Raw genomic sequence first — 103,178 nt, 5'->3', positions numbered from 1 at the left:
ATATATATACACACCATACATATATAGATTATACACATATATACACCTCTATATATATATATATATATATATTATATCTATCTATAGATATATATTAGATATCTCTACACACACACAATATATATATATCTATAGAGAGATATATAGATAGAGAGAGAGAGATATATAGATATATATATACACCTATAGATATACCCACACACAGATACACACAGAGACACAACCACAATAGAGATAGATAGACACACCCAGAGATAGAGATAGAGAGATGAGATAGATATATATATATAGAGAATATAGACTATATATATATATCTATATATATATATACCCACTAGAGACATATAGGACAATATATATATATATATATATACACATATACATATATATATATATATATATATATATATATATATATATATATATATATATATGGGGTATAATCTACTACATTTCAGGGTCAAACATTGTACTTTTCTACTCCTCTATATTTATCTCACAGCTGGCTTCACAAAACATGATGAGCTTCTAAGATACAATAAATCATTTTGATAAGATCCATGACGGCAGATGAAACATCAGATTGTTGTAACGTCACTTTTCAATACATGAAAGAACATTGGGTGGTGATGGCGTAGTGGTCTAGTGGTATGCCTTCCAAACAAAACACCAGGAGGTTGTGAGTTCAATACCAGAGCTCCCAACATTGTTTTTTTTAAATTGCATCATCATCGTTTCGCTTTCTTCTTCTACGATCTTTTGATGGTACCCAGCTGGAGAATTAGCGCTACAAACTGTTTATCCCGACTTCTAATATTTGGAATTTGCGCCACGTTTCTCACAAGTACTCAATTAAATAACAATTTGTCACTCAAAGGAGGTAAAAGTCTTAAAATGAAATGTTGTTAGCACCTCTAAACTTCTCACATCGTTTCATTTGAACAATTTTAAGCTCCAAAAGTTAAACTGATCCGATAAACACTAAAAATGTTTCCTCTCCCAATAATCATCTCGGATTCAGCTTGTAATTAGAAAGAGATTAATTTACAAAACACTGCCGGATGTTACGAGTTCATGGAGTAATAAATGGAGACTTGCTAATAGCAGCTGTTAACAGTTCTTATAAATCGCTTCATTGCTTTGATCTTTAATGAAAACATGCGCTTTTCACAGGGAAGGAAACAACTGGCAGCACGACCAGCGTCACTTCCTGTTCATCCATCACAGACTCCATGTCCTGACCTCAGCTTTCCAACTGTTTTAAAACTTTATGATTCAATGGTTGGCTCAATCATATTTTATGGAGCAGGGATGTGTGTGTGGGGGTTAAGGATGCTCCTGACGGTGTTGCTCTCCAGAATCGAGGTGCTTTTCTTGAGGCTTCATAAATATACGGCAAAGCCGGCGACACGGGATGTGTGTCATGTCTTATGAAGCAGAGATGTGAAATAGTTCAGCTGTGGAACAGAGCGCACAGTCAGCAGAGGTGTTTGCAATACCTTCTCTTTCTCAATTACATTTTGTTTTCAGGAATACATTTGCGGTGCGACATAAATACAGTCAGACAACAACAACAACTTGAAGAACCGCGAGTAGCTCGTCTGAAGGTCACATGCCGAGTTGGCTCCCAGAGACTCAGACTTTCAAAAAGGCAAACTCTAATGTAATGAATCACAACGCTAATGTTAGCTGCCAGGGTAACGGCGATGCATTTGCTTAATGGTGACGCACCTGAGATGTGATAATAGCCAAACTGGTGATGGGGAACATTCGAGCGCGCGTCACGTTCACACAGGTTGATCTCCACAAGGAGAGAAATAATTCCTCACATCAGTAAATCGGCTGTGTGGAGGTTGTTTTCTTTCCATCAGGATGATGAGCCTCCCCCACAAACACCGGGCTCATTAGTCTAATCCGGAGAGTCTTCTGCCTAGCAGGAATTCATAAGAACACAAACAATGTGCGCATGCATGCTAACAGCCTTCTGTCGGGGGGGGGGGGGGCTGCTCCCACAACGTTTACCTCCTAATGAGGCCTGATCAGACTGTCACGTTACTGCACGCTGAAGGAAAGGTGAGCCACTCACACTCACACACACACACACACACACACACACACACACACACACACACACTACTAAGGGGAAAAGTCATTACTTTATAAACCATTAGGTAGTTTCATTTGGTGGTTCCCAACATAGGGTCTGGGCCCCTCCAGTGGGTCACCAGATACATTTGAAGAGTTGTAAGAGCATTAATAAAAAGGAAAGTTCTGCAACTCAAATCTGTGGGAATTATTTGGACTTTTCTCAAAACTTTTGCTTCTCAGTGAAGTCTTGAATAAATATTCCTCTTTGAGCCTCGAACAAATATTTAAAATGACTCAAAGTAAAAAGTTATGAAGGAAATAACTCTTTGATGGAGTTATTTTGAAAGGAGTCACACTTTGAGCAGAACATTAATATTAAAAGTAAAGAACAAGTCCACCGCTGCACAACCGAAGCTTTAAAACGGATATGAATTCCTGTGCAGTCGCCGCGGTTCCTCTGGGGTATTAGCGGAGCATCTGATGCCATCATCATCATCATCATCATCATCATCAAGGCTTCTGTTGCATTATTAACGAGATGATGATGGAGGACGAAATTAACACTGCGATTACGAGCCGAGGAAATGGAGTCATCTTCGGCTCATAAACAGACAGATACTCTTTTGCATTTCTGAAATGAGCCTCTGCATCTGTTATTTCCTGGTAATTGTAATCGCTGTAGCCAGCTGTCTTCACATCATTCTTCTTCACTGTTCACAGCTCAGCGTTGATATGCTTTGAAACTTACTGGAGTTTCAAAGCATTAACAGTGATTGTGGAGGAAATGTAGGTATTTACTGCGGGGACCGTTTCTGAACTTTCCATTAACCAAAGCAAATCGCTTAGATTTGAAACAACTGAACAAAAAAAGCGTTGAAGCAACTTCACTCGTCGTTCCTTTTGTTTATCTCGACTGCAAATAACTTCAAGTTTCAAGGGAGTTCCTCCATGAATGAAACGTTAATCCCTGCTGGCGAGATCACAGAGATACACAAGCGCTGTTCCAATTCTTTTAATGAGGAAATAATTAAAGTTGTTATCAGATTGTTTACATATAGCTGGCCAACAATTAACTTAATTAATTTATAAAGAAATTAGAACAACCTGCCTGTTGGCTCACTATGAGCACCAAAGCTTGATATCGAGTTTATTACCTCGAAGAATTGATTCTATAAAGAAGCTGTCGGGCTCTAATTCGTTTGTGTTGTTATTCGTTCAGCGCAGGTTCGTTTTGCTGTGCAGAAGCTCAACAGAGGACGGGACAAGGACTTACCAACAACACGTCTTCTGAGGCCGTGACAAACCTGCTGAACTCAGACGTAGCTTAGAATAATGTCAAGTATTCAAATTCATCTCATAATCTTTTTAAAAAAAAAAAAAAGTGGGAAAAGGCTGTGGTGGGCTTCTTTTCTTATTTGGCTGTTTTCAATGCAACCTGAATTTCTTGTGTCTCTGATTAATCTTTAAACAGAGAAACAAATAATTCATTTTTTCAGTCAACACAACACAATCTGCAGATTCAATTTTAAATGAATTCAACAACAACAACAGCCGGCAGCGGTAGCGGCAGCGGCAGCGGCAGCGGGAGCGGCAGCGGCAGCGGGAGCGGCAGCGGGAGCGGCAGCGGCAGCTCTGTGTTTCCTTCACAAACTCAACAATAGAGCGCTTTGCATTGCTCTGATTCACGCCTCTAACTTGCTTCTTCTCGATGGCGGTCGAGGCTCACGGGTATTGTAATAGCCGACATAGCAGAGGAAACGCGCCTGGCGAGGGTAGGCCAGCAACGGAGAGAGATCCTCCCACACCGAGCGGCCGTCCCTGAACCCCCCCAGGAGTAAAAAAAAAGAAGCCATTGTTCATGCCAAAATGATGATTTAAAAGATGTGATCATAAAACAAACCAATATAGTCATTAGAGGATAACGTTGAAAGAACCTTTTTAATGAGAATACAACATTGTGGAATAATCTCTGGAACCAGCAGCTTCACATTTTTACATTTTAACTGCAGGAAATTGAGAGGTCTTTTGAGATCGTGTTGAGCCAGCGAGGGTGACTCTGCCTCTAAAATCAATTTAGTCGTACTGACAATCATGGAAACTTCCACTGCTGACCTACATGTCACTGTGACCCACTTGCTACTGCTGAGGTTTGTCCAAGATCTGAAGGAAGTTCAAATCTGAGGCAAACACTATAATGTATACAAACCTCAATTCTCTAGGAAGACGGTGCCAGGGTGAGAGGTGCTGGACCTGCAGGCTAAAATATACTCTGAAAACAAACACACCAACACTCACTCCCACAGTGATCCACACGGTTTGAAGAAGCTGTACGGACAAATTCTATCCTCCACGCTCCTCAAATATCTATTTCCCTGTGCCGACTGTGTTCAACTCTGCTGTGGCAGCAAGGAACCAGTTTCAGACCAGAGAAGAGAAACAACAACCAGGAAAGACGACTCCAGACGGATGGACTCCTTCGCTTCAACTAACGATCGATTAACCAATCGTTTGGTCTATAAAATAACCCTTTCAAATGTCCGTCCCAGTTTCCTAAAACCCAAAGATATTCACTTTAATATGACATAAAATACTGAAAGAAAGAAAGAAGAGGCTAAAAACAGAATCTTCTTTCATTTTGGCATGAAAAATTACTTTAACGATTAATCGAATATCAAAAACGCGATTAGTCGACTAATCGTTTCAGCTCTTTAACGCACCAGGAGACAGATCTACTGTACAGATGATGCTACGAGTACATTAAGTATTTTATTCTCAAGCCAGCTTACTGTATCGAAAAACAAAACACAGGAGGCGTCAAAGTAAAAACTTTGTGTTTTATGCTACCTTCATGTCTTCAGTTATCGTCATTACGAGATTCTGACGCAGTTAAGACTCCGATATATCCAACATGGCAGATAATAACAAATACGGATTCCTCTCATCAGCCAAAGTCCAGGATCAGCTCTACTGTTGTGCAGAAGGCGGAGGTAAAACACCAGAAGAAGAGTTTGTGGAGTTTAGCGGTTTTGCTAGCGTTAACCAACAACTGGATAATAACTTGCATTATTGGACTACAGGCTCGTCTTTACAGGCTCTCACTCACATAACTCCCACATCCATACACATCATCAAACGCAGGAACGCTGAGGTTCACCTTCTGTAGAACATTTTCTGTTTTTGAAATCGCTGGAGCCCCTTTTTTCTGTCAGGAAAAGGAGAATGATGGCCGACTTCAGTGTAACTTCAGCTGACATTATGACAGAGGAGAAGAAGAGTCTACTTCTACAGCCTGACATTAAAACACTCGAGTCTCTGAACTCTACGGGAGAGATGAACACCATTCCTCCAAAACATCTCTTGGTCTTTTGATGCAGTGTAACATGTCACGCTAACATCTCCCACGGGTGTTCAATTGGGTTGAGATCTGGTGAAGGCCACAGCATATGATTCACACTACTCATTAAACCCTCCAGTGAGCTTTGATTTCATCAATTGAAGCATCTGCATTTGTTTCTGCACAAATTAAATGTCACATAAGCAAAACACTTCAATGCCACAGAAGGCGGTTTCTTCTTCTGAGGTTTCCTCTGAAACTTTAACTCAGTCATTTCTTATTTTACAAAAACAAAAACGTTGCCAACTCTTCCCTCCTTTGCTCCGCTTTTGGCCAAGAAGCTTCTTGTTTTGGCAAACCCCAGGCCTCCGCAATTAATAACCTTGGTATCCAATATGTTTCTAATCTGGGGGGGGGATGCTCACGGCATACAGAAAGCGTTTACGCAAAAACACAAGTAACAGTTTGATCATTCCCCTCTCCCACCATGGAGGACATGCTCATTAATCACGTCTAAAGAGCTGAGTAATGTCGCCCGCCGCGTAGGTCTGGGGAGCCGGAGGAAGGAAAAGCAAAGAAATTGGGTTTTATTGCGATGCTTCCTGCCAGCCGTCTCTTTGCATTTGCCCTCAACGATGCGGAAGCCAGCGGCGGCTCATCATCTATCTCCTGATGTTGTGCCAAAAGGTATCATCCATTTATCATAGCTTAACCTTTTCAGATTCTTCACAGGTCTCTCAGGGGCCAAATAAGGAGAGCGCCCCACAGGCTCCCGCTTACCAAGCACCAAAGGTTAAAACACGCAGAAGCATGAAATCACCATTCAGCTCGTGACACAGGTCTCCAGAAATTTCCCTCCACTTCCTTTATGTTGAAAATGTACGATTTCACCAGTGATTCCCTAACCACAGAATGCCAAAAGGCATCAAGTGTGAGATTACTGCATCGAGGGAATGCTTATCGAGAAGGCAGAGCCCCCCCCCCCACACACTTCCACCCTCCCACTCTTCATTCATAATTGCTTTCCAGGCCTGCATTGGAAAGAGCCTGAAGCTGTGTTATGTTTGGCGGGAGCAGAATGCACTGGAGATAAGTTGAAATCCAAGACTATGCCCCAATTGGGACCACTGCAGCATAACGAAATCACTATTCTCTTCTCTTCAGTCGAAACGCAGCATTTTTTAGTATTCCAACAAGGTCTCTGCATAAAAATATTGGTTATCTGGCGCTAATGTTATGTGCAGTTCCCATTATAATTTAAAACTCCAAATAGTAAAAAAAACATAAAGACAGACCTCACACACACACACAAGTTCATGCACACACACAGACCTGCAGACATCTCAAACACTGATAGTTTGCATAAAGGGAGTGAGGAGTCTTTTGCCACTAGAGCCTAATTGGAGAGTTTTCCGTTTCGCTATCCAGCTGGCTGATTGCATAGCAAAATCCTAATGATCGGTGAAAAATGGCTTTTGTTGCTTGGGAGAAAACCGCAGAAGATGTGGCTGTCTGAGATGAAATATTAAAATATCTCACTTCTCCAGCTGTCACTAAAGCTGTGGTTGGGAGAGGGGCGCCTTGTCATGTCTCCGTGGCACAGATGGCTTCGTTCTCCTTGGCTCCGAGCAGAGCGTACCTAGTCAAAAAAAAAAATAACGACTGTCCAGAGTCTGTGCAGAAGAATGTGCTTTGTGAATTTATGGTGGTAGCTCAGTGGGAGGGTCTGCAGCTGCACCACACAGCTCCTGGCATTGGTTGCTTTGGTCAGACGGTTCACTTCTTTGGTCCAGACTGAAAAGTCTCAACAGCTATTGGACGGATTGCTTTGAGACAAACCTAAATCGTCAAACAAACTTTGGTGATCATCTGACTTTTTAAATCAGACGCCACCAGCAGGACAAAGCTTTCAGATCTCAACATCTACTAAATCAGTTGGCATAAAGTTTGGTTCCTACCGACTTCCCCTGACCTTTCCTAAAGCACCACCACGAGTTGGACGTTTTGGTTTTCAGTAAAATGTATCAACAACTATTGGATGAACCACAAACATCCAGATTCCCTGACTTTACTTGTAGCGCCACCAGCAGGTCACAAAATATTTCTTAGCATCCCCATTTAGTTACGCTAACATGGTGAACATGGTGAACATGGTGAACATGGTGAACACTATCAGCATGTAAGGAATGCATGGAATTAAATCTGTGGACTCTTTTATTTGTCTCTTTTGTTAAGAAGCCACAAGGTTTGACTTTAAATCACATGAAAACATCTCGTGTCTTGTCAGCCCAGTTCATCCCTTTCCAGCGTGACATCATGGTGCCCCTCATGTTTGATAAGACTCCTCGTCTGCACCGAAACCTCCTCCATTACTTCCCCCCCCCCCCCCCCCACCTGTCTCGCATGATATCAGTTAGGAATCTGCATGATAGTGGTGTCAGAGAGGCAATCAGAGGGAGGTGGTTACGCTGCTCGTCCTCCTGTCTCCACAGAGAGACGGGTGAGAGTGGTTTCCTGTCCTCCTTCTCCTTCTCCTCTTCACTGACAAAATAAAACGAAGGATACTGCTTGAAGAAAGGAAACCCTTTGGGATTTAACTCTATTTTTCGCTTTCGCTTTCTGCCTACTTCACTCTCTTGTCTCATTCTCTCAGGCTGAATCTTTCCCGGGTCCAATATCCTCTTTTTATCAATCTCTCTGTCCTTCCTAGGTTTGTCCTTTTCTCTCATTCTCTTTGCCCTCACTCTTCAAGAGTTTCTTGCCCCTTTCATCTCCATCCCAGGTTTCTTTCTTTGCGTCCTTATCTCTCCTCCAAAAGTCTTCACAGCACATCTACCGAGCAATACTGCTGCAAAACTAGAAATAAATTACACTAAACCACATCACACAGGTTGCATTGAGACGAATGGTACATGGATTAAAGATGCATAAATAGTGTCTGTAATATAGAAAACAATATATTTTATAAATTCCGGTTCATAACCCGATTTTCAATGTTTTTCAAATGTTTTAGCGAAAAAGTCTACAGAAAACTTTTAGGCTTCAAAATGTGTTGTGGGTTGTGATGAGTTCACCACTCTGGTGGAAGATAAAGTGAAACGGTCAAAGGCTGACTGGCACTGCATCGCGCGGCCAGTCAGCTGGTATCTCGGAAAGATCAATATGGTAGAGAGGTCAGCAAGCAAAGATGAAGAAGACAAATGTTCACGTCAGACGATCTTTTTCCAAACAAGGGAGAAAAGCTCATCTGTGACGTCAAACCGCAGACAGGACACAATGTCTCGGAAAACTGAATGCTAAATGTTTTAGGTGCATTATGCACTTCCACATGCTGTAGTAGCAAAGTGCATTTGAATCATAAAGTATTGATTGCAGCTCGCGGTGTCAGAAAGTGAAGGGTGATATAATAGCAGGTTGAAAAAGCATAAATGATGTTCAGTGGAGCCGCGGCACTAATTGATGTCCCTTGTCGTCAAAATGTCAATAACTTTATAGCCAAGAGGAAAAATAAATTGGTGGTTTACTTATGATGCTCGTCTGCTCGTGTTAGAAGGGGAAAATCAATTTTCATCCAAAGCTGGGTTTACTGACGCATTACAGACAAATCCTCATCAAATCAAAACGTACACTGTCTCTGAATATTGGCATTTCAAAGCAGTGAGAAAAAGAAAAGATGCTGCTGCGTGCCCCGTCAGCTGTCGTAAAATATGCATGTGCAATAAGACTTCCAGACTTAAAAAGCTAAAAACAACCTCCGGCATATTGACCACAAGAAATATTAACTGGATTGTAATGTCCTGTCTCACGAGGTTTATAATCATACAGTCACAACTTTAAAGGGTTACACAATTAAATGAAAATTCACTTTTTTAGGGAACCAAATACCAACTAAATTACTGAGAGAGAGAGAGAGAGAGAGAGAGAGAGAGAGGGTAGGGTGGAGAGAGAGAGAGAGGTAGTGTGAGAGAGAGAGAGAGAGAGAGAGAGAGAGAGAGGTAGTTGAGAGAGAGAGAAGAGAGCCTCGGAGAGCTGAGGAGAGAGCGCCGGTCTCGATCGCTCGTCTCTCCTCTGAAGAGAGACTCGCTCTGCCTAGGTCAGGAGTTCTTTATCTCCTCCTCTCGCTCTTTTCTTTTCTCTCTCTCTCGGCTCTGCTCTCTTCGTCTCCTTTTTTTCTTCTCTATCCTCTCTTTCTTTTCCTCTTGGTTTTTTGATAGTTTCTCTTTCCTTTATCATTTTTGTCTCTCCTTTTTTCTCCTCTTTTCTATTCTGGCTTCTTCTTAGCTTCTGCTTCCTCTCTTCTTTCTTTCTTTCTCTTTTTTCTCTCCCTCTCTCTCTTCTCTCTTCTTTTCTCTCCTCTCTCTCTCTCTCTCTTTCTTTTCTCTCTCATCTCCTCTCGTTTGTTTCTCTTGCGCTCTCTCCTTTCCTTTTTCGTGCCTCTCTTTCTTTTCGTTCGCTCGTGCTCTCTACTCGTCTCTCTTCTCTCTATCTTTCTTGTTCCTCCTCGCGCTCTCTGCCCCCCCGGTCGTGCTTCTTTTCTCTGAGTCGCCCTCGCGCTCTCTCCTCTCTCGCTCTCCTCCTTTTCTCTTTTTTTTCTTTTCATCGCTCATCGCTCTCCTCATGGCCTTTTCATTTACTGCTCGCTCTCTCGACCTCCTCGCGCGCCGCGCCGCTCTCGCTCGCGCGCTCTCTCGTTCGTATAATTCTCCTCCTCGCTCGCTCTGCTTGCTGTTCCGTTTTACTCTCTCTACTCATTCCTCTACTCCCGCTCTCTCTCCGCTCCGCTCTTGTCTTTCCTCTTTTCGTGTTCGGGCCGGCCGCCCCCCTGCGTTCCTCTTTTTCCTTCTCGTCTTCCTCCTTTTAGCCTCTCGCTCGCTCTGCCCTCTGAGTATCGTTTCTCTCTCCCCCCATCTTCCCACCTCTCTCCATACCGACGAGCAGACGGACCAAAAGACAGACAAAAGAGAGAGACCAACAGAAAGGAGGTAGAGAAGTAGGGGACTAGAGAGTCCTCTCTCGTCCTTCGCATTTCTTTTTCTGTCTTCGAGCTCTCGAGAGTTCCGTCGCTCTCCTCTCTCTTTAGCCTCTCGCTTCCCTCTCCTCGTTATGGTAGGTTTAATGTCGCGCGAGGTTATTTGACGCATAGAGAGCGAGAGCTCATTGCACCTCGAGGTACAAACAGGCTTAAACCAAATATATTTAACCAAATTATCCAGAGGTGAAAAGATGAATGCATTTGAGAGTCTGGATATTCTCCACAACAGATGAACAGCTGATGTTCATGCTTTCAGTTTATATTGCATTAGATGTCTGCACAAAGAGGCGCGATCACACATCATTGTCGGCACGGTGATTGATGTCATACTGCATGCGAGACGGTCCGTGTCCAGCTACATGATAAACCTAATAAAGTTTAAACCTCAGGACTAAACACTCTCATGCCTCGGGGTTAATTCTGTAATAAAGAGCTCACAAACAGCAGAGCGTCTTTCTGAGTTTTACTGTCACACTTGTAAGCAACTTCCTCTTCTCTCAGTCTCCATTTAGTGAAGCTTTCAAGGACCTAGATACACAGAAAGCTGCTTCCTTGTTATCTTCGACAGACCTATAGGGAAACTCCACATTTGATATTCAGAACGAAGTCACACGGCAGATATGAGAGTTATAAGGTCAATAAAAGGTCACGGCTATCTGTACTTTTTTTACTACACAAAATGACGTTGATTTGCATCGAATGTGTTGATGCATCAGACCGTTTACACTCAGCTCTACTGCCGGCTGCCGCTGCAGGGTGAGCTGAAGATGAGACTTTATCTCAAAAAGCCTTAAACCCGATAGTCAACAGGGTGGGAATACTTCAAACAGAGACTGAATAAAAAAAGGTGTCCTACACAGCAGCACAACTGCTATGCACGAACATCTCTCAGTCTTCTGGCTCGACCCTCAACTGGGGCGGACCGTCCTCAGTGCGAGGAGTCTGCGGCGGCAAACCACCCGACTCGCCCTGAAACACGGAGCCCGATTAGTTTATGATAAAATTGTTTATAACGCACAAACTTGTTTATAGATCTAGCTTCTAAATGTTGCTCTCAGTTGATGCCTTTGGCTTTAAAAAGGTAGCTTACAAAATGTGTGGTTAAGATTCCTGTATTTCTCCCTACAGATATATGGCAGAAAAAGAATATTGCAAAGTCAGTTTTCTCCAATATAATGCAGCCCTCGAGCACATCAGTCGAGACCACGCCTGTCAAGGCTGCTGCAGCACAGGAGATGATTTCAAGATGATGCACACAATGCAGTCATTATAGCAGCTGCCCTTGAGCCATGATTTCACAAACTAAAAGTTCCTGCCAGCAGAAGAGAGCCTAATAGTGCGAGTCGAAGTTCAAGAAGAAAGAAGGGAGGACACTAAACCAGCAACACAACCAGTTTCAGAGAGAAGGGCCATGTTTCTGCTGCACACTGTGCTTGGCTCAGATTCAGACGGACTTAGTAAATGCATTTATAGAGCAGTTCAGAGGATCGAACCTCTGATCATCCGATAAGAGGATGACACGCTCTACCTACTGAATCATCACCTGAGACTCAATCACATGGTGGAAGGAAAACAAAGCAAGGTTTCAAACATTGGCCATTCAAGCAAAGTCCTACTTGTCTGTCCCTGAAACATCAAGCGTCCGAACGCCTCTTCAGCTGCAGGGAACATCAGGAACCAGCCTGACTGCAGAGCAGGTGGACACGCTGACCTTCTAATTGTTGTGCTAATGACCTTTAGTGCTGAGAAAAGTTTGTTTTATTAAATGTTTAAAATGTCCTCTGAACTGATCAAACTGTTTTGTAAAATATTTTTTTTTATGAAAATAAAATGCTTTACTAAAAGGTTTGAAAGATTAATGGTAGACATTTTTCTTATTTATGAATAATAAGAGTTAATGAATCGCCATTTTTGCATGAGAAGTATCTATTTAAACCAGACTTTGACCAATAAATCCTATTTATATTGTTATGTTGAGAGCCAAATGCCTTTAAATAAATGAGGACAAAAAGATGAAAATATTATTCTACACACACACACACGCACACACATACACACACACACACGCACACGCACACACACACACACACACACACATACACACACACACACACACACATTCTTTTCCCTTGAAAATGTTCCTTACAAAAAAAGTTGAAAATGGTCGTTTCCTTCTGCTCACATAGGCATTAAGTCACCATGACTACATGCAGTTAAGCACAGTATGTCACACATAACGTGAACTGTGAATTCATTGTGCACTTCATCGCCAGCATGCGTTCCCTACAGAGCCGAGCGACTCGAAAGGAAACTTTCTTTGGACAGACGAGCTGCATTTCTCCTGAGAAAACTCTGTCAGCTCAACTTTTCACAGCAATCAACATTAGAGGTTTCTGTACCAATGAGATTTCTTTTAATGAATAATAGTTGCACCTTCTGTTGCCAACCTGCGGTACTTTGTCACAAGATTAAGTGACTCTTCAGAGCCTCTGGTGTTTAATTTAGCAGAAATTCATTTCCCAACCAGGCTTCTTTTTCCCCGACGTTCACGAACAATATGTTTACTTCTCAATCTGTCCAGCTGATACATGTTCACGCTGCACATTCCTCTCATCCACACAGCAGCAGCCTTCTTCTAAGAGCGCGGAGATGGCTGTGAAATTACTCATATGCAAATCAACCTGTGACATAATCTGCAGATGGAAAAGGATGTTTTCAGCAGCCAACATATCATTTCCTTGAAAGAGACGGCAACACTAAGTAGCCCTGTCATTCAAAGTGGCGTCAATCTCGTCGTGGATGGATTTCTGAACGGGTCTCGCGGACACAGACCTTCAGGCGTCTGGTGGAAGCCATTGTTAACATTACTTGGCAGAAATTCAATCAAATCGACTACAAAGAGACACAAAATTAAAACAGCGGTGCAGAACAACTAGAACTAGAGACCAAGGAAAGCAAAGTCGGGCAATGCCCCGTTCTCTACTTACTGCCCCTCTTCTTCCACCCTTCTTGCTCGGACCACGCCCATCTTCAAACTCCTCCTTTATTTTGGTCTCAACTACACACCTGTAAAGTGTGTTGACTGCATCTTGCACGGGTTGTGACACTATCACGGTGACAACATCCGTCTACATTGAGATGGATTTATAAACACCTTGCAAAGTACGTAAAACTGTTTCTCTGGTGGTTCCCGAGACAGAAGGTGTTCCTTAGAGCCATGACGACACACACACATAGACTCAAGATGAAAACAATACAAGCGTCATGGCTGCTAAAGAGGCACATTGACTACAGCGTTCAAAAATAAACTAGAAAGAAATGCATAAAAACTCCAGAACAAGATGCAAAATTATACCCAGAGACACCACACGACTGCAAACAACCATTGTTTGTGTCTCTTCCTGTCTGAGGCCCATGGTCTCATAATCTGTCTCATAATCTGTCTCATAATCTGTCTCATAATCTGTCTCATAATCTGATATGAACCGGGCCAAAACTTTCCATTTCTCTAAATCTTAAAAGATCTTAAATCCAATGGATTAAGATACTGTTGCACACATCATTCCACTCAGTGGTGCAAACCGCCCACTATCAACCAAATTGCCTGCAGGGAAACAGTCTTGTGTGTTGCCTAAAAAAAGCCTTTACAAGGTGATTAGGTCTGCTTAGCTTGCAGCGACTTCGCTCCCCAGTACTCACATTGATTGTTTTCTCCTGGCTTGGTAAATAGATGGAAGTCAATACACTCCTGCTGTGACGTCAAGGTTCACCTAGCTGCAGGTCTCCTGGGTTTACCAATTAGAGAGTAAGAATGCAGCCAAGAATTTCATTTGTAGCCTAAAGTGTAATTAGTAATGACAGGTGGGTATTGAGCGTGGCGCAACACTGTGCTGGAGAAAATTGTGATAAATGACAGAGGGGTGAGGCTCTCTCTCTCTAAAGAGCTGTGCAGGTAGATGACGGCTGGTCAATAGACAGGAGGGTGTGTGTGTGTGTGTGTGTGTGTGTGTGTGTGTGTGTTTCAGGAAGAGAAAGTGAAGATGCAGTGCACAAGGGAGAAAGGCATTTTGCGTCCACCCTCTCCATGCATTATGGGAGACTCGCACACACGCGCACGCACACGCACACACACATCTGTTTACCTTATGGTCGATGATGCCGCTGTATCCCTGGAGGACCGGGGGATGAGGCTTGGCCACCCTGACGGTGTTTTCAGTGGGCAGCTGCTCATGCGGTCGGGTGTGAGTCTCGTTCGCGTCCCTGGAAGCACCGTTGAAGCTGCCGTTGTACACGAGGAACAAGCTGGCGCACAGGAGGAGCACGAGGAGCACGGCTATCCCATGGCGCTGATACAAAGACACAAACAGATGCTGACTAATTATTCCCGTTGCACCGGACTGAGAGAGGCAGCCTGCGCCACCATCTTCCTCTGCTGGTTTATGGTCAATACCAACCACAACTTTCCGGAAGTCATGTCACGAGCGAACAAAACTTTTTTTTCTTTTTTTTTAAACTGCTGTTATCGATTTGATTTAAGGGCACAGGCAGACTCGTGAGATTGACAATATGTCAGGTTGTTAATGAAAATCTTTACTCCGTTTGCATGCATGCATTTTAATGCTCCGGTGCGTTCAGGAGCACATCTGCACGGGAATTTACATCAAGCTGATAAAGTAAAAAAAGTTCATATCGATATCTTGACCTTGTAAGTAGAAAATGTGATCTCAGGTTATACATCAATAATCACAGATGCCGATAAACAGCTCGTGACACTTTTATTTTGATTATGTGCATCTATTTTTTATTCCAAAACGCGCATCAATACAAGAAATATTAAAGAGAAAAGATTTAAGCACTTTTTAGATTTATGTATCTACATTAAAAAGCAGGAAAAGATAACACCCAGCGCCCCGTGCTTCATGCTGTCTAGTGTTTATTATAAGAAAAAAGCCGGAGCTTAGTGCCAAACAGAGCGCACAGCTGGATATCCATTGTTCAGATCCTAATCTTTTGATCCTGCAAAGTGCACACAGCAACGTTAAGGCCTTTGGAGCGCACTTCACTGAACAATGCTGGGTGTATAAGCGAGCACAAACAGTTGCATGGCAGAAACCTTTACCATAGGTGTCTTCATTTTGCGGCGCGCGGTCTTATCGCTGCAGCTCAGTGCGTCTGACTCCACTTTCTCTCATCGTCCAGCTCTCCGCATCTCGGATCCACTGTAGTCCGTCCGCGCTGTGCCTGCCTGCCTGTGTGTCTTCAGACTGGAGCCCAGGCGCAATTCATACTGTGGAGACCGAGGCGACAGATGTTCACTATTGTACCTCTGCTGGGTCTTAAAGCCCCCCGAGTTCGAGCGGCTGCAGAGCGGAGGCGCAGCGCAGTTAATTAAAGAGACTACCTGCAAGAGGGTGATAAGGCCGTTTTGTTTAATGGTTATTTCCTGCTGAGCAGTATTTGATGGAAATCTCTGCTCGGATTACTCTGGAGTACAGTGAACCCACGCCATGTCATCTTCTGGCATCTCCTGCATAACATATGAGGTGGATTATCAATGCAAGAGAAATTAAACAGCTGCGATTATATCTTGGAGTGCAACCAAACTCTGAGTCATTGTAAAGCAAAGAGGTGGTGTTTATGACTCAAGTACTGCACTTATGAACGCATATGAGGTATATGACCTTTACCTGAGTATTCATGCCACTTCATACCTCTATTCAACACAGTTATGTACACAACACATAAAATAACATATGAGCTAATGTTACAGATTAAACTACTCTACAGTTTAATTTACAATAGAGTGCATTGTAGTGAATATTAGCTCCACCTTGACCAACAGTGTAAAGTATGATTTATTATATATATATATATATATATATATATATATATATATATATATATATATATATATATATATATATATATATATATATATATATCTGTCTGCCTGCCTGTTTATCTATCTATCTATCTGTCAATGGATCAGAAAACGTATTAAACATCAGTTCAACAGCTTTTGATCCTCTTCTTGATCCGTCCAGTTTTCTCTTTTACTCAATAGATTTCACATTTAACTCTCTCGGTTTTGTCGTATATATTGAAAAGTGTTGTTATAAATAATGTATGCTTGCTTGCAATACTAAAAGCCATCCAACCTAAAAGCTACAGAGGTATACTGTACTGATACCGTTTCTTTTATTTAATAAGCTGAAAACGCTTTGCTTTTAGTTGAGCTGACATTGCAGGCCCATTAGTCTTAAAATTAGACTTTAAAATAAAAGTGACCTACATCATTTTCAGTGTTGCATCAACATTGTTTCATCATCCAGCTGTGGTGCTGAATCTGTGCGGCTCATGGTCGGTGTCTTTGTGGATGCAGAGTGTATTAAAGTCTATCTGTGCACATAGAGTGCAACAATCAGATGTTTGTTTCTACACTGAAACAACCTCTTGAAAGCTTTTAGATGTGCAGCTCTTAACTCTTGTTTAATGTTTCAAGCAATAGCAACAGCAGTTTTCCATAAATAAGACTTAATATAACTTCATATAAGCTACAGAATATCAAATATCAGCAGAGAAAAACAAAACAAAAATGGCCGAGGACTTAAGATCCAATGGGCATATGCCCTCGTGGGTTCGAACCCCACTCCTGGTATTGTACCAATGTTCATTTCACCTGCTTCCTGAAATATTGACATTTATTGTACACACATCTATATTGTAAAGTTGGACTCTTGTCAACACACTACTGGGAGAAGAGTTGACGTGGGGGCCCAGGGCTCCTGCCTGTCTTTTCTCTGTACTCCTATTCACTTGCTCTGTCATTCTCTCTCATGGCTTCTCCTACCACAGCTACGCAGATGATAATAATATAATAATAAGCTTTATTTGAATAGAACCTTTCATACAAGAATTGCAGCTTCACAGCAAAAACATAACAATGAGTACAAGGACAGAGTAAGAACATTTACAGAACAATAATCACAGTGTAGATGTCAACGAGTCTGAAGTACCATTATAACAATAGCCGAACTAAAATAGCAGAATTAAAATAATATAATATAGCAGAATTAAAAAATAATAGCTGAATTAAAATAGCAGCTAACATATTATGGTTTCCCCAATTGTTAGAGTTGTGTTAAGCTGGTCGATACTTTACTTCCCTTTGTCCCCATTGTACAAAGTAAGTTAAAACACAATCGTCACTGCGAGTCCCAGATTTTGTTTATGGTAAAATCCAGATAAAACCGTTATTAAACGCGCTGGTTTAACCTTTTCAGTCTAAGGCAATACCTGACTACTCGTCTTCTCTGCTGTGACTCGTATGAAATACCTCTATCAAATATCTCTTAGGTCAAAGGACTTCAATATTTAACTACTCCTCTGCTCTGCTGTGAGAAGTATGAAATATCTCTGTCAAATATCCACCCTTGCTTCGCCTTCTCCTTTCCTTTCTTTAAATGATGCTAAAACCATTTCTTCACTTACACCAAGCAGGTCCATCAAGAAGCAAACACAAAACCCACAAATTAAGCTAAAACGCATTATGGTAAAATATAAAACATATCATTAAAAGGCTAAAGTAAAGAGATATGTTTTTACTTCTGAAGATACTGAGCGAGCTTGCCTCCCTAATGTCTGCAGGTAAAGTGTTCCATAGCTTTGGTGTATAATTGCTAAAGGCTGTGTCCCCGATTTTCTTTTGGATGTTTCTGGGAACATTTAATAAACCAGTAGCGGATGATCGTAATGTTCTTGGGGGCACATAGTTTATTAAAGAGTTGGCAGTGTAACTTGGTGCGGTTCCGTTCAGGGCTTTGTATACAATATATTAAAATCAATTCTAAAAGTTACTGGAAGCCAGTGTAGAGCGGCTAACACTGGACTGATGTGGTCTCTCCTCTTGGTTCTAGTCAGCAGCCTCGCTGCAGCGTTTTGGATGAGCTGAAGTCTCTCCGTTGTTTTTTTTGGGAGGCCGGTAAAAAGTGCATTACAGTAATCGAGTCGGCTTGAGATAAAAGCATGGATTAGTTTTTCAGCATCCTTTTGATTCATAAATTGTCTGATTTTAGCTATATTTCTAAGGTGGAAGAATTATGTTTTTGTCACCTTGTTTATGTGGGATTTAAAGCTTAGATCTGAGTCTATGATAACACCAAGACTTGTGACTTCAGGTTTAATCAAAGGAGTAAGTTTCCCCATGTTATTCAGCATCATCTCTCTTTTTGTTACAGGACCTACTAGTAGGATTTCAGTTTTGTTCTCATTTATTTATTACTGACAGACAGGTGGTGATGGAGTTAACAGCTGTAGTATCATTTGATTCAGCAGAGATGTACAGTTGCGTGTCATCTGCGTAGCTATGGAAGCACACATCGTGTTCTCTAATGATGTCCCCCAGTGGTAGCATGTATAGAGAGAACAGTAATGGACCGAGGCAGCTCCCTTGTGGAACTCCAAAGTGGGCATCATGCTTCTCTGACACATGATCTCCAAGCCTGACAAAATACTTCCTCCCTTTGATATATGTTCTGAACCAGTTTAATACACAGTCAGAAAGACCAACCAGTTTTTCCAGACGATTAATTAGGATGTCACGGTCGATCGTGTCGAATGCTGCGCTCAGGTCTAGCAGGATAAGAATTGAGACCTTGTTTGTTTAGTCTGAGGTCACTAATTATTTTAGTCAGAGCAGTTTCGGTGCTGTGGCATGCTCTGAAGCCTGATTGAAATTCCTCCAGGATGTTGTTTTCTTTAAGAAAGGAGTTTATTTGGACCGAGACTATTTTTTCTAGTATTTTGCTGATGAATGCAAGGTTAGATATTGGCCTGTAGTTGGTCAGCGTATTACTGTCTAGGTTAGGTTTCTTTAGCAAGGGCTGTTTTGAAGACGTCTGGGAAGATACTTGTTAGAAGAGACGTGTTCATAATATATAGGACGTGACTTGAAATGCTGTCGAATATCCGCTTAAACTAATTAAATGATTTCATACATTTTTAAGCTTGGTTTTCCTGAAAGAGGATCATTTAGTGTTGAGGAAGTAATAAAGTTAAATGTAAGGTTGAGAGAGCAAGAGGAAAAAGTAATGTCAAAGAGAAAGATTAAATCTGAAGCGTTGAAAACAATGGAAGAACATAAAAGACAGTTTATGTTATGGGAGAAGGAAGCAGAGAACAGGGACAGGAAGAAAGTATGTGGATTATTTGCAAAGACAAATATAGATGAAAGTACAGACAAAGGGATTATGAAAATGTCAAAGAATGTGTAAAGGCTGCTATTTTATCTGCTATTTTAATTCAGCTATTTTTATACAATTTTAATTCTGCTATATTATATTATTTTAATTCTGCAATTTTATCTGCAATTTTATCTGCAATTTTATCTGCTATTTTATCTGCTATTTTAATTTCGCTATTTTTATAATGGTACTTCAGACTCATGTACATCTACACTGTGATTATTGTGCTGTAAATGTTCTTATTCTGTCCTTGTACTCATTGTTATGTTTTTGCTGTGAAGCACTTTGGGCCGCAATTCTTGTATGAAAGGTTCTACACAAATAAAGCTTATTATTATTATTATATTATTATTATAAAGAATGCTGTAGGTATCGGGTCAACACAAGAGGTGGAGGAGTTACACTCCATCACAGTTTCATGAAGCTCAGTTAGTGTGATGCAGGTGAATGTTCCCATGGTTACATCACAATGTTTGCAGATGTTCTCTGTGTCTGCATCAGAAGTGATGCTGGCTCTGATTGAAGTTATTTTATTATTGAGGAACAATGCGAGTTCTTCACACTTTGATGCAGAGGACTGCGGAGGAGTGGGGACGGTGTTCAGTAGTTGGTTAATAGTCAAGAATAGTATTCTAGAATTTCTAACATTCTCTGTGATAATCTTAGAAAAGTAATCCCTTCTTGCCAGCTGCATTGCTTTACCATAGGCAGCCATGGATTCTTTGTAGATATCATAGTTAACTGTGAGCTTAGTTTTCCTCCATCTTCGTTCAGCTGCTCTGCAAGTCCTCTTAGTCTGAGTAACATTGCTGTTGTTTAACCATGGGGAGATTCTGTCAGTGGATTTATTTGTTACCTTTAATGGAGCAACAGTATCCAGGGTAGATGACAAGGTGTTGTTTAGATTTTCAACCATGAGATTTAAGGAGCAGTCTGAGCATGGCTCACATGATCTCCTGATGTTAGAGAATGTTTCCTCTGCTGTGTCATCTAGTATTCCTTTTTTGACCACTGTCTCTCTTTTGGTCTTTGTTAAGATTAGGTTAGCATCAAAAAACACACAGTGATGGTCAGATATTGATAATTCTGAGACCTTATCGATGTCCAGCCTTGTCGTTATCACTAAGTCTAGTGTGTTACCATGCTGATGAGTGGGTTCACTGATATTTTGTTTTAGATCATAGCTGTCTAGTAACTTTTCAAGTTCAATAGTCTTGGGATCATTCTTCTTATTTATGTGAATATTTAGGTCTCCATGCAGGATTATTCTTTCACATCTAGTGATGCTGAGTGAAATCAGCTCTGAGAATTCCTGTAGAAATAGTGCTGAATATTTTGGCGGCCTGTACAATGTGATGATGAGCAAAGATAATTCTGCTTTGAGCTCAATAGCAAGATATTCAAATGATGTAAATTCACCCAGGTCAATGTCATTACATACATGCGACGCTGATAAGATAGCGGCAATCCCTCCACCTTTCCTATTTTGCCTGAATGCCTGATAGGTATTTATAGTTTGGAGGACACGTCACAGTCAGTGTTGCCACACCAGTAATGTTGTTTAACCAGGTCTCAACTAGGAACATACAGTGCAAGTTCTTTTGAACTATCATATCATTAATCAAAAAAGATTTGGTAGCCAGTGATCTGACATTCAGAAGAGACACTTTCAGCTGCAGGGAGTCTATGACAGGAGTCAAAGCTGGTCCTGGATGTGCACTGATATATCTAAGATAACCAGACGCAGTGCGTGCTGAGCACTGATTATTTAGTCTGGTAGTAGTCAAGACAGGAACGGCATGACCAGTTTGGGGGAGAAGAATGGGGGATGATGGTGGGGTATGATGGTTTTGAGCGGGTGGTTATTTGAGGTGTCAGTTTAAGACCACCTTTCACCAATTTGTTCATCCTGTCGCTAAAAGGGAGGAAGGGAGAGGAAGATGAGGAAGAGGGGGAGGGGAGGGGGTAGGGTGTCTCAATGCTACTCCACAAAATTTCAACTTCATCCATGTCTGGCGGTGGAGTTGAGGGACTGGGGTCCTTGGTGTGCAGGCTTGTTGTGGCTGGTACTGCAGCAAGGTCACTCGCTCCAGTTGTTTGGACGTCATCATGGTGGTTATCTGGTGGTGTGGGGGATGGTGTCTCCTTGCATTTAGCCAAAGTTGGGTGGCTAATGGCGTGATCTATATTGGAAGCGATCAGTTTTTCTCCAGATCTGTTTAGAAAAAATCTATTTCTTCCAAAAAGGCCTCTACGCTGCCAAAACAGATTGAAGTTGTCAATAAAGTTCACTTTGTGCAGGGGACAGATAGCCACCTGCTAAAACGATTCACTCCTCACCTGGCTGGTGGGATGGGACCACTGATGTATGTTTCAATGTCTTTAGAGCCTACAACTTTTAGCAGTTCTGTAAAGTCACGTTTTAGTGTTTCCGTTTCTCCCCCTGAGATATCATTATTCCCAACATGAATAATAACCTTGTTCACATATTTGTGGACAGACAGCATTTCTGGAAGTTTTGTTCTGTTGGCTTCTGCGTTCCTCTGCGTCTCGTTCTGCCCAAACGCCGCGGGACTGACAGGTGAGCTGGGTCCTCCAGCGGCGATCCAGATTTGTATCGGTAGTAATCTGTTTTCCGGTGGGGCATTCCTTGCCGTGTTCACTGCTACAATCCACGGTTGCATAGCGGGGGTTGATGTTAGCCGTTGCCGGCATAATGGCAGCAGGGGCCAGTCTCTTTCTGTCAAGTCGGGTTCTTCTAGTTTGTTAGGGGTGGCTTTCAGTCCTGCTCCACGCGTATTCCAGGTGACCCTCAACTGTCTTTTCCCAGATCTGCCAGGTGGAGGCACTGATCTGGGCTTGTCTGGCTGACATCTCTCAGTGGATGGTGGTGAATGGATCAGGCCCTTGCTACATCCAGGCCACGGTCAAACCATACACCCCGGCTCGCTCTCTTCGCTCTGTGTCGGCTAATTGGCTCGCTGCTCCATCACTGCGAGTGGGACCCAGATACACTTCAAATATGGTGGAACGACCTCCCCATTGATGTCAGGACAGCAGACAGTCTACACACCTTCCGTCGCAGACTGAAAACCCACTTGTTTCGACTGCACCCTCGGCCAAAAAACGGAAAAATTATCTGTTTTCTGTCTCTGGAACTAAATTGGTTTGGCTTATTTGAAGCTATTGTTCTGCAGTTAAATGATTTCACCTATTTGAAGTTAATGTACTTGCAAGATTCTTGCTGTTCGGAGTTGTATCCTCATGATTGTTTGCACTAATTTTGTCGCTTTGGACAAAAGTGTGAGCTAAATGAACTGTAATGGTATTTTAGGTCATTTACTTAGTTTAGTTTAAAGCATTTGTTAATTTCAAGAAAAACTGCTCCATTGAAACTGCAGTATAAATCATTCATTCATTATTCTAAATGTTATTCTTCCTACATGTTGAACTGCTTGCCTGCACTATAGCACATTTTTAGATCAATCAATTAATTCATATGAATCATTCGGAAGTGCATAATTTTAGCATAATTAGTGTCACATGACATGACTCTTGTCAGGAGCTTATTAGGGAATTATTTTCAGTTTATGTAATGAATCATTACTCATTTATAATTTTTTACATCTTTTGAGTTTGTCGTGATCCCTGAAAACCCAGTTAGAATTTTACATTTTTTATTCAAGAAAGGGACGAAGATACAGAACCAGGATGACCCATTCCCACTCCTGGTATTGTAATATTGACATCATGAAATCATGTACAGGGTAACTTGGAGAGGGACTCTGTTGGACTATTGTCAACTCACCGCTGGGAGGAAGCATTCGTGGGTCCCCTCCTCTTTTCTCTGTGCACCTATTCACTTGCTCTGTCATTCTCTCTCATGGCTTACCACATCTACGCAGATGACACTCAACTCTCTTTCCCCAGATCTGCCAGGTGGAGGCATGGATCTCTGCTTGTCTGGCTGACATCTCTCAGTGGATGGCCGCACACCACTTGAAACTCAATCTTGACAACTCCGGACTGTTATTCATTCCGGGTGAAGGGCTCTCCCGTTCAAGACTTTACCATCAACATCAGAACCTCAGTTGTTTCCCCGACTAGGAGTGCTTCAGTGCCAGCATCACTGCAACAGCCCGCTCCTGCAGACTCTGTACAACATCAGGAGGATACGTATACCCAAAACATACAAATACAGTATACATAAACATATACGGTACATATTTAATTAAGCTGATAAGAAATTAAGTCAAATAGTGATAATAGAGACATAAAATCTAAAGAAATTGAAAGAATAACAGAAATACTGTCAGTGCACTAAATGTAGAGAGCAGAGGGAATTCAGACTCAGGCAGAGGGAGAAGACTTGCATTATTCTTTTAAAGAGATGATATAAAAGCATGGTTCACCAACCAGGTCAGCAATACTTGAAACATTTTTTATTTTGGAAAATAAATTCTGGTTCACGGACGAAGACATGAGTATGAAAGTTATAAGTTGGTCAACATAAGCAGCTTTAGAAACAAGAAAAGAGAATTTCAAACTCAAAAGTTACTTTTAGGAATTAGTAATTAAAGGCCATGTTGAAAACAAATTAAAAAGCAACACAGCCCTCTATAATCAATTTCTTTATATTAACATGGATCACATAACTAATGTGTAAAAAGGTCGCTTGCAGTGACAAACCCACTGTGAAGTGTCACCAAACTCTGCAGCACTCATTAGCCATACAGAGTGTTTTAGCATCTTTTAGCTCGTTGTTTTGGTTTACAGTTCTGAAACCTTCTTGTTTTGATTCACTCTCACGTTCTTTTCTCATCTCATCAACAACAGCAGACTACACACTAGCTGGAAAAGGCGAAAGAGCCGGATGTTTACGTCATTACAAGGATGTAATTCTTTGGGATTGGGTTGTTTGTTTGTCAGCAGGATTACGGAAAAAAACTACTGTCCCGATTCATGATACTTAGTGGAAGGGTGTAGCATGGGCCCTGGAAGAACCCATTAAATGTTGGAGCGGATTCGAATCACGGGGCAGAGAGATGCATTATCTTTACTTATTAATTTGTCCTCGCTCTCTGAGTGCCCTTTGAGTTCTCTGTTGATTTAGTTCAGAGCAAAACACAGTTTAAAAGTTCTTCAGGTGGAGACAAACATTAATGCTCATGTTGCTCCATACCTGTTGGATGTTTCCTTAACTTTATAAAGTGATAATGTATCATTGTGTGTTTACAGCTTGTTTCTGCTGCCCCCAATTTGCCAAATATAGTTTAACTAAACAACACTGCATTCAGTGCAGCTTGTGATTGTTTACAGCATCAAAACAGCGCATGTCGACCGCATGGCCGGACAGGAACATTGATAGTGGATTATTCTGCAAGACCCTGAATACTTCAAACTACAATGTTTGTTTGTTATAATTAAACTTGCACATCCCATCAAGAATAAACTACTTCCTTGTGACAGTGAGGTCAGGTGCAGATTTGTTCAAAATGGATGCAACAATGGAGCTCTATGGCTCATAGGAATAAACTGTATCAATAAAAAATAAAAATACATAGAATATCTTCAGATTAATCCTTTAAATAATTTATATAATGACATCAGCTCCAGGTATCTCCTCCGGTCGCCTTTACTGCAGCCTCCGCACTTTAATCCCCGACACAATTGACACGTTAAAACCACATATAACAATCAATGCATTAAATCTGCAGTAGAGATGCTGCATGCTTCACCCTCATTTGAACGTGATTGTGTATAATCTGTTTATGAAAAAAACAAAACAGGTTCTCATGGGAGATGCAAGAGCGACTTCCCAGAAGCAATAATCCACATCAGCGTTGCCATCAGAGTCAGGGGGGAATAATGTGTAAGGTCGGAAGGCTCAACAACAACAACAACAACAACAACATAAGAAAAACAGTTTCAAAGAAAGGCCGTGTTTGAAGTGTGCACTTACTGAAGGCCAGTGAAAGGGCAGGAGGATCTCTGAGCTCATTCAGGGAATTTGGCAATTAGGCAAAAACAGGCATTTTCAGAGTTAACTGCAGCAGAGGAAGTATTCAGATCCTTTACTTAAGTAAAAGTGCTATGAAAATACTCCACTACAAGTAAAAGCTTTTAAAATATTACTCAAGTTAAAGTATGTGTCTATTTTCAGCACAATTTACTTAAAGCGTGTGTATGTAACATTGGAGAAGTAAAAAACAAACGGCCCAATGTTGCCAACTCTTTTCCAATGAGAGTAGCTCGCAGTAGTGATGTGTCCTTTCGTGCCGAGGCTTCGAAGCGTGTGTCGAGTAATCGCGGAAGATTTTTGTGAAGCGCGTATCGAGGCTTGTGTTGATGACGTATGTGATGACGTTCGAAGCCTCGCGAACCTGCCGTACCACGTGACTGATTCAGGAACAGGTTCGCGGGTTTGGCGTGCGATTTGAAATATAAGGGGGAGCGAATCGCAATTGAGCCCCCTCATAATCAACACTTTATATAACCGTGAATTTGTGGGTTGTTGTTGTCGTAGTATGCGTTGTTGCTGTTGACTTGTTGGTATTGCGTTTGTATTGGATCATTATGGAGCCAGCCAACGAGCGAAACAATTGTTATGCACGCCAGCATCATCTTCCTTGTGAGCAAGTAAAGATACCAAATCTAAATCTGTTGAAAGAATAATGTACATCCAACGTGTACTTTACACATCCCTGGTGGTCGATAAATCTAGCGAGAAAGTCGACAAGTTGGCAACACTGACAGTCCGTTTCTTCAGGCCTTTCCCCAAAGCCACTCCCCCAAATAGTCATAATAAATGTAAACAAAGTACTATTGTTAGTACTCACTGACAAGTCGAGTACAGGTAGACTAATTACAATCCTGCGAGAGCCACCAACACTAGATTTCTTTATTTCTTTTTGTCAGAGCATTGATTGCTGTCCCACCCTATTAAAAGTATTCATTGTGCAGTAAAATGATCGTTAGTGTTTTATTATTATATATGATGTTTTTATATTAATATTACTGCTGCATAAATGCATGTGTTTCATTTTACATAGAACCACGCATCTCTAAAAAGTCAACTTTGTGACGATGCATTTTCCAGCTGTTCAACGAGGCTTTGATGTGAATGTGCAAAAAAAAAATGTTTTGCTTTATCTAAAGACAATTTTGCGACCCCCCCCCTGCAGTACCCCCGTTGAAGACCTATGGTTTAGGGCTAGGGTTAGGGTTGGGTTAAGAAAGGTCGTAGACACTTGAAACCAAGTCCTGCCCCCCCATTTTCAGGCATTGCGAATGCAATGGTGTCAAGATTATCCCTGTGCAACGACGGGAAGTGGTAGTAAAAGGGCGTCAGGGTTAGGTGCTAGGGATACTTGGGGGTGGTTAGGAGCGTGTTTCAGGCCATTTGGAGTCTAGTGAAGTCTGTTGTGGACATTTTTGCAAACTAATTTGGTCAGAAAATATGTCCGGCTAATGCCTAAGGCAGGGGTCTTCAATGTTTTTCAGGCCAAGGACCCCCTGCTGTAGAGTAAAGCCCAGATAATATTTGTGGAATAAAATTGTGGTAATTCTCAGCTACACGATGACCCGACAATTCAGTGCAGCTTAAAAGAGAACGCTTTATTTTTTATGTTCGTAGCAAAAAGGTTCTTGGAAAAAAAGGATGAAAATGTACCAAAAGTTCAACAAGCACTTAGTAGAAAACAGGACTTCTACATGGCAACACCCGCACTTTAATTCCCCCAGAGTTAATAAACTGCAGGTATTTATCTACAGCCCTTCCAGCCAAGCAGCGAGGGAAACAATTGGAAACTGGAAATTAATCCAAAAGTTGAATATGAACATGAGGTGGCCTAATACATCCTCATATACAAATGTACTTAATGCCTTTTCATTCAAATATATAGTGTGGTTTATTGTGGCATTTAATACTTCAAAAAAGGATTTAAACCATAGGAAATACTACAGCTATACAGCTGGATTAGTATGCTGTTGTTCATGCATTATTCATGACTCTGTTTTAAGATAAAAGGATCAAACCTCCAGTGTTTAGTTTGTGGTCACTGTTGTGAAGCCAGCAAGACGGACGTTAAAGTATCCCTGCTATTTTGTTTTCTATGTGCTGTTTGAAGTCTGTGCTTGCAACTCTGCTGGAGTAATCGCGCTTTAGAGACGAGGAAAACAATGTGCACAAAATCTCAAAATAACTACGGTTTTAGTGAACTTTAACTCAATTCATTTTTACAACAAGCCTCACTCACAGTATCCATGAGGGGCAGTGCAGATCACTGACGTGTGGGCGGCTCAGCACTCTGTACTCTAACCATGACGATCAGGCCGTGAGCAGTCATACAAATTTAAAATGTAATCAACATGCAAGAAACCTGACATGCCAGCAGCACCAGCAGCATGTTGATCGATGTTAATGGGCCTGGTAACACTGAGGTTACGGCGCTCACAGTGTGGATGGTTACTGTGAAACATGGCTGCTGCTGCTGAGCACGTGGACGGTGCAGGATGCTAATCAGCAGGTGTTTACGACGTCTATAACATGCAGGAGGGCTCAGCCGCCTACTTATTGCCTGTCATAGGCCGTTACATGGTTGATTGTGTAGGGTCCGCATGGTGCTATATTTCTCCCTTTTATGTTCTCTATTCCTCTGCGGATCTGATTTATGAGTGAAAGCTTCTCTCCGTGGTGCTGCAGGACAGAGACCTTGACAAGGGAATCTGACTGGCTTTTTGTCCTTTCCATAATTAGAGAGTACATCCAATTCACCCCGTTCATTACCCCTGGGTCCTTTGACAAATGAGGTGGCCCGTTTTAATGCAGGCTCACTGATCGGGGCAAACAAGCAACAGTGAATACAAGAGGATGGAAGACGCAACCACAAGGCAGCTCATCATATTACAAAATGTGTTGATGCACACATCCCTCTCAGCCCTCGAATACATTTGGGGATATATGGGGTCCATTCCAATGTCCCACTCTTTCCTGACTGAAGCAACTGCTGTACTGTTTCTATTACGGACATGGTTTACTATTAACTGTTTCATTTTTTATCTTGTGGAATAAGGGAATATATCCCTTTTTACTTTTAATAAATGCTCTGATGACGCAATTGTATGTTCATGCAAAACCCAATAAACAAAGTTTAAAGAAACAAAACAAAAACACATTCCTCTCAGAAGATATCTGCATGTTTAACCAGAGGACTGAAAACACAGCAGGAATTAAAGAACCACAAGAGTCACATTTAATGTATCTTATACTTTACATTACTGATAATCTGTTAAGTTGCAACGCAGACGCTTGAATCCATCACACTGAACCTTCAGTCTGCCTTTATTTATAAAGGTAAAGCTGAAATATGTAATATTGTCGTCTGAATAAAGGTTGAATCTGAAAGGGGTCGCTGACTCTGCAGCTCCTCTCAGCTCGATGGTGCATTTCAGTGTTTAGCAACTTTGACTGTTTTGATTCACTCTCACTGCTCATGTGCACCGTTTCCCAGACGTGGCAGAGAACTGCTTGCATCTAAAAAGCTTTGATAAACCTCCTGTACGCTACCCGTGCAGCACCGAACACCAGACAGAGAGTGAGAAGCTAGCTGGTGAAGAAAGTGGAATATACGGTAAAGACACAGACTCTACTGAGCAGTTGGTCTCTTAGCCAAAGCAACAGCTTCATAAAGATGATCATTTGTCATTGTGGCGTTCACAGCTTGTTACACTTCCTGGAAATGGCCAAAAAACAAATAATGAAAGCATGTTTAAAGTCAGGATTTAAAGTGACGTAGCAGATGTTTCTGCACTTACACCTGCATTAGCACACAAAGAAAGATGCAACATATTCACTGTGCCAACTCAAGCTCTTTTTAAAAAGGTTTTGGGTCAGCTAATTGATTTTCTCATTGTGTGAAAATGGAAGCAGAGGCAGCTCGAAAAGGAAGATAAAAATGGATTTGCATGCCTCAGAAAATGTCATAAATAAATGTAAACAGTTTTTTTAGGGCTTTAACCCTAAAATGATAACGACATCTTCATTGTAGACAGTAATAATAATGCCTTCGAACGTCCACATTAACATACGTGACGTTACTATTGCTACTATCGTTTCAGAAAGATTAAATAATCTCAAACTTACTTCCTCTAAGTTTCTAGTAAAGCTGGTGTTTGGTGAAGTGTGGTCACATGACAACAGGTCGCTGTTCATCCTAAATGAGGATCTTTGGCGTCGGATGTGAATTATCCTCCAGGATGGACTCTTGAGTTGAGATTATTTTACAAAATAAATATTAAAATGTACTTCCAATGCTCAAGAGTCTTTAATCACTGAGCAATTTATTGGTTATTTTTTCAATTAATAAAAGAATAGTCGTTTATTATTATTATTATTATTGTTACCAACAATAAAAAAAAAAGAGAAAAGCTAAAAGGCTTTTTTCTTTTTATAAATTACTTACCTAATTAATTCTTAAAATATAAGTTCAACAGATCATTTAAGTATTCATTGTGTTGTTATTGAAGGAGTACTTTGTCGATTTAACATTGCACTTCTATTACATTGTCAGACTCAAAACCTGGCGCCTACATTACCCACAATGCAACTTGAGTCAGCCGCCAGCAGTTCGGTCAGAGATTCGGGTAAACTAGCAGCTGATGCAGCCACAAGAGGAGGGAGACTAAGAAAAACTCCGGTATCACCCTTTAACTGTTGGACACAGAGTCTACTGTAGGTAGTTGAAACTGAAACCGTTGAAGGGGAATGTGAGGTCGGTCTCTGAGAGATAAACACATTGTTAACGCGATAATAACAGCTGACAGGTAATTATAAAGGAAATGAATGGATTATATTACCAGATGGGACAAAAAATGAAGCCCATTCAGGTTGGACTAAATTAGAAAACAGATAGAATTTCCAGGACCGGTTTCAATTAAATAACGTCAATCATCAGGACCAGTCTCGTGGAAATACCTCGACGCCCAAACTGTATTTAATTCTCCCCCTAACCCAGTAAATACAAATTACACCACAATCTGTTCACTTGGTGTGTATTTACAGTTAGTGTAGCAGGACCGGGACATTGTCCACAAGAGGATTTATTTGCTCTCCATGTTTGTTGACTGTGGACACGTCAAGAATAGGGTGATGGGTGTCCTTTGCTCTGAGCTGGCTTTTAATTAAAGTGTTCCCTCAGGCATGATGGAAGAGGGAATGTAGTTTCAGGGGTGACTGGGCCACGAGTACAGAGGGAGACCCGGCGCGTGGAGGTGAGACAAGCACCGCCGAATGGGAAAGCAGCTCGGTGGCGATGCATCAGCGTCCCCCCCCCCCCCTACCTACTAGTGAGGATGTCAGGCCGGCAAAATCAGTTCCTACTTTCTACCCTTCTAAAAACACACTTTTCTTCTTCTGTTCTTTGGTGTGTTTACGTCTTATATGTAAAGCACTTATAAAAGTTAATTATTATTATTATGCAACCCACCAACCTCAAAGTACATGATGGTTTATATCTTACTTTATATGAGTGCTTGTCCAAATGGAAATGTTGGTTTGCAGGTAGGAAGCTATAATAATGCCACACCAGTCAAATCCATTATAACTGCACACTTAGAGTTTCATTTTAGCCTTTTTAAATCGTCTTTTTAGAGAGTGAAACAGGCTTCTATCATTGGTTCACTGCTCTTTGTATATATATATATATATATATATATATATATATATATTATAAATAAATTGCAAAGTAGAATAGGCCATGCATGCTGTAGTATCTCACATTGTTACATGCGATGTACTGGATGGATTCTGCAGCATTGTGCAGTACAATAAATGCTTAATGGTTCTACTTTTATTGTTTCTATCACCTATTGTGCACAATCTTTTTTAACCCAATTGAGATAAAGAACTGCATTATACCGCTTCTCTGTTACAGCAAATGTAGGTGTAATGCAACACTTCACACAATGTTGCTGTGCTGGCTGCCATAAACGTGTTCATCCTCCATTCCCACTAATGGAAATTCACATTTGGTGTACCTAAGTGCCTCTCACAAAGTGCCGCTCTAATGTCCCATTCTCAGCCCCTTCCATTTGAATCTTTATTGAAAGTCACGCTGAAATCCAAGGAAAATTCCCCCCCTTGATGTTCGGTTGTTGGGAGGCAGATTACAGTTTGTGTCCAAGGTAATTTCAACACCCGGTGATTTTCTCTCCGCCCTAATTTCCCCGTGAGCAGCACAACCTGGTCTCCTCGCCGTCCAAGCCAAGAGATTGTAGGCCAGACTTCTATAAATGAAGCTGTCCCCCCTCCCTCCTCTCTAATCCTATTCCCTGGTTATAACTGACTGAGGCACAGGCCAGGAGTCTGCCTCCCTCTTTGGCTCACACACGGTTTGGCTGATTGAGCAATGGCTAATTAACTTCCTGAATATAACTGTTTATCTGACTTCATGATCTGACTGTGTGCCAGTGTGTGTGTCGTCGGTGAGTCTGGAGGCAGACCGGGCCGTTCCTGACGTTAGCACAAGCCCGCCAGATGCTCCGGCTGCATGCTCGCTGCTTCAGTTCTGGCAGCGCGCCTCTGCTCTTGCTTCACTAGGCTAATGTAAATGCACTGTCTCATCATCCGGGTCCGGAGAGAGGCTCACTCGTCTGCACCGACATGCTCGCTCTCGTGGGGTGGGGGGGGGGGGGAGCAAGTGGGCCAGATGCTGGGGAAAGCTTCCTGGGTGGCGAGGGAGCTATTGGAGGTCAGGAGTGAAGGACTGCAAAACAGGGAGTTTGAAATCATTTCCGACGCTGTCTGAGAAGCCAAGGTCGTGTCTTTCAGGAATATGTAGTACTAAGATGTGTCATTCAACGCTTCTAAGGTGTAAAATCTTCTTTTGTTAAGGTTACGTGGAGCTTCAAAGAGAGATCACTAAGTGTTTTGAACTGTGGAGGTCTTCATAACACATTTCTTCTTCTTCTTGGTGAGGACACAAGCTGCACCTGGGTGAAGTCCTCTGTTGCTCAGGTTGTTTTCATTTCTGGGCATTAACTTCTCCGCTCGAGGGAAAAGCTTTTTGTTGCTGTTTGCTGTTGAAACAAAGGAAGTGAATAGAAGTTCATTTGTGATTCAACACATACAGACCTTTGTGCAACATCAAGCCTGACCAAAAAAACCATCGCACACTCAAATCTGTGCAAAAGTTTTTCTTGCATATTAAAAATCTTTGTCAGATTTAAGTTTGGCAAAGTTTGATTACTCGTCTCACACAATGAATTAATAAAGACTAATGAAGGTTCTTCATTCCTGAATTATCTGAAGGAAAGATCTTTTTTTTTTATAGTTCAACTTGAGTACAATATTACACAATTTCATTTGTTAAATATTACATTTGCTGAATTAAAAAGCAGCATGTCTTTCCAGGAGCAGCGTTCCCATTAAAAGTTTTCATAGTGACGATTTATTTTGCAAAAAAAGATCCAATTAAAACTTCTCAAAACTTTAGAAATGTAGAAAAAAAAACAATCTGCATGTCTAACGACCATTAGAGGTTAATGTTGTAAATGTAATTTGCTTGCATTGACCCTTAAAATACCACGTTTTAACTTAAAACAAGTGTCTGTCAATCATCAGTCGTCCTGCGCTGAATTCATGAATTCTCAAATTTCTGCACAGAGCGGCGAGACAGACAGATGTTGAAGAGCCATGAATCTTTTCATCGTTTCTGTGCAGGTAGCCATGGTCGGTATGAGATTGCTTTGCACAGATCTCATTTTCAGGAGGCTTTTGAAAGCTTCTCTGTCTCTGCAGTGCGAGAATCCCCCGAGAGAACGGTGCCGCCCCAGAGGATCGGACAGACAAGCAAACTGCTCGACACACACACTGGGGTTTCTAAGGAACGATAACTGTGCTCATCAGGAGAACAACGTCTGTGTCGGGCTGTGCAGCAATTTCACTTTGCTTCAGGGCTTAAAAAAGCTGCTGTAGTTGGTGGCACATTTCCAGCAGAGAAGGTATTCATCAAACTGTCAATGGATTCAAAAATTTCGCCAAGTTGGCAAGCAGAGTCAGTGAAATCTTTCATGTCTTCAGCTGCCTGGGATGGCTGCAAATGCACTGTGAACATCTCCTCTCGCTGCCTGTACAATCCTACTTATCACTCAGATGATTGGACGCAGTTTCAGATGGACTGTGATTGGCTGTGGCACAATGCGAAGCAAAACTAGTCTGAGAAGTTGCAACGCTGCCAGGAAATGTATTGTACTGTATGAGACTTGGCATTCGCTGCCTCTAATTTATATTTAGAAGTTGAGCAAGTACCGTTTCCAGTTCCGATATTCAGCACAAGAGGCTAGAAGGCACAGATGGTCCCAAATGGCCACCTTTGTGTCCTCGTATAACTCCGATTGTTGGAGAACATAAGGTTGAATAATCTGTGTAATTGTGGTTTTGTGGACGTGTGTATTGCTGCACTTAAAGGATATAATATGAAACATTTCTGCATTAAAATGTCCTGAAACAACTACACCTGCGTTATATATGTTGTTGAATTGTGTACTTATATGATCCAAAAGGTGTGACTCTTAAACATCCTGCACTTCACATCCCTTAGTTTTTAAACAATATAGATAAGCTTCAACTCTGAGCTGGGATAGAAACTACAAGTTTAGAAACTACTGGCTATTTATATTCCAGGCCTGACAGATGAAACACCAAAGCATCCTAAAATGGACAAATCTCTTACTTTTTCTCTTACTTCTCTCACCAGAGGTCTCAGCTGTTGTTCCACCGTCGATGTTATAAACGGTTGTCTGCACAAAAGTGTATATCAGGGCCAGGGACTCTTCGTAGGACACGTTGAACACAAAGTGGAATTTAAACAGTTCATCACATGCAGCTCGGGAGCTGCTTCCCTGGCAGGGCGTGAGCTGTTTGTCCACTACGATGTAGTAAATGTCAGTCCTTTGTTCTGCCTCCAGCGAGGAGCTGCGGCCGCTGACCCTCTCGTCCCCTCAGCTCGTCATCAATGCTGCCGCATGACTGCAAAGCACGAAATATCACAATGAGACAGAAAGGAGAACATTTCATAGAAGTGGAGCATGAACGCTCATCACCCATCAAAGTTCAACAGAACATTACAAATCTTATCATTCCCAGGATGTCGTTCAGTTTCAGTTACAAGTTTCAAGACGTTGAAGGACAGTTTTAAGATTGACCTGAAAATGCACACGTTTGTCCGCAGCGTCGGTGGGGCTGGAGAAGGATATAAAGGAGACACACAAAGCAAATGAAAACATCTCCATGAGCACATGTTCGTCACATGTAATGTATCTTTACTGGCTTCACTGTCAACGTCTGGGAGCTGCTGTCACAAGAGAGCCAACCGGGTGTTTTCCTCTTCAATGACCTCAGGATTAAAGGACGTATCCCACCTTTCAAGCATCTTTGATTATGTTTCAGCAGCAAACATCAGCAGGATGTCTTCACCTGTACATATGTGATGTCTAAGCATGTTTTTCTCATTAGTAAAACTCTTTGATACAGCTCTGTTCACCCATCCTTTGTCTTTGCTGACTAGCTGTTAGGCGGTTGCTCCGGTAAACTCTGCACTATACAAATGTTTAAAGTTAACGTTTAAACTACACAAATATATGTATGACCCTCCGTGTGTTGGGCTTCTCCTCACGTGTTCATTAAGTGTGAAACTAGCAGGTGAATTACCGTGTCTTGAGTCAGCGAGCGTTCCCCATGTGAATATTTCCTTGCCCGTTTAACATCACGTCGACACTAACTGAAACAAAGAGTAGAGGTCTTGTAACGTCAGTGCCAGAGCTCCAGTTGTATCTGACACGATCCAAAGTGGAGCTTGTAAAAGCTGAAGGTTCAATTAACTCTGAACAAGCTAATCAACAACTTCAGTGAGGAAACAACAACATCAGCCAACTCAGATCAACGTCGCCTCACGAAACGGTGCACATGATTATTTTGTTTGTTCTTCTATAAATGTCAAGCAGCACAAGTGATCAGTGCACCTGTGCAAACCCCTGCACAGCCGAACCTGCAGGAAAATATGAGCCTGCGTTTGTTTTACGTAACTTACGTTGAAATATGTTTCACATGTGTTGACCCATCCATCCACCCTGACTTCCTCCTTACACAGACGTTGCTGCTCTGTGTACTACGTCCCCTGACTTCTGGCAGCACGTCCTTGCTCACAGTTACGTGCATTACTTTTCGTAGGTATGAGTACGAACAATGAATGAGAATATCTGGCTCAGATGCAGTCGACACTAAAAACCTGACACCATGTAACACTGGAAGATTTGTTGTTTGTGGGTGTACTGGGAAGCTCCCATGGGAAACTGTGCGTGCAACTGTATGAATGTGAAACAGCATTTATTTCCAGGAAACTTGAGTGCACTCCCCTTGATTCTCATGCACCTTGAAAGCAGCTGACACTTCCCTGCACAGTATTTGACAGAGCGCTCAATCACATCCGTCGGCTGTCACACAAACCAGGACGTCATCGGCATAAAACTGGAAATGCACTGAAAATGAATAAAGAACATCTGTGGCTGATGTATTTGGGGGAATATAAATAGGCATCAGAGGGGGGGTGATTGATTGTGATGAGCAAAAGGAGACTTTTCAGAGATAAGACCTTTTAGAGCAATTCAATTACCTTCAGGCCCAGAGGAAATGTAGGATGTTATAAACTTTGATTACATCAAGGTTGAAGAAAGGATGGGAAGAGATGGTTGTAAACAGGGACATTAACTGAGACATTATTTAGCTTGTGGTTATATAGTATAACACACAATCCAACTCAAGTCGATGAAAAACAATTATTTCTTGCTATTAAAGTGTTTAAATTGGAAGTACAAATACAGACTGTAGCTTTCTGTAGCATGACACAGAGATTTATTTTGTCAGAGCGGCTCATTAGTCACAGTTGAATGTTTTCTGTTGCCTCAGATAATCTGAAAAACTGTTGACAAGTCGTGTCACTTTATCCTTCGAACGCTCCTGATTCCTGACAGGCACGATATGCTCCGAGAAACTGAAGATGGGAGGATGAGCGACTACTGGAGGAGGTGGATGTAATCAATATAAACATGAGGCAATTAGTGTAGCACTCATATTTCTTTAGGGAGGTAGGTGTAAAATTGTGGCGATCAAAGTGATGTCTGCTCCATGAAAGTCGTTAATGAGGCACCAGAGTGACTACAGGGATATATTGTTAGAGATCCTTTAAGAAACCTGCATGGAATTAATTAAAACACAAAGCACTCCTCCATCTTTCATGCACTTTTACCACATAATAGATCATTTAAAGAGTTAGCAGACGGGCTGTTCACTCCCACATAATCCCTCTCATTTATTTCTGCTACAAACTGAGAGCAGACTAAATTTCTGGACTGGTCGACCACTTTGAAACCAGTGAAATACACCAATTAACAGGATCTGGCAACATAAGTGCGGCGCCAAGTGGACACGGTAAGAGTCCAAAAAAGCTTTATGTCAGTGCTTATTTTCATCCACAGTGCTCATGAAACATGCAAATGAATGGAAACTTAGGGATGCAAACATACAAAGGCGCAAACAAACAAACAAACAAACAAACAAACAAACAGAGCGAGCGTCGTACAAAGCTGCAGATCATTGCCCCGGGGAAAGTGATATGATGGGTTTTGACTTGATGTATCCCACACACACCTGACTAATTGGCTGCATCTGTCAACAAACAACAAAGTGGTCGTTAGTGCAACAGATGAGTAAAACATGTGGGAGACGTGAGAAGGGTTTTTGTTTGAGAGAACAGATGACTTGAATGAAATGTCTGAAACAGGGACAATTATGTATTATCAAGGTACAAAGTCATGTTATGCAAATGGAGATATGTACATATATAATTGGGCTAGAAAATTATTAGAATGATAATATTTCACAGAGAACAACACGGTACAACCACAGCTTATTTACAGCAACTACAGTAAGTGTTTGATCTGCAGCTCTAATTGTTTGTTCATCTGATTTATTCATCAAACAACCAAACAATGAAAGTATTTAGAATGTTTTAGCAGATATTTGTGTCTACATAAAAGTTAATTTCGCATTTAACTAACACTTTTCATCCATCCATGAAAAATGTTTATTTGGTTTCTTGCTGCAAATTAGATGATAAGATTGATACCACGCTCATGTCTGTGTTTCAAGCTAGCTATTAGCATAAAGACTGAACGCCGGGGGAAACAGCTAGCATGACTCTCTCTACAGTTAAAAATTAAACAACTCATTAAGACCAACAGAAACTTAAAAACAATTTGTGGCTTTAGACTAAATTGGTGACAAAACACCAGGAAGTTTCCAACTGCTTCCAATCTTTGCTAGTTAGCTAAGCTAAGCTAACCGTCTCCTAGCTCTAGCTTCATATTTACCGTACAGACATGAGAGGGATCTTCTCATCCAACTCTTGGCAATGAAGCAAATAAGTGTATCTTTTTTTAAATGTTTAACAACAGTATTACTTTATATGTGAGGGGTTTGTTTCAGTGCCTTTGCTTTGCTAACAACAGGAAACATGGCTGCCGTGAGCTTTAGTGACAGATTCTCTCATGTAGCCTACAACGTAGAAATAGTTATATAAAAGAATATACTACTCTTTAGTCACTTTGTTATAAAAACAGACCCTCTACCAATTGGTTCATTGAAAAGGGTTAAATGCTTCCACACCTTTTCATTTTTATTTATTAACCTTCTACTTTTATTCAAATGTAATTCAGTATCATTCTTTACCTTTTCTTTTTAAGTCTGTTGGTAAGGCAATACACTCTTCTGAGTACTTTAAATCCATATCTGTTACGACTCAGACACAGGGAAGGAAGACTCAATTGCACGACTCCAGACACAAAGGTAAAGTGCAGAATAAACAAAACTTTACTCCCAAAAAACAACAAAATAACTCAAAACGCTCACAAGGAGGGTATACAAATGTCTCTGAAAAGCACACTTCATGGGACACTGGTAGTTGCACATGATCTCACAAGGATAGGACAAGACAAACTGGCACAAGACAAGGGGAGACAGGACAATTTATACAAGAGGTGAGTGGGAACAGGTGGAAACAATCAGGGGCGGGGCAGACACTGACGATGGCGGGAAACCACACAAAGACAGGAAGTAAATACAAGACATGACACCAGGGAGGTGAACTCTACAAAATAAAACAGGAACATGACAATATTATATGACACCTACTGTAGCCTATTGTTTACTACAAGTGTACACTCTAATTGTTATACTTTGTATAAGTTTTAATTGTTAAAAAAATTGGATGGAGGTCGAGTGTTTGTGAGCTTCTGAATGCATGAATGTGTGGATGAAAGTAAGTGGTTGCAGACTTTGGTTAGTTTGTATTCACAAAAGTCACACAATAACACAAACAAACTAATCGATGGAGGCAGCGGTAGACCAGCAACTCCAATATTCTGCGAGTTTAAAATGACTGTTTTTATCAATGGAGTCTGGTGACTTTGAAGAGAGCAGAGATAAACGGCTTCCGGCAAGGTAAAGGGGTGATAATATTCTAAATATAGCGTACACTTAAACTGATATTGATTTTCTTTAGGTGGCTCAAATACGTTTTGTTGCTACCCTCGTACACAGCAGTGCAGTGCTTTAATGCTGGTGCTCCTGTCTGTTTCTCCAAACTGAGGGCGTGCCGATCGCCATCTTCTAAAGTTAATACACTGACTATGGATAAGAACCTCATACAACCCCACTTCTAACAACCCAGAGTTTTTATTGATCTGAAAAGTAACAGAAGTGTGCTTCAAACAGAAGAATGTATAGAAAGCAAAGACATTTTTTAATTTACCCTTCCTTTATCCCTTATATTTTATAATTAGACTCCCACTGTAAGTGTCCCTGAGCTAAGAAAATACTACCTATTGTAGGACCATCAGGCCTTAGAAAGCACAAATATGTTCCAGAGGTCAAACACTCTGCAAGAACAAATCAGCGAACACTAAAGATTGAAAAGATTCCACGTTTCACGTTGACCTCGCTCAGATAAGCTGTCCACATAACAGAAAATAACTGACGCATGCCAGCTGCTAGCAAAACAAAAAATCAAGTAAATATGTGGGTATGGAATTTAATTGAGGTCTAACAGAGTCAAGGTATCTAAAGTGAAAATTGAGGATTGTTTCTCTCTCTTCAAGGGAAGGTAGACTGAAAAAGTTGCATTATTTCTTTCCATTTACACATTGCTCTTTAGTTTCTCTGCTGGTGAATGTTCATTACTCCCATTGCTCACACTGAGCTCGCTGTTCGGCTCCAACCAGCGGCTTCTAGCTATCTAAGTATTTACTGGGAACCGATTCCTTGGATAGCATGTTGCATATGTGAAAACCTACTAACTGGTTTCTGATTGTGTCAGCTGTGATCAGCTCAGATGGTTTATTATTTAGTAGAATACAGGTACAGGTGTTCGGAGGCGGAGCTGAATGAAGTGTTGGTTGTTGTGGACGTGACTCTGCAGCTGTGACTGAGGCCGGAGACGTTGATGTTGGTCATCTCAGGCAGAAAGCAACTAAATCTGTCAACTAATTAAACTAAAGCCAGACGGAGGAAATAAAACGATCTAAGCTTTGTGTTGTGGAAAATACCACAAAAAGGAAGGACTTGGCATCGTGTTAAAAACAACATTACATTACAGGTCATTCAGCAGACGCTCTTACAGTACAGGGTCCCTCAGGGTTAAGTGCCTTGCTCAGGGGCACACTGGTGGCAGCCTGGTGTTGAACTCCCGACCTTCTAGTGTTTTAACAGTCAGAGATGATGTTTTTATGTTGAGTGGGTGCTTTTGAAAAGGCTCAGTCCACATTTTAAGGGGAACACAGTCAGTTTATTAATCATGTATTCTTCAGCTTTTGAACACAATGTCTTCTTGTTGAGGAGGTGGCCTTGGAGAAGACCCAACCTGACTCCTGAAATGTAACGACTGCGTTGATTATATTCACCGACAAAGTGTTTTCCTGACAAATAAGTGAACGTTTAGACTCTCCCTTCTCTTTTTACTTCTGGAGTTAACCGAGAGCTTTGAGTTGAACCTTGACGTAACCATTAATCTCGCTTTAGTTGAGGATATTATCGAGAAAACAAACATAAGAAATTGTCAGTGAATGTTTTGCAGACACATTTAGTATGAACACTTTGCGACTTTACAGATAAATTCAATTTAAAACCTAATCCACATAATCCAGATAGCATTAAATGTGTTGCAAATTAGACGTATAGGGAGATAACTTTCAGGAGATTACACATTTATAATTATAAACCTGAGATACAAATTGGTGGCATGGAGTTTGAAAGATAAGACGTGTCGGATCCTGTGTGTTTGAGTTTGTCAGGACGTCTCAGCCAGCCGCGTGGCTTTGGACCATTCGTGTTTCAATACGTGTCTTTTTTTTATCTTGATGCGTTGATGCTGTAGCTTAAAAACGATGAACGTGAGCATCATTATTTAACACTGTACTCGTCTGAACTCTGCCCTCTTCAATGATGATTTAAAAGACGGCAGATTTAAGATGACAGCTCGGCGCCATTTACATAACGTGAACACAGGTTTATTTCATTCTGCTTGTTTAGAAAGGAGTGTAATCATACAACAGGGTTCTTTAGATTTTCTTTAATCCCCACAGAGAAAGAAAGACACAGAGGACACGTCGGTAAAAATAAGAACATTCACAATATATCTAATTTGAGCTAATAAGTAGACAGCAAATGACAGAATACATATAATTACTACCTTTTTTTAAAAACTAAATGTACATTTAAATAACCTGCGATACTCCATGCAGCATCTGGAGTGTTAGCAAAAACAACCTCAGTGTTATATTACATTCTGTGTAACTCAACACTCAAAGTTACACACTTCACAAGGACACTTGAAAAAAGAAAAGGAAAGTGCTTCACAACACCAGACATAATTGTAAGACGTGCACACAGGGGGGGGGGACAACATTTAAATGAACCTTTCATTGTAAGAAAGCACTTGAGGCATTTTAGAAAATGGCAACAAGTACAACTGTCAGGAGGGGAAACGCTACACACTGAGGAGACGATCTTTAGAATCTGAACTTTCAACTCAAAACACAATAATCTGCAATGATCACAGCGGGGGGGGGGGGAGCCAACGAGCCAATGAGAGCGCTTTAAACGGTAAGAAATAATGAAATTCACATCTTTGTTGCACAGACCTCCAGAATGAGACATTTGAATCAGTTTATTTTAAAAGCCAACTCTGTTAGTTTTAAGAGAAGCGACCTTCAATCTGTTCTTCAACCACGTTTCATACAACGAGAATCGGAGCTCATTCAACTGCAGGTTAGCGAGCAGCTGAGGACGAGCAATGTTGCTTTCCCCAATTTGCATCCTGCCAGGTACAAAGAGCTTCAGGTTTGAAAGGATACATAAAGCCTTTTCCAAACAAACTTCACGGCTCAGAACATGAAAGCTTTAAGTGATTTAAATGATGAGTTCAGGCTGCGGATGAAAACAATAGAGCCAGAATCAGAAATGAAAAAGAAGTCAGGCAAAAAAAGAGGAATCTGTCGACATATTGAGTGTGAGATGACAATAGATATGGAAAGATATGAAGGTTAGCTTAGCTTAGCACATGGTATGGATATAAACAAGTTTCAACTACAAGTGGTGCCACACTTTCATGGGAGTTGTAGTTTTTCTCTGTGCTCACAAAGCCATCGCTGTTCAACTTTTTTTTTTTTAAATTGACAAAGGTTTCAACTTCTTATAGCGACTGCAAACAAACAAACGAGTTACAACAAGTTCATTTGTGAACTTTAGAGGTGCTAGTCGGTGGATTTTGTTACGTTTGGACAGAGCACGGCTCGCTGTTTACCTCTTTGTGCTAAGCTAAGCTAACCGGCTGCTGGCTGTCGCTCCATATTTACTGTAAGATATGCGCCTCCTCATATAACTTCCAGAAAGACATCGAATAAGAGTTATTTTTCCCCAAAAAGTCAAACTATTACTTAAAAAGTTAAAACAAATCTGCATCAATGAAAAATAAAAGTATATTTCTCGTCCCACGCTGCTTCATAGTGCTACTTATTCACAGCGTCTCCCGTCCTCTTCCTGTGAGCCACAGATGATTCATGGGAGCCTATGTAAGGGCGTATTCTCCATCATATCCCGTATAATACATCTGTGGCTATTCTGCCATTGTGCTCCGGCTGAGAACAAAAGAGTGTTTGTTGATCAGAAAATAACCGAGAGCCTGAAGCAGAAAAATGTTGCGATCTGCAGCAGAAAAAAGAAAATTGCTGCACACGAACCCACTGCATCAACAAAATGATACAATCAAGCATTAAAAACAACAAGAGGAAGATGCGAGTAAACAATTACAATAATATAATGCACCATAACACACCAAAACAAATCATGAGAACTTAAAATCTAACCGCGCTTTACAATTCACGGTGGATAAACTGCCAGACGTCTGCACAATCACAGGCTGAGTGGAAACGCACGTACAGTAATCATGTAACATGCGTGGCATACTGTATGGATTCAGTATCAAGGGCTGTTTTACCTCCGGGAAAATAAAATAAATGATATTTTCTAACTCTTCCTGAGGCCCAGATCTTATCTTCAGGAGAAATGATTCAGCAGGACGCTTCTGCTTTACATACATCGTGCGGTAGGTACTTTGATATCGGCTGCGAGACGGCGAGCGTCCCAGAGGAAATCTGAACCGTGACCCCGACTGTGTTACGGCCATCTCCTATTCCCTGAGCTACATCGGGGGGAATTTAAAATAGGACATTTTTACATTTCGCTGATGCTCTTGTCAGCGGACTTACAATGACTTTTGAGTTGTAGGTCATTCTTTGTGAGTTCTGTGGTTCCTTATTCAGAGACATGTGTCGCACGCAGCTGAACCCACGGAGCAGGCTTTTTGCTTATTTGCAGGTCAAAATGCGTCTAAAACGTCTGGATTAAAAATGGATTTAATTTAAAGACATTCATTTAAAGGGAGGGAGTTTGCTCAGTTGTTGGAGTTAAACATCCGAGCGGTTACGCTTTCACTCTGAGGAGCGAGATGAAAAACTGAAGTGGCACATTTCTATCTGTGAAGAACAGTGAAGATTTTAAATTGGACTGATAATGGATCAACGAATGACGGCGTTGTTTGAGTATCAATTTTCATGCACGATTCAACAACAACAACAACAACAACAACAAAGAGTCATTCTGTTGTTCTTTGCCGTTTCCAGTTGCATGATTATATATTTGGGAAAGATGTTGCACGGAAGATGTGCACCATGAGGCGGACAGGACACCTGAACATGCCAGAACACTTGCGTCTGAAGGAGCGGCAGGAAGTCGACGACATAACCTCCTAATATTAAAACTAGGGGCTTCTGGTTGAAGCTTCCTGTGTGAATGAATGTTGCGTTTGATCCGGCACACTTACAGTACAGTAAACTCCAGTCCATGCTACCCACAGAGTCCGGACTACATTCAGTTTCCTGAAGTTGAAACAAGAAGTTAGAAGTACAGTACTGTGTGTATGATTCAAGACGGAAGTGCTGACAAACAGAAAGTTACTACAGCTGTCACTTCTGTTGACGCGCGGAACGGCCATCTTGGATTTGGTGAGGTTCTTCCAACTGTCCGGTACGGAAATCTGACATCAGGAGGCATTTTAGTTCAAATGGAAATTTCTCTACACTGGCATGAACTGACATTTTGGGGCATTTATTTATAAAGAAAGTTGTGAGATTCCAACACACTAATTCTGTAGTATAAAATCCTCCCCACACTATATTATGTAAACTCCCAGAGGACATGACCTCAGAGTCTTCAATGCTAGATATGTTCCTGCCAAGAACTCCAAGAAGCTGCCAGTTTCAACCTACGTTTTGACCTGCAAATCACCAAATCGATGCTCACTGAGAAAGAGCCCAAAACGAAGGGCCTGTGTGTGTGATAGTAAACAAGAGTGAGATCGTGGAGCTGCAGTGTATTACAGTCGTCAGGGACCCTGTGCATCAAGTCGCCTAAATCACAATTAGTCTTTGAATCCTTCCAGTCGTCCCCTCTGGGCCGCGGCTCTGACCAGGACACTAATCAAGGCCTTGAGGGTGTGTGTGTGTGTGTGTGCGTGTGGGGGGGGGGGGGGGGGGAGTCACGGTCACAGCCAGAGTGTCTCAGCCCTCCACGGCTACCAGCCAGGCTACACACCTCACTGATTATTCTTCAGTGTGCTGGAACAGATGCATTCAAATGTAACGGCCTGAACCAGGACACGCTGCGTTCAAAGACGAATGGGAAGATGTGTTCACACAGTGATACTGTACACAAAGAGGCACAAAGCTGGATGAGAATATGATCGAGTGAGAGAGAGAGAGCATGCTCCTCCGTCTCTATACAATGAACTGCAGAGTATATTGCAGGCACAAAATGATAATAGAATACAATTAACTTCCTATGGTTTCACTGCACACATAAATCTCTCCCTCCGTGGGCTCACAAATGATCCTTTCCGTGAGTCTGGAGTTTGTAATTGCACATCGCTCTATGTGCTGCGATGCTCACATTGTCAATAGCACACTGTTAAAGAGCGTTAGCAACTTATCTCTGCAGAATAAATTAGCAACCTATCCGGACATCAAGCCAAAACATGATTTTCACAGCATTATAAAAGAAAAGAAAAAGTTGACATCTTTAAATTGTGTGTGTTTACACACAGCACAACAACCGAGCACGAAGATAAAAAAGCTGATTTACTTCCACGACTCTAATCAACCTTCCAGTTTCACTGAAATAGTTTTCCTCGCCGTGTTTTTCTTTTCAAATGACCTTGTTTGTTGAAGGTTTTGTAGGCGGAGAAATGAAAACCTGCCCTCAATAATCCCTCAGTCAGAGATGAAGGCCTGAATGATACTCGTTATGGATTAATTACAGCCTGACAGAAGAAGACGGACACGCGGAGGAAACAGAGTAGGCGAGCTTGTCAGGCGTCCATGGCAACGAGACTCGTCTCTGCAGCAGCTCTTCTTCAGTCCTGAAAATCATTTTAATTCAGCCTCTGCGATGCACAGCGCCTGCAGACATGTGAGCGGCTGAGGTCACTGAAAGTTGACAGATGGTCGATACATCCTGTTGTTTCTCAGTTTTTTTCTTTTCTTTCAAAGCTAGTCTTCGAGCCATCCTCTTGCTAAACTCACAGAGCAGCGAGTGGATCGATTAGTCAGTAAAAGAGCGGCGCGCTGTGCACTTTTGGCCACTGGAGATATGTTTTTGCTGTCTAGGTCTGTTTGAGTGGCCGTCTAAAAAACAAACAAGCACTTCCTGGATATTAGCCATCCAGGACTTGACAAGCAGCCATCAACCAACCGTTCTTTAATGGGTATGAAGTGGAACTTGTGCCAAAACGGATGTTTGTGCACATTAGGGAACACGCTTTCTGTCAGTGTAGCGATCCAGCTGGTCCCCAGATGATGCTGATGATGATAATGACGATGACAGTGTAGTATTTCCATGTCTGTTCAACCAGGGTCACGACAGCTGCCAAGGTGGGTTAAAGAACTTGATGGCGTGAGTTTTGGCCCACTTGGCGATCACAGACTTCTCAGTGATGAAGCGGTGCCCGCCGTAGGGGGCGCTCTCATGGAGCAGATACTCTGCACACTCGTCCCGACTGCCCGCCTCGTAGTAGTGATAGGGAACCTTTCTGTAGCCCTCCGTCCTGAAGAGGAAGGAAGGACAGAAAAAGATCATTTCAATATTTGCATATTTAATAATGAATTTACCTCGCCCGAGTTAGAAGTTAAATAAAATGTTTCTCATTCCAAACTAGGACGTTACATACCGTCTGTCCTGGAAATAGGTCTGCTCTGATTGTGCTTTCAAGTGCTTCTATTACTGGAATGTCCTTTTTTAGATATAGATATAGAACTTGTTTCGATATGATTTTGCTCGTGACAACTTTCAGGACAGTTAGTGACGCAGCAATACAGCTTCACAAACTATACATGAAATACAAATCAATGAAAACAGCAGTCGGCACGGAGCAGGAGAACACACTCTGCACATGGTTTACAATGGTGAGCGACGGCTTTATGAGAAAATGTTGTGTAACAGCTTCGTTGGGAGAACAAACACTGGCAGAGGAGACGCAGCCATCACCGGTGGGTCCACGGCGACAAAGCAACGATGGCTGTCTGCCAGCTCAATCACTGCCTCTCTCTTCTGTGTCACACCGTGGTGCGCACCGGCGTTAACAAATAAATTCAATTTCACCCTCTCTGCAGCACCTGTTGAAGTTCCATTACTGCGTATCTGCTGAGGTCAATTCTGTCTAGAGCTTCACGAAACACTTCTCCTCCTCTTCTTCTTCTTCTTCTTCTTCTTCTTCTTCTTCTTCTTCAGGAGCTGCCAGCAGCAGTTTGCGTGACACTAAATTGTCCACTCAGAAACTCAGTGGAACACAACATTCTTCTGTCTCACGCAGGAAAGAAGAGAGAGAGAGAGAGAGAGAGAGACAGGCAGGGAGAGAACGCCACCCCTTAGCCGCCTCACTGAATCATAAAACCCTCGGTGCTGGTTGAATCATCACTCCTCTCTGCCGTGCGTCTGGGGCTGTTTATATTTCAACTCCCGCTGTGCACGGGGAACACGGAGAGGATAAAAGGCAGGATTTTCCCCGCGTATTAGGTAAAAGTGTTGGACTCGGGGGGGGGGGGGGGGGGGGGGGGGGGGGAAATAGAGAGAGCTCAGGTTGAGCTGCCAGAGCAGAAGCGAGACGTAGGGAGAGAAAAGGCGAGTCAATCAAGGCTGAGATGACTAGAGACCGAGCGGCCGTGCCCCGGGCAACAGCATCTTGTTTGTCATCCTTCCTGCGGCCTCGCAGCGAGACTGCAATCACTCACCCAAGAGTCAGAGAGAAGAAGACAGGCCGATATAGAAATACAACTTTAAGTAGGGAAGGAATTGGGTGCTGCAGCTCAGCCACCCGCAGCATCGGAGACTCTGCAGCCTGCTGGGTATTCTAGGCAGGGAAACATAATGGTATTCACGGCACAGACAACCCAATATGGATTTCAGCATAGAAATTCAGCCATTAAATCCAAACTGAGGGATTGGAAATGTATTCCAACAGGGCAGTCTGTGATTATGGGAGGCACTGCTATTGGCCGGCGCTGCTGTGAATGTGAATATAGCTTTCGAATTCTTTTTTGTAGGAACGTGTGCATTTCTCATCCAAGTATGGCGGGTTATAGTCGGTGTCTTACTTGCAGTAGGTGTCATTTATCATGCCGTAGATATGGATCTCTTTGCACATGTCCATGGCGAGGATGAGCGTGAACCAGCCCGTGCTGAGGTAGGAGCCCGACTGGATCCTGCAAACACACAACCACAGCTGTTTCATTGAGAGATTCATTTGCATAAAAAACCTTTAATTTGCATTCAAATTAAAACATCTGTAGAGTTTCCACGGGTGCCGTTTCTCTGACCTTTGCACTCTTTGCTCGCGTGTGCTTGTAATGCAGCCGATCTGAGAATCTAAATTATTCCAACAGCTGTTCGTATGTTATGTTGCTCTGGATTGGAGCCACAGCTCGGGATCAAAAATGGAAATTTAAAAAGTAAAAGCATCTGCAGCACAGCCCTCAGGTCAGGCGTAGAAACATATGTCTGCCTGTAAGTTTCAAAGGTGATTTCTCTCATTTTAAATAGTTAAAGAGGTTGTACATATTAGACTTCCATGTATATATATATAAGAAGGTTTAAAGGCGGAGAAAAGAAACACACGTTGTTGGGTTGTTGAACAGCTTATCACTACAGCAGCACACACGTCGTCCCCTGTGATCGATGCAGGAACCCGTGTGGGCCGATCAATACCAACATGCATAATCCTTTCATCAGCATCAGACCAGCAGCGTTACGACCGCTCAACGCAAGGAATAAAAAGGTACGCTTTGATCATGTTCCAACACACAACACCGTTGAGATGCATCTTCACTCGAGGTTTTGTCAAAACAAGACGAGTAAGTGGGTCATAAAGTGTACGCCCCCGCATGGCAGGTGGCCCCGCTCCCCGAGGGCTCGCTGCCTCTCAGCCATGCAGAATACTACAAGGAGCCTTAGACCGTGTATAAATTAAACAGAGTGCACAGCATGATGCTGATAATGATGAGGGGGCAACGTGGCAGCAGCCCCACAGTGTGACACTGAATCAGTAAAGACATTTTGGAGGAACCAAAAGTTATTTCATTCTTTGTATTTGATTTGTTTTTAGGAAAGCAAAATGTGGTATATACAGTAAATAAACTTGCCTTGACTTTGATATTTAAATGGTCAACAAGTTACAAATTAATATATAAATTCACCAATAAAAATAAATAAATAACTCAATTAAAAATGCATAAATTATTACTCAAATACAATTAATTAAAAGAAATACTGTTTAAAAAAACGGATTTAACATATAATCAGAAGGGTAATTAGTTTTTCCGTTGGCCTGGTCCACCTTAAAAGAAGACCAAGAAGAAAATACCAAAGTGGTGCACAAACTAAAGAATAAAAAAGCTTTACTATTGGGGGTGTACTTCCTAAAATAACATGGATGTTTGGAACAGCAGATCCTATTTGCCATGATGCATCCTGTCACATTTAGCAGCAGGAATGCTGCCCATTAAAGTTGGAGTTGGACAGCTCCAGCATCCCGGGCTCTGTCAGCATCAGCACCTTGGACAGCGCTCAACACAAACTCCAACTGTTTCCCAACATTGTTTTTGCTCGTCCATTAAAAATTGCAGAACTGTCGACTTGTTCCCGCTCATCATCGGACGCCCGCGTCTACCAGCTATGAGCAGTTAACAGAATAACAAATGAATCATATTCAGCTGTAAATGTGCACGCGAGCGGCTCTTTGACGTTGTACAACTGAGATTTGAGCAAAATGCTAATTCCAGTAAGCTAACATGCTCCCACTGACAACACGAGCGTTGATGTTTAGCAGATATGTTTAGCATCATGTGTAAGCATGCTAACATTTACTCATTAGCACTGCGTACAGCTGAGGCTGATGAGTTAGTTTTGCAGAAATTAAGTCATAAGCCAATGTTGACCTGATGGTGCCGCTAAATTAAAGGTGAGTGAATAACGAATTCATCCTGAGGGGAACAGGAATATTTTTACAAAAATGAACGCTAATCCAGCCAATCGCTGTCGAGACATTTCACTGATAACACAAATGAATAACCCTCGTGGTGGCGGCAGAGGGAAAGTCACGGGATCACCATCGTCATTAGGATTCATCATTCAGGAACCATGAACGTCTTTACTAAGTTAGATTTAAATCCATCACATCGCTGTTGAGACATTTCATCCATAAAAAGCAACGATTAGAGGAAAATCTTTTAATAAATAGCATTTGATGCAGCAGAAAATGTTTTCCTCAGCCCCCCCCCCCCCCCCCCTGTGCTGTTATTCATGTCTTGACCCTTCAGATTTGTTGCGCGACCCCTCGGTGGGGGAACCACAGTCCTTAGTAATCCACCTGTAAAAGAAAGCCGGAGGATGTTTTACACCGTAGCTGATCCACTTATGATCATGAGCAGCTAAACGGGCAGCAGAGGATTGAAACGCTTGTGATCCAGAAGGCTCAGTGAAAGATGGCGACCATAGAATTGATAAAAAACCTGCGAAAAGCTTTCAAACTGCTTGAAATCAGCCTGTTAAAAATATGTCATTTGTAATTTCCATTCCAGTTGTGTGTGAAACATTGTTGTGAATAACTGTGAAGGTGCCTTCTCTCGTGTTGTACTGTGAGAGCAGCTGGCAGGCGACGCATGATAACTCCACCGCTAATAACTATCCTCCAGACCGCTGACAAACATCTGATCTACAACTCTCCTTATGTCCGTCACTTGGCACCTTGATGGAGGAGACGCGTCATTTTCTTGCCTCTTGTTAAATGTTAGTTTTTCAAATTGCATACGAATAATAAATTATGATTACGAGCAATCATGGAGCTAACGCAGGAAAGGAAACGGTGGATGATGAGATGAACGGGAATCACACATTTGCGTTACGGAGCTGTGTTCAAAACCAAGACGGACACATAAACAAAAGGAATTTCACAATGAAAAACCTTTAAAACTCAATAAACATCATAATAGCAGCTGTGAGGCCATCACAAATACAAGAGAGACCCGTGTCTCGTTTAAACTTCCAGTGTTTAAAAGATGTGTTGGAGTAATTTGTGTCATCTTGAGGACATTTTTTAACCGTTTTAATGCCAAGAAATGTTTGTTTTATTATGAAAAGACCAGTCTAGCTGCAGAATATTATGCAAACACACGCATAATAACAATAATAATGGTAATAAATGCTAATTGAGGGGGTCATATTGTAGCAGGAGGAACATGTACACAGTGTAGATTCCACATTTCCTGGTTATCGGTGCTGCTGGTGAACACTGAGCAGGCGGCGGCTGCAGCGTCGTGTTCAAGGACGGTTCAAATCTGTTGCGGGGATCAAACCTGTGAGCTTTCTGATCACGCACGGTCTCTCTAGCCGCACGTCTCCTCTCGTTGGTGCTCAGTAATCATCACGCGGTGTTTCTGCCCTGCACTATTTAAAAGTCAGTCAAGTCATTTCAATGACACTCTTGACATCGGTGTCCTTCGGTGCTCAAGCTAATGAAGTTTGAGTTTCTGTAGGTGGTGCTCTTATCGTTGTCACTTCAGCTGCGCTTCTCCTGCGCTTATTCAAAATGAACCTGCTGATTAACAAGAATAATGTGTCATGCACCTCTGTGTAGCGAAAGGATTTGTTCTTAAGCTAACAGTGTGAAGGTTTCATGAGCTACGTGGTTGAATCCTTGTTTGGCTTCAGCGCCGTAGACAGGATTCAAGTGCCCTAACAACAAACATGTTTCTTATTTGTCAAATCAAAGACACTAAAACACTGAGGACACAATCTCAGCATTTGTAGTAGCTACAGCCCTGATTGGCTGATGGGAATAAGATATAAGAGCAGACTTCAAATACGGCGCTAATTAATGAAGAAACCAATCAGCTAACTAAACTAAAAGAGTTTCAAACATCCCGACTCTACAATGTGGCTTTAAGGCCTCAAGTGCACAGTTTAGTTTAGCTGTTAGTTTGTGTAGCCCATCAGACTCTCTCACACGCTGACACGGGCTGTGAGGAGGGGAAATACCACAAAAAAATGCAATTTGTTGTAATAAGAGAGGAGGAGGAGCACAGAAGGGAAACATTTCCAGTGATACACAGCTCGGCAGCTCTCAGCCGTCAGAGCTGTCAACACATCACTATTACCCTGCGTTACTCATTAGCCATTTGACAGTGTGGCAGGAGACACACACTCAAACATTCGCACACATGCACCACATCCCCCGCCGAGTGCTGAATGTCCTGGAGCAAAAATAGGCCTTCTAGAATAAATAAAGAGGGGGGCGGGGGGGGTCTCCTGACCTGATAATTAACATTTCAAAGCAGATCTGTGGAAGTGGAGACGCAGAGAGAACGACTGATAGAATTGAAGGTCTTCAACAGACAATGTGTTTACCTACGACAATCATAATGGCACAAGTTTGCAAAGAGGAAGCTGTTATTGTGTGGCCAATTTAAAAAAGAGATAAGGCTCAGTGTGAAGCTGCTTTGGCAGGCGACAAATAACATCCAGAGCCGGAGGACAGGGAGGATGCAATTTGATTGTTTTGTTAAAGCAGGAAAACGCAGCCTTTTACTCAAAGGCTGCAAACAAAAGGTGTCATGAGGTCCAGCTCAACACCGGCTGGCTTTTTTTTTTTACAGAGTCTCCTTTAGTCCCCACTGCCACGGCTTTATTGAAAAATGAAACATAATAAATTGCGTTTGTGCATGAATAAGAATCGCAGTTAAATCGACTGCACAGACACAGACCTGAGTCAAGTGAGGCAGGGGTGATTGGGACTGACATGCTAGGACACTGCAGCGCTACCAGGCACTGGGAAATGAAGGGTGTTTGAGAAATGGAGTCGGACACTCTGTGCAGGGTTTAAGTAAATAATCCTCCAAGTCTGACTGAGTTTGAGCTTGTTGTGCTTTACCTGCCGAGCGCCAGAGGCTAAGGAGCTTCCCGGGATCTGCGAGAAGCTTCTCTCCCTCCGACTCTTGTTCAATAACTCGCACTTGACATTCACAGCGGGAAAGCTGTCCACGTGTGTGAGAAAATCCAAAGTGACGACCGCTTTAGTTGAACCGTGCTTAATATACGCCTCTGCAGCTGCACAAACATGATATGACACCTGTCCAATCCACTTAGGGGAATATAACTCAACTCTTTAGTGAGAAGTGGAGCCTTACGCTGGAAGGAAATCACTTTGAAAAATTGATTATCGGCAACACATCAGACAAAAAAGTTATTATAATACACTATTGGACAAATGCAAATGATTCACGTAATTAGACACCTGATGTGTTTGAAGGATGATCTCTAAATATGCAGCTCAGCTTGAATGTTGATCCAAACAATTAAAAGCTAAACTAAACACTTCTAGCAGGCCATAAATCATGACACTGGATTCATAAGGAACAGTTTGTCATGTTGGGAAATACTCACTTCCATACTGTTCTCATGTCTGCACTCTAACTTATGAAGCTATCACCAGCAACTTAGCTTAGCTTAGCTTAGCTTAGCACAAAGACTGGCTCTGTTCAAAGGTAAGAAGATCCTTTGGACAGAGCCAGTCCAGTCTTTATTCGACATCTCTGCCACTTGTCTTAGTGTGCACACTATAAAGTAGTTATTTACCTTTTATTTAAGGAAGTCTGTTGACATACAATAGAGACGTCAGTTTTTGACGGTTACCTTTTGTTCTGTGAAGCAATAACAATGATTTGTATTCTTTTAAAGTCTGATTTTATCTGTCTGCAAAGCACTTTGTAACGCAGTGCACTGAATGTTCCATATACCGGTACATGCTGTCGTATTATTAATGCCTAAAGAGCAGGATCAGGGCAGAACCATCTGTCGGGTCGGTTTGTGCTCTGACGTGGCGAGACCTCCTGCACGTCCATCCTGCATCAAGTCACTTCAGACACAATCTGTGAAATCGCATATAACATACGATTAATACTACGTATGACGTAAACCTGAGTAAGTTGTGCATTCTAACTGCACAGTATGAGGATTTCATCCGGATCTGTACTAGATCAGTATGAAACATGAGTTTACTGGATTGCATTGCGGCTTTTCAGACTGTCCAATGGAAGACTGTGAGGCAGACTAATGATGGCGAGAGACGTTAAGACACGGCTAATAGGAGCTTAATGTACTGAAGGAAACATTTTAATTTGCCTTGAAATAATACTGGAAAATATTCAATTGGAGTGGAAGAAACAATGTTGATTTACGTTTGTGATAAACCGTTTTCACACAGCTGTAACGTGATCGATTCAGTCACGTGATGCAGAGAAGAAGTATTGCTGCGAGTGTGAATTGTCTGCTGGTATTGGCAGATTTAATCGTTAATTTAGCATTCAGTATGCAGTGGAAACTGATGCAGGGTGTTAGTATGCAGGGTGTTAGTATGCAGGGTGTTAGTATGCAGGGTGTTAGTACGCAGGGTGTTAGTATGCAGGGTGTTAGTACGCAGGGTGTCAGTATGCAGGGTGTCAGTATGCAGGGTGTTAGTACGCAGGGTGTTAGTACGCAGGGTGTTAGTACGCAGGGTGTTAGTACGCAGGGTGTTAGTATGCAGGGTGTTAGCATGCAGGGTGTCAGTATGCAGGGTGTTAGCATGCAGGGTGTCAGTATGCAGGGTGTTAGTACGCAGGGTGTTAGTATGCAGGGTGTCAGTATGCAGGATGTCAGTATGCAGGGTGTTAGTATGCAGGGTGTTAGTATGCAGGGTGTTAACATGCAGGGTGTTAGCATGCAGGGTGTCAGTATGCAGGGTGTTAGCATGCAGGGTGTCAGTATGCAGGGTGTTAGTACGCAGGGTGTTAGTATGCAGGGTGTCAGTATGCAGGATGTCAGTATGCAGGATGTCAGTATGCAGGGTGTTAGTATGCAGGGTGTTAACATGCAGGGTGTTAGCATGCAGGGTGTCAGTATGCAGGGTGTTAGCATGCAGGGTGTCAGTACGCAGGGTGTCAGTACGCAGGGTGTTAGTATGCAGGGTGTCAGTATGCAGGATGTCAGTATGCAGGGTGTTAGTATGCAGGGTGTTAGTATGCAGGGTGTTAACATGCAGGGTGTTAACATGCAGGGTGTCAGTATGCAGGGTGTTAGCATGCAGGGTGTTAGTATGCAGGGTGTTAGTATGCAGGGTGTTAGCATGCAGGGTGTCAGTATGCAGGGTGTCAGTATGCAGGGTGTTAGTATGCAGGGTATTAGCATGCAGGGTGTCAGTATGCAGGGTGTTAGTACGCAGGGTGTCAGTATGCAGGATGTTAGCATGCAGGGTGTTAGCACGCAGGGTGTCAGTATGCAGGATGTCAGCATGCAGGGTGTTAGTACGCAGGGTGTTAGTATGCAGGGTGTTAGCATGCAGGGTGTTAGTATGCAGGGTGTTAGCATGCAGGGTGTTAGCATGCAGGGTGTTAGCATGCAGGGTGTTAGCATGCAGGGCGTTAGCATGCAGGGTGTTAGTATGCAGGGTGTTAGCATGCAGGGTGTCAGTATGTAGGGTGTTAGTATGCAGGGTGTTAGTATGCAGGGTGTTAGTATGCAGGGTGTTAGTATGCAGGGTGTTAGTATGTAGGGTGTTAGTATGCAGGGTGTTAGTATGCAGGGTGTTAGTATGCAGGGTGATAGCATGCAGGGTGTTAGTATGCAGAGTGTTAGCATGCAGGGTGTTAGTATGCAGGGTGTTAGTATGCAGGGTGTTAGTATGCAGGGTGTTAGTATGCAGGGTGTTAGTATGATATTTCAAACACAGCCTTGGTCTCTTTTTCTGTTTCAAACAAATTGCCCCTGGGGTAGATCTTTAGTTGTATATTTTCAGGCTTTCACAGGTACCATCTACCATTGCAGGTAATCACAATGCTATTCAAATGAAGGGCTTCTTCGCCAGATGTTCCCTTTTTAAAATGATTATCCAATCTCCAGAGACATGAACAGCACACTCGCCTGCCTATCTTCTTTGAGTTTGTCCATGGGGCGAGTTGTGTGTAGAGGAACAACATACAGCGTCTTCCTGAGTCTCTGAAGCAGCTGAGGAGCCTTTTGGGTTCGATACAGTGACAGAAATCCAGAGCAGAGCCGCAGGGTGAAAACAGGTTATTGTTTTTTTGTAACATTTTTCTTTTTACACAGACCACAGAGCACAGCAATTTATTTTAATGATGGGAATGAACAATGCAGCCGTGTAGGCTTGCTGAGGCGTTTCTTAATTCTGCCGGGAGGCAATATGAAGTATCGGGGATGACCTCCACAACCTGCATTATGAAAAAGACAATTTGCTTTTTTCAAGTCTAGATTTGTTTACTTTTGTACCAATACGCAAAGCTAATAACAACCAGGAAGAGGACGCTCACCCTCGACGAAAAGACGCTTGTCGATGCAGAGGAGCACCGTGTTTTGTTTGGATGATGTCGGGTCAGAAGGAAGCTCTCCGATGACTCTCTTCACTTGAACCTTTGAAATCATCTGGTTTTTTAACCTTCTTTACTGGCAAAATACTGAAATATCTAAACAACTGTTTGATAGATTGAAGACATTTTGAGGAGATATTCTTGGCACCCAGATGATAAATCCGACTGACTTTGGTGATCCCCTGATTTTTTGTCTCGCGACACAGTGAGGTTGAAATATACTGAACTATAGAATTTCCTCAATTTTATGACCATACGCCTGCAAAACTAATGATCATCAGCCTCAGCTGTACTCCATGTCTGCTGATAATTAGCCAATGTTAGCATGCTTACATGCCGAGTTTAGTAAACTCTATAGCTGCTCAGCATCAGGATGTTAGCATTGTGACTTTAGCATTAGCACAGTGTGTCTTCAGCGCAGCCATCCTGTTGAAATAAATTAAAATGCAGAAATATAGTGTAAATATGTTGGACTACGGCTTCACTGTAAACACAATTGGTTGAGTGGAGAGTGTTTCGTGCCTCGCAGCGGGAGACAAACAGCTTCCAGTATGTTCTCCTGCAGGCTCGTGGATTTCATTCAGCGCAGAACATTTGTGCTGACTGTAGAATATTCCCGCGGCACAGGTTACAGACGAGGTCCGCCGTCGTCTTCTATATGAAATAGTTTCGTCTGTTAAACTCGAGTTCATGGATTCTGGGTTTTAATTGAGGAACAGATAGCATATCTTCTCTGAACGACGCAGGTTTGTTTCTTTAGTTCGGTGAATGTGGTGCCCTGTTTAGCTTCTGCTGAAATCTGAGTCTCAGATTTAACAGCCAATTTCTTCCCTTCTGCTTCTTCTCCACATGCAACATCTCGGTGTCATTTTCAAACTTAATTGGAATCTTTTTTCTTTTTACCTTTTCCATTCAGAGAGTTCATCCACATTCTTGAATTGTGAAATCAGTTCCCACATTTCACTTCCTTCCACAGAGTGCAATCATGTGAAGAAGAACCCGAATGCAAGTCACAGAAACAGATCGTTAATGTAAACATCATACTTTCTACCTCCAAGATTATTCTTCTGTTTTCCTACACAACACAGGCTATTTATAGATGCACCAATCAGCACACAAGTGAGTCCTTAATAATGAACAGAACAACGACAGCTTCACTAATGAACCAAGAAGAAACAAACTCTTACAGTAAGAGCTGTGCTACATGATGCAGGAGCAGCTTTTGGACGAGATGTTCGCACATCTGGACCGTCACGACCTGGACGAGCTATTTCTTGCGTGGTTAAATTCATGGTTAATCCTTTCAAAGCTGTGAAGTCACTCCCTTTCTCTCAGTTTATCTTATATCGTGTTTTAAAACCAAACTAATGAGAAGACACGGCTTGTTCAACAGCTTCCTCTGTTTTGTCACAATCTACTTTCTTGGAGATTAGTGCTTTGTACTGTCGTCCTTTAGGGCCCGGTGATATTGGATTTTAGTCCCTCGGGGACGTCTTTGTTTCTGGTTCAACATTCGAAGCTGTTTTCACATTTTCCCTTTCCGATTACGCGTTCTACTACTTGCTGTTCACACTCAATCTCTGCTCCTCCGTGTTTTTATCACCTCTATCCACAATTTCTCCGTCTGACCCTTTCGACTCTCATCTTCTTCTTCCCCTCCCACTCTGCTCACCCCCTCTGTCCCCTGACTCCCACTCTCCCCCAGAGTTAATGGCCTCATTGTCGTCCTAAAGCAGATGTCAATAAGAGGACAGAGGACAGACGGCTGGTTAAAAACGGAGAGAGATGCTCTGGAGGCCGACATCCCAGCAGACAGCCAGCAGTCGCAGAGTAATCCTGGGTACAGTGAGCCAACGCTCTGTTTTAGTGGCGATGGACACCAGGAGGGAAAGGACTGAGGACACGATGGAAATACCGCAAATGTATTCTTCAGCTTTCCTGAAGGAAAAGTCAGAGCGTGAAAGCATGCTGCTGCTGATCATGATGCATGTATTCATCTACTCCGTCATCACCACTCAGCCTCTTCTAATGGGAGAGCTCGTTTAGCTCGTCGAGCACAATGTCTGCCTGTTTGGCAAATGTCATCATAATAATCATTAATGGCAAACCTTTTAGGGAGGTGGCATATGATATATATACATCAGGGTAAAATAAATCTCCAATATCAGCTAAAAATGGGGATGCAACGGTAAAGTACGCCTCATTAACCCGAAGGAAAGGCTGCAAAAGTGAAACCTGGCAGATTCATAATGGCTGAGGTATGGAGTCTGGCCAAAGTCCAGGTTTTCTTTCTTCTTTAAGTTTGTCTCATGTTTCCGATCTACTTCACACCTGGAAGCAGAACCACCACAGTGTGATCTGCTGGCCACTGAGCAGCTGTTGGGGTTCAAGGTTCAGGGTTCCTTGCTCAAGGGCGCCTCAGTGGCAGCCAGTCCGGGGGATTGAACCTTCAACCCTCCGGTCACGAGCTCGCTTCTTCAGGCCACCACGCGGCCCGTTACTGTCGTCACTGCTCAGCAGATTTACATTAAATACGTAGATCGAAGGCTGTCGTGTGTACGTGATGCAGTGAGAGGAGGATGAGTGCAGTGGGGGCTGCCTGAAGCACATGATGTTGGCGGGATGATACACCACTCACTACTGAGTGTTTAGGCTCAAACAAAACAACCCCCGCAAGAGTAAGTGCAACACATTGACATCTTTAAACAGCGAACCTGAAGCCTTCGACTTGTCAGCTGCGGATGACTTATAACTTCCCTCCTCAGCTGCTTCGCTCTGGATGTTACGAAGTTTCAATATTGGACTAAATAGAGGGCGCTTCAAAAAACTGATATGGAAATGTAATCTGATATTATGATCATAATCCTGTCGTTTGTGATAAACCTGTGCATAGAGAAAGCATGGAGTGAGCTGAATTGTCTAATTACATGTGACACAGTTTTATATAACAGAAGTCTGATATGACATAACTGATGTTGTTATAATACTTCCTCTGTGTTCCCTCTAACAGCAGGAGAGTGCAGAGCAGGGTCACCTGTAGCTGTGGCAGGTGACCTGGAATCTTTACCTGCCACAGCCAACGTTAACACAATAATACAATGTTACATGGAGTATTTGGCAGGTGGCGGAGGGTACAAAGAGACAGACGATACAGTAAGATAGTCACGTCTTTATATAGTGCTGTAAATGGTGAATCTGCGAGGAGGGAGAGCTGCTGGTATCTTATTCCTCGACATCCCCTGCAGGGTCTCGGTGCTGTTAGCATGATCCAGGCTGCTGTGCTCACTGACACTCTGCATGTGGAGAACATCCATCATCCTAACTCGCTCCACACTCGCAACATTTGTCCCCCGTTACTTTTACAAACACCCAAATGACCGACCATATGGTGCTAAATGGTCAGAATATAACATCCCCCCCGCCTCCCATCCCCGCCTCCCTCGTGCATCCCTGCAGCGATTCTTCTGACGTGCAGGGAGCTCACGGCACGGCGAGGGGTTTCCACTGATCTCCTCGTCTCCGCCTGGCAACCAGGACTTTAATAATTCTCTCAGAGCAGAAGAAGGCGTCTGATGCTTTTATGCACGCAGCAGTTTTCTCTCATTAATTTCGCAGCACCCCAGTGAGTCTGAGGGAAAGACTTCGTATGTCCAAGAGATGTTTTACAAGCAACATTTCTACCTCCGTGTACCAGAGTCAAAAATAAAGATTCCTTTGTTATACTTTACATAAATCCCAGACATTCAAGTAATAGATTAAATGAATTACAGCGCTGCATATAGCTTTGATAATAAACCCTGATTAACTGACTGCAGGTGTCATTACCTTTGATGAAAAGATCCAAACTCGGAAATTCTTTAAAACATTTTTAAATAATAAAGAAACAATTCTAATTACTAATTTCCTACAGCCCCAGGGAGGAGGGTTCTTACCATAGGAGAAGAATAATGTGTATGATTTTGTAATATCATTTCCATTTATTCTTTTTAATGGAGTTCAAACGATCGCACTCGAAAGTGAAAAGCAGTCGGCCCCGACGGTTGTTTCCACACAATACTGGGATATCATCTCTCTGCCGACGCTCCGGCTAGAACTTCAAAGAAGATGCGCGTCTCCCGGTTTGATATTTCAAACTGATTATACAACCTTCTCATTTTAAAAGACAAAGCCAGATTAGTCACCTCGAGCTCAGCAGTGGATCAAAGTGTGCCACACGCCGAGCGTATCTTCTGTTGCATTTCAGACGTGTTAATCCTCAGCCATGTGCGACGGGTGGGACGGAGAACTCCTACTTGGGTTCAACTGATTTCAGTATTTTTAGTTTGCTGTAGCTCGCGTATTGTGCCAGTGCTCTGTGTGTTTTCAGTATTCAGTGTCTGCCCTAAATTCTCTCATTGTCTGTGTGAGAACGCCTTCTCATTCAGACAACCATGGGACGCTTAATCTCTCCAGTAAAACCCAAATTAATGATTAAAAGAAAAAAAGGTTTCGTGTTCTTTCAGGGATCACCCACACACTGCGAAAACTTAACGACTTGATTAAACAAAAGTGTAACCTAAGAGTCTGCGGCCGTGCGTGAGGCTCTGCGGGGCTGCGCTCAAGAAAATACACGAGCTAAATGCTCTAAGTGTTTATGTTACGTGCCAGGCAGGGTGTGTTTTTCTCTCACCTGTGCTCTAATTAGGTGTTGATTGGTTGATTGGCCGGCCTATCAGGAGGAAGGGCCCTCAATAAAGGAGGGCTCTCTCGTCAGCCTGCGTCGGGGTCGGCTGCTGACGTCTACGACTAAGCAAATGCTATGAAATGCTATGTTTGTGGTAATGTGTGTGAGGTTAAGTCGGGGTACCCGGTACATTGTTCATCCACGTAGAGACTTCTTTGTTAGAAACACTGGTTTAACAGGTTGTTGCCACCTCTGTATGTGTTGTACACCACTTGTTATTTAGACATCGTGCCTTTGTTATTAAAGCAGCTCCAGAATAACTTTACTCGTGGTTATCTGCATAAAAACACACAATTCAAATGATTAGGCAATAAGTGTTTTATTTATTTATTTATTAGTGTTTTTAATGCTGCATTATAAGCTGCTTAGAGCTGGAAGTTAAGCGGGTCATATTTCCCTCTCTAACATCTCCGACAAACATCTGCATTTATTCAAGTTTCTCACCCAAAAAAAAACATGAACAAGAAGATTGTAACAGATCGTAAGGGGAGCGAGCGTCTGACTCACGGCAACAGAACATCTTGTCTGCACGCTCCCACATGAGCGACTCGTGGGCTGGTAATGAGTGTGTGCCGTGGTGTCATGAGACACCTGTCACCTGTCACCTGTCAGCAACACATATCATGAAATAAATCAAATGTAATGTGTGGGGGGGGGGGGGGGAGAGGCGGGGAGATTGAAGCACAGCCGTCGTGAATGACGGGTTTGAATATTAATTGAGTCGGAGAGAAAAGAAAAAGCTGCATGCAACAATAACAAAAGGAATTTTTAAAAGCTTGTCCTGCTGCACCCAACTGAGCATGACGTCCCTCGTGCCGGTTAAATAGTGGCATTATTAGTTTAGTTTATTCTTTGGCTGTAAATCTAAATAATAACATTGATTTACTGGGTTTAATTGAAACGAATGTGTCCGTGCCAGCGTGCATCTGGAGTCCTGCACGTACTCTATTGTTGTTATTTCTAGTCTCGGCCTTTCACAATAAAGTGGCTTAAAAAAAAAAAAGCAGCAGGAATTATGTTAGTCTGAAATAATGCATTTATTTTTGGCGCTGCTCGGTCTGATCAGCGACAACAAAACGAACAACCAAACCAGCTCCAGTTCATTTTAAGTTCAAGTTCTGACTGCTGCAACACACACAAGAGAAACAGACTCTTTATCCATGAAGTCTTCTTTCTACTCTATTTATCAATAAGTGAAGCACGCACTCCTGAGTTCCTGTAACACGGGGTGAGTAATTGATATACAAATACTCATTTTAAGAGTATTCCTTTAAGAAAAAGGGTTTTACTAGTTCAGGATGTGGACGAAATACAAAAGGAATCGACAGATGAATGAAGAATGAAGGTGATGGTTAGTTGCAGCATTAATTCAGGCCTGAAGATGACCTCCTGTATCGTGCATGCCAGCTGGGAAATGTTGTTCACGTCACTACGGTATAATTTAGTCATTCATGCAACATCTTTCTGCAGTTCACAGAACAATATCTTGATAAAAGGAAACAGACTTCATGGTTTATAAGCCTATTAACTTCACTTATTTAGGTGCTGACAAACTGCCTCCAGTAACAGAATCCCATCATTATGTTAGACCGGAGCCAAGAACTTGGCACGCACACTTCACACACACACACACACTTCACACACACACACACTTCACAGGAGTAAAACAGCATTTGTTTTTGCTTAAAAGAGAGTCTGATGTTTTATTCAAAGTGAGAATGAAAGCCTCGTGCAGGTTGAGAGGTTTATCTTGACCAATTTTAGTTCGGCAACATAAGGAGTAGGATTTACATATTTCTGTCTCTGAGAGAAAGCTTCAGCCCTGGTGCCATGTGTTCCTCGCCAACAACAAACATCGTCTCTGTGCACAAGTATAGAAACCATTTATGAAGATTTGTTTGAAAATACAAATGGTGGAAGTTCAGGGGGAGTTGAGCGGGGAGTTTGAATAGGTTGGAAGAGATCCAAAAGTAAAGTCTGATGTCTGCCAGCTCTGGGGGATGAAACTCAGGGATTAGCAAAACAGATGAGGACCAATTTAAGAGATTTCTCCAGGGACAGAGATCAAGACAAAGACCTGAGACCCAGAATTACACGCAGGACTACTGATTACCATTGATCTAAAGCTCAATAATCAATTAATCTCACTTGTCCTGTTGAATAATTCAGAGCAGGCTTCTCCCTCAAACCTTTCGAACGCCTCACAATGGCGAGTAATCCCAAGCGAAAGTCCCTGACTGCTCAAGCTGCTCTTAAACCACACGGGTCCCCTCGTACAGTAAAGAAGATTTATGGCTGATCGCAAAGAAATGTCTTACGACCTTAATATGCAGAAAGCCTCCGACAATGCAGCGGCGGCGCTCCTGGTATTTACAGGAGGCTCACGGCGACACGCTGCCGTGGTTTTACATTTCCATGTTCATCACACCACATTACGAAGACGGTAAACGATGCCGCACACAAATCAGAAATGTGAAAGATGTGACAGACGGCACAACGAAGTGATTATTCTTCCTTTAACGTGCAACACTGTTTAAACTAATTTGACACATTTACACAACACCACGTCTCGTATGGATTTAGTTTGTGGAATATACAGCATGGATACAGTATAGATATTCATGCACATGAGCACTTTCTACACTCAATAGGGGCGGTGGAGCTCAAGGCAGGTCCAGTTTATTTATAATGCACATATATGGCAATTCCCAGATAAACATACAGTAAAAAAAACAGGGAAACAAAGATCTGCGGAGGACGAGACGAAAGATGGAGCGTGAGGTGAAAGGAACAGGTGTGCAGAAAGTTAGTTTTTGTAGTTTTGCAGTTGATTTGGTCGGTTAGGAGCTGTAACACGCAGCTCATGGAGGCAATTAAAGGAAACCTGTGGTGTTTTAGACCTCTAGCAGCACTATGAGCTCTATGTTCTACGAGTTTTTAGACCTCAGTGAAGCACTAAACTCCACAGGGCACCTTTAAGGTACTTAAAAACTCTCTGCGCCTTCAATTTGAGCCAAAAATGCCAATTCATAATATTCCAATGACATTAAATATTATATTTAATTCATTTTAAATATCTAAGTGTATGAGTTCCTACTTTTTCCACGTCTGTATGTAAAGTTTTTAATTAATAATAATACGCCTTTTGAAAGAAATGTCCCTTATTCTGTAATAAAGTGTTGCTTTGAATGTGATTGACCGTTTTCAGAGAGTGCTGAACAATGAACACAGCGCTGCACGACTACATGCAGAGTATAACACGGCACGGATTTAAGTGAGGCATGCATCAACATTACTGAGACTTGAAAGCTGCATTGAAAGCGGACCACAAGGTAAAAGATCTAATTCCACACGGCTCTGCAGACGCACACGAAGAAAAAAAGAAAACGCCACTCCAAGTCTGTCACTGGGATTACTGTGATTTGTGTGTCAACGTGTTTAAAAATGTAAAACAAAATGTTTCGCAGTAATGCGCCGCATTAGCCGATTGTAAAGAACCAAGAAAGCGGATGTTTGTCGGGAAAAGCAAACGGCTGAATTAGTATTATTTGGCTGAGGAGCTCAACGGGCGACGCTCTGTGTGGGGAGATGAAGGCTCGACAATTTCACAAGCAGATTTGAATACTGCTGCTAAGAGGTGATTGCTTGCCTTTTCACATTGAGTTGTACGACTATAATCTGAAGTGACTAGTTCACTTCCAATTTAGAGCTGAACATATAACAGAGCGTCTCTGACAGGATGCATTAAAGCTGAGGCTGCACGGAGCATTATGGCTGCACTCATTCTTCTTTCTTAGGACACTGAGAGGAGATCCATCTTAGTCCTGCTCGCACCAGTAAGTGCATTACTTCACATCAGAGTGAGCGTTGTCTCACATTATGCTGCACATTTTTGCATTTTGGCCTGTTTTGCAGATGGTTTGATTGTGATGCCACAGTACAGCGTGCATAAAGGAGCAAGTCTTTAGCCGGTGTAAACATCAGAGCAAAGCTTGTTCGAGTCAGAAGGTGTTAAAGGATCCATGAGACGTGTGGAGAGAGCGTGTTATGCACTCTGTCAGGAGGCTTAACAGCCTGTACCTGCTGCAGTTAAAATGTCAAACACCGGCCTGGGAGGAGGAGGAGGAGGAGGAGGAGGAGGAGGAGGAGGAGGAGGAGGAGAAGGAGAAGAAGAAGAAGAAGAAGAAGAACAAGAAGGAGAAGAAGGAGAAGAAGAAGAAGAAGAAGAAGAAGAGGAAGGAGGAGGAGAACAAGAAGGAGAAGAAGGAGAAGAAGAAGAAGAAGAAAGGAGGAGAGAAAGAAGAAGAAGAAGAAGAAGGAGAAGAAGGAGAAGAAGAAGGAGAAGGAGAAGAAGAAGAGGAAGTAGAAGGAGGAGGAGAATAGAAAGAAGAAGAAGGAGAAGAAGAGGAAGAAGAAGAAGGAGAAGGAGAAGAACAAGAACAAGAATGAGGAGAAGAAGAAGAAGAAGGAGAAGAAGAAGGAGAAGAACGAGAACAAGAAGAAGAAGAAGAAGAAGAAACGAGAACAAGAACAAGAAGGAGAAGAACAAGAACCAGAACAAGAACAAGAACAAGGAGAAGAACGAGAACAAGAAGAAGGAGAAGAAGAAGAAGAAGAAGAAGAAGAAGGAGAAGGAGAAGAACAAGAAGAAGAACGAGAACAAGAACGAGAACAAGAACAAGAACAAGAACAAGAAGAAGAAGAAGAAGAAGAAGAAGAAGAAGGGAGGCAGGAGGCGTGCCAGGCCATCTCTAGAGCTGATTAATGTGGAGACATATTTGGGTATCGCTGGAACGTCCCGTTAATGTTCTCTGAAGTTTCCTTCTGATACAGCGCTTTACATTCCACTGCACAGCTTTCTTTAATTCTTTAAGGAAGATTTATGTTATTAATTTAGCATGTTAGCCTCCATCAGATCGGCCTGTGAAGCATTTTACTCAATATAGAAGTAAAAGATACTCTATTTTATCGTCCATTATACGACTATTGTGCTTGTTTGAACTGCTGTTAATGTCGTAATTTATAGTCTAATAAATGTTTCAAGTGTTCGTACTTTTTGCTGCTGCAGCTGCATGTATATCATTTTTCCAATAAGGGCCAATAAAGTTTAATCTTGTCCTCTTATGCCTTTTTAAAAAGACAATATAAGTCATTTAAAGGACAAATATAATTCTTATAAAAGCATGAATATGCAAGAGTCAGTGACGGTGGTGCGGAGACATATTGTAGAGACAAACTGACACACCATGCAGCCTGGTGTTGTCTCATCTCTGTAGAGCAGAGAGGCCACAGAGGCCTCTGATCTAATAAGGTTTATTAGATGGGCCGGCTACATGACCAGCGACGCAGGTGTGTGTGTGTGTGTGTGTGTGTGTGTGTGTGTGTGTGTGTGTGTCCAGTGGAGGTTATTCAACCGGATGCAGCAAAGCAGAGCAGCACTCACTGCTTTAGTGGCCGCAGGCTACGCATCAGGTCTACCTGCTCGATAGATATAACGTCTCACGTGAGCTGCGAGACGAGGGTGTGACAGAATTTATTGTGATATGAAAGTAAGAATTAATCTCCGTTTTCCTTCCGCAGAGCAATTATTTATTCATTTCAGAGCACAGAAAAAACAATCAGACATTGCTAAACGTGGGAAGAAATGAACTACGTGTCCACGAGCACAAACAGAGGGTCAAATAGAAACGTTATTTATTCTCAGTTTGGAATAACTTGACACGCTTGCACAGAAGGGTCGTCAGGATTTAAAGGAGACATGTCATGCTCAGGTTTGTACTTGCATTACATATTGACATGCTTTAATGTTAAAAAAAACACACATTATTTAGCTCATACTGTGTTTCTGAGTACACCTGTATGCACTCGCTGTCCCTTTAAGCCTCCTCGCGAAAAAGCCCAGTCCGCTCCGAGCGGTCCATGTTTCCAGGTCTTGGCATCAAACACAAGCAGCGCATGCTAACCAATCACAGCACGTCGGCTAGTATGTGTGCAGGCTTCAAAGCTAAGCCCTAACCCCCTAACGCACAACTATAAGCCCCCATATCGACCAACATCAGTGCCCGGCCTCACTAATGGGGGGGGGGGGGGGGGGGGGGAACGACATCTCTAGTGGTTAATCCTTGCAGGAGAGTGGAGGCTGTTGTAGCTGCATATTAATGCGGGCGTGTGTTGTTTCAGATGTGCAACCATCACATTCAGGTGTCCACGTACGTTTTCTTTAGCCACAGAGTGTAAATAAGAAAGTATAAATATACCTCAAAATGTTACTGAACTCCAGTGACACTTCGTTACCTGATGACGACTTGTAAGCACTTTAAACTTTCTTTTTTTAAAGGACACAGAACACACAGAGCTTCGTCTTTTGACATTGCAAATGGAAATCTAATGTCCCTCCCCCGCTAATAGTTTTGCTATCCTTCGCTCCTCCGAGAGTCGTTACATCATTAGGACATAAATGCAAATGGTCTTTAAGGACGACTGCTTCTCTCCCTCCGACGAACGCCTCATTTCTCTCTCAGATGGGGTCACGAGAACACAGAAACTGCAGAGTTGCTGATCCTCTCTTTCTTTGGGATGAGCACTTCCTTGTTCCTCTGTGTTGACGGGTTGTGACCTGATGAACAGCCCCCCCCCCAGAAGGCCGGGGATATTTAGTGTCTCTGGGTTTTCCCATTGGCTTCATTTAATAAGATAATTTCATAGCAATTAGAAGCTTTCAACACAAATGTAATGTCATTACACGCTCGCTCGGTGACAAATGCTTGTTTCAGGATGGAGAGCAACACGCTCTGTGCAGATCTTTCGGGCCGTATGCGGCGGGAACCACGGCTTCACGGGGAGAGAAACAATGAATCCTCTCGCTCGCTTTTCTCTTTAAACGGCTCGTCGTGATAAGCATGAAATTACAGTTCTGTGGCGATGCTGCGAACATTGTGTTTCAATTTCAATTTCAAGGTTTCGTCTTCTCTTGACATCCAATACACAAAGCAATTATAGATACAGTCACGTAGTGCGCATTTTGTAAACAGAAGTCTGTGCGCAGCTGAAGCCAGAGACTGCTCGTGATGATCGCCACCAACAAAGTTCAGTGCTTCCTGTCACGTTCCTTCACTTTCTGTTAGAATATCTGGAGGTCAATCAGCCATTCTCAGCTGCTTCGCGTGAGAAAAACACGCTGCAAAGCTGCACTGGAGACACTTATCTTTCCTTTTTCAACATAAAAGCAATATGATGTGAGGCTGCAACAAAGAAGGGAATTCAATCAAAGTCAAGTTAAACTGCGTTTATATATTAAGTGATTTTCTCTGTAAATGTCTGAGTGAAAACGACAGCGTGTAAGAGCAGAGCGCTGAGGAAATGAGCCAATTGTTGTTGTCTTTGTTCACACGACACGGAGGAAAGCAGCGAGCGGAGCTGAACGGATGCTCGAGAGTCCAGCGCTTCAGATTTAACGCCACACATAAAGAAAGAGGTCGCTCCACAGTCACTGACACTGAACAAGAGGTTTGTGATTTCCAACTGTACTTAAACACATCATGCAAGAAGTACAGTTCTGAACAAATACAAGTAAAAGCCTTACAAAAGTATTTACAGCTAAATGTAATTAAAGTAAAAGTACTTGAATGGTATATTCTGATATATATCATATAGTTATTACTGATGCAACATGTTAATGTTATTGTTTGTAGCACGGTATCATAGTATATCAATTGATCATGTGTTTTGTTTGTTAAATCCTAATCTGTAAAGTAACTCCAGCTGTCAGAGGTAGTGGAGTATGTAAGGACAATAAATTAAATAAATAAATACATTTGAAAGGTAGTGAGTATAAAGTAGCATAAAATATTCAAATAAAGTAAAAAAAAAAAAATCAGGGGTGTCAAACATGCGGCCCGTGGGCCAAAACCGGCCCGCCAGAGGGTCCAATCCGGCCCGAGGGATGATCATAAAGTAAAATACTGTTCCAGATACCTGCGACGAAATGTTTTGTGTCTTTGTAGACACACTGTGATCTGTAAGTTGTAACGCACGTGTGGAAATGATAAACTAATACTATTGTTGAAATTACAACTTCTTTTAGAACGAAGGGAAAAGTTGTGAGTTGTTGTTATTTATAGTTTATGATGCTGTGATGTTACTGGTCCGGCCCACTTGAGATCACATTGTGCTGCATGTGGCCCCTGAACTAACATGAGTTTGACCCCCCTGCTCTAAATGACACTTGAGTAACTGCACCTACAGTAGTTACCTGCCCCCCCTGGACACCAGGTTCCTCTCAGTCATCTTTATTAATTAAACGTGTGTGTGGACGGAAGTCGATACTAACATCATCGCGTTTAGTTTTCTTCATTAAGAAAATAAACAACACTGATTAATGTTAAAATGTGGTAAAGACGGTTTTACCTCTGAAGCAATGCATGCTGGGAAGTCCGTTAAAATGCTGATTGTGTTTCTTTAAAGACTCAATTCAGGGAGTTGAGTCTTTAACACACACGGTCTCGTGTTCATAGATTGTATATAGAATAAAACGTGTATTTACGTGGCGTTGATGCTGATACTACGTCACAAAGCTTCCAGCACCGTGGTTCGTCAGGATGTTTATATTACAGGAAGTCCAATCTGATACATCGAGACGTTAAAACAAAAGAGAGCCTTGTGACACCAACATGAGTATAACCTCAACACTAGACTTTTGGAATACAAATATGTTTAGTTTGAGTGTTCAAATACAAGTGAGCTCTTTATTCCACAGTTACGATCCAGAACATCCTCCCTCATCCCAAGAAAATCCCCGTTTTAGGTGCTTTCCCCTCTTCTGTCTGTCCCCATTCATTCTCCCTGGAGCTCCTCCGGGCCTTTCTCAGATCTACGACGTGTGAATTTGGTAAAGAGCCGTTCACATCCTCAAACAGAATCTCTCGGACCGTCGTCGTAACGCAGAGCGGCTTGTTGAACTGAATGGCGTTTCATTTCAAAGCTATTTTTGGGATGACTGCGCGCCGACTGCCAGAGGTACTTACGCTCGTGTGAAGTGGACGGCTCGAGATTATGAAGCATGATTACACAGCCGTGACATTCACGCTAATAAAAACAGATTAAAATGAAATTCGCCACATATTTGGTGGCACATGAGAGGCGAGCATCTGCTGTTAAGTTCGTCCACGATTACACCGGCTCGCCCCTGTTGATGAATCACAGATCAAACACGGTTCTTGCTTCCGACTGTTATTTTAACCCGAGGCTTTAGTCTGAAAAAAGAATTTCCTCCGTTCAAATTTGAAGATTGTTCCCATTTCCCCACGTAACGGTTGCCTTACATCCCACTCTGCTCCCATGTGACCGCAGCAGGAGTCTTTTTCTGTCACATTTGGGTCTTTTCACTTCCGACGCATCAACAGGAGTTAATTCCGAGGCCAGATGTGACCCCGCGATATCGTACGTCGCAACAAGTTATCTAATTTCATGCTGTATGCGCACCAGAGCGACTGCGGGTGATATAAACTGTCCACAGAAGTAAATGAGCTTTGACTAAATGGCACCTGTGTTCTCCTGGAATTAAAAGGTCACCAGGTTTTTTTCACAAGTCGCACTTTCCCATAATGTTTTGATGAGTAGCTGCTCATTACATCTCGCTCGCTGCTTTGCGTGATGATTTACATGCAAATGTGCAGCGGACGTCGGTTGGCGTATAAGATTTAAAAGGTGGAGATGAGCTGCATAATCTCCCTGCCAGTCTTTGTCTCACAGAACAGATGTGACACGATAAAGTTTCATGCTCCATGTGTTGACATAAAATGCAAACTGGAGGAGACTAAAGTAAAGGAGCTGTGTATAAAAACAACACCTGTTGAAACTGAAGGTCACCTGTGGAGTCGAGATGTGTTCAATCAGGCAAATGATCCCAACATGTGCAGCATGACCCCGACTGCAGATACTCCTGTGCAGATGGGTCAGTGGAGGAGAGACTATTCTGACACCACACTGCATAAATACGTTGTTACAAAGTCCTGCAGGGATGTAAGTAGAAGTATAATCATGTACTTAAAGTATTAAAAGTAAACGTTCTCGATGCAGAACAACCTTTTTTGCTACGATATGTCACATCATGCAAACGATACGGCGTGTATTGGTCGTGCTTTCCGTGTGAGTGGTCGGTCAAACGTTACCTTTGTAGGTTGTTAAGACCTTTCTAAAGGAATGAATTGGTACACGGAGATAAATGAACACTATCAGAAGCAAAGGAGACAGTGTCACAACACACGTCTTCCACACAAACAAAGCTAAGTACACACACACACACACACACGCTACGAAGGAGCAGCTGGCTGGCGGCAGAGGCCCGGGTCACGCAGGCCCAGGTGGCCGTGCTGTAAAGTGACACTGTGATTTAAGTCCTGTGTCGTCGTAAGGTCTGTTATCTACCGCCGCTAACAGGGCCGCGCCGATACGGTCCGACAGCCTGCGACTACAGCTCAGGGGGTAGCGCTGATAATGGATCGCTTCGGCCCGTGCAACTTCCAGCCGCAGTGCGCAACCACATGAATCATGTGTTTAAGCTGCTGTCAGATACGTTTACATCCAGGCCTGTGGTCACTTCTGTTATTCATGCTCTCGGCTCCCGTTAGATGTTGATTGAGATTTCTTTTTTTCTGCCTATTTCTGAGCGAGAGAGTCGACGAGGAGCGAGAAACTGTCGCTGGACGCCAACGTGATGATGTGCCTTAGAGAGGGGGGGGCGTATATCTTGATGACGCAGCTGTTGTCTTTGTTTGACGTTTCAATGCCAGCAAACAAAGACCACGTTCACCCACAGAGCCCGGCGTGTGTGAGGATGTTGCAGAGCTGAGAACATCTACTTCTCTGTACGTCCTATAAGAAACACTTATTATTCTTATTTAGAAGACGTTCCAATTACACACTAATAACACACAGAATTAGTACGCAGTGAGGCATCGGGTCAAAGATAGATGTTGATGGCGTTAGCTCAGGCTCCTTCATCGTAACCTCTGAGTCTCCTTCAGTTTCATTTCCTCAGCTCTGTCCAGACATGACTAAGCTTCCTTCACTTCTCTACATGTGGTTTCAAATTACAGGCTGAGAGACGGTCGCTCGGTCGACTCGTCAGTCAGTCCTCGAGCGCTGCATTTCGCCTGATCAGCACGTCGAAGCTGCGGCGGCGCGTCTCCTCTTCTGCTCGCGGCAATCTGGATAATTAGAATTGTGTTCGATCACCGTTCCATCTCCGCAAAGCTGACGATTATCCCCCCACATCGTGCAGCCAGTAGTGACAGTAAACCCGCCAACACACACACACACACACACACAAATGACGAGCTGCTTTTAGAGTGAGTTATGTGGTTGTGAACACATTAATAAATACTTTGCATGGATTAGCAGAGAGACTGTTTATTTCTCAGAGTGTTATATTGCTGTGGACTTAAAGTAAAGCCATACTGTTACTCCCTTCTCTCCCTCTGACTACATTAAAATATACTGTGTTACTGTCGTCTTTCAGGCTCATTTAAAAGCCGTTACCATGGCCACTAATTACCTCGCCATACTGGAATACGTGCCGCCAAGTTTCAGACAAACACAAACATGACGGACGGGCAGGGAAGCAGACGTACAGAGAAACCTCTCAGAGCTCGTCACACATTCATTAGATGCGGTTCATTGTTCACACCTCGAGTTTCTGTCTCTGTTACCAATCAGTGATGATTGAAGCGCCGCATCACACCCAGGAGCATTATGTCCGGTAATGAGATTCTTCTCCCCGAGCACAGCTCCCTAATCCCACATCTCTATCTGTGCTTCGTGGGCCTACGGAGCAGCTGAGCCCGGCTGAACACGGGACGCTCTACATGAAACTCAGCGTTAACCCTGCCATCCTGAACAAGAACGAGACAATGGAGCCGGAATGGACTGGATGCTACGCCTATTACCGAACATGTTAATCCTCTTAAGAAGTTAAGAGAGGTCTTGGTGACACGAGGGAGAGGCAGGAGTCTGGAGCTCTGTGGAAATGAGTCTGAGAAATGAGGTTCGTCCTAAACAATAGCCCGGCTCTCGTAGTCATTAACCTGCGACTGTCTTCGGGGACCTGATGGGGAAGGAGTAGCCGGGTGGGTCTGTCTTTAACTTTACAGAGTGCAATCGAAGCATATGTTGATGCCAACAAACAAATACTCTTTCCAAACTTTTCCAGGTTACTGATCTGTAGCTTGAATAATTTTTTACCGTTTTTGTTTTTGCTAATTCAAAATGTTCCAAGAGAAGTTGCAACCAAGGTGTTTAGAAACACTGCCAGAATCCTGCTGCCTCATTAGCCGGATTTTCCCCACAACGGCATTTGGCTGATGTCTGTAACCCCGGCTGTGCGTGCTTCTGAGACTCCTCATAAGAGCTTTTCGTTAGAAAATGGCCTCCAGTGCAGCGTTGAGCCTCTTCAGAGGGAAACTTGAGTAACTCACTTTGATAAGTTCCTCATGAAAGGGAGGATTTGAGACAAGCGAAGCACAGAGCGTTGAGCGCAACGATAAGGTTGAGAAGAGAATGTCAAAGTACAAAGTGGTAAAGTTGAGAGAACATTTGGAGGTCTGCAGCGGAGGGTTGTGATGCCAGGAGCAAATAAATAAAGAAGATCTGACTCACCGGTCTTTCCCCGTCTCCTTCTTGAAGACCATGTCGCAGTAGTTCATCCTGTCCTCTGTGGTGACGTAGATGCGTGCATGAGGGTAGTTCTCCGACACCTGTCGCAGCATGTTGTACACGATGCCCTTCCCATCCTTCCTCATGTTCCGCAGCGGCCCCCACACGACGTAGACGGTGTCGTTGGCCTGGCCGAAGAAATACTGGGGCTTCTGCAGCAGCAGGGGGACGCTGGTGTGCGACACGACTCTCAGCGTGGTCCGCTGGCCCACGTCGCGCTCGAAGCCCCGCGTGGGAGCGTTGTTCATCCGCCAGATGCAGGGAGAGCGATCGATCTGCGGGCCGGCAGCCTGGCCCAACATCTGGCCAGAGCTGGACACGATGCTGCAGAGCTCGCAGTGCAGCTTCAGAGGCTGGAGGAGAAGAAGGAAGTCAGTTACAGTCTGAGTTACGTCTCAAGTGAGAATCATGCAACACAGGCTTAATAATGAAATATGCAAGACCTGTCTGTTGTTGCTTTATTCGCTTTAAAACAGAGGACGCCGCTGCGGTAAAGAGACAATAAGCAATCTATAACTTTTATCAACAACCACAGGAACAATAGGCCGGCAGGGCTCTGGTCCAGCTCACACATCACAGGCACAAGGAAACTAGATAATAAGAAAAGAGCCCGAAGAGGAAGGAAATATATATCACAGTGCAAAACACTGCAGTGCTTTATCTTGTTATAGCGACCAGTCTCTTTTCGCCTGCTTAAATAACAACATCCTCGCTTGGAAAAAGGAAAACTGGAATGCACCTTCTCTTAATGATCAACTCTTCATCTTTTATTTTCAGGTATTCGAATAACAAGTGATAAATATTCTGCAGGAATCCCACTACGACCTCGACTGGCTCCCGTCTTTGAGTCGTCTTGTCGTTTTAATCTCCTGATGTTATAGTCTGTGGGTTATTTTATATGTATGCGATAACAATATTAAAGTGATGTTTTGGCAGGGGGGCTTGTGTGATCAGAACATAAAAAAACATATTCATCAGGGTTTTACAGCCCTACATTATTGTATTTTATGTCCTCAGATTACTGCCACTGTGCCCAGAACTAACATTGATTAAGTTAATTGAATGTGGGACCTCAGAGGCTACGAGAGTCTCGCTGCGACAATGCAGAACGGAGAAGCGAGAGGAAGTTTGCGTCATTTATCTTACTGTATACCTTTTATATATCTTATTATACTTTACGGGAGCGAGGGGATTTGTAATGAATCTTCAATAATAGCTCTTAGCTAAGCTTTGCCAAGAGAGGACGAGAGCTCCCTGGATCCGAAATGGGAGATTTACCTAATTGAAGCTAATATGCTCGGTTTGTTTTTGATGAGATTAAACGTACTTAAGTGAATGAATGCAAAGAGGAAGTTAAAAAGGAAAAAGCATCGTGTCATGACGGAGCCCTGTGTGATCATTTGCTGAAAGGGGGGGGGGCAACTGTAATTCCACTGGTGTGAATATAAATTGCATTTGTGCCGTGAAACTCTCTCTTGCATGTTCTGCGTTTAATCAACAAACGACGCCTACGACTGCTTTATTTATGTAGCACATGCATGTTGCATTAAATACACAACTTCAGCGTTACATTGTTACTACGTCCAATAGAATAACCTTGTTATGTAGTCATTTTACCTTTATGTTGTAGTTGTACGGTCTACATATATGTCGTTATTTTATATTTAATATAAGTTAAAGTACCCGAGGTAATGATGCAGCTGTGGAAGCCCATCACTGGGAACTACTGAGTGAGTGAGTGAGTGTTAAATGAAAGTCATGTATAGTGTGAACTAATCTCTCTGTAACAATAGTATCTTTGTTTGGATAGAAATCTTTGATCCTGGTTAACCTTAGAGCGTTATTGAGCTCGTCTTCAGAATATGGCTCTGACAGTTTAAAACATTTACAAGAATGGTGATGAATGTGATTTCCCGGCAGGAGGGTCGTTAAGTACGGCACAGATACGGAAACTAGGCATGATGTCCAATGTTATTTTATACTATTTTAATTCTGCTATTTTATATTATTTTAATTCTGCTATTTTATATTATTTTAATTCTGCTATATTATATTATTTTAATTCTGCTATTTTAATTCTGCTATATTATATTATTTTAATTCTGCTATTTTTTACTATTTTAATTCTGCTATTTTAATTATTTTAATTCTGCTATTTTATCTGCTATTTTAATTATGCTATATTATATTATTTTAATTCTGCTATATTATATTATTTTAATTCTGCTATATTATATTATTTTAATTCTGCTATTTTAATTCTGCTATATTATATTATTTTAATTCTGCTATTTTATACTATTTTAATTATGCTATTTTATACTATTTTAATTCTGCTATTTTATATTATTTTAATTCTGCTATTTTATCTGCTATTTTAATTCTGCTATATTATATTATTTTAATTCTGCTATTTTATATTATTTTAATTCTGCTATTTTATATTATTTTAATTCTGCTATTTTATACTATTTTAATTCTGCTATATTATATTATTTTAATTCTGCTATATTATATTATTTTAATTCTGCTATTTTAATTCTGCTATATTATATTATTTTAATTCTGCTATTTTATACTATTTTAATTCTGCTATTTTATATTATTTTAATTCTGCTATTTTATATTATTTTAATTCTGCTATTTTATCTGCTATTTTAATTCTGCTATATTATATTATTTTAATTCTGCTATTTTAATTCTGCTATATTATATTATTTTAATTCTGCTATTTTATATTATTTTAATTCTGCAATTTCATCTGCTATTTCTATAATGGTACTTCAGACTCATTTACATCTACACTGTGATTATTGTTCTGTAAATGATCTTATTCTGTCTAATCTTGTACTAATGTTATGTTTTTGCTGTGAAGCACTTTGGGCTGAAATTCTTGTATGAAAGGTCCTATACAAATAAAGCTTATTATTATTATTATTATTATTATTATTATTATTATTATTATTATTATTATATTATATTATATTATATTATATTATATTATTATTATTATTATTATTATTATTATATTATAATTATTATTATTATTATTATTACTGAAAGATTCCTTTGATTATTATTTTATTTTATACTGAATACTTTCGCTTGTATCCCCTTAAGATCCCGAAGTGCTTGTATCGGCGTTGTGTGTTTCTTCGTCGGAGGTCAACTGTCCACCACCATCGTCGACACGAGACTGTCGGCTGTCAGTCAAAGAGAATCAACCGTTATCAAGAGACACTTATCAACTGATATCGTTGTGAATGCAATCCTCCAACAGAGCTGCTATTGCTTTTCCTCTCGTGTACAGGATTCAGTCATGGGTTAAGAAGCGATCTCTGGACCCGGGCAGGTAGCTCTCCATTTGCCGGGTGGTTGAGACGCATCACAGCAGCCTTGAGCTGTCAGCAGCTCGTCCATCATCAGCCGCTGCCCTTAGCTCAGCTCATAACTCCATCACGCCTCTCAGCACACACAGATTGGCTGAACTCTGTGGGGATCGCCGGCTGGCTAACTGCATGTGAGACACGCGGCTTTTACGACTGCAAGCCTACGGCTGAGGAGCCCCTGAGCAAGGCATTGGACACACAGCTGCTGCAGTAAAGCTGCTAAGTGAAGGCTGAGGTTGTGCGTTAATGAGCAGAGCCAGGTGAGAGATTCCCTGCGTTCATTGATAAACACAATCTGAGCATCTGAGTAGTTTACAGTCACAAACATAACACGCTGTGAGTTTCCCACGAACATTAATCATTAATGAAGCGTATGAAAGATCATATCAAGACTAAAAACCCTGTTTTTATTTAGTATATAGGACTGGAATGAAGCCAACAACCCGATTCTTGTACGTCAATAAAACATTACGGCCTCTTCGCCGTCTCGCCGGTGATTCATGTTCCAGCTTCATGATCATGATCATGCGGTTTCAGTCACCGTAAACACAGCTTTTATAATCCCAATCATTTTGGCACGCTCTGGTAAATACAAAATCTACTGAAAGCCTCAGATTTTAATGCGCGTTTCAAAAGTAAAGCGGGTTTCGGCTTAATGGCGTGAACTCGGCCATCATCACATTATCGCACCTTAACCTTGACGTTCATTAAAATGCTCCAAACACAATTAATGAATTAATTAATAAGAAATAATTATCACATTAACGTGCCCCCGCGTAAACTGCTTCAGTGGAACTTAAAATGCTTTGATTAGCTGAAGATGTCTGGATGAGGAACACACACACACACACACACACACACACACACACACACACACACACACACACACACACACACACACACCACACACACACGTGTACATGTCAAAGGGTCTGAATTAAAAAGAAGAATATAAAGAGTTCCTGTCTGCATCCATGATAGACCGGGGGGGGGGGGGGGGGGGGGGGGGGGGGGCATGAATGAATGTAAAGTGCCACAAGACAAATGTTTTTTATTTCTCTTGAAAAGCAAAGCGGGAACGATTCATCACAGCTGGAGGCAGACTCAATCAAATGAGGGAAATAAGGCCGAGCGGTCCCAAGTTCACCAGCTGAAGCGTTATACGTGCTTAGAGGTTCCCAACACCTGAAGTGACGCCTCGCTGTGGATCCTTCTTAAGGTGTTGCTGTGCGCTTAACAGAGGCTGACGGCTCACGGAGCAGGCTTTCACTCAGGACATAAATCGCTCACGACACCCGGTACAAGAGTATCACCTCGCCAAGACGTCCACTATTCTCTCCGTCCTTTTCAGAGAATGTCGGCGGCGTGCGGAACACTCACGTTCAGGCCAATCACTGCCCTTTCTGATCCGAGTTTGAGGCCTAATTCTGCAGATAGATTCCCCGTCTTTCCTGTGATTTGCATAAATCTCTCCGTGGGGAGAGGGCGGTGATTTAAAGCAGGCTTGTCTGGAGGCAGACGTGGAGATCGGTGTAATACGTGATTGCCTCTGGGCCCACGTTGTGCAGATGAAACCCTCCGGAGGCAGAGAGTGACGCTCGGCCACGCTCGGCATTAATCTGCCAATATCAGCCTGCCGACTGTAAGACATCCACTTCTCCAAACACACCCATCGAAGCTCCAAATCTACACGTACTGCACAACCAACTGAAAGCACAATCCTCATTCCCTGTCAGACGGAAACGTCGAGCAAAAATATACGATTTCACTGTGTGACTACCCAGCATGCACCAGTACAATTTCAGTCTTTTGCCGGCTGCCTCCGCAAAACAACAAACACACGCCTTGTTTTTTTACATTATATGTGGAGGGAATTAAAAGGCTTTGATATTTAAATTTCCATAAATTGTGCAGGGAATTTACAGCACAGAGCTGTTTGAAGGCAGAAGAATAGCATCGCAGACACGGAAATAATGCACACAAGAGACCTCAAACAGGCGTTTTCACATCCATCACAGAGAACCTGATATAATAAATTAAGAAAATCAGTGCAGCTAAATAAAAAGGTCGCGGCCAACAGGCGTGCTAAACTTAAGTCCCTTGGGTTGATGTATATATTTGCAAAATGAAAGTAATTTCACACGAACTTCAAGCACAACAAGCTGTAGATACATCCCTGATGTGATAATAGATGTATCGATAATAGAGACACGATTAGCATTAGCAGCTACCAAGATGCTAACCAGAGCGATGCGACTGAATAGCAGCTCTATCCAAACATCTATGTACAGACGTTAATGTTTGTGGTTGTGCCTGCTGGTCAGTGTTTGTGTTGGTGTCTGGTTGTGTCCCTCACCTCCTGCTTGGGGATGCTAACATAGCCCAGGTGAGGCTTGAAGGCCTTGTACGGCTGCTTGGAGAAGATCCAGTGGCTGCTGAACGTCTGGCCGAACACCGGCTGCAGGAGGGAGTAGGGCTTCTCCGAGTAGTTCACCACGACCACGAAGAGCGACACCGCCACGATCAGACTGGTGGCGATCAACGACTTCCTCTGTGGAGAGAGAGAGAGAGAGAGAGAGAGAGAGAGAGAGAGAGAGAGCGCTTGTAAGAAGACGCAGAACAAACATCAAATGGCTTCAATTAAAGAGTAAATAAAACTGACAGACAACAAATATATAAAGAAATATACAAAATAACAATCAGGCAAGAAAAAGGAAGATGATTGAGGAACATTAGATTTGTTTCTAAACGCATCACACACACACACACACACACACACACACACACACACACACACACTAACAAGTCATACTATAGAAAAGCTGAGCTTGTCGTTGACTTTTCTTTAACCTCGTCGATCCAGCGATTTGGTCCAGACTGAAACATCTGAACTATTGGATGGATTGCCATTAAATATCGTACAGACATTCATATCCCACAGGAGGATGAATCCCACGGACGTCGGCGACTTTACATCTAGTTGACATTTGTGATTCAGAGTAAAACGTCTCGACTAAAGGATGGAGACAAAGTCAAAGACATTCGAGATCCCAAGAGGACACATTTAAAGGACTTTGGGGATCCAAGGCGTTCACTTAGTTCACATCTCACCATCTGCTTCATGGATTGGCTCGAATCATGCAGACATTCATCGTTCCCAGACGATGTATTCGTCGCCATCATCAGGTCAAACTTAGATTTTGTTCAATGATTTGGGTTTTGAGTAAATATCAACTTGTTAGCATTTAGCTCAAAGAGCCGCGAGAACTGTCGACTCTTAGTCTTGTTGTATCAAAGGATTAGGGACCTTACCCTCTGTGCACAAATATTGTAATCTACTTTTCCATTTCAGCATCTCTAGCAAGAAAGCAACAGGCCGGATGTCATTGTTTCATATATTGCAAAACAGCAAAAGGATGATCTGGAGGTAAGAGGTCGTCTGGCAGAAAGAGCCGGGAGTGATGAATAATGGATAAGAGCTGGAGAGCGAGGAAAGGTCTCACAGAGAAGAAGCTATTGGCAGGAGCAGAGCCGGAGCGATCAATGCACAGAAGAGAGAAAGACTCAGACAGAGATGAAGAACATCTGTGGTGTGCTACGACATCTCGGAGCCTGGGGTGAAGATAGAGTTCGAGTCAGAGGAGTTTTTTTATTACAGTTCTTTCGCAGGAAACTTCAATAACTTGCTGCTAATCTAACACACAACATCGGTGGGAAACTTTCTTCTTTAGGAAGGTGGTGTTTCGCAGATTCTTTGAAGTTATCTGATGGTGAGAAGATTGGATGTGGCGCGCTGTAATGGTGAAGCCCCACAGCCAAAGTGCCTGCACCACCTTTACGCTCTGATCTGCAACATCAAACATCCCGAGGGAGGCGCCGGAGGCTCCGCTTCTCAGAGACAAGATCAAACATGTGAGGAAAGAGGGGGTGTGTGTGTGTGTGTGTGTGTGTGTGTGTGTGTGTGTAGGGGGGGGTGAAAGAGACGGTGACCATTTGCTGCCCCAAACAGCGTATCGCATTTACCAATTGCATGCATGTTACATCACGCACTCATTTCGTGCCACTGCCGCCAAACTTTGATCACAAACAGAGGCGCTCCAGCTTTGATCCTGTAAACAGCACAAAGAGGACTTCAAAGTATTTCACGAGATAATACAGAACGCTCCTGAAAGGACAGTTAAGTCTCTCGTGTGTCGTCCCAAAAGAAGACACAAATGGCAGGTTGTTTTCTGTAATAGCTAGTCATCAGGAGTCCATTATGGAGCGTGAAACCAATCCAAGAGGGTTATTCAGGAGGGGGGGGGGGGAAGAACGTCGACTCCGTCTGCAGCGCTTTAACATCCATCTGTTCTCATGACGACAGCAAAATTTCCCCGTCTCCTTCAACCTCAAAACGGCCACAAATCACAGAGGAAATGATGTGTCAAACTGCGGAGGTGATTGGACGGCTCGGCGTGGGCGTAGCGGAGCGCTGAACCTCCACTAGCTCCAGTGCGAGACTCACGACTCCTCTCCTGGGTCGCTCATCCATCAGGGCAATCTCAAGTCGGCCTGTTGAGCCGTTTGACAGAGTTGAAAGGCTTGACGTTGAGGAAGGAGTACAGTAGGGGAGACGGGGATCGTTAACAGCGGCGGTGAGGCAGCAGAGCGCCCATAAACTTTCAACATTAGCGCTCTTGTCAATGTTAAAACATTTTGCTTGAGGAAAATGACTCCGTATGCGGCCGCAACGACCTTGTTTGTGACCATCAAATCAGACAATGATGGCCATTAACTGCAGTGCCACTTATGATTGTAGCCCGGGGAGGTTTCATTTAACACACCCCCACCGAAAGCTTTGAGTGGGGTATTGATCTCAGATGGCGGACAGACTTGCGTGGGATCATTGGGACCCGGGACACAGGAGAGCCATCATCCTTGGAGTTTGGAAACTCTTACGTACAGAATCTGAATACTTCCTCCACAGTATGAGGACGCGACCGCTCTGTCTGCCGTCTACAGGCCGAAGTAAAGATCTAAAGATGACGTTCTGTATCCATCACCGCAGCATCGCCCTGCTTAACGCACACTGAATAGGCAATAGATTAGAAAATGATAGAATAATAAACAAGAAGTGCCCCATCTACTTGTGTGATGAATGGAAAGTCGAAGCACACAAGCCGTTTATTTCCCCACACATATTGTGCAATCAAAGTTTCACCTCCATCAGGCTCCATCAGGCTCCATCTGGGCATGAAGAGAATACAATTTCCCACAAAGACTAACGCTCCCGCTCGGTAAATAACAAGACCGCACTGTAGTTCAATTCAGAAAAACTAATCGCGATGGGTATTGGAATAATGAGAGGCTCAACCTGAAGAAAATGACTCATGGAAAAACATATCTGGAAGTTATATTCAAGTGCCTCCTTCGCAATGTGGGGGGGGGGGGGGGGGACGGACTGAAGATTACATTTGCAATGCAAAAACACTGCCTCCCTGCCACCACGGTCCAGCGAGCAGTTAAAATCCAATTTCAATTAAGGCGTTTGAGAAAACATTTACTGAGTCTTTCTCTCACTCGTCCTCCTCTTCTCTTCTTGTGTCGCCCTCCTGGGGAATGAGACAGGAGCATAAACAAAGAGCCACTCTTGAGAGAGACGGGGGAGTTGGGTCCAGACACACACACACACACACACATTACTTAATTTCTGTCATATTCCCAGCAAAAGGTCTCGCCTCAAAAGTCATCCAAGTACGAGATAACAAACCATTATTTCCCCGAAGGAGGAGGCCGGCGCTCTGCTGCCGGTAAAACCGTCACGCACAAGTTCCCCTCAATATTCCCCCTCACAGGAGCTCCGACTGCCACGGGGAAGTGTGCACGAGGATTAATACAATTTGTAGATGTTATTGAATATACATTAGCTTTATGATTATAAGATTCATTTCATTCATGAGCTATTTACACGAGTCTTTTGGGGTTTTACTTGTTTTCTTTCCATTTCAGAAACATTATCAGCAAAATCAACTTTAAGTAACAAAGTAAAAAGTAGTTTTCACATATCTGGGAGGGTTTTATGGGACATAGTGGAAGGACGCTCCAGAATATAAATCTGTTTGATGAATGAGGACATTTAAACATTTAAAATGTGTGAAATACACATTCATCAGAACTCGCAGTGCTTGTGAGGAGTTTACTCAGCGCTGAAGGATGTTCATTCATCTGGGGTGTAACCCCAAGCCCTAAAAATAAACCTTATGACAGATCCAACTTGAATTCCAGATTTAAATGAGTAGATTAGACAGAACATCAAGTTTTAGAAGCTCATTGTATGTTTTGTATGAAACAGTATCTGTAAAATAAGCAGAATAACTGGTGAATAAAGTAAAAAGTGCAATATCTCCCTCTTAGATGTAGTGGAGTAGAAGTAGAACAGTATTTACGTCTATGTACAGGTACGTAATGTTAGTATGTGTCCACCCACACATGTCTCCACACGTGCTGCATTCATTCAGATCGACACATGAATGAACGAGCTGCAGCAAAGTCTGTCGCTCATCTGGGAGGTTTGCAGCCTGCTGGTCTCTGCAGAGCCCAGCAGAGGGGGCAGTCCCCTCACACAGCGGTCATGTGGCACCCTGAGGAGCTCCGGCTGCAGCCTCACGTCTTAACAAAAGGTGATTAATGCTCTGCTCTGGAGAGACATTCACTGCCATGGAGGTGGTCTGTCCAGCAGCCATGTTCCAGCAGCAGGAGGTTTATGCAATGAGCCGTCTCATGCAAAGTGTTTACACTGCATGTGCAAACAATCCAGCTCCCGTATTTATATTTGTTGCTCGATGTGCGTGCTGGCAGATCCAAACGTCAGCGAGAACATTTGCACGCCGTCATTACTTGAAGACTTTTTAGAGTTTAGTAACAAAGTGAGGGACTTCTGGCTCCTTGCACTGGTTTGCAATAGATACTGATATTGCAGCATTTGTTTTTTATGTCAAATCTTTAAATGAGAAGAACCTGTTAACTCCAGTTGTCAAATAAAGGTCAAATAAATACAATATTTCCCTCTGAACTGCAGCGGACTGTACTTAAGTGAGTGCATGTAGTTACTCTCCACTCTTCACATTGAAATCACTGCGCAGTGCGTTGGTTTTCTTCCTCCAGTATAAGAACACATCCTGACGCTGGTGCCCTTGATGTGTGCTGCTTCCGCTGTATCACCCTTATCAGCGGTGACATATGAAAAGAAAATCCTTCAATCCAGGTCAAATGAACACTAATCTGCTGTGCTGGCATGATACTGCTTCATTATAGTGCAGAGCCTCACAAAGAATCTTAATCCGGCACAAAAAAAGAAATCTGTTTGCTTTTATGTGGATGAGACTCTGCGGGGGGGGTGGGGGGGGGGGGGAGAACACCCTTCTTATCAACTCGTTTCTTCACAGCTTCAAACATCAATACTGCAAATCGCCGTCTTAATCAGTAGATGTGGATGTACGTGTGTGTGTGTGTGTGTGTGTGTGTGTGTGTGTGTGTGTGTGTGTGTGTGTGTGTGTGTGTGTGTGTGTGTGACTGGAAAGCAGTCAAAAACCCATTTGACTAATGCATATCTGATATCAAATGGAACATAATCCCCACAAGTATGAAGGATTAAATACTCTACCATATTCATTTCCCCTTCTGGATCCTAAGAAACTTTTTGGACGACTTTATTTTAATTTTTTTCAAACACACCACATGTTCACAGATCGGTGACGCTCTGCGCTGCGCGGGCTGCAGCTGCTTGCTCACTTGAGAAAGTGTGTGTGAGCAGAATGAGTCGACCTGTCACACTCCTAACGGCTCACGGTCCTCACTTTGTGTCACTTCCTTGCAGAGCTGCTTCATGCAGGCTTGTTGAACCTGGTAATAAACTGTAAATCATACAATAACAAATAAAACACACACAGCATGACGCTATAAAGACACAGTCGCTGCATTCAGACCACCTGCTCCACTCACTTGTCTTTTATGAGCAAATGGATATTAAATGTGTTTTAAAAGAAGCACGTTCCCTCTTCTATAATATCCATAACTATTGTTGAGGGTCGTATTTAGAGAGACCGTCGAGCCAGAATGTCTAGTGGCATTCAGCCAATCACAAAGAATGACTGTTGCCGCTCGCTACAGCCATTTTAGCTTCATCCTGCTGTAATATCAGAGTTTTTAAGTAGCTGGGACTTATGGTCGCAGATGGCCGATGGGCAGAGGAGACCGCGCTGCCGGCCAAGGACGAAGCTGCAGTGTAATGAATCTGCTGCTCGTCGTCCACCACGACCCGACTGCACACGCTCCGTTTGCGAGAGAGTCTTTTGTGCAATAGAGGAAAGATTCGGCAGACGCAAATCTGGATGTCTATGGAGTACTTTATACCAGAATAGCAATTTTTCTCTCTGTCTCTTTGTGTTTGAAGGGCGAAGGCAGGGGGGGGGGGGGGGGGTTGTTGAGAAAAACATCGACCAGAGAAAATCCATTTCAATTTGCCAAATGCCAGCACAGGATTACTGACATTTAGCAACTGATATTTCCCCTGAAACTCAATGGTGTCCCTCCATAACTCCATAAAGGAGCCTCATCTCATTGGTAGTGATTTCACAGCGCGACTCCTCACACACACATTTTTTTATATATATATATATATATATATATATATATATATATATATATATATATATATATATATATATATACACACACACACACACACACACATATATATACACACACACACACACACACACATACGCCGTCACCAGTGCAAACTCACATCTGAAAATCTGGAAGGATTCGACAGATGCAGTACATCATCTGCAGGACGTCCCCAATGTTCTCCTCCACTCGACTAAACACGTGCGCGGCCTGTGCAGAGATTTTCCTAAAAGGTGTTATATGTTAAAGAACCGTTTCTCCTCAAGGCTGCCACAGAGAGAAAGCAGCGATGCGCTCTGAATCTTCAAGCGGCTCGGTAATAAAAAATGAATGTGTCCTGCTCGGTGCTCAGAGGGGGGAGGACTCGGATACCTTCAAGTCACAAATGCATTGTTCTAACTGGCGAAGGTTATTTGCATCTTCTTCCACAGAAGAGAAAGAAGTGGAGGGAGAAGCAGGAGATGCTCTCGTGTGAATATTTTGGGGGTTTTGGACTGTTGGTTGGGAGTTTCCTGACATTGCATTAGTTGCAGTACATAAAGATGGAGGACTTGCAAAAGACACAAAAGGGTTAGAACAATCAAAGCAGCAGAGGCCGATATATTCTCTGAGTGGGACGTTTCACAGAGTACAACTCGACTTGTCAGTGATCTCTGGTGGACAAACGACGTCATGGAGACTCTGTTTGTAAATGAATGCAAAACCTTTCTGTGCTGCAATTATGCAAACGGCTCCGGATGGTGACGCAGGCTCTCCGTTAGAAAATGTTAAGTCTCCAAGTCGGAGCAAGAGATCACAATCACCTTCTCTAGTTCCAGCTTCTCAAATGTTTGGACGTTCTGCTGTGATTGTAGCGCGGCGACGAGGCCTTACTCTCTCCGTGCTGCAAGATACAGACGTGTAATCATCAACAGACTAATTGGAAATGAAAATTATTGTTAGTTTCACCTGATGCCGGTCTAATGATTCATGAAGGTTCTGTCAGGATGCAGTGACGTGGAAATCAAAAGAAAAGACGGACGTGCTCTTATCTCCCTGAGCCGCTGAACAAATAGGATAACGTTGGATCGGATAAAGGATGTTTTGCATTTAAGATATATTCTTTTCAGTCTCACTCTGGAAATTCATGGAGTTATTATTGAGCGAGAGACTGAATCTGAATCCTCTTTGTTTAAAGCAGCAGATTTCTCAAAAGCATTCAAAAGATTTGCCAAGCGCAGCCTTTCTGTTTCTCCTTAATCCTCTTTAGATTGTGACGGTTCTCCGAGAGCACGAACAGCAGCATTGTGAAACGTAAGTGGAACAGCTGTTGCACACAATAAACAAACCAACCAGGTGACTCCAAGGCCACCAAACAGCTCCGCTCTGTGGCACACGCTGCGGCACACGCAGGTGTTCAGTGTGGAGAACAACAATAAAGTTTGCAGAGTCTTTTCTGTCAGAGCCTCTGTGGAGCTGCGGCAGACAATGTGTGTGTGTGTGTGTGTGTGTGGGGCGGGGGGGGGGGGGGTCAACAACATAAACAAGAAGCAAACACCTGCAGTCTTCAGGGAGATCAATAAGAAACCAAAATACAAATCTGCTCAGAAAACTACCCATAAAACCTCAAACACGACGGAGAGCCCAGCGAGCAGATGCAATATTACCCAGAGTACACTGTGGCATTTTGAATGGCTGCCCATTTCCTTTTCTCATAACGACGACAACAACAACAACAGAAAGTTCCAGGGCACAGGCGGGCATTAAAAGCAGATGGGGGGGGGATTATAATTCATGAAACATTTTTTTGACTTGCACTTTATTTAATGCCCTCACTTAACCGCCAGGCTCCATTTGTTTCTGTCAACCTCTCCAGTTCATGGAGGCAATCAGCCTCCCGGCGCCAGAGCAGCGACGGGCTTCCACTGGGGATAATAACAGCGGCACTGAAACCTTTTATTAGCTGGTTTGGTCAAGAGCCGTCAGAGCCCTGAGGACGGAGCGTATACTCTGACCAGACCTGGCTCTCACTGAGAAAAAGAGAAATCAAAGCCGAGATATTCGTCAAGGATATCTGATGTTGTCCAGCAAATTCTGCGACGGGATGAAAATAAATCCTAACATGTCGAGGCAATAAATCAAGCTAACAGAGCCGGTCTGGAGGGAGCGGGCGTGGCACAGTTGGACAACACTAATGCAATTACAAGGATTTTCTGCTTGCTCAGTGGTTCAAGGGCGGAGCGCAGAAAGCTCAAGGAAAACTGCAGAAAATCAGCCGTTACTCAGCTGATCAGGACACCTCGCTGGAGAACGCTGCTGAAAGGATACGTTCAGGATTACAGCGGCGTGGATCAGACTGAGCCTGGCCGCTTTGGAATATTGTGCGGCAAGAATTCATGTGTGAGCAACAGGATTTCAGAAAATTATGATACTAAATTGATACTCGTAAGAAGGATTTTACTTTTCCCCCCCCCCCTTCCCACAAGCAGCTTAAAGGTCGGGGTCCGGTACAAACGAGCACCACTGGAGATAAGTAGGACTCAGTGTTTTGCTTAAGACACTTCAGCCTTGTGACTCGGTCTGACGCGTCCCGCTGCCGCTTCTCATTCTGCATGACTTCTTCTTGTGTCATTTGGACGCCACTTCTAAGCCACATCCAAGTCTACAGAGAGCATAACTCCTTATCAAACCTCTGCTGATCGCTCTCTTCTGGGGCTCTGGCTCGCCCCTGTGCCAATGAGCTGCTGGCAGCCTTGCCAACATTACAATGTGCAGGGAGGGGGACTTGCCAAATGTAATCCAGCAATGGTGCAACACGCTCAAATGAGTCCAACTGGCTGGGCGTTGTATGACTCTGTAACTACTTCATGGACTGAGGAAATAAACGCCCCTAAAAGTTGGTAAAACTGCCCAGAAATGTGTGATTTAAGTGTGTAAGTGTGTCACAGAGAGAAAACACAGAACAGACAAGCAGGGGAGGTGCCAAGAACGTGTCATTCAACTTAAATGTGCTAGTTTGTCATTTTATCGTGGAACATAAAACTTTCCTGCCGTGTTTGGACACTTTAATTCCCGGCGCTGTCGTTATCCTGTGATGCAAACAGCACTGCTGCAATTAAGTTGATTAAGAAAAATAATCAAAAGATTAATTAATGGAGGAAATAACTTCAAAGTTTGAGTGCCGACTTGTTGAGCTGGGAAAGAAAAAAGGGAAATATTTAGATAATAAGTTATTTGTTTGTTATTTATTATAATAGAAATTACTCTTTTAAGCTTCTCAAACAATTCCCTGTCCTGCAACCGTGCAAAACAGAGACACACATGTCTCTCCCACAGACCGTGCACCCAGCGGTCATTCCTTCATACATGCACATTGTGAAGTCCATCCGGTATTTGTTATTTCCACACAGCAGTAAACTGGCAACGATCACCTCCTGGATCGTGTTCAAAACCCCCCAAACTCCACAGTCCTTCCAGGAAACCACGAGGGCCGGATGATGCCATCTGACCACCAAAGATCTGCCGTCGTGGCAGATCGTGCTGATGCCACTCACTCGTCTTTAGCTACGAGTGGTAGCTCTCAGCTGGCTGCAGAGTGAAGTGTTAAAACTTAATCCTAAAATGTTGTGTGACCCTTTAATCCCAGAAGATCTCGCTGTCAGCTGTGTGTGTGTGTGTGTGTGTGTGTGTGTGCTGCAGAGGGATCAGACAGGTGTAGTTCAAATCTACCAGTGTGAACAGCTGATCACCTGAGAAGCATCCTTCCTAAAACTCCCAGATTAACACTGAAAGTTAGAGCTGAACGTGTCGACAATAAAAACAAACTCTTCTTCTACGTTTGTATTACTCGTCTTCTCATTAAGGACTCCAGGGTTCACGTTCTGAGGGGTCAGGGTTGAGGTTTAGGTCACTGCAGAAACGTTCTGCGACTGTGACGCTTCTGCAACATCTGACAGAAAACAACATTTTTACAACATTAATTAAATACGTAATCCGGTCGTTTTACATTTCCTTCCAAATTAATCTGCAACTATTTTGATAAATCGATTAATTTTCAATCACAAATCCTCTTTTTCTACGGTTTCATCTTCTCTGATTTTCTGGGTCTTACATGAAAGTTAATTGATTATCTTTGGATTCAGTATTTTTAAAATCAGACAAAATGTAACGTTTCAAGACGTCACCTCAGGCTTCAGGAAAGTATTTTAATTATCGTTTTAAATCATTAAAAAACATATTTTCTGACTCTTATGGACCTAATTAGTGCTCGTTAGTAAACGATTCAAATGAATCTGCAGCTACTTTGATAAACTAATTATTGGTTCATAGGATTTGATGATTTTCTTTATTACTTTAAATTAATATCTTTATTGTTTGTAGCCAAAATGTCTCTATTGGCTTTTAAATACGATTTTAAAACTAAACTTTTAAACACTTTGATTTAATTAATCAACAGTTTAATAATTGATAGTGAAAGCCTTATTCCCAACATTATTTGAATATAAAAAAAAAAGAAAAAATGCACAATAATCACAAAGATGATAATTAAAATCTGGAAAACTACTGCTGATAAATAAAATGTATTTAATCCTTGTGATTAAAACAGCGTCTCAGGAAAGGAAAGGAAAAGCAATTCATTAAGAATCAAAACAGGAATAATTACATCCTTTTTAAATGTAAATGTTCTCCTGCATTGATTACAACGTGTTTGCACTTTCTCCTCACGTCTGGAACAATGGCAGATTAATAACTGCACATCATTCTTGAATATTGGCTCTGTCCTCTTGATTTAAGGTAATTAAAGTAGAAAACTCCACCCTCGACATTAAAGCTTCAAAAAGCTCCTTTGAGATTGCATGTACAGCAATAATAGAGGTTCTTTGTGAAGGACATATAATTCTATGCTGCTGACCGGGACTGTAATTAGAGTGGAACTTCATTTGTAGGCTGCCACGTCCACTCCTTCTTTAAACTTTCTCTTTTCTGTGTATAAAAATAGCCAAGAAAGTGACCAGCGCTGGCAGCAGAGACGAGGAACCCTGAACTGGCACATGATGAAACCAGCCGGGATTAGAGCGTACCTGACTAACACGACCAACGAGGCGCAGCGGGATCATGGAGCCTAAAGCCGTAAGTCTTCCCAGATGTTGATAAGACTTCTGGTGTGAGCGACGCGTCAGCTGGCCCGGTTCCTACGACCGCTGGATTAACGCCAGATCAGGAGCGAGGTTCTCACCCTTGGTTACCACTGTGAATATGCTAACCTTTGCGCTAGCTTCTTCTTCTTCTGCAGCAGCAGTGTGTGTGTGTGTGAGTGAGTGTGTGTGTGTGTGCACATGTGTGTGTTTGCATAACAGATGTAGGTTACATTACCATGATAAAGAAGCCACGCGCTTCTTTGGTACCCTTTTGGCTCAAAAGGGGTTTCAGAGAATGAAAGGCAACAGCGAAGCCGCACGACAAAGACTTCTTTTAGGTCATTCAGTCAGAAAGGTTCACTTAAAGTCAAACTTTGTAAGGGTACCTGCTGTCTGTTAAATGTTTAAGTGTTAGTACTTCCTGTTTTATTTTGTTAATTGCCTGTTCTTTCTCATTTCAGTTGTGTCTACTTCCTGGCCCCAGGTGTTCCCAATCTGTTCATCAGTGTCTCTACCTGTGTCTCGTTACCCCGCCCACTTCCTGGTGTATATAGTCTGTGTGTTTTGTTGCCCCGTGTCATTGAGTTCCAGCGTTGGGCCTGTGTGCTTCCTGTTTCCCTTCGTCGACGTTTTCTTCTGGCTCGTTAATACGGTCGAAACAATTCGGCGTGAAGTCAACATGAGCTTCAGACCTGTGTGTTTATGATGCTGAGACCGTCGCTGTGAGCCTCCGAAGGTTTTACTCCATGTTAATACCTGTTCTCTGCATCTCTACCACAGTACTGCTCTCTTCCTTTATCTTAACTTCTGCACTACTTCGTATCTTAGTCTCATTTTTACGCGTGTTATACACGTTTGTACGAGTATCGTTGGCGGGAGCCTGAGAATAACGCAGTCGATAGCCAAAATCGTGGTCACGATAAATGTTTGATTAAATGTGCGACACTAGAACATCCTGCGTGACGTGAAGGAGAGGGTCTCGCTAGCATTAGCTCTCAAGTCAAGTTAAAACAGTTTTATTTATAAAGCCCGATGTCATGAATTTGCCTCGAATGGCTTTACAATCTCCACAGCACTCGACATCTTGCGTCGCTGATTCAGATCAAAGGTTTTCACGAACACACAGAGAAACAAAACGTACAGAAAGCTCAAATACGTGCCGGCATTCGACAAACGTGTCAGTGCTCTCTGGTGGACAAACTACAAAGTGGAGACTGTTTCTAAATCACATTTCTGTACTGCAGTGTCCTCATCGAGCTAAATATACAGCGACACAATAATATCAGGTTTTATTAGCCGAGCTCGACTACAAATGTCGGCCCCTGCGGTGCCTGATGTCGGGGCCGCTGTCACGACTAAATGAAACTCAAATGTCTTATTTGTAATTAAAATGTTGACCAATATTCATCTTAAATGTTGTTTGAGTGAAAGTATTAATACTGCACTGCTGTGGTTAAAGTTTCCATTTCACATAAAACTTGCAATTTCGTTTTTTGGGTTCCGGTTGGATTGATTTTTATTCTCTATCGATTCATATTTAACATTTATGAATAAAACTAAACTTATGCTATAAAGCTATTGCACAAAGGAACCTATTCAAACTATTAGTAATTGATCTGTAGGATTAAAAATGAAGCAGGTTTTCCTTCGGGACGCTGTGCAGCCGGAACTTTAAAAACAAGATCTCATGTAAACTCCACACTCGAGAAGGAAAGGAGAGAACGGCACAAAGGGAAATCCGAGCACGGATAAACACTTTGAATATAAACCGGAGCCTCATTCAACATGCTGCCGGCGCCCTGCGCTTTCTCTAAAACTGTGGCGGGGCGCTTTCTCTACCAGCACACGTGGGACGAGCGGGACTCAGAGAAGTGCTATTCATCCCTGAAACTCTTAAGAACTGGGACACTCACTGCATTCCCCGTAGCGGTTACAACACCTCTCGACACACACAACCCACTGTGTGTTTCTGTGCGCACGCATTAATTAATCTGAAGTCTTCTTTGTGTGCTTTCCTGTACCCACATGAACCCGTCACAAAAACTTTGCTTTGCTGGCCTTGTTCTGCCACATGTAGTTAGGAGCAACGGCGGCGTCGCCATCTTTCCACGAGACGTGACGGAGAGCTCGCCCTCCACTGTTGTGATGGAGGACAACGGCCACAGACTTTCCCCGCTTGAGCGCAGTTCTTCACGGATGAACTCACTCCAATTAAAACACGAGCTAACAAAAGAGGGAACCCTGCACGGCGGAGAGCTCTGCGGGCCTCGCTCACCAATTACACATGGACTAAGTAACAGACTGCGAGTCAAACAGCTCTCTGGGGCAGGAAGTGATCCTCGCATGCACCTGAACACAACGCTGGGAAGTAACTAAGTGCTTTTCCTCAAGTGCAATGTTGAGGTATATATACACTTTTACTTGAGTATTTGCATTTTATGCTACTTGATACTTCTACTTTATTACCTTTCAGAGGGAAATCTTGTACTTTTTACTGCAAAATATCACGATACAGTAATTAATATCATAAAATAACCGTACTTCGGTTCGGGCATCTAGTACGGATGCCACCTGGGCGCCTCCCTAGGGAGGTGTTCCATGCACGTCCAGCTGGGAGGAGACCCCGGGGAAGACCCAGGACTCGGTGGAGAGATTATATCTCCTCACTGGGAACACCTCGGGATCCCCCAGTGGGAGCTGGAGGATGTGGCCCGGAGAAGAAGGGAAGTTTGGGGGTGCTGCCCCCGCGACCCGACCCCGGATAAGCGGTAGACGATGGATGGATGTTGCTTCATCCCATTTGATTACTTCCTACTTGTATTTGCATCACATGAGACAACACAAAACACGTGATCACTTTAATGTTTCTGTTGTGACCCTTTGAAGGAACTCCCCAAAGTACCTCAAACATTCTGCAGCTTCCTGTTTATACACACAGCATAAGTTAGTATCTAATATCAGCTTAACTTACTAATATTACGCATATTTGCCATAAGTACGTCCAGCTGTCTGAGTGGAAATATCGCAACAAGACGTTTTTATGCTTTGCTGAGGTAGAAACTGCAACAAAGTGCAAAACGGAAACAGACTTTACGGATTACTTTGCGACTTAAACGTCATTAACGCTTCCGCTCCACTGAACAGATGAAGAGGAAGAGGAGCAGATGAAACCATCAGATGAACATAAATGCCATATTTTCATCACATGTTGCACATTGTTGTCATGAGATTATCCATCAGTCTGTCGCAGTAAACGTTGTTAACGACATGGTACATGGACAGTGAGTGTATCACTACACCGCTACACTTCTCAGTCCGACTCTCTTTTCTTATTTAAGCTCAATCACTCTGTAATTTGTACCATGTAATTACATTTTTTATAGTTTTAATATAATATGACGGTGTGAATGATCTCCTGTCTCAGATAACAGAATGAGCTTGAGCGAGTTTGTAAAGTGACACGTTGTTGACGGACTCTTTTCTTCCTGTGGGTGTTGGGAGGATTGACAGGAACCAAAAGTGCCTTTAAATGAATGAAAACTCTTCACTTACACACAAGTCTGACAAAAGCAAAGGAAGACTGTAAACTGTGACGCACGTCGGGGACAAATGAACACCTGAAGGAATCTTTCACTGTGTTGAAACCTTCATTACCTCCACAGCACACAGAGATCCATGATGGCGTCTGTGCACTGGGTTACAGATTTGGCGATAATTCAATATTAGCGTTTATTGAGCCTCATTAGAATCACACTGTGATTATATGCTTTTATTAAACTAAAGTCGTTTGTTTGAGTCATACAAGCTAAAGTGCTGTTTTACACATAAAAGAGTTTAATGCAGAACTGTCCGTCGCTTTGAATGTCTGTCATATCTGTCTATCAACGGAACCGCACCAAGTTACACTGCCAACTCTCTAATCATATGTGCCCCCAAGAACATTACGATCATCCACTACTGGTTTATTAAATGTTCCAAGAAACATCCAAAAGGAAATCGGGGATGCAGCCTTTTGCAATTAAAGCTATGGAACACTTTACCTGCAGACATTAGGGAGGCAAGCTCGCTCAATATCTTCAAAAGTAAACTAAAAACACTTTACTTTAGCCTTTTAATGGTGATATTTTATACAGTCTTTAATGCTGCTACTTTATGCCACTTTAAACTCATTAAATGCTTTTATTAAAGCTGCTATTTTATCTCTTAACTATTAGCCTTTTCCACTTTTACTATTTTTATTCTGCTATTTAATACTATTTTTAATGCTATTTAATGCCATTTTTAATGCTTTTTCATATATTTATTCTGCTATTTAATACTATTTTTAATACTATTTACTATTTCTATTCTGCTATTTTTAATGCTATTCTTAATGCTTTTTTAATGCTATTTTACATATTTATTCTGCCATTTAATACTATTTTTAATGCTATTTACTATTTCTATTCTGCTATTTAATACTATTTTTAATGCTATTTTAATGCCATTTTTAATGCTTTTTCACATATTTATTCTGCTATTTAATACTATTTTTAATACTATTTACTATTTCTATTCTGCTATTTTTAATGCTATTTTTAATGCTTTTTTAATGCTATTTTTAATGCTATTTCACATATTTATTCTGCCATTTAATACTATTTTTAATGCTATTTACTATTTCTATTCTGCTATTTAATACAATTTTTAATGCTATTTACTATTTTTATTCTGCTTTTTAATGCTATTTCACATTTACATCAACACTGATTATTGTACTGTAAATGCTCTGTATAATTTTGTACATGTTTTTGCTGTGAAGCACTTTGGGCTGCAATTCTTGTATGAAAGGTGCTATACAAATAAAGTTTATTATTATTATGATATTCCAACAACACATCACCTGAGTTTCAGTACCAATTAAATCTAGACAGTTATCAGATTAATTAATTAGTTGAAGGGCAAAAATAATCTGCAACTATTTTGAAAGGCTGATCAGAAATATTCCCCAGATTTAACTTCTCAGGTTTTGCAACTTTTCTTAAGTTATGATAAACTGACTGTTTGGATTTAAACTATAGATGATTATGTCACCTGTGGTGGTAATTTAACTTGTTTTACACTTTTCAAAGACCAAACAATTGAAAACAAGAATGAATAAAATAATTTGTTGCCGCCTCTGTGCCAATATAAACATAAACCTTTTCAGTGCCTCCAATAAAAACATTATTATTACTATTTATTATTACAGCTAAATTATCTGACTTTCGATTCCACACACACACATTTCAGCCGATAAACTTTAACTGTGATAAACACATAAATCAATATCAGAAAATATCCTGAGAATGATTTCAGCTGCACTTCTGTTATCAAACACTTCAGAGATTGAAGCCACACAAAGTTGTGTTTGCACTTGTTGCATAACACTGTGTGTGTGTGTGTGTCAATCTTTCAAAGGCACATGCAGTACTTTCTCACACACACACACGAGCTGAAATCATTATCATCATCCTTCTCCAATATAAAGAGTTGCTGCTTTTCTCTGCATTATAAAATAGTAAGTGGAAAATCTTTTGGGGTTTTGACTGTTGCTCAGACAAAACAAGTCGAGAGCAACAATCTTAAAATTGATTAGTTGTTTAAGTCACTTCTCAAGCAAACAAAGTCAAATATTTGCTGGTTCCAGCTTGTCAAACGTGAGGATTTGCTGTTATTTCTTTGGGTTTTGGACTGAACATAAGCAAATTGAAGAAATCACCTTAAACTCTAAAAGCTAAGAAACATTTTATAGCCAAAACAATATAATTGAATACCTTGAACTCTAGAAAACTGATTTCTTTTCTGACATTTGTGGAGAAATTGAGCCCTAAAGATGAATGATAATGAAGAGTATGAGCTGCAGCCCTCACTAACACAGGTGTGTTTGAGTCGCTGCACCTTCAGCTCTTACTGTTGTTAATGTCAACATCTGTAAAGAACTGATATTAACTGAATTACACTGACATGAAGAGGCTGAAACAAAGAAGAGGACAGAGGGAGTCACTCAGGAACTTTCTGTTAACTTTCTCCTCGTCTGTTAAGACAACTGTGGATGTGAAACTCTTCACACATGTGAACACCTGAACACATGTGAACACCTGAACATGTCATGAGGCATGTTGTGAACACAGCTGGCTGCATGGCCTGCTTTTTATCACGAGCAATGACACACAGACATGTACTGAATGGGGGGGGGGGGAGACAAAAACAAACACCAGGGCCTTGCTTCCCTTCATATGCACGAGCGAAAATCACAAATGCTCCCCAAAAAAACAAACAGGCGACCACCAGACAGAAGGCAGAGGAGGGTGAAGTACCTCCACGGAGCATCACCACCAGCAGCTCACAGTTCACCTCACATCAAACGCACCCTGACGTAAAGACAACCACGTCAGGGGCTCATTGCACATATTTCCCCACCATTTTCCCACATTTTTAAGCTGTTATGTGTGTGTGAGAAACCCCCTCTTACCTTCCACATCCAGGCCATTCTTATTTCTACGCAGACAATGGTGGACCGCTTGTTTTCCGTCAGCCCCCGACACGCCGTTCACCGCGTCCGTTCCCAACACATGTATTCACGTGTGCATCACGAGAGCAGATGCGGTGCGGGTATAAGGGGGGGTCTGCTCCATAAATATTGGAGTGTGTACCGTTATTCGTCTCCTCTCTCGAGTTTTTTTCCCCCCATGGAGCTTGCTGGGACATAGACCGACGCTGCGCTGCTATTGGCCGGCGCAGACGCAGAGCCCCGCCCACGCCTGCGTCACGTGACCGCCGCTGGTTTCCTGACTAGATGGCAAGATGTTTGTAGATATATCTGCATTTTTTAACTTCTACTGGAAAATGTGTGGTTTTTTTTTCACGGTTCAACACAATATATTAAATAATATGTCTTTTGCAAAGTTTAACATTTCTAAATGTAAATCTGTTAAAGTAAAACTTCAGAATAAAAGCTATTAAAACTGTGAGACTGTTCTCCTAATTTAATGTTATTATCTCAAGTTACTCTCTGTTTCTTTATGTTGACCTTTATTTTATGTCATTTTATGTTTATCCCAACATTTGCTTTTATATATATTTACCTAAGTTCCTGTTTAATTTGAAATATTACTGTTTATTTGTATAATTTTCTTGTTAAATAATGCAAAAATAAAAATAAAAAGTAAACTTCTGCTTCTACAACATGCCAGTTTGAAGACCAGCTGCAGGTTTTAACACATAATCTTTGTTTTCTGCAAAAAATATCCCTAAAATGTTTTTTAATGTGTGAAATAAACAATAGATAATCTTAACCAGTGGGAACAAGAGGTATCCAAATAGGATTCATAAAGTGTTTGTGTTTTTTGATTAAGTTTTCTAATAGAATATCAATATAATGCAACACAAGACCATTTTTCTGAGACACCTGGAAGATGCTTGACATCCTCCAGGATACATTCTTCATATGTTTACAATCCATCTGTAATTCTGTCATGTTGGTCTCTTCTGTACAAATGAAATGTATTGCATGTTTGTCCATCCTGGGAGAGGGTCCCTCCTCTGTTGTTTGTTTTGGGGGAGTTTTCCTTTATCTGAATTAAGGGTTGAAGGATGGAGAGTGGCGGATGCTATTGGGCTTCATAAATAAAATTGATTTGACAACATATTACAGTAAATTAACTTAGTTGAACAAGTTCTAGGAACAAGATCCATAAATTACTGCATTATAATTGATATATTTGTGTGTGAACAAGATCGATGTCCCAAACAAAAGTACTTTTTATCTTGTGAGAACAAGATCGATGTCCCAAACAAAAGTACTTTTTATCTTGTGAGAACAAGATCGATGTTGTGAAAAAGTTAGAATCACAAAAACAGCTTTTTAATTTTATGCATTGGACCTTTCTTTTTTTTTTTGTTGAAAAGTGTCCCCCCCCTGCAAAAACAGAATAATGTAACAGTCCAGGCACTAGGCCGTCTATGTTGTGTTCACACTTAAACTAAATGAGTGGTTCTCATAGTGAGGTCTCAGGAGCAGCAGGGGAGCGAAGGTTTTTATTATTCATTATCTCTCAGAGAAAGTGATGTTTACCTGAATGAATGCCAACACATGAGAGCCACAAACCGGGGCTCAGGATTAGGAAACATTGTTTTAAACGTGTTAATATGCATCTTTTCTTTCAGTCATACTGATAAAATTAGAAAATGAACGGTTCACATCCAGGATACTGCACGTGTAGAACGTCGGAAGTGTTTCTTATCTGAGAATATTTGTGTTATCTGTTCCAGATAGTACAGAGAGAGATAAACTCAGCTCTGCAGACATATTATGTTTACTGAATTCACCTGAATGCAAACGTGATGCAGTGAATATAGAATGGGTGTTTTGGAAACCTTCCAGGAATCCGGAGAGAAACTGTACTACACGTTTGCCTCAAGGAGTTGCATTCAGGGATGGAGTTGGGAAACCTTTCTGCATTCACTAATGAAATATCAATCATAGTTTCCCTCTTACCTGTAGAGCTATTTCAAGTCATATATTCATTCTAGATCAAGCTGAGTGTTGGTGATATCGGCCTTGTCTTGAATATAACGGGACTAGATAACACTCTGCCTGTCGTGCTCAAAGCACTCAAAATGTTCTATATTCGGCGATCCTGTTCGGGGTCACAGGAGGACTTGAGGCCTCCTCAGAGGTCAAGTTGCTGTCCGTCACACAGTGTGGAAAAACACGACTCCGCTGTCAATTTAGAGAATCCAATCCAGCCTTCCTGCACGTCTTTGGACTGTGTGAGGAAACCAGAGCACCGAGAGGGAACAGGAGCCGACATGGTGAGAACATGTAAACACCACACAGGAAGAATCCAGCTGGCAGGATCGGCTGTTTTCTGCAGGAGTAGCTGCAGGAGTAGCTGTAGGAGTAGCTGTAGGAGTAGCTGTAGGAGTAGCTGCAGGAGTAGCTGCAGGAGTAGCTGCAGGAGTAGCTGCAGGAGTAGCTGCAGGAGTAGCTGTAGGAGTAGCTGCAGGAGTAGCTGTAGGAGTAGCTGCAGGAGTAGCTGCAGGAGTAGCTGTAGGAGTAGCTGCAGGAGTAGCTGCAGGAGTAGCTGCAGGAGTAGCTGCAGGAGTAGCTGCAGGAGTAGCTGTAGGAGTAGCTGCAGGAGTAGCTGCAGGAGTAGCTGTAGGAGTAGCTGCAGGAGTAGCTGCAGGAGTAGCTGTAGGAGTAGCTGCAGGAGTAGCTGTAGGAGTAGCTGCAGGAGTAGCTGCAGGAGTAGCTGTAGGAGTAGCTGTAGGAGTAGCTGCAGGAGTAGCTGTAGGAGTAGCTGCAGGAGTAGCTGCAGGAGTAGCTGCAGGAGTAGCTGCAGGAGTAGCTGTAGGAGTAGCTGCAGGAGTAGCTGCAGGAGTAGTAGTGATTTGGCTATTGTTGTGCATGTTGCATTAAAGGTGTGTTGAAGCTGGTAGGGACGAGAGAAGGGAAACACTTAAAACAGTGGAGGAACCAGGACATTTACTCTGAATACTTCTTCACCACTGCTTAAAAAACTATTTTATTGACCTTTTATGAGGTAAAAGATCTTTATTAGCAGAAGGGCCACTTCCTCTCATGAAGTGCACACACAAGCTTTAAAATGATGACTAGTAAATACTAACATCTGTCATAACATGGTTCAGGAACAACCTACTACAAGATGCACGGTGGAGAATATGGCTTTGTCGAGTTATCTGCTGAATGTGAGAAAAAGGTGAAAACTATCCATCACATGTCCGTTTCTCAAAGTCTAAGGTCTTGAAATGTCTTGTTTCGTCAGTCCAAAACCCAAAAAGATATTCAGTTTAATGATATGAAACAGAGAAAAGCAACAAATCTCAATATTTTAGAGGTAAATTTTGTATGAAAACATTTTTTTACAGTCGTGGACTCTGATCTGTTGACAGTCTGTGGTCCGACAATTCAAACTGCATGAAAGCAGAGAGGAGGGATGTGAAAGGACATTTTTATAAAAGACAATAATGACAGGAACACAAGGCGTGGCCACACAACCAACCTGACGACATATTTCCATTTAACCTTCTTTGACAGGCCGTATTTTACAAAGGTTTTGGTTAACGATATTGATTATCTGTATATTTTTACAGACCTGGGAAACATCCCGTCATTCAGACTGCTGCCTTTGTGTTCTGCCTGCCTGTACCGGAGGCTGTAATTGAGTTCAGCTGCAGTGTGTCTGCCTGCCAGATGACATGACACCTTGAGTAAACAGACATTTTCCAAGATGTCAGTCTTGTTTGGGTTAAAGAAACCAATCTGAGTTTTTCTTTTTTTTCCTAGCACAGGATGCATTTGAATATACGCCATCTGTAATTACTGGAACACAAACAAGCAGGAATCTTCTGAGGTGCAAACACTTGTTGGTGGAAAGAGGAGCGTGCACTCAAACCCTCTGAGCACTGCAGGTAACCGCAGGCTGCTGGTACACCTCACTTTTGATTTGATTAGCTTGATTAAACCTCTCAGATATTTTCTTGCCAGGTGTGAAGCAGGTCTTCGAACCAAATCAATAGCTCTATCTTGGTTATCGCCAAATCTCCTTCTCCCTCTCCTCTTCTAAAGCTTTCCATACAGAGCATGAAAAAGGTAATCCTCAAACTCTGAGAGTAGCACATCAGGGATTAAATTCTCAGGAGTGCGCACCCTGCTCAAAAACAGAAAGTCAAGGTCATCTGCAGACCGTGCATCTGAAATGACCTCTGGATGATTAACCCGTCGCCTAAAGGAGACATCAGGCTCAGGAAAGCTGAGGAACGTAACAACGCCTTCAAGATTAAAACTCTCCATCCAGCATCACATGTGCACATTGTGTTTACTTCTAACTCCCATCTGGAAACTGTCCCAGTTTCATAAGAGATACTAATGATATACAATATATACTGATAGTCCACAACACGTGTGATATGCATGTCCATCCGCGACCTTGTGCGAGTGACGCTCAGTTACACAAATAAAAGTGTTTTTCCCACGATTTAAAATAATTAATTTTTTGTTTTCTCGCGAGTTCACAACGCTGTTTATCATTATACACATTGGGTTTCCATTTTTTGCAGCTCCTCCAATTCCTTTGTGCATAAATCTATTTATAGTGTCCATTAACTGCACTCAAATCTAGTTTTTATTTTGTTATTCATACCGACTTGTTTTGCACTTAATGTAGTCACTTTGCCAGAATCAACACATGGCATTTGCAACACTTGGATTTGGTGTGCAGAATATTTTTGGGACACAGCGTAAGAGTCTACAGCCACGCTCGTGGTTCTGCACAGCAGCGCTTTAAACTAAATGCTAGCGTGCAGATGTGCATCAGGTAAAAAGCTTACTGTGCTCTCCATCTCAGGTTAGCATGTTAGCATTATAACATGTGTTAATTAGCACTGAACACAAAGTGCAGCTGAGGCTGATGGAAATACAAATAGTTTTGCAGGTCATAAAGAAAACATTTGACCCGAGGATGGCGCAAGATGGGGGAAACCACATTTTAGAAGATTCCGACAATTATCCCCATTTTGATTGTGAGATCATTTGTTAAAACTTGACCTCACCTCGAGGATAATCACAACTAACCTTAACCCTCATGAAACTTTAAATCAAACAAATCAAATCAAATGTATTTGTATAGCCCAATATCACAAATTATACAGACTGTACAGGATACGACACACTCTGTCCTCAGACCCTCTGTCCTTAGACCCTCTGTCCTTAGACCCTCTGTCCTTACACCCTCTGTCCTCAGACCCTCTGTCCTCAGACCCTCTGTCCTTAGACCCTCTGTCCTCAGACCCTCTGTCCTTAGACCCTCTGTCCTCAGACCCTCTGTCCTTAGACCCTTTGTTTTTCGACCCTCTGTCCTTAGACCTTCTGTCCTCAGACCCTCTGTCCTCAGACCCTCTGTCCTTAGACCCTCTGTTCTCAGACCCTCTGTCCTCAGACCCTCTGTCCTTAGACCCTTTGTTTTTAGACCCTCTGTCCTTAGACCCTCTGTCCTCAGACCCTCTGTCCTTAGACCCTCTGTCCTCAGACCCTCTGTCCTTAGACCCTCTGTCCTTAGACCCTCTGTCCTCAGACCCTCTGTCCTCAGACCCTTTGTTTTTCGACCCTCTGTCCTTAGACCTTCTGTCCTCAGACCCTCTGTCCTCAGACCCTCTGTCCTTAGACCCTCTGTCCTCAGACCCTCTGTCCTCAGACCCTC

The 103,178-nt window shown here is 42.4% G+C and overlaps 2 protein-coding genes across 3 annotated transcripts in view; both read right to left on the bottom strand.

The window, feature by feature from the left end:
• st6galnac5a (ST6 (alpha-N-acetyl-neuraminyl-2,3-beta-galactosyl-1,3)-N-acetylgalactosaminide alpha-2,6-sialyltransferase 5a) overlaps positions 1–15,729 on the bottom strand; it is a 44,653-nt gene extending 28,924 nt beyond the window's left edge. Inside the window, exons 1-2 of the mRNA XM_029452928.1 lie at positions 15,574–15,729; positions 14,597–14,800 (exon numbers count right to left, since the gene is read on the bottom strand). Of these exons, the coding sequence (XP_029308788.1) occupies positions 14,597–14,800; positions 15,574–15,588 (219 nt within the window). The 5' untranslated portion in view covers positions 15,589–15,729. The remainder of the gene's footprint in view (positions 1–14,596; positions 14,801–15,573) is intronic.
• Positions 15,730–44,900: 29,171 nt separating this feature from the next.
• st6galnac3 (ST6 (alpha-N-acetyl-neuraminyl-2,3-beta-galactosyl-1,3)-N-acetylgalactosaminide alpha-2,6-sialyltransferase 3) lies at positions 44,901–97,723 on the bottom strand. Of its 2 annotated transcripts, XM_029453488.1 has the most exons (5): positions 97,430–97,723; positions 79,509–79,703; positions 73,707–74,116; positions 48,011–48,118; positions 44,901–46,464 (listed from the first exon to the last, which is right to left on the bottom strand). In XM_029453488.1, the coding sequence occupies exons 1-5, from the start codon at positions 97,445–97,447 to the stop codon at positions 46,275–46,277; spliced, it is 921 nt and encodes a 306-aa protein (XP_029309348.1). In that variant the 5' UTR covers positions 97,448–97,723; the 3' UTR covers positions 44,901–46,274. The 2 variants fall into 2 exon arrangements, with proteins under 2 accessions (XP_029309348.1, XP_029309349.1); XM_029453489.1 differs by lacking the exons at positions 44,901–46,464; positions 48,011–48,118 and adding an exon at positions 67,163–67,668.
• Positions 97,724–103,178: the final 5,455 nt, after the last annotated feature.

The sequence above is a fragment of the Cottoperca gobio genome, chromosome 17 (genome assembly GCF_900634415.1).
Source record: "Cottoperca gobio chromosome 17, fCotGob3.1, whole genome shotgun sequence".
NCBI lineage: Eukaryota > Metazoa > Chordata > Actinopteri > Perciformes > Bovichtidae > Cottoperca > Cottoperca gobio.
Note: the sequence above shows the minus strand (reverse complement) of the source record. Positions and strands in the feature narration are given on the sequence as shown.

Excerpts from the sequence above, each read along its gene's own strand:
- st6galnac3 (XM_029453488.1), bottom strand. Across the intron at positions 74,117-79,508 it reads TTAGCATCCCCAAGCAGGAG|CCTCTGAAGCTGCACTGCGA; the intron begins GTGAGGGACACA and ends CTTCTCCTCCAG. Across the intron at positions 46,465-48,010 it reads ATAAATGACACCTACTGCAA|GACGGAGGGCTACAGAAAGG; the intron begins GTAAGACACCGA and ends CTTCCTCTTCAG.